This window comes from Passer montanus, unplaced genomic scaffold (assembly GCF_014805655.1).
Source record: "Passer montanus isolate IOZ18808 unplaced genomic scaffold, ASM1480565v1 scaffold8, whole genome shotgun sequence".
Lineage (NCBI taxonomy): Eukaryota > Metazoa > Chordata > Aves > Passeriformes > Passeridae > Passer > Passer montanus.
In genome coordinates, this window is record NW_024373256.1 from 6,475,666 (window position 1) to 6,619,844 (window position 144,179).

Sequence of the window (144,179 nt, forward strand, 5' to 3'; positions counted from 1 at the left end):
GAAGGAAACAGCAAGGAGGTGGAGAAATTAAGGGATCTCACCCTTTTTGCACTCTAGAAACAAGTTCCATCACACACAGCTCTTCCCAGCTCCCTGCTGCTCTGTGTGCTGTCCTCCTCCAAGCTCAGGCAGACACATGGCTTGTCCAGTGATGTTCCCATCTCCACTCACAAGAATTCCCCCAGCACAAAGGGTCATGTTGAGCACTCATCCACATCAGTGAAACTCCACTGATTTCAGGTGACTGCAGGAGTTTGCTCACACAACAATTTCACACCCAAGATCTATAAATAGACTGCCTGGGTATCCTGATTAATGGCAGGCACCATCTGATCTTAATTAAGAGTGAATCTGCTAGGTCTCTGTAAGGTTTACCTCCTTCCCTGGGTTTGACATATGCACCATATGGTTCATTTTCCAACTGGGAAACCTGCTCTATAAACCCATAGCAGCTCTCCCAGGTGAAATCCTGTGCTCACAATTCTATGATATAACACTGCTAAATTACTTACATGATCAAGCACTGAATATGGAGAAAGCTTTGCATTTATTTTCAGGTATGCGTGACCTATTTTATCAATTTCACATTACATTTTTCAGCAGGCATTTGAACCTGTTACCTTGCTCACCAATATCCATAAACAGAAGAAATTTACCCACCCTCCATTCTAAATACTAAAACACAGGTAAACAAATTCAGGACTGAATTTAGTCTTTATAGACTTTTGCATTGCAAAGTTCTCATTGCTGATCAGATGGAAACAGGTTTATTAATCATCCCTGGCATTATTCTTTCTGCATACAGGGACTACTCTCTATCCATTGACTTTACAGTATTGAAATCAAATAGCTAAAGTTGGATTTCTGCATTTCTAATCACTCCTCCTCTCACCCACCAAATAAATCACATCTTTGTGGTGTGAACACACGGTATGTTTCTTTAGTAACTGAATTTACTTAAAAGAACAAATTACTTTCAAAGGGATCCAATTTGCTGAAGAAGCTGTCCAGTGATATAAAATGACACTGCCATCCCAAACTCATGTCCACCTTGACACTTGGTGAGTGCTGCTCAATGTTTGAAATTTGAAATGTTAACACAATTTCTGAACTTGAAAAAGTTTAGAAAATATCAAAACTTTCTTACCCTCCCCTTGTTAAAATTGTACATTCCTCTATAGATATATATATATATGAAAGAATGAACCCTTTAACATATTTCAACATTGTGGATTCCACACATTGGAAGGAGAAATGGGAATATTGCTCCCACCCCTTCACATACAGTGAAATGTTAAACCTTGAGGTGAATTTGTCAAACAGGCTGGAAGGGGTTAGAACTTGACTAGAACCTTCTTGACTATTATATAGGTATTTAGAACACTTAAGGACCTCCTATCTCAGGTGACAGAGACAAATTATCAGTGCACCCCTGTGCAGCATGGAAGCAGAGTGACTGCAGCCAGCATTTGCCAGCTGAACCATGTTATTTTGCATTACTGAGGGGTTTTGTGTTCAAATGATAAACTGTGCTCAGTGACATTTGCTGTCACGGTCCTCTGCACTAAACTGAGCTCTGAAGGAATCAGCTCAGCAGCACCATTTGGAAGAGGAAAGTTGTACAGAGAACGAAGACACAAATTGCAGCTGAAAGGCTTTTATCTCTAAGTGCCTGTCTGTATCTGCAAAGCTGCAGAAAAGTTGACCAAGAGCTGCTGGAACCCTCTCAGCAGCTGCCTCAGAAGAGGAGGAGCCAGGGTGCCTCACCAGTAAACCACAGTGTTTTGGGGTGTGGAAATGAGGGAGAACTGAGAGAGAAGGAAAAATATTTAGTTCTCCCTCCAGCACCAACTCCCTTCACTACCTGTATCTTCACCACATGTGCTTTTCTAACCTTCCAGTGATATTCCTTAATTACACAGTAATGAAATACACTCAAAGTCAGTCAGAAATCTGCAAAGCAAATAGACTGTGTGCAGCACACGGGTGGAGGGAACAGGCTCAGCTCACACTATTCAAACACAAAACCAGTCATTTCCAACAGCCCTGCCACTGCCAGGCTGCAGCACAGCAAGGTTTTTGAGTTAAATCATTGCATAATATGATGGTAATGAGTTTCTCAGCAATCATTATGTCTCTGTCAGATGGTAATAAAATGGAGTATTTGTCTCTGCTCTTGGTGCACTCAGAGAATATGCAGATATGCCAGTCCTCATTATATCTTGATAGAAACAAAATCCATTAGCCCAGGTGCTATACATTTTAATGAGGGAGACATGTAGAAACAAACCCAGGTCAATTATAATAAAATGGTTACACATAGCTGAAACTGATAAAAATCTAAATAGGTCCATATCAATGCACTGCTTCAGAGATGCATGGTGTTGATCTGCTCATGGTAGGAATGTACAGTGAGCTTGCAATTCAGTGACTCTACATAATTGGTAGGTAAGGAATGATGTTTCGTGATAGGTGCTGCTTTTAAGTGAATATATAATGAAAATTATTCCTTTGGGAAAAATACTTTAAACTCTTTTTTTTTTCTCACAGGCAAAAAGGAGACACTTGTGAGAAAATACAAATATTATCCTGTTGATAAGTTATAATGGAAACAGCTTGCAACTTTATACACACCATTCATTGATCCTTAAAGGTAAGAATTGTAACTGAAATCACAGTTAGCATTTTCAGGACTAGAGCAGTGATACCCAGACATTGATATCTTTACTCTTTTCAGCTGTATTATGAATAATTTAGCAAGTGGCCATATTTGGCCCATTGTTTCAAACCACCTCACCACACCAAGCTCACCCAGGGCTTGTCCTTCCCAAGCCAGATTTGGAAACGAGTGGAGGGTGGTTAGTTTAGTTACACACAGGTGTGCTCACCCCAGGCAGGGAGGATACAGGACAAGAAGTTTCTAAACTGGCACCAGCCCATTCGTGGCACTCACCATGCGGTCAAGAAGCCCAAATTTCAACTTTGAAGAAGAGATTGAGCAGCCAGCACTGTCTTTGGCATGAGGCTTGCCTGGCCATGCTCTCGCAGCTCCGGCTCAGCCCTGCAATCCAGGGAGCTGGGAGGGTAAATCCCTCCAGGGTAAGCCATGGTGTGCTGAGGTCTCCCTCCTGAGCAGCAATCAGAATCTGTTTTGTCCTGGAAAGCCCACATGAAAGGGTGAAATGATGCCTGATTTTTCTTTTTGTGCGAGTTACATCCTGAGAGGAAACACAAGCTCTGCTGTGAGGCTGCTCCAAATGAACTCCAGATGAAATCTCCAACTGGCCCAAATTCCCACTGACTTCACTGGGTGCTTTGAACAGGCACAAAGGAGACTCTGATAGCTCCAAGCTGGAAAACATATTCACATATGGCTGCCCCATTTGCTCCTGACTCACTGAGAGCAATGGAATTGCTTCCATGTTATTCGTGTGTGAGCAATTTTCCAGACTGCAGCCATAAAGCACTAGATAAAAATGGTTGTAGAGCCTCATATCTTTGAAAGTTGTCTGTAATACATGATTCACATAATTCTTTCCTCCAGTTATCCATTTATGTACTTCCTTTACCTGCTTTAATCCTTCTTTGCTCCTTTTTGCCTAAAGAAATGTTGCTTTAAATTTGTATTTTCAGCTCTTTTGGCTGTTATGCTTCAGAGTCACAATGTTAAAAGAAATATTTGCTCTTTCCATTTAGACTACAAATCTGTGCCTGATATCAAGTGACACCAGATTTGTTTCTGCCATTTTTAAAGCATCTAAATATACCCCCTTTCCTTGTAGACACAATGCAGTTTACTAAGAGGACCTCCAGGTTTCTCCAGGCACACTGTGTACTATTCCCTTAAAGGATAATGGTGGGAGAAAGAATTGCAGTCAGGTGTAGATATTTCTTTGGAAATGGGTTATTTAAATTCAAATTCATATTAATTAATAATAATTGTTTAAATAATAAAAATTCTCTTTTACATAAGGAAATTTTCTAAACAGGGACTAAAAAGTAATTTTCAAAGTGCCTACAAACAGTAGTTTCAAGGAATTGTGTTTGTTTCCTGACATACAAGGATTCTTATTTTCTACAGAGGGACAACACAGCTATTAAATCTCAGTTGTGTCAGACATTAATATGTTGCCATTTGGGTGCCCATCAACCAACCAACAGAAAATTCTGAAAATCACAACATACATTAAACAAACTCCTGCCTGTCCTCTGAAATATTAACCATTTTCTGAGTTGCAATTACAGCAGTAACAACACTCTTTCTGTGTCTCTGTCTTTAACCTTCCTAAAATTGCCAGGAAAATACAAAAGGAGGCTTTTTGCATCTCTTGAACAGGTACTCAGATTCTTGGCATAATATGAACATGAAAAAGATTATTGTGAAAGACTTCATATTCTCTACAGCAGAGAGCTGTAGCTGAGAAAAAAGTGAAACCACGTTTGCTGCTTATATATTCTGTCAAATTAACAAGAGAAAAACTGTGGATGGGCTGCTGCCTATTAATACTGGTTTGTATTATATTCAATTTAAAATGAAATCTGGGGCTTTCAGCATCACTGACTGAGATTAGATCATGTCATTACATAATACCTGACAGCCTTGGTGGAGCTGGTCTGTAGGGGCAACCTCAGTGCAGAACTGAAAAAATCATTTCTAGACTTCAGCAATCAGTAAATAGCCTTACAGATTTACTCAGTGCTTTATTTTCTCCACTCTACCCATATATAAATTACAAGGGCCTCTTGTCATTTTCACTATTATTATTTATTTTAAAAGAGCTTATTTTGAAGTTATCAAGAATCCATACACACTTATTCACCAGTGTAATTGCCTGGAAACTTTTCAGCCTTTCTGGTGTGACATTTTTCACCTTGAAAGGGACATTTGCATTGAGAGTTGAAAACAATTTTAAAACTCAAGGCTGAGAACACCTAGGATTGCTATTACTCATCTTTACCAAGCACTGACAGTTTTAAACCTCCTGAGCACTGAGATAGCTCTGCAATTTCCTGGGGGAGTCAACTATTGTGCAACACCATTGTTTTCCTGTGATAGCACTTTCAAATCATTAGTCCACAGAATTCCAAACATATCTGTAAACAGGTATGATTTATAGCTCCTAGGATGGAAAATCAGACTTAAAATATTACATTTTAAAAAATTATACTAAAAAGCCCCTCTGGATTTCTGAGGAAAGTGCCTCATCACTTGACTATTTACTTCTGGGACAGCTCAGATGAATGAAAACTCCATTGTAGTGGGCAGCATGTAGATAAAGAAAATGGCAGTTCTTTCACAAAAAGTTTAAGCTCTACACTTAAAAAGATCTATGACATCACAAGGGATTGATAATTCAAAACTCAAAATATAATTAATTATTTTCTTAAAAATAAAATTGGATCCACAACATTTTCTTTTTTCTCTTTAAAGGAAAATAAATGGGAATAATATTCTCCATAACATTTCAAGTAAAAGGATATTAAAAACAAATTATAATTTAAATAAACTTCCAAGAGCCACCAAGCTTGGATCCACATGTGATTTGGGAAGATATTTTCTGAATTTTGGAAAAGGGCAACAGGTTTGGGATGCAAAACTAAGAGAAAAATCAGGCACAGACATTGGACAGTAAAATTTTTTTAAGGGGCCTAGTCCTTTTAATAAAATGGACTAGAGCAAATCAAGAATAAACTTGAGATTTCTGAAGCGTACCACTGTCTTTAGTAAGAGGTAGCTAAAACCCAGAAGTTCTCAAGAGCCACATTGCAAACACAAAACAGAGATGCCAAGAGGTGTCTGTGAAGGACAAACTAAACTCAACTCCCTAAATCCTGCCAATATTTACTGAGGAGATGTTCAAAGGCCTGCCCCATTTAGATCTCAATTAATTTAACTAGATTATTATAATCCATCCCACTCAAACTCTCCTTCACTTTCAGCCCATCAGCTCTGTCCCTGGGGTTTCCCAGCTCCAGCCCTGCAAGGAGGCAGCTCTGGCAGAGAACCTGGACAGGGCTCCCATGCAATTAACAGCCAGGGCTGAGGAGCTCAAAATGAACCAGCTCAACTCCCCTCATTCCTTTCATTTTTATACATACCCCACTCTTGTATTTTCTGGGACCCCGACAAAGGGGTGGAAAAGAAGGAATCTGACTTCAAGTTCTTAGAAGGTTAATTTATTACTTTATCATATTATATTATAGAATGCTATTCTAAAACTATACTAAACTATACTAAAGAATACAGAAAGGATAAGGACAGAAAGCTAGAAAGAAAAAAAAATACTAAACAAAAACTCTCTCTTCCGGAGTCTTGACACAGCTTGACTGTGATTGATCATTGAGTAAAAACAATTCACATGAACCAATGAAACAATCATCTACCACATTTCAAAGCAGCAAAACACAGGAGAAGCAAATGAGATAATTATTGTTGTCCTTTTTCTCTGAGGCTTCTCAGCTTCCAAGGGGAGAAATCCTGGACAAGGGATTTTTCCAGAAAACACGACAGTGACCCCCCACAGGTACCTCCATATAGTCTGGGAACGGTGAATGCTGCTTTATTTACTTAGTGCTGCACTCAGGGTGTGCAAACATTCATCATTTTCTGAATGAACTTTTCAAATGCTTTGTTAAATGCATCTCTGTCCAAAAATCTTTTGTTTTTGTTTTTGTTTTTTTTTTACCTCATGTAAATTCATACTCTCAAAATAACTCACCACCTTTAATTACAGTGATCTGCTCCCCATCACTGTAGAAGGGTCTGTACCCAATTATTTTAATTGGGCAGCCCCAAAGCATAAGGCTCCTTTAAATACCAGCTGTAGGTCAGCTGAAAATATGTTAACTCTAGCACAGTAAGAAAGTCCAACTGTTCTAATTTTTTACAATTTAAAAAATAAGCATAAGGTTTGGTATTAATTTGACATGAAAATGGAGTGCTTATAAAATTGAGAACATCCCAACAGCATCCCATCAAAAAAGTTGCAATTGACTGTGTCTGGTTGAACTGAAAAAAAAAGATATTTATTTTTACTATTTTCAGAGTTTGAAGGTAAAATTTTCCACATAAAATGCATTAAACTTTTTAAAAATCAAAATTGTTTTAATTTGAAGATAGTTAAAAAAAACCCAACAATTATATTACTTTCTGAAAGCAAAATTTCTGAAAACAAAACTCTTCTGGGAGAATACTCATCATACTTGAGAGATGGGTGACAAGAAACTGAGCCTTGGTCTGTTCTGCTAATGACAGGGCCCTTGCCCACAGATTAATTTGTTTAAATACCAGGAAGAGAGTGCATTTATAGGCCCTGCTCTGTCAAACCTCCCCATCAGTCTTTTTCCTATTTAGTCCACATAGCAGAATAAAAAATATGCAGAATAAAAAATGTGCCCCTCTGCTGCTGTAATCAAAGTGATTGTGTTTCAGATCAAAAACATTTATTTACTGCATGGATTAAAGGATTAAATTGCATAGGAATGCTCTGCCCAACATTTTGTGCTTGTGCTGGAATCCAGCTGCCCTTAATCTCCATATCATTGACACGGGATATTGATAAAATGGTTTTCCCATTATGCCTTGTTTGTTTGTGATGTATACAGAATTAAAGTAACAAAAATAAGATCCCAGGGTCGTTTTCTGGGATGCAGTTGAGTCCTGAGCCAGCTCTGCTGGCATCCCCTCCATGGCCCTCGTGCAGCCCCAGCGCTGAGCCCTGGCTGTGCAGGGCACCCTCGGGGCCACATCCACCCCAACAGCCCTGGGCACAAATTCCCCTCTTGCTCCACCACCCAGGGTGAGCTCTGCCCTTCCCCAGGCCCAGCTGGGGTGGCAGGTCATGCAGGGACAATGTGACATTGCCTCTGAGCCTGGAGGTGGCTCGGGGACAAACTGACCTGGTTCACAGGCACCAGGATGGTTCAGCCCAGGGAGAAATGAGCAAACAGCCAAAATCACTGCTGAAGGAGCAAAAAGCCAATGGCAAACACACTGTGTGCCATACCTAAATATCCAAAACATCTAAATCTGAAATATCCTCTTCCCTAGGCCACTGTCTCTAGTCCAAACTGCACTGCTCGTAATCTACTGCAAAAGAAACACCTATGGCCACACTCAAGCACTGAATGTTTGTTCTGCTTCCTGTACCCCCAAGGCAAGCTAAATATCTGAAATGTACCCAGAAAAAGGGAAAAGCTTGGAGATATCCATTCATGGGCAAGAAGAATTAATTTTATTTTGATTATTGACTGACTGCAAAAAAAATTGTGTTGCTTGATGATGAAAATCCACTGCATGACTCTTGCTCTTCTTTCATAAACAGGAACAGAGTTCACAAGGAAAAAAATCCATGACTGACCTTGGTGTCAGCAACCACTTCCAAAAGATGAAGCACTTTTCCCCTCAGGTCTATTGTTGCAGGCTCTCTGCAAATTCAGGCAGACATCACTGCATCAAGTTATATCTATCACACAGGGAGGGCTGTCCTAAGAAAATATAGATAAAATCCCCTATTTTTTCTTCTCCTCTAATAAGAGGAGGTACCATCCTCGTATCCCAATAAGTTTCCAGTTCTCTGCAGCTTTGCTTCAAGAATTGTTGACTTGGTAAGCAAATACAGTAAGTTAATTTAGTGTTATTGCCTAATGATCACAAAAGAGGAAAATAAATTAAGAAGTGTCACTCTTTTACTAATCTTTTTCTATTTTACAGGGCACATGTTGGTATTATTGTTTAAGATTATGACGCCTTTAAGGTTCATTTTGTATCTTCAGGCTTCTGCTGTTTTGTGATTAAATGCATGGAAGCAAGTGGAATAATAATTATGTAATTTATGTTCATACACTTCCTCCCACTGGCAGGTTGCTTCTTGACTGAAATTGTATTATTTGATTCATGAGCAGCTACCTATTAAAGATGGCGGGGACAGATACTGCAAATCCCTAAGAGCAATCATGAAAAAATATTTCAGCTACACCACTCATGTCAGGTCCATTTGCACATTTTTATCACTGATTCATGTTCTGTAATCTACTGCTTCAACTGAGAGCATTTATCCCTGCTCCTTGTGAATAACAGTAAAAGAATATGGAGAGGTGAATCACACAACTCCGAGTGTGCAGTTCCTACCATTGATTCAGGCAAAACAGGAATATAATTGTTGACCAAATTTTCAAATACAGAGAAGAAAAATTTTGCAGCTAAGGCAATTAATGTGTTTTCTTCCACCCTAGGAAAAGTAAAATACCTCAAAAGTGCCAAACACAGATAAATTAAATGGGAACAATTCTGCTAAAGGTAAAAGGGGTAGCATTTCTTTTCTGTGTATCCAGTTCCTGAGTGATGAAATTAATCACAGCTGAAGAGCAACACATTATTTACACAGCAGGGACACTAAAAGACATGGTCCTGCATTGTGCCGAGCTCTGTTCAAGCTTTTCCTTTAAGAAAAATGTAGAAGAGTAGCAGGGAAATCAGAAGGAGGATGGAGTGAAGTAACTCAACCACGCTGACAAAGTGAGTCAATGAGAAACACAAAACAGATCCTGGCATTTGCCAGCCTGTGCCATGGCTGGCAGGTGTCAGAGTTTCTCTCACATCCTCACATTTACAGTAGGAACTGTAAACTGAGTTTTGAACCATTCAGCTGCATTCCTCCATGAATGAACTGCAGTCAGGGGATAATTCCAATTCTGTATCTACATGTAGGTCTGTGTAAATAATAGTGAGGTTTTTAAGATTCTGATCTGACAAAGCTACTCTGCTCTTTAGAAAACTCAAGGCCATTCTTTGACTGAGCAACATTTGAAAGTAAGAGAAACAGTGAGAAACTAAAGGCAGTATTTTTCATTGCAAAGGAAATGCATCACAGTGTTTTGTCTTGTTGGAATCTGGAATGAGGGATTATGCCATTAATTCTGTGTATGTTGCTCTTAACAAAACCCCTGAAATCTATGGTTCTGATATTTTACAAAGACAGGACTAAAAATTGGTGAAAATCCTCTTCTCAAGCATTGCTTGTCATGCTGCAATAAATACCAAGAGCTGCACAAGCACAGCCTAACCAAGCATCCAGTCTTATTCAGAAACAGCCTAAAAAGTTACAAACTGTTTTCTAAAATAAAACCTCTGATTAAGAAGTGGGGGTTTAGACGCTAAATTGAGTTACACTGACATTAATTCAGCCCCTCTAAAGAATAAGTTTTGTGTCAGTCTATGAACTTATTTCACAAAAAAAAACGTGTGTGTTAAAAACACAGTTGCCAAAGCTGAGTTCTCCTTCTAGGTGGATTTACAGAAGAGTGCTACAAAGGAAGCTGAGCACCCTTGGATGTAACTATTACTACAGCAAAATACCTTCATTCAGGTCAGAGAAAAGAACAGATGAATCCCATAGCACACATAATGCCTAAAAAATAGACATGAATGAAAGTTAAACTGAGCTAGGTGTCTTTCCCTGCACGACTGACAGCCTGTTTGAGAGCTGAACACAGAATTCATATCTGTACTGAGCCATCCCACAGCTCCACAGCATCACATCTGTCACAGCAGGCATAAAACAAGCATTTTGGCACTTTCAATGGTTACCTCATTCACAACATACCAGCTCAGTGAAACAGCCAAAGCAGAGGCAAGCACATCATCATTTCACCCCAAATTATTGTTTATTTTTTTGCAAGACTGTGAAGGGCTCAGGAAGTTTGAGTGTTTCTTTTCCCCAAATCACCAGATCAAAAGCAGGTAATAGGTCAGAGGAAGGGTCCCCAATATTCCAGTTCTTCATTATCTCTGTTTCATAAATCTTCCATTTTTGATCCATTTCCAGAATACAAAAGAATCCAAACACTTTCACCAAGAGTTTACAGGCCACAGTGAGAAATTACTCTTTTCTCTCCAGAAATTTCCAAAAGCTAAAGCAAGGGCAGCACATCTCACACAGGGTGCATCCAGCTCCACATCTGGGAACCAGATCCAGCCTGCAGGGCAAATTCATCTGACCTGCCTCAGTTTTACTGTCACTGTGCCATCTCCTGGGGGTCTGTGCACGTCCCTGCATTTTGTCTCTGCCATGCACATAGAGTGGAAGGGGGAAGAGGGCAAAGGGGCTGTGGGAGATCATAGAATTTTGGACACTGTCCCAGAAAACTTTCTCTAAATTAATTTAATCCCAACAAAATTGAGTTTGGACCACACAGACTGCAGTACCTAAACAAGAAAGGCAAGAAAATTGTTTTAACTTGGAGACACTTATTTTGACTCACAAAGCCACTATGTTTTACAACACACACACACATCCTAAGTATCAAAAATATCAACTTTCCCCCACAGATTTTCTTCATACCAGAGGGTTTGCACCACACACAGAGTTGGACAGGGAACCCTGAAGTCCCAATCCTCCACAGAACCTCACAAAGATGGGGAGTAGTTCCTTCACATGCTCAAACTAAAAAATAAATGGTAGCATAGTGTACTGCATGAGAGGTTAAAAACCAGACTTTTTAATAATGGATGCTGTTAATTTACAAAATATTAATATGGCATCTTTCTTTACTTGATAACGGCTATTTTTTTGTATTACAGAAAGAAATAGGGGCAGCTATTACACACAGAAACAACATTTCAGTGACACCACCAGACCTCAATTAAAAGTTCTGTGCCACTTAGCATTGCTTCAAGGGATGGTAGAGCAATACTGACCCACTCCAAAGTGGTTTATGAATTGCTACTGATGAGAACTCTTGCTGAATAAGCAGAATGGGTTCTTTAATGCCACTTTCTTACAAGCAGCAGCAAGGAGTGGAGAGAGACAGTAATTAATGTGTTAGTAACAAGAGAAACAAAGAGCCAGCAAAGGTCTGTCCTTTCCCAGCTCTCAGGCTGAGCAAGCTTCTCTAACATAGCTGGTACTGTAACAGTTCTCAGGGGCTGGACTGAGGGTAAGCAATGCCTGATTGATTAAGGTACAATCCTGACAGTATTTTACAGCCTGGATAAATATCCTTTCCCAAAAAAATAAAATCAGGCTGCAGGCAGCAAGTGAAGCCTGGTATTAGGGTGTGGAGCACATGAATTTAAGAAGCCAAAGCTCATAGCACCTCCAAATATACCAAATGTCAACAGTGTGTTCAGCACAAGAACCAGGTGGATTGGAAATGGGCTTTTACCAGTGCTTTGTTATGACAGCTGATTTCTGTGACAGTTAAGTGTTTTCTTCCAAGAAATCCAACCATTGTGGATTAAATGGCAAGATAAGAGCTCATACAAAGCTCTAATGAGGTTTGTGTTGCTGAGCACAATAAGAAATGAACTGCTTCTGCCCAGACCACACTGCCAAAACAGGGGGCAGGGGAGAGGTGCCCACACTGGTTAGTGCTTCTCCCTTGGAAGCACAGACACAGCCAACTCTGCCACCTCATTTCTTACAAGCAGCATGACAGGATCCTCCAGGGCTAGACAAGGTCAGCAAGGGTTTTATAGCTCACTCAAGATGGATTTTCAAAGACTGTGTTAACCACATGTAGTCCTCCAGTGGAGCCGGAGTGAACAGCATCACCAAAGGACAAAAACACCCCAAACAAAACAAAGGACAAATAAAAAATGCATTTGTAACACCAAAACATCCCTTACCAAGTTTCCCTGATGATGTTCTGAGCCGGACCCAGCCATCAGAGCATGTTACCCCAGCAGAAAACCTTTACCAGGCTGCTCACTGCCCTCAGCCAGTCTGGGCTGGGGGATTCCACTCCATTTGCTGGCAACTAACATGAAACTCCATTCTTGAGAGGAAACAAACAAAGAAACAAATTTTAGGGCAGCCTCTTTCTTCCTGTTTCAACAGGCTCAGCTTCACCTCTGCCACTTCTCCTGCTTCCTTGGCTAAAATTCCCTGGTTTTGCAGAGATTCCACTCAGTCCCTGCCCTTGGAGAAGGGCAGGGGCAGCCACAGAAGGGTGCCCATCAGCCATCCCTTCCCTTTCCCTTCTCCTCCCCAGGGTTTCTGTCCCCAGGGCTGGCAGGATCACCCAGCAGGTGCCCCAGGGACAGGGGGATGCAGTGCCAGGAGCTCCCGAGCAGCTGAGGGGCCCCAGCTGGAACCAGGATGCTCCAATCCTATGTGGTGTTTTCTGGGAGGAATTGGAAGAAATAAAAAGACTTCTCAGAGTAAAGCATTGGATTATAACAGGGGAGGGAGAAGTTTGAAGGCAGAGAGGGAGCACAACCCATGCTTGGAGCTCTCAGGGAAAGGCAATGCTCATTTAAAGATGAAAAAGCCACAGTGCAGAGATGGAAGTCTGTTACCAATTTCACAGACTTCCTCTTGTTTTGTTTTTTTTTCCCTGCATTTCAGCACCTGGAGGTCCCAGGTGAGGTGACACAGCTCATGCACACAGGGATAGTGAGACCCAACACAGTCAAGGGACAATGATGATAAACTACATACAAGTCACCAGTTGTTTCACATGTGCTCTCTTGAACCTCTAAAATGTGAGATGCACCCACACTGAGCTGATTAAAAGCTCCTGTGAGTGTGAAATCTTCTCTCTGAATAGGCTTCTACACCACAAAGGAACATTTCATACATCATATTTGAAACAGATCAGAGCCTTAAAAGCAACTTTATTCCACTGCCATTATGGAACAGAGCTTTCATTGTCTGCCCCTGAAACACTTTGAGTCATCATCTTCCAGTAATAACTAATCCCTTGCTCACTCTGCACCTGACAATGCATGGACAGCCCAATTACAGGAGAGGAAAGTGGCACACCATTTTCAGAGGATGGACTCAAACACTCAACTCCTGTTAAAGGCTTTTGTTTCAGAGCACAATTCACTTAAGCAAACAAGTTCTGATAATCTACTTTGAGAGCAGAGTGTAATAATAAAAAGTTAAATTGCAGCAGCATCATCTAATAAAGACAGAGTAAAACATGATTACAAAAGTCAGGAGATAAAACAGTGTAATTTGAGAAACCTGACAACTATTTATTCCCCATATAATCACCACAGCTTACATTTTTATCCAGGTTTTCATGCCAAACTTGCTTCTTAGTTATTACTATTTCTGTGCCTTGAGTGACCTCCCAGAGTGCCCAGTTCACACCAATACAGGTAAATGTGCCAAAGCCTACCGAGATGTATATCTCTGTATTGTACACAGAATTATGGCTGGCACAACTTTGGTGTCAAGGACTTGTGACTAGTTACCCCATGAAGATCTGGTGAAATCTGTCCATAACTCTACAGAGATTAAAAAGCAAATGCAACAGGAGGAACTTTCAGAATGGCACAATGCTCAATCACACAAATTTCAGAGAGAATTGTAAATTTGACCTCTCTTGAGTGTTTGATTTTGCAGAGTAATGACATTGGCTTTTTTGTGTAGTATCTAATCTGAGGGAAGAAACCTTGAAGGGAATACTTAGAGTGAATTGACATTTAATGTAGTTCACTTTCAAGTATCTGCTCAGCAAGATGCATTCTGAGCATGGATCTCTAACAAGACAGAGGCAACCCTTATCTACAGTCATAAAAAATTAAATGCAGCTAAGATAGATGTCACATGTTCGTGGAGATAATCAGGAACTTCCTACCCTGTACTTTGTCAAACCCCCTTCCTGCTAATGGACAGCTGCTGCTGATACAAGAGATGTCAGATATCCCCCAGGCTCTGAAGAAGGCTCATGTATAACTAAAAGCTTTCAGATTTATCTCCTGGAGCTGGTGGTGAAACTCTGGGTTAAGACTGTGTAAATCTTCTCACAAACTGAGGTGCATCCACAGCATATCTTGCGAAAGAAGGGAACCAGGTATTAACATTTGCACATTAACACCTTCAGGGAGCTCATTAAAATAACTCCCTGCTCCCTCACACCCCAAGCCTTCTTTCAGGAGTATATCTGAGATGATGCCAACAGCAAAAGAGATGTCACAAATCTAAAGACAACAAAGTTTGTCTCTTAACTCACATTCACATTTTCCCATTAAGATTTCTATCATGGACAGAGAAGTGGCTGAATTATCTGATGACTTCCTGTCAGGGAATGCTGTCATCTCTCAGACATATCCAAGAGGTGCAAATAAGAAATGATCCTGCATCTCCTCTGTGCAGTGTGTGCTGTATTTCACAGCTGCAAATATTACAATCTTCAATGAAGGGAAGGCAACAATTCCCTTCAAGTCATGAAAGCACTGAGCTCAGTTGTGAATGACTGCAGACAGAGCGTGTTGTGACACATGCAGGAAGTGCTATGTTTTATAAGAAGATTATTCTTGCCAACATGATTTTGATAAGGAAGTAAGTCTTTGCAAAAAAATAAAAAAAGGATGTTTGTTTTCCAAATCCTTAAACAGTCCTTAGCACTCATTTATTTCAGCTTCCCCTTGTACATAGTGCCATAGAGCAATACTCTCCTTGATACAAAAGGAGCACCAAGTATGGGAATGAAGGGCCCATCCATCATACAATGAAGCAAAATCATAGTCATAGGATAATATTAAAAATATTAAGAATAAAATGAATACCACAGAGTTTTATAAAATATTTATTTGGAAAAAAATCACTCTGTACAAATTTAACATTCTCAACACTGAAGTTTTATAAAAATGCTAACACAACAGAAAGACAAGTGAAACATTAAACTGCTCTTCTTCTTAAATTACAAAGGAACAGGTTCATTCTAAAGAAGCTACTGTAATTCTAAACAGTAAACAGAACTTGGTAAGATTTCAGTTTTTCTCTATTACAAACAAATACAGGTATCAAAGGATGACTTTTTCCATCCTTTTTTAAACTTCCCCCCAAACACTGTCCACAACTAAACCAAATACTCTAAATGGTTTACACTTTTACTGTACATAGCTTGTGCTCCAGGAAAAGTCAGCACAATTTGATCATCATTTTCTCAGTGCCTAACAAAATCTCGCCTCTTTAACATTTGGTACAAAATTGTCTGTACAAAGCAACATTGCTCATGTAAATCTGAAGCAAACTTAAAAGTTAAGAGCATTTATCTGTGCCTTCAATTTGGCATTACGAAGAGAGTGATTAAGTAAAATTTCACAGAAGAAAACTCAGTAATTGGGATTACCACATTTTTCTCTTTTTGTAGTAATTGCTATTGTATAAAAAAATCATATACTGCAGGTTATTAGGAATGGCAGACCCTAAATCTAACAATGCTAGTTTCATAGTCTTCATCATAAAATTAGATTTTTCTGTATATTATTTTTCTCTCTTCATTTTAATCTATTTGCAAAAGCTGCTGTTGCATATCAACTGCATAAACAGGAGGAAATGTCTCCTCATGAAATTAAAACCAGTAAAAACACCATACTACTGTAAACACAGCTAGAATGAAAACTGACAAAACACAGTGTGACAGGTAAGCCATCGTCTGGAAAGCTCTTTTCACATTTTCTTAACACAAAATATGGCTCACACCACAAACAACAGGAGGAAATAAAAACAACAACAACAAAAAAAACCAAACACAAAAACAACAAAACCAACAAAACCCCCCAGAAACTATTGAAAGGTTTGCATCACAGCCAGGGGTGCCAGGCGGGGTCCATCCGGCAGAGGTTGTCCAGGCTGTTGGCAGCTGCCACCAGAGTGTTGACTTTGCTTTCCCCTCCCTCAAACTGGGCGAGGTTGTGCAGGCGAGTCATGATGGCAGTCACAGCTTTCTGAACCAGGGAAACCAGCTGCTGGCTGTCCATGTTCTCGGGCTGCCCAGCTGCTGACAGGGGAGAGGAGGTGTCCTCTTGGGTTTTTTTGTGCCACGCGATGATTTCATCCCTCAGCACAGTTTTTAGGATGCCATCAACCTATGTGAAGAAGAAAAATCAGATTATTGCACTTAATCCAAAGAACAATCAGGTTCTATCAGATTAGAGAATTGTAACTAGATTTTAATGGACAGTATTTTGACACTTTTGGTGCCACACTGCAATTTCAGACTTTTCAAGGTGAGTATGGCTTCCAAATATCTTTATTATTTCCTCTCCAGGTATTTCTTTTCACAAAAACTTTCCGTTACAATAACACAACACAATGACTCCTACAGAAATTAATATCATATATTAAGATATTGATACACAATTTAGCACATCCTATTTTTAAATTACTCCACTAAATTCATGGCTTCTACAACACACACACAGACTTGTCTTGGGCACAGATTTGGAGCACTTTGAAAAGCTGGAGGGTTTTTTTTGCAGTCATTACACTCTTGGGGAATATTATTTTCTGCTTCACAAGGAAAGAACACTGACTACAACATCCATACATATGTATCTAATATATATACACATATATGTTATATAGGCCAGTTCTACCTTTGGATGAAAAAGAAATGCCTGCAACAAATACTTTCCTATTTTTTCTCATCACTGAGTTGAGTTACTGGTATTAATCTGCCAACTCCAACAGTCTCAAGCTTCTAAAGCAAACTTTTATTAAGTCTCCAGTCTGAATCAAATTAAAGCTTACACAAAACCTAAAACATTTCCAAAATTTCAGATGGCCTTTGTGATGACCTCAGGGTAAAATTTTAAAACAAATCCGCACCATCATGCAGTTCCTACCTTTACCAAAACGTGCTGTTTTGTTTATAAATTATCAAATAGAAACCTGCAAAAGAAGGCATACAAACCTTGAAGTTTGGCTGTGCAAAGCAGCGAGCTACTGCAATCATGGATGCAGTGAGGGGCCCCGAGACCCCGATGGTGGTGAGGAATTCCGAGATGTTCGGGGTGAGCCGGAAGGGAACCGGGCGATTGGCGTCCAGATCCCCCGTGGCATCGTTAATGTCAAAGCGAAAGTACGCCACGTTGAGCTTGCCAGTGTCCTGGGATTAACAGAAACACACACAAAGGCAATTAAAGGAACTGATTTTCCACCATGGAACCAAAAGCAGTTGGATTTTGTGTCTGTTAATGCTGAGTTCCATCAGTGCTTCAAAAGAGTTTCACTTGTTTAGACAAATAATTTTGAGGAATGAAGTTATAAATAATGGCATGCACAAAGGTAGGTGTTTCTCTCAAAATGTTGTGTCCAAACCCCTCACTAAATACATGTAATACCAAACTTAAGGAGTAGATTCTTTGGCATGCACAAAGGTAAGTATTTCTCTCAAAATGTGGCAACCAAACCCCTCACTAAAAACGTGTAATGCCAAACTTGAGTAGATTCCTCTGGATCCTGATCTGTATGGATCCTGGATCACTGCCAATAGACCTCTGGGTGTCCAAGGGTCACTGTGGGTAAACACCTGAACACTTAATAGAGGGATCAAAAATCCCTAATTACTCTACAGACTATAGCTCTCTATACATTAAAATGACATTCAATTGAGACTTCAATAAATATCACCTTTGCTCTTTTTAAGGTGGCAAACCCCATTTTAAATATAGTATTAACATGTAATACCAAACTTGAGTAGATTCCTCTGGATCCTGATCTATATGGAGTCACTGCCAATAGACGTCTGGGTGTCCAAGGTTCACCTGAACACTTAATAGAGGGCTCAAAAAACCCTAATTACTCTACAGACTATCACCTTTGCTCTTTTTTAATGTGGCAAACCCCATTTTAAATATAGTATTGAAACAGAAAAATCATGATTAATAGGAGTTGTAGCTTGATGAATATGCCCAAAAGAGAATGGTATTTGAAAAGGGGCCCTTTAAGAAAATGAAGCTCTGTATTTTATTTTCCTTACACCTAAGTGATTTAATACAAAGGTATTTTGAAAGCAATATATTTGAAAGAAGACTATAAAGAGAGACTTATCAGTCATTTACATCAAGAGTTCAAATATCTAAGAACAATTTCAGAAAGTTCTAAACTCTCACCACAGAAGGCAGCACTGATGTCCATGGGGACTGCAGTGCTCCCTCCAGGATGTGCAATCACACAGAAATAAAAAGCCTACTGAAATGCACTGATAATTATCTATGTTGAACTTCGATTCATTTCAAAAGCACAGTGCAAATATCCACCTCATCCAAGATGAGAGAATGAGCAAACTGAAGCACACCTGGGCAATCTGCAGCATCTCAGGGTTGAGCCTGTTCAGGTGAAAGATGAATTCTGCAAAGCCAATGAGGGCCAGCTGGATGGTGAACATCTTCCGGAAGGTCCAGTAATCCGTGGCGTTGGGGAAGGTGTGCAGGGCCCACTCCTTGAGCATGCTGCGAGGCACCATGTTACTCTGCACCTCCTTCAGGATGTCTCTGAGAACCTGCACAGCAAAAGGGTTGGGTGGAAAAAGGCATTTTTAATGCACTCCTTAGCAACAGACAAATCGACCTAAAGCAGCTACCAATCTGCTCGTAATTGCTGTATCTCGTTTTAGGAAAATAAAAAACAAACAAAAAGAAAAATCTACCAAAATATTTAATTACTATAGCATACACTAGGCCTAATTAGTTATAAAAAGTAGGATCTGTTACACCAGAAAGCATGATAGTCATGCTGACTTCAATTAAAGGGTTGTTAAAGTTTCAAATGTAAGAATTCTGAAAATAGAAACAAGTGTTATGTAGCATTTCCATTTTTATTTTCTAACAAAGAAAGTCTGAGAATTGTTTAGACTATGTCTGTAATACATATTTACTGTGTATTTTCTAATAGCTATATTTGGAATGGGACTGGCATTTTATCTATGAATTTCCACTAACCCAAACCAAAAAAAAAAAACATAAAACCACCTTATACATTACAACTGGTTGTTTGGTGGAAGTTACAGAGAGAGACAGCTTTGTTCTTTCTGAGTACTTAATTTATTTGGTGAGATTGCCCAACTACTTCTGTTTGGCTTAGATGAATGGATCCACTGGCAATTTTAAGAGAAATATTAGAAGAACATGGGAAGCCTGCCTCACAAAGCATGCTGTAGCTGCTTATGTAAATTAGAAATGCTGCTTCCCATGCTGTCAATTAATTATTTTTAAAGCACTAAACAAGTGAGCAAAAAAAAAAAAAAATCAATCAGCACCCTGCCTGTTTTCAGTTGCATTTACCCAAAACAACTTCCAGCAATACAAATACAGCTTTTTTTTTTCATAAAATCATTCCAAGATTACCTAAAACTCTCAAGAGATATAAAGTTCTCATTATGCAAAAAGTCCAGCCACAACCCAGGCACTGTGTATCTGTCTGACATCTAATGACATCTACCAAACACACACATTCCTGCTAAGCTGAACTGCCTTTAAAAGACAGGCTCTGCTGAATATTTCTATCTTCTATAGAAATCCTTTTAGCAAAGTCCCACCTTTATATACAATAACTTAAACCTGTCAGAATCTGCTACCTCTTTTCTAAACTCCAAAATATTCTGTTATTTAGTACATAATGAACTTCCTAAATTCTGAAGAAGCACTGGGGGGAATTTGCCAAGGCACAGCAGGGTGCTGGGGACAGCCCTGGATGGAATGGCCCAGGGATGGAATTACCCAGGCAGGGCAGGGTGCTGGGGGAAGCCCTGGATGAAACTGTCCAGGGATGGAATTACCCAGAGATGGAATTGCCCAGAGATGGAATTGCCCAGGGCAAGGCAGGGCTCAGGGCACAGCCCTGGATGGAATTGCCCAGGGATGGAATTGCCCAGGGATGGAATTGTCCAGGGCAAGGTAGGGCTCAAGGCACAGCCTTGGATGGAATTGCCCGGGGCAGGGCAGGGCTCAGGGCACAGCCCTGGATGAAATTGCCCAGGGATGGAATTGCCCAGAGATGGAATTGTGCAGGGCAGGGCAGGGCTCAGGGCACAGCCCTGGATGGAATTGCCCAGGGATGGAGTTGTCCAGGGCAAGGTAGGGCTCAGGGCACAGCCCTGGATGGAATTTCCCGGGGCAGGGCACGGCAGGGCTCAGGGCACAGCCCTGGATGGAACTGCCTGAGGCAGGGCACGGCAGGGCTCAGGGCAGCCCCTGAGCTGACCCCGTGCTGCAGTACCTGGTGACTGGCCTGCGTGCCCCGAGCCTGCACCGTGGCCAGCCGGTCGTAGTAGCGGGAGATGGGGTTGTCGTGCTCGATGCCCTTCTTGGCGCAGCGCTGCTTGTAGATCTCCACCAGGGACAGCGAGGAGGGGTTGTCCTCCACCAGCCGCATCTGCGGGGACACCGCCACCACCCGCGGCACTGCGCAGGGGCGGGGCACAGAGAGCAAAGCAAATCTGAGTTCTTCAGAGCCCAAATGCTGACACACCAGAACACAAACACAACCCTGATAACCAACTGGAGCCTATCAACGGAAAAGTTTAATGCTGTGCTCATAACTAATATTTAAGCTCAGGTAAAAAATAATTACAGTAGGGTTTTTTTTAATCTTAATAGAAATATCAACGGTATTTTCAAAACAAAATTGAGTACTCATAATTTTTCCTATTTTTCTTTATCTTCACGAAAGAGGGTAATACTTTGTTTAGATGAAATTCAGCAGCAAAAATAAAAAGTATTTCTTCTGTGTTAAAAAAGAAATTCAATATTCCTATATCACAACTCAGGGAGAAAAAGTTGTGTTTTGTCCCTCTTCTGTTGTCTCTAAACATTTGCTCCAAAGTATGTGTGCCCACTTCCACACCAACAGGCCCAGTGGGCATCTCTGCCTTTCATATTCACAAGTGCACTTGATATCATAAGCAATGCACATAAGCATTTCTAAAAACACCCCAGATCCCACGCAATCAGCTGCACTCCTCCAGAGGGGTGCTACAGCTCCAGACAAGACTAATCACCCAGACAGATGTGAATTTACCTCCTGAATATTCAAAAACCTTCAGCCATTAGAACCCTTGAGCGCAACTTACGTTTAAAAACAACACAGCTCTCTCTCTTTTCAGTACCTGTGAAGAACAAATGTCTTTTGGTGGTCTCCTTCCTCTTCTCCAGGCAGGGGTTGAGGAGGCGCAGCAGCTGCAGGACGCGCTCCTCGCGGCGCGACTCGGTCAGGCAGGCGTCGTTCATCACCAGGTAGGGGTAGATCTTCCCGTTGTGCCCGCGGATGTACAGCCTGCGGGCAGCTGTGTTGTGCTTCTGCACTATCTCCACCCTGGGCATGAACCTACCAGGAGCATTCAGAGAGCTTTGTGACTCTTTGGAACAACAGAATCTCTAGTGATTATGATCAGCTTGCAGCATCGTACAAGAAAACCAAATCCACTCTGAACAGTGCAGGTGTTTAGTGATCAAACAAAGTTATTGAAGGAGGATAAATTAAAAAGGTCTTACACCCAAGTCTGACTACATATGTATATGTATATATGTAATACACATACATAAAATATTTATCTATTACAAAATATCTATCTACTTTTGCAGAGTGGATGGATGGATGGATGGATGGATGGATGGATGGATGGATGGATGGATGGATGGATGGATGGATGGAGCTTTAATTTTCTTCTCTGTTTCCAGAATTACAGCTACCAAAGGGAATTTTTAGGTTACCTTGCTATCTTGATGTAGTAATGTGTTGGCTTTGGCATAAGGAATTCTCCAGGTATCTCTACTTCTGCAGTTTGAGCTGAGAAGTTACTTAGAAAGCGGCACTTTTCCTCTATGAGGAAGAACTTTGGAAGCTGTTTAGTTTTGGCCTCCAGAATTTTGATCCATTTCTTTAGTTTGGAGATAAGGTTGTGCAGTTTCATTGATCCTGGCACACTGAAGTCAAAATCTGAAAAAAAAAAAAGAGCCAAACAAAAACAAATCACCCAATTCAATAGTGCAAGCCCAACATACACACACCCACTAATATGAACTGCCTTTAAAAGAGAGGCTCTGTTGAATATTTCTATTTTCTATAGAAAACGTTTTTGCAAAGTCCCAGCATTATATAGAACAATAACTTAAACCTGTCAGAATCTGCTACCTCTTTTCTGCATAGAATTCTACATAATGCTGTTATTTAGTACATAACAAACTTCCTAAGATTTTCTTGTTTTAGAGTCACACAAACATTGAAAAGCATATAGTGAAAAATTTAAATACTATTACTGTATTGAATTCTCTATATACTGCAACCAGACATACTGCATAGAAAGAAAGCAGTAACACCCCAAATTATTACATCAGACCACTCAGTGGAAGAGGAAAAGTAGGCTTGCTTTATAACACTATAATTTTCTACCTGTTTCATTACAAGTCACTTATTTATTTAAAATCAGTGGAGACTTTTTACTCCTAAAATGAATGAAAGAGCCCCAGTTGAGGATATAACATAGAATCCATGAGGAACTGCAGGACAAATAAGAAAATTGTTATTATTACTATTCTCAGGTGCCAGAAAATTCTTATTCTTCTCTTAGACAACAACTGAAAGACACTTCAGGAAGAACAGCCACAGCAGCCCAAGAAAAATGACAATATTATGCAAACAGCCTGCTCTTTCCACTGCAATGTCAACAGTACCAGAGAGTGAGAATATCTCCTTTAATCCACATGCAGGTGAAGAAGGAACTTTCTCAAGGTCAATACCTGGACTTCAGTACATTATGCAAGGAATTCTGTAACAGAAATCACTGCAACACTGAGCACTTTCTGGGCCACACCAACACCATCTTCCCAACACTGCTCTCACTACAGTTTCAGACGAAGCAAATAATAAATAAATAAATAAATGTCTTTGAATTTCCCAAAAGAGGGAAAATGAAATGATGGCTCAGCACTTCAGTGCCACAACAATGAAAGATTAAACACACTTGGATAAGAAGACAAACTGCTCTCTGTAAACCTCATTAGTTATGGCATCCCAAACTATGCAAGTTAACCAACAGACTTGAATTTTTAACTCATCTTCACTCCCTAGAAGATGCCATTTTAAGCTCAACATGTCTCAAGTGAAAAAGCAACTGAAAAAAAACAGAATGACAATTAAATATTTCTGAGATTTAAGTGAGCAGAACAGAACCTTCAGTGTTATTCAACACAATAGAAAATTAAGACTTAAAAATTAGTTTACATTTTCTTGCAGAACCTCCATTTCATTATGTCATATACACTCAATATTTTCCTTGATTGACAAAAATACCAAAAACCAAACAAACATGAGCACTGCTCAGAAAATTTGACCACATAAATATGCTACAAGCATCTGCCTGCAAGTGTGCCAAGAGTGAATTAAGTATGTGCACACAGCAATTACTGCATTATAAAAGTTTTTTCAACCACAATTAAACCACTCAAAACTCTGATTGTCCAAAAGACTTACTCCTACAAACAATTTAAAATATTCATTTAGTCAGCAAAGTTCCTGTCATTCTACACACACACACTCTCCTAAGTTCTTTTCTTTAATCCAGAATTCTAATGCCAAACAAAACAATGCACCTTAGGAATGCTTTCATTTTGCTGTTCTTTTACTTAAATAAATATCAGAGAACATATAACTCAACCTATTTCACATGTATCCACAATAAACTGATATGCCAAAACCTTTCAGTGAAAGACCTAAGATTACCAGCCTAAAACAGAGCAAAAAAACAGCTCATACAAAATCCTTTCCACTTCTGTAAGAAAAAAAGTCTATAATGAAAAATACAGTTTCATATTTATGGATGTAATATTCCCTTTTCTTTTTCTGCCTGCTGTGGGCAGTGCATCTACTGCTATATCACTGTAAAACACTCTTATTAAAATCCCAAGCCTACCCTCTAGTGAGCAGTGGGAGTAAATCATTTCATCAAAGTGACAAAATTATTGCGTCATTTATCTCCCGAATCTCTGAAGTGCAGGAAAGTACCCACAAACTGCAACTAGTTTTTGTGCTAATGTGAATCAGCCAAGAGGTAAAAACACACATCAATATATTTTCCTTAGGAAAAAAGTCACCACAAGAGCAGCTCTAGTTTGCTGAATGCCTATTTTAGGATTTTTGTTGTTCTTTTGTTTCCCAGTGGCAGATGGGAAACACAGAGAGTTCAATTAGTCCTTCTGCTCATGTCACAGAGAGCCCATCTGAGAAGAAAAATCACTTCAGCTGGAAGAAAGGGAAATACAAGACCAAACATTATTTGTGTGCAAAGTCCCTCTGCTTTGCAGACATCTTAATCTATACAAACAGTGGTTTTGTCTAAAAAAAAAAATCCATTTCTTCAGTATCTAGTACTGGAAAACAACCTTCTCAAGCTAACACCTCACTACTTGCACCACCTATTTCTAAAAAGGATGGGAAGTTTTCCCCCTCATCCTTAACGGGGATTTTCACAGAAGGCCATGGCACAGACTGCAGTGGATGCAGTTTGCTCTCTCTTCTCAAGGCTGCTGAAGTTTCTTGCCACTCTCAATGGAAGGAGAAATGGGGAACAATCTTCTCCCCAGTGAGACAGACCTAAAAAAATCCCAATGCCTCTTAGCATGCTTGGATTGAAGGCTGTACCATCACTCCTCAGGAAAAAACACCAAAAACATACTTGAGGTAGCAAAATTAAGAGTATCAAACCCACTGTACCCCCCTAGTCCCCTTGACCTACACAACATTAACATGGCATTAAGAAAACAAAGAATACCTCCAAACTAAGACTCCAGAACTATATTAAAAAAACCCTTCTGTGACACTGGAAGAAAATAGTTCTGATCAAAGGCAACAGGCTATTAATGCTGTTAGAGCAAGAAACCGTTCATTTGAAGATTTTTAAGATAATTCTGACCATAGGAAAAGCCTGATTCCATTAAAGGTTCACGTCTCAAGGATCTCCAGCTAAAAAGCCAAGACACTAATCTTGTAAAGTGCCCCTGAGGACTGAGTTGTAAGCTTAGCTTCATGGAGCTGGACAATTCTTTATGCCCATGACACTGAAGAAGATCCAAGCATTCTCCAAAACTGAAGTGCTGTCTTGCTTCTGAAGTTATTATTCAAACATGTATATATTCTACTTCCCAAAACTTCTCCCCAGTCTCACAAGAACTTTTGGAAAAAAACCAATAAACATGAAAGATCTCAGTGAGAGGAAAGCAGAAATATGGAAGAGGACTTCTGGTTTATCACTCAGCTCCAGAAAACCAAGACTGCATGTACCAGACACGAAGGTCAAATATCATCCATCTCTTTATCTGGATTTTCTGCATAACATCCTGTTACCAAAAAATTACAATGGAAGCAAAGAGCTACCAAAGTACACAATGTTCACTCTTGAGCAAAAGGAAACAAAATCCTTAAAAAGGCTGAAAATGAAGAGAGCTCTTCCCCCTGCCCCCTCCTAACAGTTCAGAGCCACACTTGGGTTTCAAGAGCTTCCTCCTGAGTACAGAGCCACCAGCACAGTGAAGGACTCATTGTGCTGGGGCACAAAGTCTCAAGGAAATTACCATGCCCTTCAAGAGGGTATTTTGGAGATCTCCATTCGTATTCAGCTTGAGAGGAGAGATGGTTGCAGAAAGAAGCTGATCCAAACTCTAAACTATCATCTGCCCACAAAAGGACAATTGAGGCAGCTTTTCTGCTGCTTTCACTGCTGAGAGAGCTCTCAAAGGGAGCATTTTTCAGCATTTTCTTTTCTTTGATGTCAAAAGGTTTAGCAGAAAAAGAAAGAACAAAGAACAGATGGTCAAAGAACTGTGTATTTGAAGTTCTAGAAAAAAAATTCAAAGTAAAATTTGTTTTTATAATATAACATTAGGATAGATAAAGATGACCTATCACAGCTCCAACAGTCCAGACTGCTACAGACAAAGAATTCAGAATATAAGAAATGGTGTGAGAGTCTCCAGTGGCTCCAAACAGGAATCAAAACACATTCTCATGTTGATGGAAATGATTATTGCAACCACACCCTGCTCAAAGTGTCTATAAACCATAGCTGTCAACATTAATCTGGGAATAACTGACAAAAAGTTTACTTCAAGACAGCTCCTTAGCTTGGACACTTTTGAAATGAAAGACAACCACTGTAATCATCTGTCCATCATCCAAATGCAACTGATACTGAGAACAGGAAAAACAAACATGAACATTGTGGTGTGACAGAAGGACACATCAGGCACACTCTGCAATTGGTTTCTTGTAATGTTAAAAAAACCCTTGCAACCTTCAGTACAGTAATTACAATCCTATTCAGTTATTTACATACATTTTACTGTTATTGCAAAATCAATAAAAAACTTATTTTCATTTTCTGCATAACAAATTAAATTACAGAAATTATTAAGTATGCTGATTGGTTTAATTTCTTCTGTTTTCCCACATTTAATTTGGAAATTTAAACACTGAATGTAATAGATTAAAATCTAAACCAGCACTAAGCAAAATAATTATGTGTATCCTGCAGACATTCATATTTCATTGCACTTGAAAAATAAAACATGAAATCTTCAAAAAAAAGAAAGTAATTACTGTTACTTAACCGAAGTTTACCAAGAAACACTTTGCATTTGATGACTTCACATGATTTTTATGACCAGGCCTATGTCATACTTTGGTTTATATGTTGTTCCATATAATTTTTTAATTAAGAGAGAACATCTGAAAACCCTAACAGCCATTTATATATCACAAAGATATGCAAAAAATAAAAACAGCATAAAAAAATACTGGAAATCCTCTCCACTTTTTAACTAAAAGTGGTAACTGAATTATAATTAAGCTTTCTTAAATGTTTCTCTAGAAATGTTTTGAAATATTACTTCAGATATTGTAGACTGTAGTCTGGCATTGTATTTACTTTTCCTTTACACCTTGCAAACTCCAGAGCTCTCTGATGCTCACAGGAAAGGAGGTAGGAGCTACTGTGACAGACCAAAAATAACTCAAATCCAACCAAGCATATCAACAACAACACAGCAATAAATAAGTGGCTATACCACTGTTGCAATATAAAGGCTATAAACCATTATTAAAAACCAAAATCAAGTCCAAACTTGAATTTAATGTAGTGCATTTCAGCTGGAAGGGATCTACAACAACCATCCCCAGATCCCTGACCCAGGGCTGCTCTCCTCTCCCCATTTACACCTGTACCTGCCATTATTCCTCTGCTCTAGGTACAGAATCCAGCACTTGGACTAGTGAAATTTCACCCCATTAATCATTATCCAATGATTTTTTTTTTTTTCACCCTGTACGCTCCCATTAAAGACACACAAAGAGTTTCTACTTCCATTTCCCTCCCTAGTACACTTCATCCAGTAAAAATCTAATCATATGGTTCAGGACTTTCATTATCTGCTGTCATGCAACTGCTGTGCCTCAGAAAGGACACCGTGCAATGCACGAGATATGTAGGTCACTTCTACAACTCAGTCACTTCCACAGGGTTCCCATCAGTTCCCTTACTTTCACAATATTATCAGCAAATTCTTGAATAAACACCCCAAGTCGACTTGTCAAACACTCTCAGTTACTTTTAAAGAAAAGCCAAGGAATTTATGCAAAACTCAAAATTCTGGCAACCCAAAACACTGATGCCAATCACTGTCACTTTGTCAGGTATGAGCTGCATGGTCTTAACACATTTCACCAAACAAATCAAGCTTGTAAACAAGCTTTTCTTAGAATTTCAAATCAAGATCAGATACTCAGATATGTAACTACTCTTTAAGAGAAAATGAATGAAGCAAAAAAGCTACTTCCCTTAAGTATCTTTTTTATTAGATCTGATTAAAGTTATTGATTCAATTTACCAATGATGTAAATTTGGGTAATAGAATTTTTATAATCTAGTTACCCAAAACACTAAAGTAATCTTACTCATCAGAAGTAGGCTGTTTTAAAAGACTTCACATAAAATCATCAGTTTGGAGTTCTGGGGTGAAAATTTCATTAAATTCTGGCATCACAGAGAGACAGAGATCATTACTGTCCCTCACACACAGCCAGCAGTTCTGTCCAAATTGCAAAAACATTACACTGAAGTAATCTAATTTATCTTTAAACACATATGTGATCAAACCACTGTTTTCAATAATAAAAATACAACAATATATTTATTCTCTGTTTTCCATTTGAATTACATTTATTGCTGCACAAAAGACAGGAACAAAACTATTTCAGGTCTGCTGAATGACAGAAAGTACTGTTTTCTAAATTTTCTCTCAGGAAAGAAAGCAGAATGCCCTTGCAGGTGAACTGTGGGGGGTAATTTTCTTGAAATTAAAAGCAACATTTTAAAACATTTTAAACATTTACCTGTTGTAAATTGGCCTTTTAACTTCTGGAACACGGGGTCCTGAGCTGTTGCCTGTGCTCTCCTAGCTAGTGACTCTGAGGCTGCACTAGAAAACATGGTGGACACATTAGAGACATTCTCAAGACCTACTCCAAAGGTGCTGACTAACTTCTTGACAAAATTCAGTGTATGAGGAGTGATTTTGGCATCTGAAACGGCTCCACTTTTCTCAAAGGCAACAGAGTAGCACTTGGCCAGGCCCTGCTGCAGTTGTCTGAGCACCTAAGAATGAAAAACAGAAAAAACAAAATAGTCAGGAAGATAAGGCCTTCTGATTTGACACCAAATATTCATTCCCATTGCATTTTATATAGTAAGAATTATGCTCTCAGAAACATCTGCTTAAAACTCTGCTCTTAAACTGCATCAGAGGGTCAATCAGAATGACAGCACTGAATTTCATTAGCATTGCAAACAGAGCAGGGAAACAGAAAAAACAAAATAGTCAGGAAGATAAGGCCTTCTGATTTGACACCAAATATTCATTCCCATTGCATTTTATATAGTAGAATTATGCTCTCAGAAACATCTGCTTAAAACTCTGCTCTTAAACTGCATCAGAGGGTCAATCAGAATGACAGCACTGAATTTCATTAGCATTGCAAACAAACAAACTGAGCAGGAGAAATGCTGCTTCACAGAGGACAACTTGCTCTTTCAACAGCAGGTAACTTTTAGATTTCATACTTTGAGATATATGAAAAAAAAGGTGATAAGAGGAAACCTTCAAATAAACACTGTCTAGGCAGACAGAACAGTAGTCCAACACTTTGGGAGGCAAGGAACAGCAGAGTGGCAGGTCCATCTGCTCTCTGCTGCAATGCAAATTTCAGGTAACAATCACCACCTGTCACAGACCACCAGATCAAGAAGGAAAGTGGTATCTCTAAGACTTAGTGTAAGAATATACATTTTCAGTTAATATGAGCAACAGCTTAAATCCTGAAGGCATTCATCACATTAACAGTTCCGTAAAACCCTTGTACTGCTTCCAGAAATAACCAAGATCCTGAAACTCCAATCAGAACAGTCAGTTCCACAAACAGCAGTTTACTAATCAAAACAAACAGTTATGCTTTCATGTTTAAAATTAATTCTGGGTAAATATTTGCAGTTAACTTTCCCTTAGATGATCCATACACTGAAGGTGCATTGAAGCCAAATACCTCCTCGTGCCAGTTCTCTCTGAACCAGACCATCTGATCCACAATGCCTTCCAGAGAGGACAGCAGGGTTGGGTGCAATTCCCGCTGCATGTGCATGATCCTGCTGCATCTCCACATTGGAGCAGTGGCTCTGATGGGCCCAGGGTCTGAGGCAGAGTGGGACTGATTCCCAACTGAACTTGGCTGCTGTTGCCCTGAATCTGGAAAGTAAACATGAAAAAGGAAATAAGAATGACCTTTCATGAACTTGGTATGTGTCTGTTTGAAATAAAATAAATTGTTCCAAGAATTGGCTTGAGATTCACATTAAATATTAATTATGTATTACTGAGTTTCAGAAAGAATTTTTTTAGAAAGAAAATTGGGGTTTTTTAGAGAAAACTCTGCACCAAATGCTATTTAGCGGTACAGACTTCCCAACATTAAAGCAAAATAAACACTCTTCAAAAACACATAGGAGGTGTAACCTATCTGTTGAAGTAACTTGTTACTCTTGAAGTAACAGACATTATTTCATATAGGATCAAACTATCTGAATTATGGGCCGTTTTTTCCCTCCCCTTTGGGGGAGACCTTTCACACATGACTAAAGAATAAATGTGTCGATACCGACAACAGAAACTGCCATAGTCTGTATCTTTTAGCACAAACCATCTCTAGCAGGACAACTCCATCAGTGATTAAGTAGTTTTGCTTTATCTTTCACACATGACTAAAAATAAATGTGTTGATGCCGACAACAGAAACTGCCATAGTCTGTATCTTTTAGCACAAACCATCTCTAGCAGGACAACTCCATCAGACAGTGATTAAGCAGTTTTGCTTTATCAAATGACCCCCACTAACTCACATAACCCACCCACCTGGCAGTGTTTTTGGGCAGAACCTACAGGGAAACATTTTAATATTGCTGGAAAAAAATAAATTATGAGGGTATGCGGGCATCTCCTTCTGTAAAACAGTACCCAAACAAAAATAAAACATTATTTAATTAGTGCCCTTTCAAATTTTATACAGAAGTTTAGTGAACTAATTCCCAAATGGAAAGGGCAATTAAATAAACAATGTACTTTGTAATAAAGAACACAGAACTGAAATGAGAGTTCTTCAAGTAGCTCTCCCAGGACTCCCAGGAAATTATGTGGGACAAAAGAACAACTAAATTCTGTGGAACCATTTGACAGAACTATTCCAGATGTGATTTGTTCTTGGGAAAATAGTTGTGCAAGTTGCTGAATGTTTTCCCCATCTCCCAAACATTTCTCAAAGTCAACATTGCTTTTATCTGGCATAATCTGAGATGCTCATTTTAGTTGAAAATTCACCATAAGAAGTTATTATGGAGATACAATTTTTTTCAAGAGTGGCTCCTAAATGTTGCACAGTTCATGCTTCTAATAAAAATCAGTCAAGAGAATCTTAGAAAACTGTGACATTCTGTATGTGTAAACCAAGAATTTTCTACTTCTCCACAAATTTATCAAGAAAAACATCCAGTAAAGAACACGTGATCCTCAGTCATTAAGGCGATATGAGAATGAAAGAGATGGAATTCCTCTTGGTGAGTATTTTATACAAGAAAATTCAAGACAGCTCAAGCCATCTGCAGGTTTCACTTCACAGAAACAAATCAATGCAAGCAGAGCTTATCAAGAGTTTTCTTCCTTAGCCTTGCTAAGCTGGTATGTTTTCTTGAGAATCTGTTTTCTCTGTAACATCCAGTGAAACTCAACCTAACAATTAAGTTACAAGAGCCCAAACAATTCCACAAGGACCAAACTCACCGCTCTTGTAGCGCTCTCGTTGTTCTATCTTCAAGGTCAAATAGAGGGTCCTGATAGGGAAATAAACAGCCTGGGGATAGACTCTTCCCACCTATTTGGAGATACATTTCTCAGTTAATGAATACTGACTACAGACCACATCAACACAGACAGATTCTCTTGTAAATGAGTCCAATACAGCAATAATCAGCTCTTTGAGTTAAATAACAACTTATGGAAATTAAAGATTCTTTCAGTAACAGGAACCCAAAGAGGATGAATTGGTAGCTCCCTGCACACACTGTTAAGACATTACCTAATTAGGGTTTCCAGATCATATTGACTAATAAACCTGAAAGCAGCATAATGTCAGAGCTCCAGCTGGGCCAGCTCAAAGATCTTACTCATGTGCATAATGGAAGAAAAACAGACATAATGACAGCAGTTAGTCTTTAAATTAGGCCACAACTCCCAGCAAGCCCCACGATACTTGATAAGAAAGCCCATTAGAGAGTAACTTTACTCCACCTAATTGTGGCACTTAATGTAAGGGGATACCAACTGCACCCAAAAATAAAACCAGGATTTTATGGCTTCCATTAAAAAAAAACAACCCTAAAGAGATGTTGACATTCAGCATCCCATTTAAATCTGTAAATCTCAGTATCTATTAAAGGAAAGAAACCATGTGTATACTACCTGCAATAGAGCACATCTTAAGATGTCATTTGAGGCTTCTTCAGCCACAATTTTACTAAATCATAGATCCTTTCTCCATCCAAATGGATATGGTAAGTGGTGGAAATATAGCAATGGGATTGAAGCATTCAGTAACCTGATATTTATGACAGATCACTAACCTGACACACACATGCCTCATGCTATAACTCAAAAGCTATTTGAAGAGAATTGTGGAGTTTTAAAACAGTAACACAGAAAATATGGTAATTTTTTCTTTAATACTTTTTCTATGTACCTGAAGTTTAAAGGTAAGACAAACAGGAGTATCTGTGATATTTACAAGTCTAAGCTCCAACCAGTGTATGACTTCTGAGCAAACACTCACTTTACAAATTTTATACAGATCTCAATAAATAAAGTGTCTGCAAAGTGACGAAATGAGTATTTTCTGCCAGAAGACAGTAGAGCACACTGGTGTTGCCAGACAATACCAAGTCATACCCATCAAAGCTTGCCTTACCTACTTGGGCATCTTAAGCTGCTTGGCAGCATGGTCTCTTCAAGGTTACATTTTAATTTTATGAAGAGGGAGGGAAGGGAACATGAGTAGCTCTGCACACACAGACATATCCAGAGCTGTGCACACCCATGCCAACACAAAGGGACATTCTCTAGCTACAAAAACTCACATTCTCAGAGGTCTGAAAGAGCAAGGACAGGGGATAGGATAAAAGGAGCTCGGTCTCACAGGATCATAGAATCCCTGAATTAGAAGGGACCTGCATGGTCAAAAACTCCGTATCTCAAAAACCAAGAGGGGAGGGAAAGAAAGGAGTTCCGTGAGGAATTCAGCACAACAGCTGTCCTCCTGTGCCAGTTTCCAGGAAACAATGGAGCAGTGCAGGCCTGGAATTCAGGTATTGTGAGAGCTTCCCATGGCCACCTGTGCATTAATGGGACTTCACAACTGTTTTATATCAACCTGAATGAACAAACACCAAAGCACTTCCAGACAGAGTTTGCCCTTTAGCTACTAAAGCTAACCATTCTTTACTCCTACATTACAAGCATTTTTAATTATGTATTTTATGTGTTCTATATCATTCACAAAAATATATTAAATAGAATTCCACAGGGAGAGCTATAATGCCTCATGCAAATAGGGGCACAATTTCACTGGATTTAATCTCAGTAAGTAAAACTCACTTTGAAATTTAAAATATCCTGCTTAAAAGCAGAAATTACCATTTTTAACACATCAGCAGTTGCAAACAATACCATTTTTAAAGCTTGGCATTTTTGTAATTTGCTTTAAAAAAATATTCATGTGTCACCTCACAAATGAAGATTACAGACCATAAGGAATTAGAGATTATCTTCAGCACCTGACTGATGAGGTTGAGCAGGAGTTTGCCCTCCGAGCCAACCAGGCAGGTCAGCAGCTGTGGGATCCAGGCCAGCCACTGGATGGGTGGGACACCAATACAATACTTGTCCACTGCATCTGCCAAGGTGTTCTTGTCATCATCAAAACTCAGCAGCCAAAGAACCTAGAAGAGAATTTCGAGGCTCTCTCAGTGCTTAAATTTAAGGCACATCAATCATTACAATGCACAAAAGCAGAGATATTTTATTAATAAGACTGTGGAGTCCTTGGAAGTGTTAAAGCTGCCTCAGAGACAAGAGCTTCCATTCATTGTGCCTGGCCAATGCTATTTTTTCCCTCAGAAACAATATTTAAAGGATGTAAAAAATAAATGTAAGTGTACTCCTTACTATGAAATAAGACAGAAGAGAGCAAATGAATATGACTGCATTCCACAAATTCTTTGGGATTTTGGCTGGGGGTGTGGATAAAAATTTAGGCAATTTTGTAGAACCTAAAATATGCAACTCAGATAAACGAACCTTGATACAACAACTTGATTATTTCTCTGGGTGTTCTTAATTATTTTAACTATCCACCCCCAGTTTAATTTAAATTTAAATATATTAAGCATATTATATATTATATAAATATTTATATTAAAACTCATTAACTATTATGCAACCAGACAGGGAGAATAATAAACTTCAGAGTGCTGTTGAGGCCATCTTCAATCTCAAACAATATTTTCTGTATTTGTTTCATGGTCAGAACAAATTGGTTCTTCCCTGGTCTGCTAAATTTTTTTCATTTTGTCCATGAGAGAGATTAAATATCCCCAAATTGAGAAACATACAACACAAATAGCTTTTTTTGGCCAAAATTTTGCTGAATTTCAGAGTAAAACTGTACAAAAAAGGCTCATCTGGAATAAAATGCAATACTTATGTAAACATCAATACTATTTATCCATAGTAATGATAAACAGACCTCAAACTATGTTACTTTTTAAAGCACCAAAGGATGCCTTTTTGCAAGTATTGCACCACATTTCATAGCAGAAATGCTGGATGTGATTTGTCCTTTTTTCCTCCTATAGAAAGGATCGACATCTAAAGGAAAACTCATTTTGGGGTTTTTTTGTGTCCCACTGACACAAAAAAACCCCAAAATGAGTTATGAGCAACCACATACAGCCCCTCCATCTAAATTAAAGCTTTCCCTCAGTAACCCTTTCTCTACCTGCAAAAACTTGAGCACTGAACATCATCCCAGCCCTTCCCAAGGGGGTGGAGCTCTGGTGTTTGTTTTTTTTTAACAACCCAGACCTTACCTTTGCTAAGTATTTCCTGGATTTGCTCTCGTTCTGGTGGCGGCAGGCGTGCAGGTAGCAGGTGATGGCAGACACCCCCAGGTGCAGCTGCCTCTCCTTCACAAAGATGTTCTCCAGGTAATCCCCCCACATGGCCCACGCTTTCACCAGCACGTCGTGCATTTGCACAGCTGCAGAAAAAGCTTTGTTTGCTTCCTCAGACCTGTGTGGTGACAAGTAGAAATATGAGTTTTATATAATTTAGTCACTGTTTGCTAGTGTAAGTCAGATTTCTGATAGGGCAAGCAATTAGTTTCTTAATATCCAGTGATACTTTTGTCAAGTTCTCTAATAAGGTCCCTCACAACAGTTTTGTCATTGCTTTCCTTACAGTTCAGCACCAACAAAAGTAAATGCTTCATCATGAAAACAGTTTCATAAGTGTTAAAAATCTCACATACTACCTTAAAACAAGAAAAAAAACTCCAAGTGCACTGTAGTGGAAATCCAATCAGTGAAACTGGGGGAAAGAAGAGTAAATAATAACAAAAGGGGAGTAAAGCAAAATCATTTAAACATGCTGTTCCACTGGGGAAAAGCAACACTGGGAAGATGTTATTTAAGTTATCTTTTAGAGGAATGTATCTTATTTAATTCCTTTTCCAGAGAAGTCATGAAAAATTTTACAATCAACATTTTCGGGAAATAGTCAGTTCCTCATCCCCACAGCTGTAAAAGTTAATTTTTTTCAACAGGATAAGTGAAAGAATTTGAAGGTTAATCACACAGTTCTGGGTAACCAAAAGATTATTTGTTTGTTACTTCTGAGGTTTTCTCCATGTTTCCTCAAGTGCCACAGATCCAAAATTGGGCATGATTCATCTGAATATATATACAGCCCTTGAATCTGTGTCACTTCTGAGGCATAAAAATAAAGGTTGAGAAAACTCACATGAGCATTACCAAAAAGAAGAAACTTCAAGTTTTTCAAGACTCTTTATAAACAGAAAGAGCTTCACTTCTCCCTTGCAGAATAAGCACTGAAATAACCAATATCAAGGTAACATGATGCTTGTTTGACTCATTTTTTTTAAACTACCTGCAATGTATTTTTAACATAACAATATAAGCTTGGGGGATTATAATACTAAATTAAAATGACCAGCTACTGAGGCACAACTCTAAAAAGGAAAACAGCTTTGTCTGTCATGTGTTACTTTCTGTGCTACATTAATGTCCTTGCTTTCAGAAGCTCCCTGCACCCTGGATGAAGGTTGGAAGTGAACCAGCCCAGCAGCAGCCTGATGGATGGCTTTGTATCACTCCTGCTCCTTTATAAGAAAGGGACTTCTCAGTCCGTTTTCCTTTCTCCCACTCTACAATCCATCACTCTTGACACCTGAGGTGATTTTTTAAAATGGTTTCTATCACCTTGCCCAGCCAATGGGCAGCACAGGAGGATGCAGGAGCAGAGGTGACCTTTAACTTCAGTTTTGTTGACACACAGGTAATCAATCAGCAGTCCCATTTTCAGGTTCAACACTGCCACTGGTCCTAACCGAAAACTTCCTAAATTCCCGGCCTTAACTATAGTGCTAAAAAATGCTTGTGTGGTTTTTGGTAAGATTAAGAAACTGTAAGTACATCAGAACCACATTTCAGAACAGAAACCTTTATCCATTTATCCTGAAGGAACAAAGAGAGACAATTCTCCGCAAGAAATTTTAAAAATTTAACAATATGGGGGAGGCACACTTTCTTCTCTTTACATCTCAACTACAATTAAGCCAATGACCATATAAAAGCCCACTGTACTTTCCATCCAAGTAATTGCATTCTGCCTATTTAAAATTCTCTCTTGCAGCCACAGAAGATATTCATCATTTCCTGACTTGAATTGCTATGTGAGGTTGCAGTGTACAACTTGGGACCTGATGGATTTAATTCTGTAAGTGGCCATAATACAGTGGGGTAAAGGAATTATTCCACCCATATGTGACACATATCAAAATTGTCATTAAATCCCATGCCCACTAAGTGCTCCTGAAATCTGAAGGGGTCTTTTTGGCATCACCAAACAAAATTTGACTGATGAGGTATTTATTTATTGAATTAAAGAGAGATCTTCCCCAGAATAGTAAAGTGCCCGTCAGTGGAAAGCAAAACCATTACTACTTCAGTCCTACAAGGCTTCAATATAGGACCAATCATTACATCTGCAAATTGCAAAGGAACTCTCAGAGATACTTTTACTTTCTTAGCAGTGAGAAATTTTAGACTCTATAAAGATATGGAATAGCTTTTCTGCTCAAATACTGTGTTGAATACTTCAGCTGCATTTTTTTTTTCAGATGTGTGCTAGTGCCTCTTGCAGCCAGCATACTCACTTGTTAATCTGTGCCAAGAACATTCCCTTTAGAGCATAAAACTCTGCAGTCATCTCCTTGGTGAAGTACTTCAGATTGGTTGATTCAATAACTTCAAGACCCTGTTAAATAAGCCTTAGTGAGAAAAGTCTTTTAAAAGGGAAGGTTTTGTTAAATGAAAGTGCCATGAAACAACAGCCAAAATATTCTCTTGAAATTTAAATAGCATGACTTTCAAGAATTTAGTTTTGATTTTAAAAAATACTGACAATTTTAGGTTTCCACTGGCCTATGCAAATCAAATACTACAGACAACATTTAGCAGGTTATCTTCCCACCTTGTTTATGTTATAATTCTACTTATGTTATATTACAAGGTTCATTTGCTGGTCAACCACATGCCAGTGGGTTTTGCCTAAAATCACACTTTTTCCTTTTCAACACATAAAATTTTACTTCAGTTTGACAGCATCCACCACTCATGAGTCAGACACTCAGTGTTGTTTTATCCCATTACAAATAATGACATTTTCAAAGTCCTTCCATTTATCCATCTTGTAAGATTTCAAAAAACCTACTCCCACCTTACTTCTGGGTCAGCTAATTTTTAATATATTCAGATAATTTTTGTAATATTGAATATATTTTTAATATATTCACAATATCCAGTTCACAGAGGACATTAACTGCCCTGGACTGACAGCATGACTCAAAACAACACTTGCTGCAGGGCATAACATGGCCAAGGTGACTCAGCCCCTGTTTTGGATACAGGCAGCTGGTTTGGATCAATGCATCCAATGGCTCCTGTAACCCCACGAGTCCCAACAAAGCCTCAGGAACAAAGCTGCCCTACCTGCATGCACTCATTTTTGCCCATGACTCCAGCCAGCTGCAGGTAGCACTTGACCTGCTGCCGGATCTTCTGGAAGCAGTCCACGATGGGCACGGTGGGGATGGTGTGGATGCGGCTCAGGATGTCCAGGGCCACGTTGACCAGCCCTTGCTTGCGCGCGATCTTCCCGTACTGGATGATGGCCGAGGCCGAGGCGTGGACGCCCAGCATGGCGTTGTTGGAGCTGGGGTCGTGCTGGGAGCTGTTCTCGTACGCAGTCACGATGGCTGCAAAGGCAACGTGAAGTGTTTGCCATTGGGAATGGTGTTACACAGAGAGCAGCACCTTACACAGCAACATACGTGTCTTAAGATAATCAAACATTTCAATGGAAATTGAAAAAAAACTAAAACTCACCAAAATCAAGCCACCAAGAACTTATGTGTTTGTGGCATTCACATTCTCAGAAAAATCCCTTTGCCCAGGATTTTTCTCCTGGGAAGCTGAGAAGCCTCAGAGAAAAAGGAAAACAATTCCTATTTCATTTGATTCTGCTGCGTTGTGCTCATGTGTGGAATGTGGAGATTGTTTCACTGGGTTTTGGTGTGAGTTATTTTGATTCACTGGCCAATCACTGCCAAGCTGTGATGGGACTCTGGAGAGAGTCACAAGCTTTCTTTATTATCTTTTTAACATTCTGTAAGTATCCTTTCTGTATTCTTTAGTATAGTACAGTATTCTTTAATATAATATAGCATCATAAAATTCCAAATTAGCCTTCTGAGAACATGGAGTCAGATTCATCATTTCTCCCTGCCACGGGAATCCCTACAAATACAATATGTGTTGTCTGGAAAATTCTATGATGAATGCCTGCTGGACCAGACAAGACTTACCCTGGTAATGATGCTGTCTCCACATGAAAATGCTGCTCCAGTGGGATAAATCATCTGACACGATAGGTAACCTGTTCCTCCAAGTCTTGACAACAGTCTTCATATCATGTAAGCTGTTGTTCCTCCCCAGATTAGTTGGTTGCAATCCCGCGTTTATTTGAGCTGCTTCCTGAAGTTCAATTATTTGCTGTGCTGCCTAGAAAACATAAATATAAATAATAAGGAACAAACAGAAGATGGCAGCAGTCTCGAACCCACTAAAGGCAGCAGACAGTTTGTTAAAACTTCAACCACCTGAAGAAAAGGCCCACAAACTTTAATGGAATTTAATTACCTGTAGTACAATGAAGCCAGAGTAGTATTCTCTAAGCTACCACTTGGCAGATAACAGTTGTATTCACTGTTAATCAACCAAATGAGATAACTATTTGAGAAAAAAAAAAAAAGGCAGTCCAAATTTATAGAGTGAAATCTCTTGAAACAAAATAAATTAAAGTAATATTTTCCTACAATCATCTCGGTACTAGCTTTCACAATAGCTTAACCTTCATCCTACACCCATTCATCACATAAATTTAATTTTCTCATGGGTATTTAATCACATACTATCTGATATTTTAAAAAAAGTAATTACTGCAGTGCAAATTCTAGGCTGCATTTGTACCTCTGTCAGTCACTGACTAATTTATCATTCCTTCACGAGGGATATATACATATTAGATTGTTTTAAAAGCTTGTTTTAATTGATATCTGAAAGCACTTAAATACTTTATTTAGCAATATTAATCTCTTCCTGCTGCAGATGCTGCCATTCTTGAGTGGGGGACAGGGGGGAAATTTGAAATATGGGTGAAATCTTAGCAGGAAGTAATTACATTAGTTAAGAAGCCATCTAACGGTATTGTGTGAGCTCACAAATTTTATCTATTTACTTGATAACTTCTGAATATGGAGAAAACTTCCATATTCATTCACTTTATCTGACACGTCAGTTAATATTATAAAAATTTTAAGGTATGGGCTGCTGTGTGAGCTCTACCCACAGGAGCAATCATTTCATAGAGGTCCCTTATATCATGTAGATTCTTTATGAACACACACACGGAGTGAAACTACTGATCTTAGAACCACAGAGGCCTCTGTGTCAAAGAGAACTCAAAGCAAAGTCCTCTGCACTGACACAGGCAGGGCTCAGTGTCAGATCTCTGAGCAATGGCCCATCAAGAAATGATCCCCATTACGAAAACTGAGATTTTCCACAATTTCTCCCCTGGAGATGAAAGGTTTCCTCCACAGGAACAAGGGCTTTGTCAGGTATATATTTATAGGGTAGCTAAACAGGGACAAAGCCTAAATGTCAAATGAATGGAATGTTTTGCCTAAATCCCATACTGCCAAGCCCAGCACGATCCTGCCTCAGCCCCACTTCCACACTGGTTCCACACAGAACAGAGCAGAATCAAGAATCTTCTGAAAGTAACTCTAGGCCAAATCAGATTTTTTAAAGATGGATTTAGGTGTCTACTTCTGTTTGATTATACTTGTCAATAAAACATCTACTCTCAAAAACTTCTTCTCTTACAGTTGCAAAATTAATTATTTACATGATTAAATCAAAGAGAAAACAACAGCATGTTGATATTTTATACATTTCAAAAGGAAAGAGAAATCTATTTTTGTTATGGTAAAATTTGTGTGCAAGCTTCAAAGGACACAACCATTCATTTTTCACCATCTAATACACGTTATGTCATTTCATGTAATACTTAAACTACACATTCCATATAATCATAATTGTGTCATGATAAAAAATATTTCTGGAGATCTTAAAAAAGGTGGGTTTAATCACTAACAAGCTCTCCGTGATAAATAACAAGTACTTTGAAGAAACAGAAACACACATTCTGCAACTTCGAACAAAGAAATACCACAACGCAAAAACTATCAGCACTAATACATATGTATTATATACACTAAAACACTTCACACTTGCAGCTACTGAAAGTTCTGCTACTGGAGGACAGCTGGAAAGAAGAGCTCTGCTGTTACCTGGAGCAGGGGGGTGTGCACGTGGGACACGACGTGCGGCAGGCGCCGCCACTCGCGGATGGCCAGGCTGCTCGCCATCTCCACCAGGCGCTCGATGAAGTTCAGCTGCTGCTCCTCGGGGTGGCAGATGGCCAGGTACCCCCTGTACATGTTCACCTTCCAGGCCATCTCCTTTGGACAACTCAGCTCCACCTGGTCGTGGAATAGCAAAAACATCCAGTTAAGATTGTTGCTACTCAAACAGTTAATTTTTTTAAACCTTCTTAAACAAACAGCTTTGATATTTTAAAAATAATCTCATTGTTTTAAAAACATTAGACTGAAGTATTAACATTCATGTCACTAGAGGAGTTTCAGCTCTCCCAAAGTTACTGGCAGGGGCAGGCTAACACATGAATTGCCACTTCAGCACAAGAGTAGAAGTGCCCATGCCCAAGCTGCTGCTGGGGTATTTTTACTCTGACAACTGTAATGCATCTCAGAGCTGAGCCAGCCCAAAGCAGCCCTGCCACAGGAGCAGGAAGCTCATAGCAAACAATTCACCCTGCACAAAGCCAGAAGATGCTTCTCAGCAGATAACACACACACTGTCTGAAATGCTTCAGGGGCTCCAGAATATGTAATGGCAACTTCTCACCTAAAATGATCCTGTGCCTACCTGTCCCCCACCATGCAGCATTGTGCTCCCTGTCTGTTCTAGGGCATTGCTAAGTTTATGAAAATAAACAGCTGATATTTTTTTCAAGTAATCACAACCAACTTCTCATTTATGTTAAAGTAATTCCTGAGCACAGGTGCAAAGACAGGTCACAGTGAGAAAATAATTTATAAAATAATTTAAAACCACTTCCTCAGAACTCTGAAATGGTAGAAATACGGCAAACCCAGCAAAGCACCTGAATTGTGCAGCACCTAAATTCTGTGAGCACTTTGCAACAAACTGAACCAGTGCACACCAGCTGACACTGCAGGCCTTTAATTTACAACTTTCTCACCTCCTTTTCCTCTACTTTACAACAAGCCCTCTATTGTTTGATATACAACACAGAAATCCCCCTGCATTATCCTCCTGCTGATAAACTGTATAGTGACCATTACAATTGTTATTCCTGTTATCCTCAACTGACTTTTACGCCTGAGCCAGCAAAGAGAAAGTGCCAGGTAGCATCCTTACACTTACACTGTGAAAATAATCTCCTTCTTTATTATGTTATCTACTGGATCATTAAACACAATGGCAGTGTGAGCAAATGGAAATGAGTCTTGGGTCCTATCAAAGGCTACTTGCTGTTTTAATAGCTCAACTTTAATGGATAGATTATTAAAAATCCTTCACAAAGATTTACAAAAACTGATAGATATTTGCTATCGTCTCTGGCCTCTCTTGTGAATCAACCATGGAACTTGACAAAAAACAGCCACATTAAAGAATATCAATAAAATTGGAGTAATGAGATACAGCAGCATAGAATCAATTATTCTTTCAGATCCCAATATTTATGCAAACATGTGCTGACACTTTTACAAGAACCTGAGTAGAGTCACAAAGGCTCCATTTATGGCTTCAGCAGCATCTTCTCCTCAGTCATAAAATAAATGTCTCATTACTGAAAATACCTCATTTAATACAACTGCAGCTACAGCACATCAGCACTTACTCAGGGTTGTCACTTCCACTCAACTTGCAATTGTCCAAAACCAGAAGCTGTCAGATATGATCTATTTCACTCACTTCAAGCCCAAGGCTTATAATATACTGCACAATATAGTTCTTATTTTAGGATTTAAAGGTTTCTCAAATATTTCTATACTTAGCCTCTGAAGTTGCATACTTAAATAGGACACAGAATTCTGAGTGATATAAGAACAAAGGAAATTAATTAAAATGTAAATAGCACCCATAAGACAGTTTTTGTTGCAGTTTGCTGCTCAGACATTTGGCTTCACATGGCATTTTAAATACGTACTTCACCCTTTTACTGCAAATTCTGGCATCTTCATCAGAGTAATTCCAGTATGGTCCCTTTATACAACAGTGCAAGAAAGATCTGCAAGCCCCTTTCCACCTGTGATTTAATGCTGCAGTATTCTCACCTTTTAGATTTCAGTTTTACATGTGGTTAATGTTTCTATATTAATTCATCACAGATGAACAACTCTATCTACCATGAAGAGAGACTATATTTCCTTAAAATTAAAACAAAACAAAAAAACAAACCAAAGAGAAACCTAATCAAAACACATAAAAACCCTCATGATTTTCATCATCTTTATATTAGTGACACTATATGCAGCACTTAAATTCCAGACAATCTAGTGGCAGCTCCAACAGAAGTCTGCCACTGGCCCCAGGAAGCTCAAGAGGTCCATGCAGCCTGGCAGTTTACAGCAGCCTCAAGAACAATAACCACCAGCTTATTCTCATGGGAGGCTCTTAAAACAGTTGGGATGAAGACACCCAAGGCAGGATGAGGAGAAACTAAACATGAGCACAAAAAGGCCTCACTCACCTGCACCAGAGCCTCCTTCATAGCAATCCAGTTGGAGACCCTCCACGCACACTTCAGCACCAGGTAAGGATTTATGTGACCTTTGGACTGGCCATATTCTGTCAAAGGCTCCCACTGGTTCAACTCTTTTGAGCAACTAAGAAAACCAAATGCAGTGTCAATTTTGTTACAAAAAAAAAACCCAAAACTTCAATAAAATGACAATAAATGTTTGTGTATCAGAATATTATCTGCCTATTTGTTTGTCTACAAACAGCTTTGCAAGCATTGCAGAAGTTTTATTCAGATGGGAAGACTTTTTTTTATTTATTTATTATCAGTTATAATACAGAAATCTGTGAACAGGGAAGAGCTGCATTTTGTGTCTCCCAGAACAACCATTTTAAATAGGAAAAACAAATTTTAGCTCCAGTCTGTTTCCACCAATAGCAAATTACATTTTTACAGCAATTCAGGCATATCACTTCTGAGGCTCTGTTAAGGGAATACAAAATAGCTTTTTTTACTCCCTTAGGTTTTCCCTGTATCTGAGCTAAGTCCTGAGGTAAGTTTCTTCTCATAACTAATGCTTTAAAGCAAGAGCAGGGTATTTTGCTTCTATTGCAGGGTGAACAGACTTGTTCCACATCAGCTTCCAAGTCTTACCGAATCCAGTGGTCTTCCCAGAGCTGGTACTCAGGGAAGATGGAAGGGGAAGCGTTGCTCCTTTCGTGCTCTTTTTTAGCCTTCTCCATTGCTTTTTCGTAAGTTTCTTGTGCCTAAAGAAAATTCAACCATTCCACGTTTCCATCTGCTATGTGCACAATAACTCAATACTCTTATTTTTAAGAACAAGTGATAAGAAAACCTTCATAGACTTGAAGAAAAAAAAAGTCAAGTGTGTTAAATTCATTTCTGAATATAGCTATTATTTGACAGCTTGACAAATGTCATGAAAATCTGAAGGGTGTGCACAAAAATTTCACCTTACCTCAGTATTAAAAGGCCTCAAACTACTACTGTAGACAGCCGAGAAGCCACGGCACTTTCCATTTTAGAAGACTGAAGTTAATAATTAATATTCAGAGGTTTTTCCTGCTGACCAGAATATTTATCCTGACAGTAGAACTACTCAGATAATTTCTAAAATCAAGACTGTACCTGTTCAAAAAAGCCATGCTGTTCATAGGCAATGGCTGTTGCTGTCTCTGGGAATTTGCAGCGTTTCTGCCACAGCCCAGCCCACATATCCTCTTCTTGCAACAAAGAGTAGAGCTCAGCAAGGGAATCCAGGATTTCCTACAAGGTTAAGAACACATATTTCTCCACAGTTAAGCTGTCTTTATAAAGCACAGTAGGTAGCAAACCCCATGTTCTACACTGAGGCAAGCTGAGAGAGACATGGAATAGAGAAGGGCTTATAAAACTCTTTAAAACTCTCTTTAAAACTCTACAAGGCAAGAAAATAGTAACAACCATGTACTGAGAAAAATACTGCATGACAAGAACGTCCTAAGGCTTGTACACTGACTCTTGCCTGTCTTCCCTAGCATAACAGATTGAATCAAAAAACAAAAATTTTTCAACGTCAGTAATACAACAGGACAAGAGGAAACAGCTTCAAGTTGCACCAGGGGAGGTTTAGATTTGATATTATGAAAAATGTCTTCAGTGAAAAGATTGTAAAGCACTGGAACAGGCTGCCCAGGGTAATGCTAGAGTCACTGCCCTTGGAGGGATTTAAAATACATGTAAAACGTGACACCTGGGGACATGGTTTAGTGGAGGACTTGCTAGTGAGTGTTAGGTTTTTCTCTTCATATTTCATGAGATATTTCAATAAATGTAACACTACCTGTTGAGGAGGAGTTATGCTTTCCTGCTCATAAAATTCTGTTGTCTGTTTAGGCTTAATCTGCAGACTGAGTCCTTTTTCAAAGGCTTGGTGTTCCAGCATGAGTGTAGAACGGAACCAGAGGTTGTGAGTTTTACCCAAGTACTTCAGGACACAAGGTCTGATGGGAATGGGAGGAACACACTGTGACATTGCTTCCACAAAGCAGTTCAGGGCACTTGGCTGGCAATCTCGCTGCACCTGATGGCTTCCACTGCACAAGAAAGGGCTTATTTCACCTGCTAGAGCCTAGAAGAAAAAACATAATACTATCTGTCTATTCAGATCCTTCACTTAGAGAAATCTAATTTAACATCTCTTCAGTACAGGGAATAACCCTTCAATAAGTACATTTCTCCTTGTAAAAGGAAAATCCTTATTTTTTTCAAAAGATGTATTGATACAGGTACACAGCATTCAACAGTCTGAGAATGGCAAATATTTCAGAGCTAGTGAACAAAGTCACCACACAAACACATTTTCCTGTAACAGCAGTCATTTACAAAGAGGAATCTGCAAATGGCAGAGAGAGAGAGATTCTCACATGTTGCTGTCTGTCAGACAAGATCTTCCAAAGTCGTGAAAATAGCTGTATCCAAGTCTTCTCTGCCAAAGGTGTAGAAATATGACATAACTGAACAAAGGCACTCAGCAATGCTCCAGTCTGGAAACAGACAGATGTACAGAAATAGGAAAATACAATTAATCCTGTGGCAAAACAGTTCAATTATACAGTTGTTTCAGTAGTAATACTAATGTCTTTTCAACAAAAAATTAATCCTATTTTCATGTTGATCAAGACTCTGATTCATTACTGTAACCATCTGATTCATTACTGTAACCATCAAAAAAAGAAGGAAAAAGAGAAGATGTTGATCATCTTAGTAATAGGAATAATGAGGTTAATTGGATAGAGCTGTTGCTAGTGTGGAGTTATTTAAACATAGCTTTCAGCTAAATTATTTCCTTAGAAATTATTTAATCGTAAGATTCTGATACACATTTTTGATCCTATACCCTGTGTTTGTCATCACTAGTTTCTGAACTGAATTGTTAAAATATACTTATGCTGAAAAAGGATGATACTTAATTTTGTAGGGAAGGGATACAGTTATAACTAGCAATGAAGTGAAGGCTTAAGAATTTTTTACCGTAGGCAAATAAGAAACTTACATATTGTAAGAGATGTCTACATAAGAAAACTCAGCTAAAAAATTACAAGTGTGAGATAGAAAAAGTAAAAAAAAAACACTTCAGATCAGTTTGAGGTTTTAGGATTAAAGTGGTTTGTCCTGCACCCACCTTCACTTCCCGAAGGGAGTCGAGGAATTTGTCGTGCCGGTTGGTCAGCATGTGCAGCTGGTTGCCAATGTCCTTCTCTGAAAGTTCCTTTGTTTTGGGAGTGCTGGTCTGATCTCCTGGAGCCAATTCAATGTCTATTTCCACATCCTACACAGAAATAAACAACACAGTATGTAAAAATAGGCATCTTCTGTGTACTTTTGCTTATTTTCCACAATAGAAAACACCCTCCTGATCAATTTATTTCAGCCTCACTGTTGTGTTCTTCAGGCTCAGATCTGGAATTGCCTAGAGTGCTGAATGAATGAATGGGAGATCTGAGAGACCATGCACGCTTCAACTACAGGAGACATGACCAATCTGCACACATCTCCATCACTCATTCTCCAAAGCTATCTGGTGAGAAACTAGGAAGAGCTGAATTCCATCCAAAAGACTGCTTTCTCCACAGTAATTTCTGTCAGTTACCTCCTCTTTGGATTCGCTGTTCTCCCTCTCCCGAGGCTCTTGCTTGACGTGTGTGACCATAGCAAAGGCTGCCCTGTCGTGGCTGTCAGCAAGGTTGATGACATTGGTGATGGAGGGCAGCATGGCCCCCTGGCAGCTGGTGCCAATCGTGGTGTTCCTCTCACACACTGCCAACAGCAGCTACCACGTGCAGAAGTAACAAGAGTTTTTGAACATACATTTTACTGCAGAACTTCAAAGACAACATCACTAATTCTTAAAATGTTTTTTAAGTTTAATATTTAAATATATTTAAGTGTAATACTTAAAAACAAGATAAAAGTTGCAATAGTAAGTATAAGGCCTTTTTATCACCTTTATTAATAGAATCTCCTAGGCTTAAAAGCTAGGAGATTCTATTAATTTTATACTTTTTAACACATGTATTAAGTGCCCTCAATCTGCTAATAAATACAGGCTCTGTTATCCTAAAACAGATGTTCACAGTCACTTTAAATTCAGGCTTTAATATGCATATTGTTAAAATAAAAGGTTTTGTCCCATTTTATTTTAAATAGCCCAGGCAAAGATGCAATTTCATTTCAATGCAATCCCACCTAACAGCTGTCATACTGTTAGGAAACATTCCATCTTTAACAGTTTTCTTGGAATCTTCTCCTATAACAATTCTTGGGGGTTTTTCCATAGTCATTATCACTTATAAGAGATTGTTTTCCTTAAGTAGTATTAACCTGGTCATTAAGCTTTTGGCAGAGTAAATAGATTATAAACATTTATATTAAAGCCACTTCTCAAGCAGCAGCATTTCACTGTTTAGCCATTATATATATTTTTAAGCACCACAGGAGCTGAGGCAGCAGACTTGGTATTTTCAGCTCTGATACAGACAATACACTCCACAAAACACACACCACAAGGCAAAATAAGGACTAAAACATATTTCTACCTGCATTTCTGATACAAGTAGTTTCCCTACCTCGATGCACTGCTTTATCCAGAAGTGATTTCCCATGGCTTCCCAGTTTTGGGAACAGGTCACATAGAGCAAGCGCTCATAGACGCGACGTTTCATGGAATTGTCAAAGACCTCAAAGAATTTGGCTCGGATGAGTGGCTGGGCACAGCGCAAACCAGAGAGAAATGCTGGCTCCAGTTTAGCTGTAAGTTCACTCCCAGAAAGGTTCTCATCCCTAAAATGAATCAAGATGAAATAACAGAGCCATTAGAAAGAGATGACTCCTAGGTTTTGTATAACAGACTAAAATCCCCAAGAGAGGATATTCTATAAAAACCCACATGTGACAAACATCCAGGCACACTTTTTGAGAGAAACAGCAAAGAAACTATAGCTGTTTGTTGTAAAACTGCCCAGAACTATCAGAAATACTCTTTCAGGATAAAATCTTATAATAACTGTGAAACACTGAGCTACATCTGTATGCTGTTTGAAATGACAAATGGTATTGATTGATAAAACTTTCTGAGCACTCTGTGCAGACAAAAGGTTTGCACAGTGAACCAGCAGAGTACAGCAGCAAAGTGACTGCAAAATAACGTGAAGCAACAGCACACTATTAAATAACTGGCATTTGTTGATAAAGTGACTATTTTAATTATTTGTGATTCAAATCTTTAAGTCTGCCTAGCAAAAGTAACTCTCCTGAAAGTGTAATTTACAATTAAGTTTCAAGGAAAAATAATCTTTATAGCCTATGAATGTGAAAAGATAGATCTTAGCTGTAACCACAGTGTTGAGAATACAGTCAGCTACAAGGATGCCTTGGTATCTTAGGAAAGAAGTAAGTTGGGGTGGAGGCATTTTATCAGTGCCAAAATTAAAAAATCCTTACTAAGGAACCTCTGTTTTCAAATTGCACTCCATAAATATGCACTGTGGTCTCAGTAAAGTGAATTGATTTTGCATTTTAGGGCAAAAAAAAATCCCTTAATTCAGACCTAAAAGGATTGATGAAATGTTATAAAGTTCATATATGGTACAAATTATGAACCAATAAGCTGCAATACATGATTAATTGCTATAATTACCTATAGACGTAGTTAACAAGGTCTAAGAACTGAGCATTTAATTCAAGGTCTTCTGGAAAACGCTTTTCAATGTAAGTCATCATTTTCACCAGTAAAATGGACTTCTCCCGGAGAGTAGGTGTCTGTGGTAAAAGAACATATGATTAATTTTGTCAATTCTTCTTAAAACATGCAGAGAACTAGCACATTCAAACTACAACTCAGCCACTCTTTACATGACTCTTTTGTTTCTAAAGTACTGAAAAAGAGCTTGGTAAGTTGTAGTTCTTAAGAGGAAAAATAACTCAAGCACTTATCCTCCTAATATGTGCTGGAGAATTTTAAAATTGTGACTAAAAATAAGTTTAACTTGTTCAGGGACTAAAAATCTCTGATGTATATTATAAAAAGTGTAGGTCCTTTTGTACAGCACTGGGCCATAAACTCTCAACAAAAATATGGCAGATTGAGGAGACCACAAAATGTTACAGAGTAACACAATTTATACCAGCATTAGTCATCTTCCTCCTGAAGAGTCTTTCTATCCAGGTTATTGTGAAGTATATTTTAAAACTTCAAAGCACAAAACAGCATTTGAGATCAAACACCAAAGATAAACCTATAAAATGCCAAGTATCTATAGCTGCAGCTATTTTCACAGGGAATGTTAATAGTCTAAACATCATGAAGGGCAACTAAACATATATAACAGATCATTACAAACCTCATTGTCAAAACTGATGATAAGATTATGTTGGCTAACTATAGTTATTTAGTATTTGAGAGCAATAATGACTTCATCTACTCAATTTACCTGATTAGCTGCCATTGGGGAATTGTTCTTCACCCACTCCTCCACTATTTTTACCACAGCACGAAGAATTTTGGCATCAGTGGATTTTTCAATGAGAGATGTTAGAATGGCTTGTATAAAATTTTTCCTCATTTCCATGCTCATCACAGCCAGGCGAGTTTTCACAAGATCCAGACTCAGCATCACCAGTTCACTTGTACCTGCTATGGATGCAAAAAAAGGGTTACAGTTGTGCATATACCTCTGAACCACCTAAGAAAAAAGCCTTTCCAGTTAAGATGCTGTAATTTTAAAAATATCAGCATTATCTATTGCCTGGAAATACATCCCCAGAGATAATGTGCTCAGAATTACTACTTTACATTCCTACACAACTAAGGCACAACCCAAGGCCAGCTTGGATGGGCCTTCAGCAACTGTCTAGTGGAAGGTGCCCCTGCCCACAAACCTCATTGTCAAAACTGATGATAAGATTATGTTGGCTAACTATAGTTATTTAGTATTTGAGAGCAATAATGACTTCATCTACTCAATTTACCTGATTAGCTGCCATTGGGGAATTGTTCTTCACCCACTCCTCCACTATTTTTACCACAGCACGAAGAATTTTGGCATCAGTGGATTTTTCAATGAGAGATGTTAGAATGGCTTGTATAAAATTTTTCCTCATTTCCATGCTCATCACAGCCAGGCGAGTTTTCACAAGATCAAGACTTAGCATTACCAGTTCACTTGTACCTGCTATGGATACAAAAAAAAGGGTTACAGTTGTGTATACATCTATGAACCACCTAGAAAAAAAACTTTCCAGATAAGATGCTGTAATTTTAAAAATATCAGCATTATCTATTGCCTGGAAATACATCCCCAGAGATAGTGTGTTCAGAATTACTACTTTACATTCCTACACAACTAAGGCACAACCCAAGGCCAGCTTGGATGGGCCTTCAGCAACTGTCTAGTGGAAGGTGCCCCTGCCCACGGCAAGGGGTTGGAATGAGATGATCTCTAAGGTTCCTTCTAACCCAAATCATTCTATGATTCTGTGACTTCTTTCAGAACCAAATCCATTCAAAATCCTAAAGGCAAGCCTGTTTTTTCCTTTCTGCAGATCTTTAGTAGAAGGTATTACAGACCCCTAATACTGAAAAACTACAATTAACTTCGTGAAGGAAATTGTCTGTGATGCAGCTAATTCTCTAATTCTGTTCAGCTCATTTCCTGACTTGCTTATCTATGAAGTTTAATAATTTTCCAATTGTTTCTCAGTGTTAACAGAATTTACAAGGTTCTCATTTACCTAATTAAAGTTTGGACTGGGAATCTAACAGCAACAATTCTTTCAAAGTGTTTACTTCAGTAGCTTATTCATTAGTAAATTAAAGGGCCCTTTACCAGCATTAATTTTTCTTCTGCAAGAAGATCTGATTTATTCTAATTCATTGGACAACAGACAGAATTATACTGACTGAAAGAGATGCTATTTTAAGATTAATAGCTAAAGCATCAGCTCCAACAAGTTAATTCAAACACATTTGTTGCAATATTATAGAATAGGAAGGAGTAAAAAAAAAGTGAAAGCACAGAACAATCAAAAAAAATTCAGCCCCTCTCCCCTCAACCCTCTAAAGCTTTGAAGAATTTCAGTACTTCTATTTATGCTGCAACTCAACAAATGCTTCACTAACCCTGCACTGAAAAAGTTGGGCTAATACCGTAATTCATATATTAAGCAGGAAACTGGAACTCCTAAGTGCATTTTTAGATCTCAATACTTCAATAGCACTACTCACTAATGCTGAAGTATTTTTCAACAAGTTATAATGCACACAAACCCTGAAGAGTCATTTGAATCCCTGTAGGATGAAGATATTAAATACTTTCCAACACTTCTAATCATTACCAGACTGTACAAGGTAATACCTGTGTTTGCTTCTGCGGTTCCTGCTGTGGCCTGTGGGTTCAGGTGCTCCCTGACCATCTTCTGCAGGGACCTCATGAAAACTGAGATCAGCCTGTCAATGTAGCTGGGGTTGTTGCTGCATGCAGATTTCAGAATCATCAGAGTCCCTAGAGATAAAAACAAGGCTTCAGGAATTTAAACTTCTCTTGGGCATGACCTGAGTAAGGTAAAGATGCCATGAAAGAAGGATGGGACTACCCAGGTCACAAACATTAGAAATCTGGAGAGATTTGGAGAAAAATTTCAGTCTCAACTTTAGTCCTTAGAGTAAGTCTAAAAGGTTACTTTTGCACTAATCAAAATACTTCAGAGTTTTGTACACAAGTGTGTGATGAACAGCAAGGGGAAAAAGGGAGGACAGGAAGAAAGCGATTGAGAAGAAATACTTCCCCAAGACCTTAAAAAAATGTAACTACTCCTGATATTGCACATTTATTTTAGCAGCAAAAAGTAGAAAAACTTTTAAATTAGTAGGCCCAGGTTTAATAATTAAGAAATCTTAATTTGGGTTTTCTAACCTAGAAACTTTATACAATTTATTAAATCAGTTTCTGTAGATTGAAGAAGTTAACCCAAGTTGACTACTTTATCCTTAAAAAAAAAAAAAAAGCAAACACATCCTGTAAAATTATCGCTACTAAAAAAACCTACTGCAACTTTCTAATTCAGTGTACCTACACAGCATATCTACAGAAGCACACTCTGATCATTGAATGGCTCCTGCCAAAGTTTTGATTTCTTTTTCTGATCAAATGGGCACAAAATCTGTCCCACAAAGCTCAGCCTCTGAGCCACAGAATTACTGCAAAATGCACCTCCTGACAGCTTGATTGTGGTGCTGCTTTTAAGGGAGCTCTGGACAAAATGTAAGAAACATCTTTCATGGTTAGTTTGATGTAAAGCACGTCCTGACATCTGACAAATAGGCAATTCCCAAGGTAAAATTACAGCCATCTACACAGCTCACAGAACAAAACAGTGAAGGACATTTGCCATTTAAATCAGCAGGTTTTCCAACATTGTACAATTTCAGGTCTGTATTACCCACACAACCAGTTCTGGGCCAAACTCTATTATTCCTATATATCTCTGTCATTCTATTATGTAGCTGAATTGTCTAGCAGTTCAGTAAGTACAAAAAAACAAGAAAAGAAAAACATTTCTGCTCTTCAGAATGGTCTATGCTAAAACTTCAGATTTTGTCACACAAAAAAATAGCATTTTTGTAATTTCTTGATTACTGAGAGTTTAAGACCTATAAATACAGAAATCTTAATACACTATCTAAATCAGCTAATTAATGAGGCTTAAAAGAAAAGAAAAACATTTCTGCTCTTCAGAATGGTCTATGCTAAAAATTCAGATTTTGTCACACAAAAAATAGCATTTTTGTAATTTCTTGATTACTGAGAGTTTAAGACCTATAAATACATAAATCTTAATACACTATCTAAATTAGCTAATAAATGAGGCTTAAAAAATTAAAAAGAAAGGCAGGAACACATAAGACTCTACACAGATTCCTCGAACTGTTCTGTTGTCCCTCAGAGGAACTGCAGGATTTGGGGTTTTTTTCCCCAAAGTTTTTTAAGAAGCTGCAAGTAACTTTTACTTTATTTTTTGGCTAATATCAATACTGCACCTTTTTCCTATGCAAAAAATAGCATTTTTGTAATTTCTTGATTACTGAGAGTTTAAGACCTATAAATACAGAAATCTTAATACACTATCTAAATCAGCTAATTAATGAGGCTTAAAAAAATTATAAAGAAAGGCAGGAACACATAAGGCTCTACACAGATTCCTTGAACTGTTCCGTTGTCCCTCAGAGGACCTGCAGGATTTGGGGTTTTTTTCCGTGTAAGAAGCTGCGAGTAACTTTTACTTTATTTTTTGGCTAATATCAATACTGCACCTTTTCCCTATGCACTGTGAATACAAAAGGCTTCCACCTAGCAGATCTACAGCTCCCCACCTCCAAACATTGCTCCCAAGTGACTTCAGGGAGCAGACAGAACACACAATGAACCCCCTCCATTCCCTTTCTCCACAGACATGACATCCCAAGCTCCCAAGCTCATCTCTCAAGTTAGCTTGTAATGCTTCCCACAGCTCCCTCTGCATCAGATCAGCTTGCAATTTCCTCATGGAAAAGGAAACTTGTGACAAAGACACCACTCATTCAGGGGCATTCCCACAGAGCTGCCAGGGGTGTGGGACACCTACCAAAGAGCTGGGAAGGGTTGGCATTGGTGGCTTTTTCATAATTAGTCAGTCCCTCATAAATAACCTTCCCAACTGCAGCATAAAGGCACTCCAGCTCTTCGTACTTGGAAGCTACACTTGAGGTACCTGCAGAGTTCAGAGGTGCGTTTAGTTTTGGTAACATTACCCACAGAAAAGGCAAAGAACAGTTACACTGTCAGTGTACAGCCACTAAAACATCACTGGAGTCTTATACTGTCAACAATCTAAGGTAACACAAGCAGATCATTTATATAAACCTCTTTATTATACCAGTATGTCTTTGATAATAGTGGTACCACTTCTTCTGAGTAACTCAATTTGATGAGCAGTCTTACATTACTGATTTATGTTTTTCCAAGAAAATATTATCTAAATTAGCTTCTATTAAGACACAGCATATTACTTATTACCCTTCTTTTTTACACTTATCTTCCTTCCTTGTTTCAGCAAAACAGCAAAACTTAATAACTAAAAAATTGCACTTCTGAAGCTGAAAAATTCTAATTGCAAAAATACATTAAATTTATGGCATGCATTTCTTGAACTAAAGTTATGACAGCCACAGGTTATTAAGTTTTTATGTCAATGGATAATGATGTATTCCACATGATTACTTCTTTCAGCTTTTCCTTTTTTAATCAGAGGTTGAAAGTGCAAGCTAAAATGGACTATTAAATGCAGGAATCATAAAACAGAATAATAGCACATACCAAAGAGTGCCTTCATCCCACCCCTCAACCACTTAAGCTATGCAGCAATAAAGGATAAAAGGAAGAAGCAAACACCACTCACTTGGTTCTGTGGGGAAAATTCCCATCAAGCGAGACAACAAACTGTGGACAGCTCTCAAAACCTTGGTGTTGCCACAGGTCATACAGGCTGCTACCCCTCTTTGGAGGGGCTTGAAGCTGCTCAGGATAGCAGGGGGCTGTAGCACAGTCAACAGGAAGCTTAACACCTCTAAGCCAGTGCAAATGTTGGCAAAGTTGGCCTGATTGGGCTGCTCCTAAAGAAAAAGCATCCAAAAAGGCAGTGAGTAGGGGTAAACAAGAATTACACAGCTTACTAAACTCAGGTCAAATCTGTTAAAACCTACTAAGAAAAAAACCCCAAAAATAAATAAACCACACCAACCAGTCAGTACTGCAGCTCTACAAATTATAACCACTGCTGCAATTCACACACTTAACTTATTTATTTCACTACAAAGAAAAGATTACATGTAAAAATCTATATCCAGATATGACTGGTATTCAATCATCCCACATGCCAGGGAAAGCTAAAGACCTACAGGACTAGAATGTTACCTACCACAGTCATGAGCAGCTTATCAAACCACTGCAACTTCAGCTCTGACTTGGGCCACATGTCTGGCCTCAGAGCTGTTTTCAGAAGGTTGACACAGCGACGAGACAGCAGCTCCCCAGGGGACCCAGCAGTGTTGGAGTTGTCATTTACCTAGCAATTAATCAGAGTTAACAAAATGACACCCTTTTGGAACCAAGTCATTAATTTATTATTCATTCTATGCAAGCATGTAATTTCTTATTTCTGAAATGGTTGAGCTTAAGTAGTTTTATCAGTACAGTCACACAGCATTTAATGCATAAAAAGCTGTCAACTAATAGTAAACAGCAGAACTGGTGTCTAAATTGCTTGCTAATTAACCCAAATCACCCATCAAAGGTGTATTTAAACAAAAGTTTCATGCCATCCTTTACTGCAACTCTGAACATACTCAAGATGGTTAATCTTTACTGTTTGCAAGGTATCCACAAACATGTGCAGCTCTTTACTCAACTCATCTTTATACATAAGAGTACATCTACTTTGTGCAATGGACTGTGGGATATAAAATCCCATGGTACTTACCTACTGAGTCTGCTGCAGGAGCAGAAGCCATAAAATTTGTCAGCCTGGAGGTACACCCAAATAATTTGTCCCATTCTAGAAAAGTTAATTCCCTCCAAATTTGGTGAAAAACTTTAGCTCTATATGGTGAAAAACTTTAGCTCTACATGCTTCAGGAAAGTAATTCCATGTATAGAATTGTGAAAATAAAACTACAACCATTACCCCTAGATACAGTCATTCCCTATAAAACTCTCTAAATATTTTGGGATAAAGTATTCTTGACATTTAACCTAGGCAACAGAACAAGCATACATTGCAGTGTAAATTAATCATGAAAACAAAGCACAGAAACATTAGAATAATCCAAGCCTAAAGGACCTGTGTGAAAAGAGGGGTTTATGGGTTTGGCTGCTACTCCACTCTGGTATCTGCATATCAGAATAACCACAGTACCTGGCAAGCAATTCTAATCAGGAAATTCACAACAGTGTCTGTGTGCTGCTTGTCAATGGGCTTGGCAAGGAGGGCATCAGCTCCTGGCAAGGACTGGCTCCTTCCAAACACCTGCATGCACACAAAACACCAAAGCCATCAGCCAGACTGAAGGAGGAAAACAAGAAGAACAGATTTAAAATACTTGCTAAAGCTAAAACCTTCCATTTAGGGAGTTTTGAGTCATGTGGAAAAAACAATTACACTACTTAGAGTCTCTGAACAAATCCTGATTTTCTCTTACAGCACTTATTGCTCCTGTAGCTGTCCTGAATCGTTTTACTTCTTGGCCAGAATCCACAGACAATCCTCTTTTAACAGCAGATGAGGCAGAACTTGCTCCTTCTCCACTTGCACTTGAATCCATATCTGAATCTGGCTGAAATACCAGCAATGTGCATGTTAAAAAAAGAACATTAAACTGTGGAATAGTTCAATCTTCACCCATTTATTTTGATTTCCTACCTGCTGATCTTTGATTCTTTGCAATTCCCATTTAATAACAACTTCAGCAAGATCCACAGCTAATTTTCTTTGCTCTATTGTAACGCTGGGAGTGAAGCCCAGTCTCTGCATGGCACTAACCATATGCTGCACCAAGTGATGTCTCACAGGATAATAAACCTGAAAAAATGGTTTCACAGAAATGTTAGTCATAAACCAGTAACATTCTACATAAAACCTACAAAGGTGAAATAAAGCAAAATTGTAAAACAGTAATCAATCCCAAAGTTTGCTAAACTTGTACCACTTCATATTTTGCAATATGGAAAAGTAACTGGTGCATTGAAAATAATATTTTGCTTACAACTTTCAGCAGTGATTACTGATTTCATGCACTCAAATGAACATGTTCTTTTTAAGACTCGTGGTTTTTCTCAAGGACCAACCATACCAATTTTTTCCCAAGCCTTTTAAAGAGCTTCAGCTCACATTTGAACACACTTAGATATTCTTTCAAAAATTGTTGAGGCATCAGTTCCTGAAAAATGTGTTTTATCTGTCCCTTTGGATTGCATTTTAATATGTGTTTTCAAAAATGTTCCTCTGTTGACATTCTGCACCATTCCCCCACTTGTTCAATGTTTCCCAACATACCCTGTCTGCAAATAAAAGTGATCTAGCTAATTCCACAGAATATATAAAGTCAAACAAAAAAGGATTACTGGAAGATGGCAAAGAATATGGTTCTGCACTTTGTTTAAAGAACTCTTAGAGAATCCTCACAGACCTGTTAAAGAACACTGCTAATGCACGTGCAATGAATTCATCTTGCAGACTCTAACCTGACATTTGGAGCTCTACCTTCAATCATGACAGAGCTTAATAAATTACGTGCTGTTAAACAGTTGTATTCAGTTATAGATAAGTATCTTTACAGACAAATGATGCGTTTTGAACCTAAATCAAATAAATCAGATTATGCTGTTCTTCTAATCAAACTGTTTACTTCCTTGATACAGGAGATACATTGAGTACCAGAGTGACAGTACAAGTACCTTGAAATGTTGGACTATCAAGTGCAAAATATGTACTAGTTGGGGCACTGTATGGCCCTCTTCCACAATGATTTTTCGTGTCCAGTGAGTGAGCATCTGGTGTCCATCCTCCATTCGAGCAGGCACAGCTGGAGTCAGGATAGCCATGGCCTGCCTGACAATAGCCCGGGCTTCCATTGCATGAGCTTTCAGAAGGCTGTGAAAAACCTGAACAGCAGAGCTTCTCATCAACATTAATACTGTATGCATTTACAACAACAAAGCATTTAGAAAGAAAGGGAAACTACAACACGTTTTTTTAAGAACACAATTTTTCACCAAAGGCCCATAATTTGTTAGAAATATCATGATACATCAGCAGCAAAAGCATAGAGCATATATTTCTGCTTCCTTTATATTCCTTTTTCTTCTTCATCTCTACTGTCCAATTTGAAGTTTTCCCTTGGTCCCCACATTGTGTCTCAACTGAAGTGTCTGTCTCTCAAATAAAGAAACATTCCCAATTTTGCTAATTCAACCAAAACGTCTACTTGTCTTATTTACCCTTCCTGCTTCTTTCTATACTCTCCTATTCCCAAGAAAATCTGTATTAAACATTTGGCCTGCTGCTTCTGCATTTGTTTGTGGTGTTTCAATTATACTCAGCATTCAAAACCACCGTGCAGCTTCCACTCTGAATCTTACAATAAAAAAAAAACACTCCATGAACTTAACACGAGCCCGTGGTCAATACCTGCAGAACAATCTTCTTGTGAATGGCAAACTTGGCAATGATGTGTGCCAAGAGCAAGTGGCCACTGTACTTGCAGGCTGGGTCCACGCAGGCCTTGGACAGGAGGCAAGGCCAGGCAAAGGTCATCAGGCGCCGCAGTTTGCTGTTCCTGTTCTTGTTGTTGTCGTGGATGTGATGGGGGGCATGCTCCACCAGCAGCGTGGCAAACTGCAGCAGGTAGATCCTCAGAGAATCCAGCATATCAGCCTGTTTTTCTGGATCAAGTACCTAGTTCCAGGCAGGATCAAAGAAGAGAGAATGCAGTAGGCAAACAACCCCAACTGTTATTATTATAGAGTACCAATTTTTTGCTTTTTAAGAAGACTAAGACCTAATTGTAATGGCTTTCTTGACTCAGTTTAGTAGCCACAAAACAACCTCCTGAAGTGTGAACCTTTAAATAATGAGCATATCTGGGAACTCCCAAACTGCTAACATATGAAAAGAAATAAATAAAATACCCCAACCCTCATCTTCAACAACATTTGTTTTATAACTTCTGATTGATTCCATGAAATAGCAGTGAATTAGAAAGATACATGCTGGGTCATGGAAAGCTTTCCTTACAAAAAATACTGGAATTATAGCCAAGTAAGGCCCATTTCTAAAGCCACATTCCAGATATGAAAGCAGCATAAACTGAAAAGTGTAGTCCCATCCTACTGATGACTAATGGATCTCACATTCAACATTATGAAGCAATTCAACATAACCATAACATTCAGAACAGAACAACTAAATCAAATCAGGATGAGAAGTCAAATGAGAGGAACAACTTTTTGTTTTTATTTTCAAATACTTCAATGTAAACAGATTGTTACCTTTGTTATAAAAACACTAGTAATGCTTTCTGGATTATCTCCTTCTGGGTTTGGGGGGCCTAACAGCTGTTCACCTTCTCCTTTTTCAAAACTGTACAAGAAAGCAGGATTCAGGATATGTTGCAGCACCTACAGAATATAAACAAAGCAAGTTTTACTGTACTATTATACTCTTCTAATGGCAGCAACACTCATTCAAGTAGTCCCACACGCAAACCTGCCTGTTGGACACACTCACTGAGTTCAAAAGGAAACTATACACAAAACCCCAAGAAAAAAGACACACACCAATTTTTTCCCCCCTTTCTTCCTTTCAAGGACATAGATTCTTAGAAAGTGTAAACTACAGCAGCCAGCATTGAACACAAGATGAATTGCTGTCTCTGTTTATTATCGCTTTTCTTCAGGTATGATATTTTCACCCAAATGACTCTGCCAATTATCAAACTCATTGACATTTAAGTAAGGGAGTTTTGTTGCCCTAGTTCCCAAGAAGAAAATTAAACCTAAATACCAGGCTTCTTTGATTTAATTGCTTTAGTTACCTTGGCTTTGAGCTCATCTCCAAAGTTTGGGTCATTCAAGTCTACAAACCGGAAGAACAAAGCCCGTTTTTGGGGGATACTGTAGTTTTTGGGGATCTCTTCTTCCATGTATTCCTTTAAGAAAGTCATATTGCAGAGAAATCGGCCCGTAAAAGCTCGAAGCAACTGGAAAAGTAACTCTATATCACCATAATTCCTTCTGTGAAAACACATAAAAATGCAAAGCTTCTGTGAAAAAAAATACACAAACTACTATGCTGATGAAATTAATCTTTTAAAGCAGCAGAGAAGCAAGAGCAGCCAGTACCACAGGCATGGTTTTAAATCCAATAGCAGTATTATGAAATATATTGCACTTTCTCTTCAATAACTGCAAACCATTTTTAGTAGGCCTATATACCTTTACAGTATTTTCAAAATTAAAATTCAAAAAATACATGCAGGGTCTAGAAACGAAAGATTTTTACGTACTTGCAGTAATTCAGTAAGCAATAGGCCAACAGCTTGGGCTCTTTCCAGTTTGTTGCAGCCATGTTCTCCTTCCTATGTCTCTCCTGAAAAGCTTCACTCACCCATACACGTTTCAGCTGATTCACCAAGGAGTGTTGATTTGCTAACCAACATTCATCATTCTTAACAATAATACTTATGATCTGTCCAAAGCAAAACAAGACAAATGCACAGTCAACACACAAGAGATCTGTCAGGAGAAACAATGATATATGAGCACTTGCTTAAGGTCAATTAAGGGTGCTAAAATATTCAACAGCAAAACAAAAGAGTGAAATACAAAATAGTTTAGATTTAAAAAAATAAATTTCTGTTTCTGTTGTCATGCTGTCCTCTTGTATCCTACTTGACAAAAAAAAGCAGAGATAATTTGAGTCTCTTTTCCCTTCTCAAAGCAGCTCTGGCTACAAACACTCCACATTTTTACAAGTGGTTTTCTATGAGCTGTAATACACACACACACACACACACACACTCACTGAAAGCCTGGATGTAAGAGGCTTGCAACTGAAGAGGTTTCAGCTACCCAGTGCAGAGACAAACAAGATAAATGAGTACCTTGATAGCCTGGAACTGCAGGTCGAGGCGCATGGTGGTGGTGCTGGGGGAGCCAGGTCTCACAGCTGCCTGGGCACCCACGGGCAGCAGCAGGGTGATAAATCGGTTGGGATTAGCTGCCAGGACATCCCGCAGAGGTTTGGCATCTTTATGTTTCAAGAAACTCTGCAAAACGGGAAGAAATAATTTTAATAACCTTTAAAAGCCAAAATACCAGGCGACTATATCATCCTGTAGCTTTTATGTTCCACACTAAAGCTGCAGAGGTTGTATTTCACATACATAAAAATAACATCTACACTTCAGTAATAGCCTTACATGATCTGGAAAGGTATAAAATCAACACTTCAGGACAAACAAATACAAAACCAGGAACAGGAACCCTACAGTCAAGAGTAAGACCATGATTAAGGACTACAAGGTCATACAAGCAAAAAATATGCAAAATATGTTGATCAGATTTGTCAAGTTGAGGGTTTTCTCCAGCTCCTCTCCCCACACAGCTTACCATAAACATTCTGCTCCACTGTGGATCATTTAAAGTGGCTTCCATCATGAACAGCTCCACAGTCTGGGATGGATGACGTGTCAAAAACTTTATCAGGGGTTCTCTGAATGGACTGCCAGCCTGAAAAATTCATAACCTTAAATTAAAAATGCAGAGTATAGAGTATTTCCCACTAATTTACTACCACTCAGAAAAATACATTTGACTTGGCATTTATATAGATACAAAATGTTCAGAACTTGCATGATGAGAATTTATTGATACTTTCAAAACTTCATTTCTAAGGGTGTAAGGCAAATATTAATACCTCCTAAAGGCTTGAAGAGCATATTTTAGCATCAAATGTTCTCACACCATATTTAAAATATTATCATTATCATACACTAATGTTCAAGAGTATAAAGCAAAATTTCAGCAATGTTAACTTCCACTTTTACCTCAATTAACATTGCTCGTTCTGTTTTCATAACAACTTCCAGAAGAGGTTTAACCAGAGTCTGTGGGGCAGCTGGGATCAGATGGAATAAATTTATAATTGCTGAACAAATCTTCATTTCCTACAGATACAAAGAAACACAAATAAATATTACTGGCTATAATAAAAAACAGTATCACACATCTTAATTCTTTTTTTCCCTCTGTATTTGCACAGCCAGCAGCCAAATGCAAAAGGTCAACATATACACAGCATCTACTTACCATAATGCATGAAGAAATTGCACCTGTGGAAGTCTGCCCTACCCTCTATAGTAATATCATGGTTTAGATTTTATTTTCCTTGCCAGTAGAGTGCTGTTTTACAGGTAAGAGCTAAACACTAACGGCACTGCTGATGGGGGAGTTACAGAGCGCTCACTGCTCTACACCAAGTGGGTCAAGCCTCAAACAGCCAGACCTTCCCCCTAAACCATTTCTGCTATACACCCCACACGCCCAAGTTACACAGGAAGAGAGATTCAGCTATCTCACAAACAGCAGGTTACTGTAAAGTCAGCCCTCTTCTCCCACTAGATACGAAATTCTTCAGGAGTCCAAAATCAGTTTGCATTTTTTTCCATTGTGCAATTTAAATAGAGACTGTATTTCAGCTAGCTAGAGTGTAGATTTCCTTCAGTAAGAAAAGGGAAAGGAAAAAAACAAAACAATGAAATCTCCCTCACCATCTCTCTAAAACCAAGTTCCAGTAGCCAAGATGATTTTATCGAGTGCATTACATTTTCTCAACTGAATTTAAACACAAAGCATTAGGCTCCACTCCTTTAACCTGATCTGCCCAGACAGACCCTACAAGACCCCTCTCATGGACTGAAGTGCAGGGCTGAGAATACATAAAAACCTTTTGAAACCACTTATGCCTCCACAGAAACTAAAAATCCTGCTCTTCCTGGTACAAACATGCTCAACATCCTTAACTGCAACGTGATCAGAACAGCTCTGCACAGACAAGCAGGACAATTCACAGCACTGCACTCAAAGGCACAGTGATAAACACAGTGATAAAACTAACATACCACAAGTTAAAAGCAAAAATAAAACCAAACAAAACAACAACAAAAGAAACCATGACAACAAAAAATGTTCCTGGTGCCTGCAGAGTTTCTCACCTCTACCCCTTCCATGGCAGGCTGAACCAAAACAGAAGTCACAGCATGAAAGGAAAAAGCCCACAAAAATATCAAAGAAATGTACAAATCAGCACATGCCATTCTTCAGGCTGCAGTCTAACTTCAGCTCAGTTACTTCCTCATCTCAAAAGGAAGGAACTGAGACAATGAGCATCTGACATGATCCAAATTGTCCTCCTAAGAACTAGGATGAAATTAATCCATTTTTCTACTTTTACATTCATCAGACATAGATTCTCAAATATTTAAACTGAATAAAAAGATAATAAAGATGTTTAAGTCAGGGGAAACAACCTTTTAGCATCTTTGAAGACAAATATGGCCACCATTGATTACAAAACCATTTTCAGTATTTGAACTACCAAGTTACAAAGTCCTCTAAACTCCTCCTAGGCTGTAATGCAGAATTTCCACCACGGAAATTTCCACCCTCTCACAAAAGGCAGCTGGATGCAACCATCTACTCAAAACTTATTCCTTAAATTACCAGACATGACCTGAAATCCCATGCCTTTCCTTGGAGAGGCAAGGAAGAGAGGAAGAAAGATTTCAATCAAATATTTTATTCCCTGGACCAATGAATTAGATTTTAATCACTACTTAATATATTACATTTTAATTTGTTCATTTCTCTAAACCGCCAGATCACAGCTCAGGATCACAGCAGGACTGTCATAAATTATTTAGGTGAACAAGGCTTAGTTATTCTGATATCAGTGTGGATCTTTACAACAGTCATCACCATGCAGCATTTCTAACTAACTTTTCACTTTGTCTGTAGTTACCATTTTCATATGAAAAATCACTCCACAGACCTTTTAACTATTCTTTAAGAGGCTTTGCTGACCAGGCTTTATCTGCACAATGCTGGACAACTGCCTGACACTATCATCAAAGGGCACCTTCATCCCATGCTGCTGGGAAAGGATGGAATGCTTGGAACAGCAGCAGCACAGGGAGGAACATCAGGCTTTCCTGGTCAGTTCTGCTCTCCACTAAGTGTTTAGCAGCTCCTCTACTCAACCACAGAGTCTGAATGATCCAGTCTACTCCCCAACACTGCTTTTAATGAGTGCCTCAGAGGCTGGAATCTCACTGGGATCATGAAGACAGGAGAAGAAGTGAAATGCCAGCTGCAATAACTGATCACCAGTTTCACCACCCCTGGTTTTCAACAGCACAATATACATACAGACACACGAACACAGCCTGCCACAGCAACTGTACAAAGACCAAGCTGTGTGCTCCTGCAGTTTCTTAAGAGTTTTTATTTTTAAGGAAACTTTGGAGCAACAACTAGGAAGCAGAAGAGTAACATACAATCAGCTTTGCATTGACACAATTCTACTTGAAATGTTTCCAGACATATCTTGCCCCTTAAGATGTGCACTCCCCACTCAACATATCTCTCTAAACACATAACTACACATAAAACATCAAAAACAGGGTAATTCCCAACTACACATGACTTAGGGACAAATAAAAACAGTTCTGGGGGTGCCACATTGTGGTTTAAAAGATTATTGCTACAAAAAGATCTGCAAGATATCTGTAATCATCACATTTGAGGACAAGTGAATCCCAAAAGTATATGAAGGCCTTAGAACTACTCTGGCATGAATAAAATGAGGCTAACTGAAGAATGCACAGTGTTGTAGTTAAAACGTAAGAAAGCAATCTTATTCTACTTCATTAGAGAACATCTAGGTCTAATATAAAGCAATGACCAAATTCAGATTAAAAGCTCTCCTTGCAAAGACAGGAAAGAGAAATGAAAAGCCATTAAGCCATTTCCATGTTTTGAGGGAAATAAAAAGCCAACGTAATTTCATTCTAATTTGAGAAACAAAGACATTAATAGAATTCCCTCCATTTTTTCTTAGGTGCAACCATAAATCTCAACACTTAACAAAAGCATTTAGTAAAACATTAATAGAATTGTGGGACCTCTGGTAATGTAAAGGAAACTGCATTGAAGCAGGAATCCCCATCAGTATTGCTAAGAGCACACAGTATTGACATTACACTGCTCAGTTTTCCATTTATAAGAGAACTGATCAGCTTCCCCTGTTTCTACACTGAGGCCATTAGTTTCACTGGGAGAGTGATTTTAGTGTGATCCCAACTAGTACATATTGGTTTAAATAAATTAAATTTTAAATTAACTGGGATTATGTTATCATTAAGTGTAATTTTCAAAAGGCTATATTATGAACATCAAACATATTAATGAAAAATGGGGAATTATGCTGCTGAGCTCATCAGACACTCCAGTGAAGAACAGATTTCTAAGCAGAAAATCCTGAGGGGGTAAAGAAATACAAATGCTTGAGCTGCTGCCACACTAACCTAGAACAGTCTCTAAAGTAACCATTGTCAGCAGATAAAAAGCTCCTCTTACTGAGACTTCTAACAGATACTCAATATTCTATATTCAATTCAACAAGTCTGTTAGCTTGCAACAAAGCATCACTGTGTAATCAGTTATGGCAGCACTTACAACTGAATGAGTTCTTTAATTCCAAAACATTAATACTATTTATTTCTTCTCTTCTCACACAAAAGCATTCATTAACTTACATTTCCATCACTCCGTTGTCCACCTTTGTGTGTAATAACTACAACTTCCATCCATTTACGCAGGTGTTGCTACAAAGAAAGGATAATTAGCATTATTCTTCTAATTAGACTGTTCCATTTTAGCATATGCTACAAGAGACAATATAGAGGCAGAAATAATTCTTTGAAGGAAACAAAGGGAAGAATTATCAGTTATTTCAATTCCCTCAAGTTGAAAAGTCCACTGTTGCTAGAAGTCCTCTTCATATTCAAGAAAGCAGGGATTATAAGTACATATATATACAAAAAACTTAAATCTGATAGTCTTACACTCTTTGATGATTTGCTTGATGTGTATGCATTCAAATACTTAAATATTCATGCAAAGGAGATAAAGAATTCACATATTCAGTTTAATCACTGCAAATACACAGAGCAATACCTTCCAAAATTTTATAAATCACGAAATCACCAAAACAGATTCCGTGTATTGAGAAGTCAAATTGTTAAAGGTGAAAGTGGCACCTTGCTTAAAGATAAATTTGCCCAAACAAACCTTAGCATAACTAGTTATGCCTTCACTAAAAAATAAAATCTCTTAACTTTTTGGTTTAGAAGCCCTTTAGAAATTTACTCCAACTGTTTAAAGAAATTGGGGTTTTTTATTAATAGTGAAACAAAAATCTTTTACTTCCAACATATACATTGAGTCACTACTGAGCTTCTTTGATCTTTCACAAAAAAAAAAATATTAGCTAGAAGAAAATTTCTTCTGGAAGAGCTAAAATAAAAATTTGGATGGGCTTACCATCATCTGATCACAGAATTTATCATTGAAAGAGTTTGGGAAAAGCCTAGTGACTGACGTCAGACGATTCACAACGTTGAGGGTCAGACTCCGGTAGTCTCCCAGCATCATCAGCAATGGTCTCATGTGGGTATGGATCTGATCAACTTCTATGGTAGCTCCTTCCAAGAACTGCAAGAGTGCACAAATAAGGTAAGGTGGAGAGGGACGTGACTTTTGTGCAAGCATTTTTCTTAAAATAGATTCAGCTGACTTGACTTTTCTTCTTTTATTTTGTGCCTTCAATACAATAGTTCAAACAACTTCTAGTGCTGGAAACTGACACAGCAACAAGATGGATTTGTGACACACTGTAGGACATTCCATAAAATAATCAAGCGGAGATCATAACTACAGACAGACTGAGAAACTGCTACAGCTATAAATTAAATACACAGCTATGAACAAAAACTTAGACACTTTATTAAGAACTGCCTGTGAATCTGGCTGAAGGCAATAGAGCAAATTCCTGTGTTACAATCTGCATGCATCCTGAGCAACAGAAAAGGTCAAAAGAGCCTGGCTGCAAGCAGCCAGAGAGAATATTTCCTGTCATAACCAAATATCCTGTGGGCACAAGTTTATCCCAGGGAAAAAAAAAAACAATCAGACAAATCTGATGTATAGATCAGAACAACCCCTATTTGCTACCTCTCAACCCAACTGTGTGTTAACAAGGCATAAATGAGACGTACATTCCCTCCCATGAAAAGTCACACAACCTCTGTCCAGTCAATGGCACAAACAAATGCAAACCACCAGTAGTACTGCAGTTACATTCTCTGTACCATGTCAGCCCATCTACACAGCATTGCAAAGAGGTTGTACGTAATTTCATTAGGTTTTTTTTTCATTTAAAATAATGGAATTAAAATCATGCTGAATCAGAATTAGGCACAGCTATTGAAAAACAAATCACAATGAAAGAATATCCTTTCCCTGTCCTTCCAGCTTTTAGAGATGATAATGTAGCATCCACAGGTCAGAGAGGGCAGTGTAAGGCAAGGACACTAATTCTGACCTCAAACAGGGCAGCCAGGGTCCTGTTCCTTAAGGTAACCATCACACTGAGATGCAGGTCTAACTCTGCTGTCCTGCTTTACTTTTCCAAAACCAACTATGGGATCTCCACCATTTCTTTTAGGAACACAGACAAAACATGGGAATTTAACAATAAAGCCAAGCCTGCACATTTGCAAAACAGCTGAGAAGGACTGAAGCCATTTAGAAAAGAAGACTCATTTACAAAGACTAGTCCCACAGAAAGAGGGAAAGACTGCACAGTAAGACTGAAAGATTTACCATGGTCCTTATCCAAAAGCTTATAATTCTTAATTGCAACCTGAATAATTCTTTATGGAAAAGTTCAAATCCCAAACAAACACATCTGACACAAACTTTTATCAGCATCACTAACAAAAACTGAAAGAGCAACAATATTTCCTGTAGACAACTTTCCCAAGAAGTCTTGTACCAAGGAAGTAAAGCAGAGAGAACAATGGCCCCAAAAGGAATGTTGTTTTAATATAGTCACCTTTCTCATGCACGCTTCTCCTGCCTCCTGCAGCTCGTTATTTGTTGAATTCAGCGCCTTGAAAAGTGCAGCAATGATTTTCTCTCTTGACTGAGGCAAGTAATTGCAGGCAGCTAGAGCATCTGCAAATATCAAAGTAAATTTGTTCTCTTTGTTAACTCAATTTCAAAGGAGAGAAGAAAATAAACCCTAATTCTACACTGCTTCTCTTATAGTTTCTTTTTAAGTCATTTCAAATTGCAGACAGCTAAAGTACTGTATACATTGCCAAAATGAACAGGCATCATAAAATAGTAAAAGAATGAGAATTCTATTAACATTCTATAGTTTTCCTAATACTTTATAACATAATTAATCTTAAAATATTTTGGGTTCCTTTCAGAAAACTGAATTCTAGTCATTAAGAAGGCAGCAATACTTTCCCATTATTCTCTCCATTAAACTGTAACCTCAGGAGAGCAGTCATCAGTCTTCCAGTGCTCAGGTTTTCTGCTGATCTCAGGAAGCAGACTGGCCATTGCTCACAAGGACATTTAACTGCATCAAGTCTTGTTTAGGAAGTTTAACTTACTTAAGGCTGCAATTCGAAGAGGTACAAGTGATGGAAGACTTTTGTAGCAAGGTAGTTTCATTAGGGCAGCATCTTCAGCCTCACACAAATTCAGTAACTAGGAAAAAAACAAACAGTTATTTTAATACTGCTACTCACATTTGAAACACCACTATCTCACCCCCACCTTTACAGACAGCTTTTCATCTACAGCATTTTGTTTTTGTCTTAACTCAAAACCAGAGGATCTTCTGCATTGACTGCTGCAGGCAAGCAGACTTCACTTGATGTTTCAAAAGAGAAATTCTTGCGTATCAGTCAAAGTTTAAAATGCAAAAAGAAAAATATGTATTTTTAACAAAGAAAGTACTAATACCATCATACAGAAGCATCTACATTCAAAGATGAGAACATAAAAACAAAGTACCTCTGTGTAGAAAACCTTGTGTTCCACAACATTCAGATCCATTGTAAACAATCTGGGCTGCAGGGTTGTGCAAAATGTATTTCCCTCCATCAGGCCAATCTGGGCATTTGCAGGTTGGTGCCGAAGCAAATGTTTTTTAGGAGGAACCATGTCCTGGAGTACCTACATGATGTAATTCAGATTACTGAATTAGCAGCTATTGAAATGACCCCACAGACCCAGCCACCAAGAAGACACCATAAGTCATGGCTCTAGGTTTCTATCAATTTTCTAATGTCGCTCCAGATTTTTTCTCAAGAATTTTTTCTTGAGAAAAAATTAAGCTAGAGGAAAATTCTCTGAATTACTTTGATTTACAGTCAGTTTGCAAAACAGTATAGTAGCTGTAATTAATACATATTCTCTGTGAACAGATCTATGATATTTAATAACTTCACATTAACATCATGAACAACAAAGAAATTCATAGATTGAAGCATTTCAAACAGTCAAGTAACAAGAATATTTTAAGCTTCTAAAACATCAGAAAACCAAAAAAGTTAGTGTAACTTTTTTCCATTACATCAACTTCTCACTTTCCTCATTAAACAGCTTTAGCAAAGTAAGATATCAATTAGGGAGCTTCTCAGCATAATCTGGAATGTTGTCATGGCCCTTAACACTTATGTGTATTCAATTCTCTTCCAAAAGACTAAACAATATCAGCCTTAAGGAGTATCCAGCCAAAAGTTATTTCAACCAGCTTTGAATTTTATAGTCTCTTTCTGGATAGGGAAAGTCATAGCAATAATGCCACATATCTAGAGAATAACAAAACTGAGTGTCAAAATGTACTGTAATATGACCTAGTCTATGTCTGATTGGTGGCAGGACAAGCAGCACATAACTTAAGGAAGTAAATCAACCTGAAGACAGCATAAATACTGGCTAAGAGTCAGGCAGAGCCTGTATGAATCTCTGTAGTGCTCCAGCCATTGTGTATGTTTGAACAACAAAACTTAGCAGATGACAAACATATACCACCAAAGCACTATGAACTTAATTCACTAGTGTGCAAAAACATACCAAGAAAGCATTTCTGCAAATCCAAACTGGGAAACAACTTTAAGGTGGGGTTCAGTAAATATTTCTGCTTACCTCTTTATGTGGCTCCATGATGACTGTGACACTTTTGCCAGTGACCTGTGCAAGCACCTGCAAGGAATGCATGGCTTGTTTTCTCACAGTGGAGTTCGGAGAGGTCACTTCTCGAACAAGGTCATGTGTAACATGATGGAAAGACTTTTCCTGTGCTGCAAGGATTTCTTCTGTTTTTTCTTCATCTTTTAAAGGAGTTGCACATCTAATCAAGAGCTGTTCTAATGTGGTCTTTGCCATAGCAACTGCTCCATTGGAAACCTGAGGCATTAGAGATAATTTTTATCAGCTAAGTACAAAACAAAGATCACAAATCTACACATTACTCATCAACTCAGAATTTTATTTTGATGAATCCTGTGATTTTGATTTCCAACTAAGCTTAGGGATTCTGTGGTAAGTGACAGTGAATCTGTGTTCTTTTGTGATCTACATGCACATTTCTACTCTGAAAGCAGCAAGTGTAATCTCAAAAACTTCAGCAAAATTAAGTGGAAAAATCTGACCTCATTCCTAACTTCACATCTTGGATTGAGTTAAAATGACTAGAATTCACTAACTCTTGCAGGTAAAACGCATTCTGAAGTTCAGCAAATTCAAGATTACTAAGAGTTCAATCAGTGTGAATTTAAGGCCAGAAATTTTCCCCACACTATTTGATAAAATTCAATTTGATAAAATTCATACCTCTCCAGTTAGATCCATCATAACGAAGAGAAGTGCCTTCAGGAAAGTCTGCTGGTTCTGGAGGACCCAGATCAGTGGCAGCCGTTCCATAAGAAATTTAATGGACACAACACCTCCTAGTTTAGCATACCAAGCTTGCTCATAACAGCAAGCACATAAACGTTCCACGATGTATGAAAACAAGGGAAGCTGACAAGCCTGGAAATGAAGAAATTTATCAGTTTCCTTTTCTCAGCTTACTGGTAGACTCCAAAATTTTAGAAGCAAAATTACATTGGCTGAAATTCAATCATTTCAATACACTTTTAAAAATCTTACCCTTTCCTTTGAACCCAAGATGATGCTTGCAACATCAAATATCACTGCTAGGGCCACCTCTCCAATTTTGCAGAGCTCCTTCTCCTCATATGCCATGCAGATGGCTATGGCATCAATAAGCACCAAGGGATCCATGCCTTTTGACCCATTTTCTTCACTGTGAAACATGGCTGTGCTAGGCTGGCTCCCAACCTGATAGCACTGCAGCAAGAAAGGACCTGGAATTTGTAACAGGGAATGGGGGGGAGGGAAAATAAAGATAAAACAATGGATATTTCAATATGAATAGTCTTTTAATTAGATTTCACTACTCCTTGGACTAGCTGATGGCAAAACCAGTAAGCCCTGTGCCTATTTGCATATAAATGGATTGTAAGGCATCCTTCACTCCTAGAAGGAAAAAAGATTACATCTACTTGAGCATTTTTTCTATGCACTAGACTATGTACTGCAGGAAGATTAATTAAAAATGAAGAGTCAGTTACATTAATGTGACAATGAAGAGTGATATAATATGCCTTTTAACAAATTACTTGTCATACAGCCCAAACAAAAAGTTTTCTTTTTGGATATAAGACACTGTAATGCTCCAATTACTTAGTTCCTCTAAAGGTCCTTCAAAACCACAACTGGAAACAACCTAATTAAAGACCATCTGCAAATAGTACTGTGAGCATTACGTTACACAAATGCTTTGGAACTGTATAAGCTGTTCCATGCTGCAGTTATTTCATTGCTGTAGCATTTACAGAGCATTATTAGGTGACTGATTGCCTTTTAAAATTAGTTTAATAATTCCCACTGCCGTAAAGAATTAAAACGTAACTCTACCATCAAACAAAAATCCAGTGGAGTTACCCAGACACAACTGCAATACTGTGATTTTTAAAACAAGCAGCTGTGTGTAACAGCGCCCAGCTGTGCCCAGGAGGCCCCAGGAGCTGCGTGCCCTCACTCACCGCACTGCTGGGCCACGGCCACCATGGTGTAGTGGCGGATGAGGCTGGCCACGAAGGGCAGCGCGCTGGGCCGCAGGTCCTTGATGACGGCCGACATGAAGGCCCCGGTCAGGGCCTGCTCGAACGTCTTGCGGGCCGGGGTGTCCTGGGCCTTGTAGCGGTGCGAGATGATCACGCTGGGGATGGACTTCTCTGTGAAGCTGAAACACAAGGTTGTGCTCAACAGAACCCCGAACTGCAGCACCCCCTGCTCAAACTGCAGTCAAAGTTTGCTGTCCATATCTAACTCCTTCTCCACCTCCTGTTTCCCCCTCATTTTGGTAGGGCTAGACCAGTTCGCTCAGTCCAAATTAATTTTGTCAGCCACTGGTCTCCAGCATGATGGATGGCTCAATTTCATCAGGAACATTTAAAGCCAGTGGTACAGAAGAAGCCACATATATACAATAATAGGTATACAGGCTTCACACTGCAACTCAATTACAGAATGTCATTTTCAATATTTTGACATTTTTCCCTTTTTTAAAATGACATTTGATTTTAATCTTGAATGACTGAAACATTACTTATCAAATCACTGCCCAACAAAACTTGTTCATTGCAAAGCTATATTTATGTCAAGTCTAACAAGCCCAAACTGTGAAAGCTACTATGCTCTTTAGCTACACTTACTGCATTGCAAGAGTCAAAGTCAGCCCACACTTCTTGGGCAAAGATGTTAAGGTTGTCTAAAAGCAATAAACTCGTGAAATATCAATGACTAAAATTGCAAAACATGTAAGAAAAGCTCCAATAAAAGGCTCCCACACCAAGATAAACAGAGGTTGCATTGCTATAGCTTAGTCATTATATGAAACTGAATTTTGTCTTTCACTTTAGTAAAAGCTCAGATGTACATACAAAATGTCACAATCTAAATTAATCTCTAAAATGTAATTAAACACCAGAATATTCCAATTATTTAAATATATGAAACTAAAATTAATCATATTGATCATATGTAATAGATTATACACTGGGCTGTAATTAGGGAAAGAAAATTAAACTATGAAACATTAACATGTCACTGGCATTTAAAAACATGCTAACAAAACTCCTTTTCACCAGCAGGCAAAAACCCCACAAATTGCACAGACTAATCACTGTCTCTAAACTAGATTGCTCCAAAGACACCATAAATTTTACATACACATTTACGTTTAAAGAATTGTCATACTTGGGGTGTGCAAGGAGCTGGTACAAGGCGTGTTTGTTATCATCCAGGCTCATCATGGCCACCAGGAAGCACTTGATGACCTCCCAGGCCTGCCTGCGGTAGTAGGGCTCCGTGTTGGCGCTCTTCAGACAGTCCAGGGCCGTCTCGATTGCCTGGAATGCAACAAGAGAATCCACACTCTTCTTACTCTTGGCATTTACCATAAGGTCGTTAATCAAGGGAATGGTATCATTAATATATATTAAAAGTAGCTTTTGAAGTAGGCACAATTTGGAGTGCTCGAGTTAGGAAATGCAGAGAGGGCCTGATAGTGTGGCTTGAAAATGCCATGGTATTTTCTGTGGTTTTGTACTTGCTAAGTTTCATGGCAGATACATTTACCTCCATAGTCAGAAAGCATTTCAAGTTATGAGTGAGGTAAACCTTCACTGCGTCCCCCTCCTTTCCCAAAAAGTAATTTTCCTTGTCTTCCCTTCAGCAATAATTGCTGTGTTTAATCCCTTTATACTGTATGTATACAATGCACTTGTACCCATATATAAATTGTACCTTTTCATGCATGATGAAACGTCCCTGTAAGCAACTTCTAAACACCAGTTATTTAATGGAAATAGTACTCTTCCTTTGCAAGAAGATTTAGTACATTTCAGAATAATTTGAATCAATCTTTTAAGACATGAAGATAATTAAAAAAGGGGAGTACATCTCTTAGGGAAATTTCTATTTTGTGCTTATATATATAAAGATAATACATAAAAGCACAACTGCCTAATTTCTATCCTTCTCCCACAAAAGACAGGAAGATAAATGAGATGGGCATTTAGTAAAAAAAAAGCATGTAAAACTTGTTCTGGAATGCATGGAAAAAAGGAATTATCAATTGCAAGTAAAATCTAACCATCCAAGCTTAATAAGTTTATGCAGAAAAAGCCCCTGCTACAAAGTGGGCATTTTCCTTCTTTACTATTTCCACTTAAGTTATTGTCATCCTAAGTTTTTACCATAGCATCTCAATGAAAAGAAAAATTAGTTTTGGACCGACCACAAAAGTCTACCAGGGCATTAAAAGAAAACAAGGATTTCTTGTTTTCAATTTATTCCACTTTTTTTTCATTTTTACTTTGGCACTTCCTTTTCTTAGATACAAAGCAGATAACACTTTCTTGGTCAACACCGAGCAGCTGAAGATTGCTCCATATCAATGCCAGATGCTAAAATCCTTTGGAAAACTTAGTTTTAATAAAACCTAGCAGGAGAGGTAAACGTCAGCAACTACAGTATTTATATGCATTCAATTCATCAGCTTCAGTACAGTGGAGAAATTAGTATATCTGCATTTTAAGAATCACTTTTCCAAGCTATTTTTAAGCCTGTTTTTAAAGCCTGTTGGCTGGATGGAGCCAGAGAGCCACTGTCTGTGAAGAAAATTGCTTACTACATTCAGATAGTATCTACTTATGAAAGTCTAATTGAAAAGGTAAGTATTAAAACTCTACAGACCAAATTATCTCCAAATCCAGCTTCACTCTCAGATATTAGATTGCTGTAATTAGTGAGAACTAAGCATTTGTGATACTCTGTGACTGCCAGATGAAAGCCAGTATAGTACAAAGTGCTTCTAGAGACAACAAACAAAACCAAATCACTGGAGTCATGAGAATAATCACCACTGAAGAATTTCTACAGTAAATTTTTGATACATTTCAAAAAGCAAATACAGACTTTTAGATGAGATTCCTGCTCCTAACCTAAGAAATACACCAGGAGGTCCAACCTTACCCATTCTGTGAAAACATTTATTTGGGCCAGTTTAGCTCCCTATCCAATCACTTTGTAAGAGCAGAACAGTATGCCTAAATCTGTAATTTTGGGGGTGAAATCTTACAGTTTATAGAAGAAATCAAGAAAAACTTCCAGACATATTTTTAAAGTTAGTTTCTCAGCACTGAAAGTAACTTAAGCCCTTACCTTTTCCATTGGGAGCTGAATGGATGCTTTACAGTCTGAAAATTCAATTGTAATACTGGGTCCTTGGATTTCTGTGACCACATATTGCAGTTTCTGTGATTCCTTCAACATCTTCCTGTTACTTCCACCAAATTTCCCAAGCACACGATAAGCCACGTGGGAGATGCTGTCAGCAGGATTGCGCAGGGTTCGCCACAAAGCCTGGGGGTTTAAGGTACACAGGCAGGCCAGGCTTACTTCAACATTGTTCAAGTTGTAATGCAAAAAAAAAAAAAATCTTACTCCAGTATTTTTCAAGTTGTAATGTAAAAAAAAAAAGTCAAGGAAAAAGCTTGATTCTTGTATTTGGGTAACTGACCCTGCATTAAGTTCCTTATCAAGCTTGAATATCATCATCTCAGTTCACAACAGCCCAAGTGCTTTGTAACAGGGTAGTCCTACATGCAGTTTTGTATTAGACTACTGTTACAGGTAGAAAATCTTTGCTATCTTGGAGTGTAGTTTCATGTTTATGATAAATATTAAACAACACTGCTAATTAAAAAAGCAGGCCAGTTAAGGCTGAAGTGAATTAAGCTCAGAGCTAGTTTTGAAATATAGAAGCAAATAAAGTAAATAGAATGTAACCATTTAACAAACTATATAGGAGAAAATTCATTCACTTCTAAAGTTTCAGAGTTTTCAGCTTAACAGCACAACACCAACTATCCTTCTACACTCACATGACACTGGTACAGCTTTCATGACAGATTTTTCATGTTTTTGTAACCAAAGCTTCACACAAATTTCTGATATTTTTCAGCATATCAATGACCTCTTGTGGTCTAAGAGGAAACAACACATTTACCTGCATGAGCTCAGCTCGAACTGGCTGAATGTGGTCGTACAGAAAGTCTGGCTGCAAGTTATCCACACACAATTCCAGAGTTCTTAAGCCCTGGCTAACCAGGGTCTGGGATCCATTGAGGGCTGACACCAAGGGGTCCATGAGCATTGGCAGATAAGGCAGCAGCGAGCTCAGACGAACGGGCACAGTGAGGCAGAGCTCCACAAACAAGTCTTTCATGTGCTGCTTGTGAAGGCCACTTTGCAACATATTAAGTCCTGAAAGTTATGGATAAGTTATACACTCACAGAAAAAAACAGTCCACAGTTTACTGTTCAAAATTGCTATTTCCTCAATTCAGAAAGAGCCCAACATCTTTAAACACTGTAGAGCTTACAGCTCTGTAAAGAATGGATTTACAAAACATTTAATACCATTCATTATTCTAACTGACATCTAAGGATGTCAGGCAGTGAATGCTTTTTCTATGTACACACATATAGAAGAAAAAGCATCTCTACATGTTTTAAAGTTTAATATTAGACTCGATAAGGCAGTATTTGAACACAGCAGATAGAAAAGAAAAAAAGATAATTTGACTCAAACCTCAGCCTTGTAACAATAAAAAATAAACCCACAGAGAACTTTTTTTAAAGTATTTTGAATCCTGAAAAGAAACATTCAGTGAGTTCAAGTGCATTAATTGCCCCATACAGACTAAGCACACTCCTCAAGTGATTTTTCTCCCCATAAAGATTTCACATAGTCCATGAATCTATTGACATGAGTTTTACATAATGATTTATTGATAACATATATATTTGCTAACTACAATAAAAACTGTCCCTACAGCTGTAGTCCTGGAATAGTTCTGATTAGTTTGTCCTTAGGTTTAAGTAGCTCTCCACATTTCCTTGCTCACTCTCAGTATTTCTGGATCACAGTTCTTGCAAGCATAAATACTCAATTAATCAAAGTGATTGTTATTTCCATTTCTCTTTGCAGTCTGGCACTACTTGAATTTCTATTTACCATGCCCTTGCAGGTGCACACACTTGCCCTCAACTGCAGAACAGCCAGAGCTTCACTGCTGTGTTCTCCCCACAAAACCAGTGGTGGCCTGGCACTGTTGCTTCATGTACTCACTCATCCTTCATCCCCCAAATGCTTTATGCCAAGAAAGTTACCCATTGCAAAAAAACCCCCAAACAAGTAAAAGAAACAAACAAGAAAACCCCAGCAGCCCCACAATGAAAAGAAGAACAAAAATTGTGAGGCAGCCAAAACTATGGAGCCTGAAGCGGCTGATAGTAAACAAAAATAATCACACTCAAGGTATTTTAATCAATCACTAAACTCAAAATCAGAAGCTACTTAGCAGAGAAAGGGTTTTAGTTTTGAGGGGTTTTCAACTACATAACATAACTTTATTACTACTATTCACATAAAAAAATCAGAAGCTGGAGCAGGGAAAGAAGATGCTGCTCTACCTTGCAGTAAGTTTGGTAACAGCGGCAAGAATTCTTGGTATAACAGATCGTGACTGCCTCCTCCAATAGATCTGAACAGGGCTCTGAGCAGCAGGAAATAGTTATAGGGCTCTTTGGCAGTCTGTGCAAGTTCCATAGAGCTGTTCACAATCTTGTGCAAATGTGGCTATAAAGGAAATAAAGCTTGAAGATTAATAAAACAACAATTTTGTCACCATTGTGATGTACAAGAGTTTAGCATGAGATTCTGCAAATCCGACACAATGAGGAAATATTTCCTCTCAAGTACCTGGAAGGGGGAGCAGAAATCTGAAGTGTCAGAATGAAAGAGAGGACACCTAACAATATTAATTTACCCCTGATCTAATTTCATTGCTAGTTCTTAATTTCATTTTGAAAGTTAACTCTCTCAAGTAAAAAAGGCTATGGAGCTGGTGGCCTTGAGCAGAGGACATGAACATCTTGCAAGATTCATTAAAAATAGTTGATAAATACCAGTATTCTCATGGATCAGAGACAAAATGCAACAAGTCTGGATATTATTAACATCTAAAAAGCTTTCTACATTGCTATGCAAATGCTGCAAACAACCTCCATCATTCAATTAAATTGTCTGCCCAAGGCCCCTACCATTCCCCTAACGGAAACAAAAAGTAACAGAAGCATGAAACTGTGAAGGTAGTAAATTACACTCTTTAAACTTCATCACCATCTTATAAAATCCAAATGACCTTGATTCTGATCACAAACTCGAAGAATTAAAGCAAGATTATATGAATATTGCTTCATATTACTGTTAGTTTTCAAAGATTCTGGGAAATTGGTAATCCCTACTCTGCTCTACAGTTACCTGTATCAGAAATTTTGTTTGGTACAGAGTACAAGGGATTAAAACAAGAGGAAGTATGGGAGAACAATCAGTGTTCCATTAAATTCTTAATGTCTTTTCTAGATACAGGCAGCTGCTGCTTTTATGAGGAAAGTGCACTCTTGCTACAAGCTCAGCATTTCTAAATTCACTGAATAATGAGATGATCTCATCAACATAAATAGATCCTTGGAATATATAATATGTTGTCAGTAGAAAGAATAGCATTTCTTAAGCCCAGACTTCCCAAGAGCATAGAAAAATCTAACTCAAGAGGTTCATGTCACTGATATGACATGAGTGAACAAGATTCACCAACACACAAAAAATTATTTCAATCCAAGCAAAATTCTTAAGTTAATACAGAAACAAAGAGAGAAAATATGCAAGAATTTATGCATGTCCTGACCATGAAGTTACACAGGCTTATAGCAATCACAGACCACAGTCATGTACCAGCCATTTATATTCAGAATTAGTACATCACTCCATAGTTTCAAATATGAAGAAAATATTCACAGAAACCATCTCTTATAAAGAAGACGACGTACTTGGAATTTGGAAAAAAATGGAGATGTGTCACAAATAGTGCTTCAAACATTAAATGACTCTCAAATGTTAGACTGTGCAAAACTCTTAGGAGTGTTGTTTTTAAAGCAGACTTATTTTTAAAACAAATGACCTTTACCTTCAGCATTTGTTCATTTTCAGCTGCAAATAGTGAAACTGAGCCAAAAACTAACTTGAACAGCTTGAGATACAGATTGGAGAGTTCCACATTAGAGCCCATTTCTGGCAGACGATCCAGAAGATACTCCACCAAAATGGTTGCAAAGAGAGCAGAGGTAGTAGGGTTTGCCAAGAAAGAATTGGCAACAATCTATAAAAGGAAACCACAAAGAACTTATTACTGTTGTAATAAAAATAACAAAAGGATAAATGCACTGTCCATTAAAAAAAAACCTAAGAGAAATTTCTTTCCCCATCTCCACTGCTACCCAAATGATTCTGTTTGTCCTCAGTGGCAAACAACCATGTATGTAGCTTAATGTTGAAGTTTCAGGTTAAATTTCAAATTGATATTATAGGATTTGAATTCTGTAAAACAGGAGAACATCAGCACAACAAGCTGAACAAAACAGCAAGTCCAGCTCAGTACTTTTCAAGAATGAAGCCCATTCATATCTTCTAAACTGAAGTGTTCATGTTCATATTGCATTACTTAGGTAAGGTTTTTTGAAAATCTATTTTTACATTATTTTCATAGACTACTCTTTATATAGACTGCTTCAAATCTCACATGCTAATTTCAATATTAATATTTATAATTCTACATCAGTCATATGTACCTCAAGGCATAAGCTCTTTCCTACATGCTGCTCATTATCAATTTAAAAAGTAAACAGCAACATACCTGAAGAGCATAGTTTTTAGAGATCCTCTCTACCATATAAGGAACAGTTGTTTGAAAGATTTCTTTAAAAGTTAAAGGGTTCATCATCGTGAACACACCAGCAAAATGCTCCAGAACTTCCTTTTCCTCCTTCATCCTGACTGTCTGACAGTTTGCTACTCGAACATATGTCTGTCCATTCCCTGCTATTTGCACCTAGAGTAATTGAGAAAACACATACACTGGTTACAGAATTTGAGTAGCTTAGTCCCCATCATTCTTAAAATAGCTTTTGAAAGTAACTGAGATGTTATGGGTTTCACATGCAAGCCCCCACAAACAGAAGTTGGGCACAAGAGCCAACCATGACAAAAATACTAAAAATACTAAAATTGAGTGTTTTCAGAACAGATTTTAAAACTAGGAAGTTAGAAATGGAAAAAAACAACAATAGGAGATATCAGTGTATTTGTAAATTACTTAATATCCAATCAAACACATTTACATTTCATTAGTGCTTTGTGTAACTACAGAAGACAAACACAGACACCTGAATGCCTCAACTGTTAGCTAAACTATCTCTTTCAAGGAAAGACTTAATTCACCACATGAAAGACTATTATTTCCAGTCTGACCTGCCTGCAAGCACAGACAAAAATGGCTGTTGAGAAAATAACCTGCTGCTTGCAAATAGTTAAGTACATTGAACTTCACTTTTGAAATTAATTCTTCATATTGAGCATTTCTCAATAGTTGTGGTACCAATTAAAGACACAGTGAAAATATACTACATGTATAATCTGTGTTTTAGCTGACAAATAAATCCTTATTAAAAGATCTAACATACAGTAACTGTACAAATAGAAATGCTGTATGGGCAGGTTACATACCTGATAAATATCTAAAGCTTGCATTGCATATTTCACCAGTTTTATATAGATTTGAGTCTCCTTAGGTTGCAACTGCTTATTAGGAATGAATTGTGCTTCTGGAAGAAGAAGAAGATAGTTAAGCATTAAAAACACTATTTGCTTTCATTCTAGAGAGGCTTTTTTCTGTAGAATTATGAGAGATAAATGCAATTAAATATGCAGTTTTACCACCAGGAGCTTTGCACGAGGTGATGCCCCACGTGATCGTCTTGACCCCACAGACCAAAGTTTTCACTAAGCTCCGGCAATCCGTGACCTGAAATGTCTGCTTGTCTTCTTTTTCCTTCTCCCCTTGCTTTTCAAACACAGGTACAGGTGCAGGGGCCACGGGAGTGGCTGGGGCAGGAGATGGGACAGGAACAGGGGCTGCATTTGCTGCTGTGGGCACTCCAGGTAAGGCAGCTTCAGCCGCCCCCAGCTCGGACTGGGGCTTGCACTTCTTAAAGATGACAGACAGCTGGTAGCGTGCTATGGTGTGGAATTTCAGAACAAACACCTAAGGCAAAGGAGGAGAAGCAGATCAAACAGCAGGCAGAGGGAAAAAGAAAAAGAAATTAAGTTGCTTCTTCAAAAATCATCCTAAATTTAATAGCACTGGTATTTCAAATCAGCACACTGAGATCAATAAAACTTTCAGCTATTTTTGAAGTCATTCAAATGACAGCAAATGTTTTTAAGTGTATCAAAAAACTAGTCTGCTTTCTTCCATCAACCAGTGAACCCTTGATTTTCAAAAATACAAAAAAAAACTCCTAATAAAGATTCTTAAAAAGGATCATTAGGTCTTAAAAGAGCAGATATTTCTAATTGTACTGATTGTATTGTGCCATGCCAAGGACCTGTGCAAAAATCCTCTTTCAGGGTTTAAAACAAAAATCACACCAAAAAGCACACCCATAACCATAAGGCATTAAAAAACACAATTCTTGCATACTCCTACACAACGAAAAAATATTGTAACTAACATTTAAAATAAAATTATTTTTAAAAACCCAAGCTACTCAAAACAGGCATTAAATTTCCTGCTTTGAAACTAGCCACTGAATAAAGTTGAGATGACAAAGCATCTCCACTATGCTTGAGATATTATCCCAGCTGCAGAGCATTTTAAAGAGCCCTTCAGTGAAGCATTGAAGTGAAATACAGTACACAGGCTGTTCCTACATATTCTCATTTCTGAAGAAAGAAGAAAGTAAAATGTGATTGACAACACACTACAAAACAGGATATCTAAGCAATTATCAAATGCTTTAAACAAATCAATACCTCCAGCATTCTCATAAGGATGTCTCTACCATTTCCATTTTCCTGTTCACTTTTAGACCGGATACAATCTACCAAATTTAGCAGGAGCTTGCAAGACATGGTCTGGATACTGCTTGGCAAGGATTCATCATCAATGTTCTTGGCAAACAGCTGGACAGCCAGGGAGAGGTCATTGAGAGGCAAATGCTGCCGGACGTGATGCACCAGGTCTGCCAGGGTGCTGTATGCAAGGGGTCTACAGGCAAAACAAGGAATGAGGAAAACACACTGAGCACAACTAAAAATGTTCTTAATTTGACTAAACAAGTAGTTACTGCCTGGAGGTTCTTCCAAATTTCTCAATGTAAGTTTTCTATTTTCATATGCAAACCCAGAGTTCACAAGGCTATTTCAGTTACATGAGGGAATTCAACCTGTGTAATTTAACCAGTGATGCATCAATCTATCCCACAACTCTGGTACTGCCTCTCTGATCTTTCTTCCTTCACTGCAGAACACCCCACCACATATTTTCATTTGCATGCAGTTAACATGCATGTTAGCCACATTCTGAACAGTGCTGGTAATCTGCTTCATAATTAAACATAAACTAATATAGCAGAGATAATACTTCTAAATCTAATACATGCTGTCAATAAGGTACACTTAATACTTAGAGAAAAAGAAGGTCAGACTTAGACTATTGAAGACATAGAAAGTTAGGTATTCTCTCCATTTACTTTTTCAGTTGCAAACAAGTAAGTTTTAAAGTATTCATTGACAAAACAGTTTAAATCTCATTCAGATTTTACACCAGATATAAGATTTTGAATGTTTCATGAAATATTGGGCAGATCCTGAGTTGGTTTCTCTGTTTTGGTCATCCTCCACAATTCAAAAAACTGAAATCATTTTAATTCACTCATTTCTCTTATTTTGCCCTACACTCACATTACCGTGCTGTGCCATCAAAGTGTTAAACAAAAGCCACCATTACAGCAGCAGAAGCTCTGCCAATAAAACAATCTAGTAAAAGTAGTTACTTGAAGCAAAGATTTAGGACCCTATACAGAAGCTGCTGTAAATATTAATAATTTCCAAAGTAAGCAGCCCTGGCAGGCACTCAGATCATTACTCTGAACTTTCTCATACCTCAGCGTCTCCCGGGCAGTGTATCCAGAGCCAATCAGTATAGATTCATCAAACAGCTTGTCCATGCACGGAATAAATTCTAGAATTTAAAAAAACAGAAAAATGAAAAAGCCATACACAACAACTGGCAAAGGAAATAATCAAAATAAGACAGTTAAGCTTTAGACCACTTAACTTCAGTATTTAAACCTGAAGATAGAAAGTGATTTTATCCCCAGATTAATTCCTGAAGCTTATAAAAGGCAGAGCCATTTACAAGGAAATTTCCAAACAATCTCTTATGACTGTCTACTCCACTGACACTTGCCCCTTGAGTAACACTGCAGTACCCAGTCAAAGCCAATTACATTTGCAAAGAGAAAAAAAGTGCTCAGGTTATTTACAACATTGAAAAACTTTTTGTATATAACTAATGAGTTACTGGAAATGACAAACTGGGCAACCCTGCACACACCAATTCTATTTGGCCTGGCATCTTGTGATAGTCCAATATAAATAAGCAATATGCCTCTAAAATTGACAGCAATGGCAGAAATGTTTCCAGTTTACAGGTACACTTATAAAGAGTGCTACATACGGCTCCTCAGGTCTGTTGTGAGGATGTGCTTAGCAGCAATCAGGAGCTCCTTCCTGAGGTGTGCTGTTTCAGCTGGACAATTGGAGAGCAGCTGCAGCATTCCTTTTACCATTTGCTGAGAATATTTAGCCACTAATTCCTGCAACAAAAAAAAAGAGTAACATGAGTACAACTACTAAAACATTCTATTCTTAAGGTTTGTGTTACATTTGCAAAACAGTACTCCATTAAAATTCACTAGTTTCTCTTCCAAGATCTAATCCTAAAACTAAAATACAGTAGTCATTCCATAAATGCCCAGGGAGGGGGAATGGCACATTTTTACTCTGTATTCACATGAGGATAGTTTTGAAAGGATAACCAAGTACAGCTTCACCTCCAGATATTCTACACAAATGCTCCCATCTCCAACCCTAATGCACTGCAGACACACAAGTCACTTGCCTGACATGAAGCAACTAGAAACCTGATGCATTAAATACCAAAGTATTAAAAATTCATCCTACCTGGTAAATTCTGATGATGTAAGCCAAGAAAGACAATGTTTTAATCTGAGCAGCAATGAAATCAGCATACAACTCCTTGTTATAGAGTTTATGTTGTCTGAAATGAAAGGAACAGTGGTTACGATTTTGTTCCTACCCTTCAGTACCTTCACTCAGAAAATTCTGTGAAGTTTCAAATTACATCATCTTGTAGTGAACTTCTTGCTTCTGAAAAAAATACAATCTCTCTGGAAGAGCCAATTTTCAACAAGCCCTCTGCCATTCAAATTCCCAGCAGCACCTTTCTACAGAAAGCCAAGCCAACACAAAGCAGCACACATTTGGCTCAGCTCCCCTAACTGGGGCAAATTTTTCTCCAAGCAATATTCCCTCCTACAGACTTGTCTGTCTCTCTCAAGCTCCAACCACTTAACCAGGTCAGCCAGGCAGGCAGGGAAAGGCAGAGATCTTGCTCCCACTGCCCTGACCAGAACCACTTGCTGCTCTTCAGAAACATCCTCCTCTGAGGCAGGAAAAGCAGCACCTATCCCTGCAACATCACAAGGCTTCATGTAAGCTACACCTTGAAGAGCACAGATCTATTACTGATGGTATGGAAAAAGATTAGACAATGACAAGTGTCTCAGGGTCTTCATCACTGCGATGATGTGAATTTTTGTCACAAACTCTATTTAAAAAAATTATCAAATCATAATTTATTATATTTACTCATTATCAAATAATAAACTGGGCCCTACTGCACAACTACAGACTTCACCAATGACATATAATGCAAATAACTTCACCTACAGAAACTTGGTAATTTTTAGTCAAATAATCATTGCTACTTTTGAGATTAAAAGCATAAGACCAGAATGAAAAATCACAAGACAGAAGACAAAAATAGTTTGAGCAATATTGAATGATAGGTTTAAGCAGTTTATCTCAAATATCATCAAAATACCATTACATGCTCTTACCTTGCTTGAGCAGAAACTTGTATTATAATAGTGTTCATAATCAAGGGCACAAATTCAGCTACTACATTATGAATGTTCAGTTTGTAGAGCTTAAAAAAAGAAAGAATTATTAGAAAAATTCACAAGTTTCACTTGCAGTCAAATTACTGGAGAGATAATCAGAAAAAAATTAATATATCTCACCAGCTTTATTTTTAGATGATATTTTAATTTCAAAAGTATATAATATAAATTTTTACTAATATGACAGCCAACAAGAAGTTACATGAGCCAGTAATGAAGTATTTACATGCAAAATACTGAAGTGCACTAACCTGATACATGAGAACAACAATAATAGGTAGCTCAGCCAAGACCTTTAGTGATAAAGATCCTCTGGGAATTATTGAATGCTGAAAGAAAGAGTAGAAGCTTTACAGTCTAATTATTAATTTAAAAAGTATGTAAAACACATTTTTACAGAAACTGCTCATTTTAGTAGCACTATATTTAACAACAACATCTTCAAAACACAAAAGCATTGGGTATTGCATTAAATAAAAATCCTGTAATTACAGCTGCACAGAAGACACCTGGAAAGTTTCAACCAGCTTCTACAGAAAAGTTTTGACAATAAAAACAAGTCCCCCAGTCTAAGAGCAGTCAGAACACTCACTGTCCTCGTCTCACTGTCCTCTCGCTCAGGGTTCACCTTCACCACAATGGTTGTAATCATGCCAACCATCTCAGGAGTGGGAACAGTGTTCTCTGGAATCACCTGAGGGTTCTCAAAGTACCGATTCTACAAGCAAAGAGCAGAAGAAAAATATCACAATGCCAGCAGCAGTGGAAAGGGAATCCATCTCCTGAGAACTGCCCCATGCAATTCTCCCCTGGAGCAGTTTTCTCCTCCCTGCAGGGATGTTTGCACTGCCCGGGGCAGACACACACCCTGCGAGCTCTCCCCCTGGACAGAGCAGCAGAAAAGCCCCCCCAGCCACGGTGGTTCTTCTGCTAAAGGAAACATCCCAAGAGTTACTCTGTATCAGGGAGGGAGGCTCAGACTGGAGCCTCCCTTCGTGACCTCACCCTTCCCTCAAAAACTGACACATCTGGGAACCTGGAGACAACTGCAGCCAACCTCACCCTGCTTCAGAACCCCAGCTCACCTCCACCTTCTCCTACCACTAACGGTGTGCCAGACACAAGGTTTTCCAAATCAAAAGCTAAATGTCTCCATTTTCAGACGTAGTTTTGATAAATAGATTCACTAAAACTATATTTACTTTGTATCACCAGATGCAAAATAACTATGTCGGTATCTTTTAGAGATAAAATTTGTAGTTATGATATTTGATGAAAAATGTTTTGTTAGGCTTTTTCCCTCCTGAGGAGCTGAAAGCCTCAGGAGAGAAATGTAAATAATAACTATCTGCTGCTGTGGAATGCAACAGGTGCATCTGTGATTGGTGCTGGTTAGTTATTTCTAATTAACAGCCAATCCCAGATGCAGCTGCATCAGACTCTTAGAAAGTTACAACATTTTGTTATGCATTCTATTCTTGGTTGTTTTTTTTTTAGTTGATTAATCTTTTTTTTTTATTCTTTTAGTATAGTTTTAATGTAGTATTTTAATATAACATATATCATAATATAATAAACCAGCCTTCTAAGAACATGGAGTCCAGACTCACATCTCCACACATGGGGTGTTCACAACAAAAATTAAGAAATAAAAAATAGTTTTCTGACTATAGCAAGGGCAATTTAAGAAACAAAAAGCTTACCACTACTTTTGGAAGTTCCTTGTAAATCTGTTTCACAAAGTCCAAAAAATGATGAATCTAGGAAGGAAGAAGTCAGTCACAGAAATTTTTAAAAAATAATTTTAAAACCATAATTTTAGAATTCTGTATTAACAGTACAAATACATCAAATCTCCACTCACCTGTACAGTGTATTTTTCATGATAACTGAAAATAATCTGAAAGTGTTCTCCTACTTTCTGCTTTGTGAGCATTAATTCAAATTTCACTTGGAAAGAATCAGATCTACCTACCATCTCTACATAGTTCCAATACAGTGTTGTTAGGTATAATTACTATGAAACAACTAAGTCTTCCCAAAAGAAAATCAAGGCATAAAGCAAGAGAATAACAATGCAAACTTCCAAATTCCCCTTGATGAGTCACAAGGGAGAAGAGGGGAGGCAGGGGGAAGTCAATCGGAGTAAATTCCTTTTTCAGAATTTTCCTTTATAAACTAAAAAGGCATAAATTCTCTTCCTTTGTGTGGGAATTTTATTCCTCAGACTGCTCATATTGTCCATAAACATTTATACCAAGTACAGCAAAGCTTTAACAGTTTGGTTTTTTCCCAAGAGTGCTAGCATTATGCAATCCTCTTTGAAAAATCACTTTAATATTAAAAAAGGGAAAAAAAAATTAAACATATGGTTATGACAACAGGTCAGGCAACATAAAAGGATAACAGCAAAACAAACCAATCAACCCAGCTGAACAAAATAGCAATTCTGAAGAGCATGGCTTACACCATGTAACAAGAGTTATGACTTACTTCTTGAGTGATTGCTGGTCGGAACTGTTTGTGCAATTCAATAATTATTCTTAAGCAAATCAGTACATTTTCTTCATTCTCTGTCTGGAAAAAAAAAAAGAAACTTTTTAGTGAGCTCACTGCTGAATTCTCCAACTATTCAGTGCGTACTTCAAAACCCTGTAAAATTATATTCTTCTCAACAATCTGAAGTGCCCCATCAATATGGGTTTGTGTGAGCAAGATGCCTTTCCTTGGATACCCTGCAGTCCTAGAGTATGCTGAAATTAAATCCACCCCTGGGGGAATAAAACCCCGACACTTCCACCACTCTGTACCATCAGATCTGTTCCCATTGCCCCTCAAAAAGAGACCCCCATATGAGCTTCCAATGACAGTGTTGTGAATTCCCAGCCAGAAAACAAGCTCTCAAAAATAAGCTATCTGCCAGAAAATCCTGCCCAGCATGAGAACAGCTCCCTGTGCTTGTAAAATCAAAGTTTCTAAAGGGCAGAAGAGAACATGCAGAAAACCTGTAGATGGTAAGAGAGGGCATGGGTGAAGCTTAAAATAGAATGTCTTTCCATTCGTGCTCCAGCAGCACAGCTATGGAAAATCCTACCCCCAGCAAACTTTGGAGATGAAGAAAGTAGAGGAAAATATTTCTGAAAGTTTCTGACAGTTTTAAGAGGAAGTAAAAAATACCTCCAGAAATCTGAACATCACAGACAGGATATTTTTAGTATGAAGACGAAGATGTTCATTTGTTGGTATTCTGTGAATTATTTCAAGCACAAGCTTCCGGAGTTGCTGTTTAAAAAAAAAAAAAAAAAAAGGAAAAATAAAAATAATTATATGACAGAACTTTTTGAAAAGCCCACAAAACCCAATTAGTTGTAGCATCTTTCTCAGCTTAATAATTCTGCATGTTGAAATAGAAAATAAGCCATTTTTTTCATGTAAACATAGGCTTGTATACAAAGCTACTTCCCACCTATGTGAATGAGGCAAATTTAACTAATTTACAGCTGAAAAATCAGACTTTTTTTAAGGAATGCAATTTCAAGTATTTAATGACAAAGATTCAACTTTTGCCTTCCATTCCCAACATTCAATACAGTCAGTAATTTGTAACAATGTGAAATATTTCAGCAAGAAAGCCAGTTCTGTTGCACCTACTTTTCCTCCTTTTTCACAGATAGCAGAAGTTTATAAGTAACTTATTTAGAAACAGGACTTTTTCAGCTCCACTCCAAATGACAGATCTATTTTTAACGAGTCTTAAATCATTCACTAGGTTAATCAAGGACAGCAAAAAGGCAGGAGATGCTCCACACAGTTTACCTGTGCTGGCTTCTCCTGCAGAAACTGAACTTCCCCATCCTGCAGAAAGGTGAGAAACCGAGGGATGATGTGTTCCAGGAACGTAGAATATTGAGGGGATGATGTCACATTCTAATTAAGAAAACAAAATGGGGGGTTATAAAATAGGCATCACACAGATTATATTCAGTTACATTCAAAGCCACTATTACACATTTTCAGTGAATTTTGAATAGATTCAGTGACTAAGTATCTGCTGACACTACAGAACCACGTGAGTTCCAAGTGAACATTAGCAAAACAAATCCAAGTCCTTCCCTACTGAATGGAAGAGCAAAGAGAATCAACTAAGTCTTCAGATTCTATCATATCACCAGACTAAGCAGTTAAAACTATTATTTTAGTCAGATAAATTGTTTCAGAAATAGTTTAAGTAGATAAAAAAACTCCACAAGAATCATTTTTTTGTTTTCTATAACTTCCAACAGGCACATAACAACTAAGTATTTAACTAAAGTATAATTTCTGCTGACACAAGGCTGGGTTAAGTTGTGTTTCACATTTTCTCTGCTGCTCATCTAAAAAGATGGTCCATCACCATGCAAAAGATGTCCCTGGAGACACCTCCACTCCTGATGTCAGATTCTGCATCTGACAATTCCTCTCCCACTTCCACACAATGGAATATAAAGAGGAATCTGAAGGGCCTCTGTTTCACAAGAGCACAATACACATTTGAACTAAATAAAAGAAAGCTTCAAATACAGACATTTCACATCATTCAAAAAATAGAAGAAAAATTTCTTACTTCACTTTTATTTAAATGCTTAACGAATAAAGATTTGGCAATGAAAGCTCACTAAGCCCAAATGTAATTCTTCAACAACCTGCTTAATTCCTAAATACAAACCTAGAATCAATGACTTGTAACCACATAATAATTAGTCACAGGATACTACTATTAATATTTTAACTGCATAACATCAGAAATTCAATTAATATACATTAAGCACAAGAAAGTCTGCCACTGCAAAAAGTTAGGGGGGTTTTGTTGGGGTTCTGTTGCTTGGGGTTATTATCTTTTTATTTACCTCAAAATTCTCACTGACTTCCTGCATCATTTTCAATTTGGTTTCATCAGCTGAAAATGAAAATTCAAGCAGAAAAATGTCAGTGTAAAGCTAGGTCATGAAGAAATCAACAAACTCACTGATCAAAGAAGCAATCAGATCTTATCAGTTTGGCCATCACTGCCCAATTATAAGACACACAGTTCTCTCAAACAACCACCACACAACTGCACACACACACACAGCTCACTCACTTCGGCTCACGCAAGTGTTTCTCATCATTTTGCTTCTGCGAAAATCAAAACTCAAACTAATTCAAAGTGAATTTGACAGACTTCACTGCCTCTTTCATCAGCTGTTCGAACAAGTCTGAACACTTGTGAAGCAAACTACTGAAGAGCTACAATTTACAAGAAGAAAAAAGTCTCTTACGTGTATTGACATCTGTAAGAGCAGCCACAAACTGAAGGTATTTTTTCATCAAAGTGGTTTGGTCCACCACCGTAGGCCCTTGTGCTGAAACAAATGCCATCTTGGAGGAGTAAAGATCAGCTTTCAGTACATAAAATCAAGACCAACACACCTACAAAAGAATACAGAAGTATTTGTTAGTTTACACAGCTTGTAAAGAGCAGCTATCCCATCACCTCCATTCATTCTTCTACCCTATTGAAGAGGACCACCTTTTCCAAAAACATTTATTTAGGGCTTACAAATACAACACCAAGCACGTACAGCACTCATTGTGACAGGACTGCACTAACAGATGAAAGGGGTTATTGAGCACAAACATTCACGTGCTCTGCGCGGTTTCCTCTCCCAGCAGCAGGCTCCGGGCTGGGGGATGCTCCCGACAGCGCACGCCTGTCATCCCCTGCCTTCTGCCCCAGACTTACAGCGACCCTCGGACACAGCCCCGCGGGACTCGCTCCCAGGGCCGCCTGCAGCTGTCCCGCCGCCACAAGCTGCGTGTCTCTCTCGTAAAGAAGCCTAAAATCACATCTAGCTTGAGACACCGGCGATCTCCCTCCTCCGCCGGGGGGTCCCCGTCAGTCCGGCCGGGCCAGCCGGGACCCCGCGCCCCTCACCTTCCCCGCCGCAGCGCTGCTCGCCCGGGTCGCTCCCCGCCGCCAGGGCGCCGTCACGCCGAGCCCATCTCCGCCCTGCGAACACGGGCACCGTGAGCGGCCGCAGCGGCGCTTCCCCCGCCCCTCAGCCCTCCCGGAGCCGCGCTCGGCCCCAGGCCTCCGGCTCCCTCCTTTGTTGCTCCCGGAGGCCGCCGGCAGCGCATGGGCGCAACGGAAGCGCCCGAGCTCAGTTCCGGCCGCCTCCTCCCGGTGCCGCCTCCCGCGCCTCTCCCCGGGCGGAGACGGCCGCGGCACCGCCTTCCGCGCCTCTCCCCGGGCGGAGACGGGCGCTGCACCCCCGGGCCGGTCCCGCGACCCGCCTTGACCCGCCCCGCCGGGGCGCTGCCGGCGGCCGCTGCCTGAGGCGAGCCCCGCCCGTCCCCGGAGGCTCCGCTGCCGCCGCGGCCGCCGGTAACAGCCGGAGAGGAGTTACCGGTGCCTCCGGCCAGCGCAGGGCCCGCTCCGCCCCGCCGGTGCCCCAGGGGAGCGGCGGCACCACCGGAAGCGAAGCGCGCAGAGACTGATCTGCCGCAAGAGAGAGCGAGAAAGAGCCTCGAATGCTGAGCTTAAGAAAACTAAAAAAAGGAAAGTAAACGAGTGAAAACCCAAATATACAAAACAAAATAGGAAAAAATAAAATAAAGCAAAAAATAGAGAACGATAGAAAGCCACATTCCGGCGGTTTTGCTGCCAGCAGCGCACCCGTTACGGGCCGTTCGCAGCGCTGCGGGACCGGTAACAGCAGCCGAGCTGCCCCCGGCAGAGCCATCCCCGCGCCACCGCAGGAATACTTTATAAGTGCTTGCCGCAACCAAAGAGCAGCACAAACCCCCTCCCAAACGCTCCGGGATGTCCCCACGCTCTCGGCAGACGGGAGGCATTTGTGGTTTTTATTGACTGTTTGTTTAAACCGCCGGCGGCTCCGCATCCCGGTGGCGCTGGCAGCGCGATCCCGCAGGAACTGCCCCCGGGAGAGGCGGGCTGGGCGCTGCGCGGGGGAGCGTCCCGGGGGCGCGGACACGGAGCCGCAGTGCCGCGGGGCAGCGCGGCCGCTCCCGCCCCGAGAGCCGGCCCCAGAGCCCGGCCCGCGGCCCCCAGCATGCGGCGGCTGCTCTGCGCGCTGCTGCTGCTGCTGCTGCTGCTGCTGCTGCTGCAGCTCGGCCACGCTCGCTCCCCGGCCGCAGGTAAGGGGTCGCCGGTCTGCGCTGGCATCGCCGCCGGGGAGAGGGCGAGGGGTGCGGGCTGCTGCGGGCGAGGGCTCAGACCGCAGGAGTGAGATGTATCACGGATGGGAGTGGTTCCCTGCCCGAGCCCGATAGATGTGACAAGGGATGGAAGCAGCTCTGGGCACGCACCCACCACCCCAGACTTTATTCTCCAGCGATCTTGGTGCCTGCAGTGAAGGTGGCGCATCCCGGGAAGCCGGGGTTCTGATTGGCACTTCTGACCCAAAAGCTGCGCTTCTGCTTCCCCCGCTGACCCCGCGCCGCAGGTCACAGGGCACCTGGGCAGCTGCTGTCCCTCGCTGCGGCACCCTCAGAGCTCCGTTCTGCAGAGAGAGGTCGGAAAGGCAGGAGAAATCCCTGAACTGGATGGAGTGTTTTGCTGTGCCGGTCACTCCCTGGGTGACCTTGGGTTAGCCACTGAACCCAGCTGCTGCAGCTGTTGGAATGATATGGCCCTGATTTGTAAAGCACCGCGATATCCTCCAAGGAGAAGTGCTAGATAAGCATGAGGTAGTCAGCTATTTTTTTTTCCTGAATCCTGCTGAAACTAAGTGGAACATAGCCTGAATCTTCTAGAGACATGAAACCTCCCTCTGCCAGATTTCATCAAATCACAAGCATTTCTCTTTTAACTCAGCAAACTGAACTCAGGGCCATTTCTTGTGCTGTGAAATGGGAACAGTGGAGTTCTTTCTCAGGCAGTAGTGTTACAGTTCATTTCTCACCGTTCTTCTGCCTTCAGAATTGTTCAGCATCTGTGATCTGTAAAATAAAATGCAGGCACAAATGCCATCTCTTTCATGTCATCCCAAGATGATGGGTGCAGAAAAGCCAGCACAGGAGTTAGCTAGCCCCAGTGCTCCCTTCATATTAGAGGCCATGGATGAGTGAGAAATGCACTTTCTAAAGGTCAGGGATTTAGGTACCTGGTAGCAGTCTGGTGGCAGCTGAAAGAGGGGATAAGGAAAGGCACCTGCCTTATAGCCCCCAGCTCTGCTGCTCTGCCCAGCACTGCTGATGAGAGGAGAGCCAGGCAGAGCTCTGATACAGGGAACATGCTCCATGCTGGAGGCAAGCACCCAGATCCTGCTCCCAGCTCTGCCCCAATCCACAGCTATTTTGCATTTCCCTTTGTTTTGGGTTTGGGGGTTGATTTTGTTGTTTAACACATGCACATTCTTTAATGCTTCTGCACTGCTATTTTTTTTTTTAATTTAATGTATTCTTTCCACAAAACTCAACACTGTCTATTGCAGTAGTTGGAAGATCTGAAGTAATTGGAGTAAACATGGCAGAGAAGATAATGTTGAGTCATTCAGAGCAGCAGAGCTGGCTCAGTATCACAGGTCCTGCACCTCTCATGCCTTGATGTCTCATAGAATCATAGCATGGTTTGGGTTAGAAAGGACCTTTAAAGGTCATCAAATTTAACCCCCTGCTAAAAGCAGAGACATCTTCAACTAGATCAGGTAGCTCAGAGCCCAGTCCAACCTGACCATGAATGCTTATACTGGGCAACCTGTGCCAGAGTTTCACCACCCTCATTGTGAAACATCACCTCTCTCAACCTGCTGGCTGTTTTTTTTTGTTGGCTCAAATCCACATTTTCATCCACCAGTACCTCCAAGGCCTTCTCTATGCCTTCATCCCCCAGCCTGTACTGAACACCAGGGGTTACCCCAATGCAGTTGCAGCACCTTGCACTCAGCCTTGTTCAGCCCCATGAGGTTCCCATGGGCCCACTTTTTCAGCTTGTCCAGGTCCCTCTGGACAGCAACTGAGCTGCCACCACAGCATGGTACATCTTTTATTTGCCTTAGGACTTCTGGTCCTTCCCTGGAAAAGGAAATTTAAGATGGACCATAGCAAAAAAAATGTTTTTACTGAGTTTTTTTATGTTTACTTATGAGGAAAGTTAGATAAACTTTTCAACAAAGCTGGCAAAGGAATCTAGTGAATTAAATCTCACCTGAGTTTGAAAGTTTATATTTTTTAGGACAGAGATTAGTCTGAGATGTTGTTTATTGCTATTTATTTGAACTCATATACATATGCAACAGTTTCTGTTCCAAATATTTAAACAATAAAAAATTATGGTGGTAAATTCTTTGCTGGGATAGGTGTCATTGTAAGTTATATAACTAGAGCTGACTAGTTCAAGTGTGTAAATAACTAAATGAAATTTAAAATGCCATACAGCAAGGTTTGGTCAACTCATTTTCTTCTGCTTTCTACAGAGTTGTACAGTCTGGAAATAACCAACAATGGTCCCATCACAACGGGAGCTCAAGCTACTGTTCAAGCCAGGCTAAGAATGAAGAACGAAAATGTCACATCAAACTGGTATCACTTTAACTGGGTCTATGCTCCTCTGATTCTGATAGAGAAATCCGAGCAGCAGTTTAATTCCATAATTAATGTGACTGGTGAATTCCCTGGCACTTTCCCTGTGTCTGTCTGGGTGACTCACAAAAACTGTTGGTTGTGTCGGCCGATTGCAAGAAACATCACCGTGCTCCAGATTACAGGTAAAATGGGTAAAATGGCTTTACAACCTGTGCCTCTCCAGGAACTCAGAATATATGCCCCTGCAGCATCAGGGAGAAAGCCAGTGCAAATATGGCTGCTGACAACAGAGTTTGATTTGCAGCCCTGTGGCTGAAGGTGGGCTTGGGGGCATGGTGCAATCACTACTTTACAGCCAGGCTCTAGTCTCTCTACACCCAGGAGGGAAGTGTGGTGCTGCCCATGTTTTCCTACCTCTGTCACTTAGAGAAACTGTACTGGAAACCAGATGCTTCAGCAGCTGCAGTTCATACATCAGCATGGGTCAGTGGTGTCCAAACTCCTAGAACAATGCTTCTTCTACTGCCTCTCAGCATTTCTAGACCTAAAGTTAGGATGACCATCAGCATGGTCATCTGCTGCTTTTCCCTGTTGCATGACACAGCAAATCTTAGGCCACCAGCACAGCAGAGCATTACATTTTCTTTTAAAGGTCTGTCTGAGTGTACTGAAATTGGATCTGGATCATGGCTGCACTTCTAAATGTTGCTAAGTGCAACTTCAGTTTTTTGGGAATATTCATAACCATAAATATGCTTTTTTATTTACAAATCAACAACTGGTGTGCACTGGTTAACCAAATTTCTGATACAGGGATTGACAGCCCTATTCCAGCAGTAACTGCAATTATTATTTGTGCATCACTAAAAAAAAAGTTAACCAGATTTAATGAATTGTTAACAGGATAAGAGTCTGTTACTGGTAATCAACAGCCCATTAATTTTATAATGAGCTGGTGTCTCATCATATCTCTTTGTTCATAGGTTAGAGAGGATTTTTTTAGATCAGTCCTTGCCACTCATTGTCCAACAAGAAACATCTCACTGACAAAAACATCCCCCCTTTCTGTATTCACAATATATAGCACATCTGTTATTCACGGTAGTCAAATCTTAATTTCTGTAGAAATAACTGAAACTAAGGGGGGGGAAAAAGCTACATTAAAATCCCCACAAAACAAACAAAACCCACCATCCCAGACATGATGAGCATGTGTACCTGCCTGACTCTAACTAGATGCTTGATATTGATACCAGTTATTTTAAAATAAATAGTAAAAGTTTATATTGAGCTCAATCAGTCCAGGATTATTTCTCTTAGTTCTATTACATTTTATCATGACCCATTGTATAACCCTCAATAAATATTTTCATTTCACTGCCTCATTCACACGCATGACAACACTGAGTAATAGATGTAAAATACACTTAACCACTTGGACTGGGACACAGCAAGACTTACCCAGTACATCTGAAAGAATGTTTTGATACACAGAGCATACTGTAGAAGCATGCTGTCATTCTTCTGTCACATATGCTGTCATACATGCTGTCATTCTTCTGTCACATATGTTGTCATTCTTCCTTCCCCTCTTTTATTCTTCAGAATTTATCACGGGGAACCTCACCATAGCCCAGATAGAAGACAGCAGAGTTACCACACATGGTTCTAGCTCCTCCACTGACACAGTGACCCGGATTTCTTTCTCTCTTCATGATCCAAGTCATTACTTCAAGTCAGCATCATTTGTCTACAACTGGGATTTTGGAGATGGGTAGGTGTGGTTACTTTGTTTGCTTTAATGAGTATTCAGGATGGTTCTGATGCAGATGTTCATCTAGAAAAAAATCCCAATAAAATCAGCTAATAGTCTGCAGGCTGTAAATGTTGTTTTCATCAATTTTGTGAATTCTTTTAGCATTCTCTTTAGTTTCTTTAATTAAAAATGTGGAGATTAACTCTGGATCTTGCACTAATTGTAGTTCTATTGGTAATGCCACAGACAAATCCTCGTTTATATGGACATAAAGTACAATTAGAATCACAGCCACTGGAACGTTGTCTGTAAAGAAAATACATTAGAACTTGTTCCTTTTTAAACCAGAAATATGCAAGCACTTGGTAAAAGGCGGTTTTGATGCTAAATGTTCATGTGTTGCACACAGAGCTTACCAGATTACCAAGGAACCCTTTGTCTACTGCAACTGCTCCTCCATGGGGAACCGCACGGTGCACCTGAAGGTCGTAGCTGAATGGGAGCAGACTGGAAGCATCATACACGAGAGAGAAATGATGCAGAAAACTGGTGATTTTACCACAGCTCTGGAGCTCTTGGGTAATTATGAAGCATTTTGCACCTCCCATGCAGAACTAGCCCGACATGTACAGATACAATCCAGTGTGTACAGATACAATCTAGCTTTGACATGGTAACATAACTTCAACATTGTTTCACGTGCAAGGACTGGTCAACATCATTCAGAGAAGTATTTCCACTACATCCTCTTCTAGGGCAGAAAAATCGGTGGAAACAGATAAAATCTTCAGTTTCTTTTTAATCTGCAGACAATTTTACTGTCTTTTATAAAAGTCTTACATACAATTCAAACAACAAAGTGTTTATGGTAACTTATGCTGGATTTGTTTGTTCAATTTACACCAGCTATCCCTAAAAAACAAATCAGTTAAATCAAGCATTAGGAAAGTCTCATTGATTTGATCAGTTTCAAGAGTAAATAAGCACAGAATTAAAAATGTAAATAATTAATAAAGTTGATTATACATATAAAAAGGGATCAGACAAAAAGTCAGGAAACTTGCAACATCTCTAGTGGTAGGTTTCCTTTTGGGGTGTGAGAAAAATAGTATTATTTGTGTGACTGATGAAGCTCAAACCTGCAAGTCTGTTCTGTGGAAACAAACCTTCACTGGGAAACCAGTGAGACTCAAGTTTACACGTGTAGTGTGACATCCTTGGCTTTTCATTTCTTCTCAGATGCTGTTAAAAGTATTAACATAGTGGGCTCCAGAGAGACTCAAGTAATGGAAAACTTGAATTTATCTCTTCATATCAATGGCACGTAAGTAGCAAACACAACTTCTTTCCCCCCCAAAATTGTCTCTTTAAGTGTTTTTCCCCAGTGTTTCCGAAAAATGGTCTGTTGAACCCCACAGAACAATTATTGTTAAAAGACCAAAACCACCTCCTTCCTCCTAAAAAATACTGTTGAATATTGCACTTTCCTGACGTGAAATGCCATGAGATCTAAAAGCCTGAAAGACCCTGCATCTTTACAGAAAAGTAGAATCCTCCTATGTAAAGCAAATGCCTTTTAAAAAAAAATCTTTGTAAAGGGAAAGTTAAAAGGCAAGTAGCCAGAGAAATAGTGGGGGAAAATACATCTGAAAGCTTCTTTCTGAACTTTTCTCCTTCACCAATTTCTCTGTTATTAAATTGAAATATATTCCAAGTCCTGTTGCACAGCAGCAAAGCCTGACTGGCATTGGGGATTAATAGGTTTGGGGAGTGATTTTGGCAAAGTTAAGATTTGCACAAGATGAATAAGACACAGAAGCCCCATGCAGCAAGGATCACAGAAAAATAGGAGGGCTGTGAGCACCTCAATCCTAGCACAAGCTCCCTCAAGTTGCAGCATTAGAGCACATTGGAGTTTTGGAGTGAGCAGCACCCAAACAGAGTCATTTAGCAAAGGCATAAACAGTCCCAACAGACAAAGCAGCACAGTTTGCATTCAGAAAGTAAAAGGCATATTGGCAGGAATGGGAACTGGAGATGGCATCCCAGTAAAAGGGAACAGCCAAAAACTATGACAGGCAAACCTGAGATCACAAAGAGCAGGCTGGGTGACCTCCTAGTCACAGGACTGGGGCTGATGCAAGAGGAGTTTAAGATAGAGATGCAGTGACAAAGAGATGGGTTATCAAAAACAAAGCTGGAAAATGAGCTAAACACATAAACATGATGCTTTCTTTAGCAAGAATGTTGTAATAAGATAAGAAACAAAAAACTAATCAAATAGGGTAAAGAAAAGCTCTGTCTGTTGTCAGAATCAAAGTCTGTAGTGCATGAGGTGAGTTCAAGCAGAATCAGTTGAAACAGGGATCTGGAAGGGTAAATAAAAGGCTTCAATTAGAGGTGGTGAGAAGCCACATGGCCATGAAGTGCACTAAATTGCTAGACAGCAAATAAAAACCCTTTGGTTATTGTAAGGGAATGCTGTGATCCTTGAAATTTACTTACATTTTCCAGCTACTAGTCCTTTGCACAGAGCTCATCTTGTATTCTTTCCAGGTTCATGTGTAGGGTGTTTTAATTAAAACAGTCTTGGGTGTGCTTCAGTGGTACAGACAGTGATCTCTGTGTGAGAAGGACAAAGAAAAAACTATCTTCCATTGGAAGTGCAGGAAAAAAGATTCCTTTTATCTTTATTGGATAGGACTTTATTGGAAGGACTATGGAGTTTTCTACACACAGGGGCCCACTGATGACCCTTGCAGGTATTCAGCTCTCAGCTGAAAGACCTGCCTTTATAGAAGCATCACAAAGAACTTTTTCATTTGGCATGTGCTATAAACCAAAAACAGTGCAGTTGGTTATTTCTTTATTTGTATTTAAATTAACTTCATTAGTTTCAAAATTATTCTGCTATTTTAACCAAGCTCTTTGCTGAAATTTTGTGCAGAGTTTTCACCTTTTTTTTTTGTCTTTTTGCTCTTGTCGTTTCAGCCCACCACTGGCATTATGCTGGCTTATAAAATCCGAGTGCATTCCACTTGAAGGTGACAAATGCCATCTGGTGGAGATCAGTGGCTCCTGCTACAACCTCAGCCACACCTTCAGGGACGCGGGGCACTATTGCCTCAGTGTCAGGGTGGAGAACGGCGTGACAATGCTGCAGACCTACCACGGGATCAAAGTGCGGCCAGCAGGTGAGGGGCAGGGAGTCTGAGCAGCACGTAGAGTCCCAAACAGGTCAGGAACAAGCGTGGATTAACCAGCCTGCAGATGAGGTTTCAGGAATGTGGTGTAGATCCCTAAAATGAGAGGAGTAAAAAGGGAAATGAGAATTTATAATGTGCCTGCTGCAATTGCTCTGAGCTTCTTGTGTTCTGCTGAACCCTCAGTCCCAAGAGTGTCTTGAAGCTACTAAGTACACTGGGAAGGCTGTATTACTTAGATGAAATATTTTTCAGTTTAAATAGTCCAGCTTTGTAGTTAGAGAGGATAACTAGGAAAATATATGCATCTGAAACACTACCTTAATTAAACAGTCTCAATTCTTTTTGCTTAGTTTAATTATGGAATTTTGAGGGTAGATTTTTCTAGGCCTCCATTTCATGACAAGCCTCTGTCCCTCCTGCCAGTGACCCCAGCTGGCTCCCCCATGTGTGGTCCCTAAACCACCTGGGAGAGTGGTTAGGTGGCCAGGTGAAGAGGATGGGGCACAGCCAGGCTGTGACACAGAGTGGTCACACCATGTCACTGTGAGCCAGCTGTGTACACACAGGGCAGCTCACTCCAGAAGGCACCGGTGTGCATGCAGGGCTGAATCCTCTGTGCTGGAGGCTCTTGGCTGCTGGGGAGGTGAGAGTCCTTCCCACCATCTTGGGGTACCACAAACACCCTGGGGAGTCAGGGCTGCCATATGTAACTGGGTAGAGGTTTCTAGGCTCTTCAATGCAAAAGAGGGCATAAAGGGAAAAACCCTTACAAACCCTTCTCCCACTCCTGAGATTTCAGAAACACCTGGAGTGATCAGAGCTGAAAAGTTTATTCCTTAAACACATTCTTTCTTTTTTCTAAAAATATTCCTAAAATTTCTTTATTGTTTCCTTCTCACTGTTGCCTTTTTCTGGGGTATTGTGTCACTCCAGAAATGTGTCCTTGTGCTTTTTCCTAGGAATCCACCCAGCTTTCTTTGTCCTGCTCTGCACTGCTCTGGTTTCAGTGATGCTAATACTGGTGCTGTACGCAACTTTTCGAAGTCACACACAACAAAAAGATCTCGTGGAGGTATTCAGTTACTCTTACACTGAGCTGGGATAGTAATTAGGTAGCTTTCAGCCATGAAAGGTATCTGATATGAAAGGTTCTTTAATCCCCAGACAAACAGAGTGGGAGGGAGAATTTCCCTGGTAATTGTGATTTGTTCCACAAAAAAAATAAAATCCAAGCAGTGTAGGCAAATGAAGAAACAGCCATGCTTCTGGCTTAATGCAGAGAGCTCTGAATTGCCAGAATAATAATGGGCAGTTTTTTAATATTCCCAAGGAGATGCTTGCATTGAAGTATCCATTCCAGAGGATCTGCCTCAGAGTAGTTACATGAAAGAAAGTAAGGAGACGGTGCAAGAGGATACAGGATAATAAAAAATAAACCCAAAGCAGCCCTAAATTGTTGCCTACTCCTTGTATGTGGCCTTCATCTCCCCAGCTCACTGCCATCCCTAATATACTTTCACTTGCTACAAAAGGTGTTTGTGATAAGCATGAGTTCTTAAATCAAAAGTAGCTTTCATGGTACTTTGGAAAGTACCTAATACCCTTTACACTGTGCCACAATATAAATTATATACCTCTGGAGACACTGTCTGTAAGCCATGTGCACAGCAGGTATAAATCAGAAGCCTATTTGAAGTTAGTGACTGAGTGAAAATGGTTGAGGACCAAGTGCCATTTGCAGCCCAATGTGCTCTTACTGGATTTGAGCCAGTGGGAGCTGAACTAAAAATTATCTTTTTGATGTTTCTTTCCCAGGTAGCTGACTTTGACTTTTCTCCACTGTCTGATGAACACCGGTCTAACCATTCCAAGCCAGGCTGTGGCTCAGTATGTTGCAGATCATGTTTTCTTCAACCATCAAAAGAAGCTGCCTGGGAGAGTCATGAACTTCTACATTCACTTTACAAGCCAGTCAAAATGTACACACTGTGAAGAACACAATTGCACTTTGGTTGCACTAACTGTCTAACTTTCTCACTTAGGCTAAGTCAAAAGCCTGGTGCTGCATGAATGGTTTGGTTTTGCCAATGCAATGAGGTTCACCACTTTAACTCCAGCACTTGAGTACTTCATTTTCTGAACTTAAAAAGAACAAGAAACACAGTAAAAGTGGCTTTGTATTTTTAACTTATACGGGTGTGTACATTTACAGCTGTAAATGCAGCATTTTATTCTTATGAAAGATTGTTTTATGTGCAGGTTTGCTAAATTCACTACCTCTTGTAATTTCTCTGTTCCTTCTGTTCTCTGTTCCAAAGAAGAAAATGTCTAAGACAAACATACCTCCTTTCCTATGTACAACAGCATTACTGGAAATGGAAGTCACCCAAAATACTGTTTAATGTGTATTTCTTCTATCAAGGAACTGATGTGTCCATGTTGAAAACAGAGGTGTTTCCAATGAATCAGACGACCTAATTATGTTGTCCTTTTTCCTGTCTTAAAAGACCCCTTTTGAAGCTAATGGACTTCTGTCAGACTGCAGTGGTAGTGACATGCTCACCTGCTAGCAGTATTTTGGTGCTGCATCAACCTCCACATGCCCACCACTTTCTAAAATAGAATACCACTCTAATTTGTATAACTAGCTTTTTTTTTTTTGAGGCTATTCATGTTTCTTTTATACTTCATATTACTCCCCAATTAGCCATCAAAGGTCCTCTTCCAAAAAATGCAACAACTAGTAGCTCAAAGCTGCTCAGCAAAACATATTTAATTGAAATTCCTAATCAATGTTCCAGGCTGTATAAACTCCATGCAGACTATCATCTACTATCAGCTTCCTGCTCAGCCAGGATTTGCCCACTGGCATTTCAGAGTACCCCAGAGGCTTTTAAACAGAAGTGCCTTTGTGTCCACTTTTTTAAAAATGTGACACACCCTCCCCACCTCTGTTTAAAGCATATGTTACAGGTATTGTGGGCTTAAGGTTTTTCACAGTATCTCAAATGATTAGAAGATAATTGTCTTAATGTGGGGATTTATCATGAGGTTTCTGGGGTACTCATCTCACATGTTCAACTTTTATGCTTCCTCAGAGGAGCCCAGAGCTTTAGTTGCTCTGTGAAAGAAATTACATGACCCTTAATTAACTTGATACATTTAAAATAGAATAGGATCATGTAAGATAACAAATCCAAAACCTATAAACCCAAAACTTATAAACCCCCTTTTGTCAAAAGGTTCCTTCCAAAGCAGAACTTCTTTCAGCTTTTCTTCCTGAGAAATGGTATTTCTAAGCAAGCCCTTTGATTGAGAGTAGTGTTCTTTGTATTCTTTCTCAGTGCACTGGTATCAAACTCTTATCTTCAGCCATATTCAGTTACTGCAAAGAATGTGCCTCTCTTTAGCAAAGAAGCTACTGTGCCTGAGAGCTTTAGATCAATTGTTTATTCCTGAGATCCCAGCCCTCTGAGCCACTGCCAAAGGCAGTGACTTGTTCTGGGATGTCAGCATAGTTTGGAAATGGCTACATGGTGCTTGGGCAGTGGAAAGAAGAGATTTCTGATATGCAAAATGCAGCTCAGAATGACAGAGTCCTGAGACTGCACAGGGGTTTCTGCAGCCAGAATTGAGTTTGGGCTTCTTTTATTACATCTGTGAAAGACGTGTGGCCCTTGCTGTTGTAATACACTTAAAGACAACCCATTGACATGTTAATGGATGTGTAAAAAGCCCTTTCTTCTCCATATTGTACTGCTAGCAAAGGCAATATCTGTGAGAGCAGACTCAGTTATAGATACATGAAACTGGCATCCTTTGGGTTTGAAACAGGTCATTTGAAAGGAATAAGACTTATGCTTGGCCCCCTTTTGAATTAATACCCAGGTGATCCAGAGTGTCATGGGGACTTAGGCCATGAACTTTGCTGCTTTGGGTTTTTGCATTTGTGTTCTCCATATGTATAAGCCAAGATACCACTGATCATGCCAAATCTGGCAAAGTAGGCATCAATCCCTATCAAAAAAAGTGGGACATGGAGTTAGAGATACAAAAGACAGGACTAAGAAAATCCCCAGTTTCCTATTGAGAAAAGCAGAGCAAATGTCCTTCAGAAGAACATTGGCTCTTACTCTCTGCCTAGAGTGAAGAAAGGATGGCAAATGAATCAAATTATTCAGGAGGGTAGAAAAGATAAAGTGCTGCAAAGTAGAAAGTCAACACTATCAAATACTGGAAGACACTTCTTCAAGAGCAGACAAGAATAGAGGTTAGAAAGAAAGACAACTCTGGCAAAAAATAAGCAGTGGAGAAAGTACACTTAAAAGGGTATGTCAAGAAGCCAATTAACCAAGAAAATTTAAACAGCCTTAGCAAATTGAAATATAAGTATGAGAAATATTCACACGAATATGTTCTTGAATCCAATATGAAACTGCTTCCTGCACAAAAGACTGATCTGTGGGTTTGATAAATGCATCTGAAATTGAAGACAAAAGGTAATTGAGCAGTTCAGGATATAGCAATGAGATTAGTGGGACGTAGCAAGGACCAGGAGGAGGATTCATTTTGTTAACCTTAGAAATCAATGACCTGAAAAAGGAATGTTCAGCACAAGGAGCAAACTCACTGACTCAAAACAAGAGTCCAGTGAGTGCAAAGCCAAAGAGCCATTAAATTCAGGTAATAAGCAAGAGTGTGGGCAGATTAAAAATGTATGCAATGAGAACTTTTTACAAGGAAATGCATTTGAGCACAGAAAGGTTTTGGAAATGCACAGTAGAAAAACACACAGCAAAGCAAAAGAACTTCTTTTACTCTGTAATTTGTCATATAAACAATGATGTTGGTTTGTGCAGTAATTGTGAGGACAAATCAGCCTTTTATCTTAAAAGCAGAGCATAAGGCTCTGTGGCTGAATGGGTCAAGGCTGAATTTTGTCTGTCCTCTCTGGAAAGGAGATTACACAGCCCAAGCTGTGACCACACGAGGCCTCTGTAGCATTTGCTGGGTGCTGTAGGAACAGAAGTTTTCTCAGCAAAAGGAAGGTGAAGAACTTCATATTTAAATGCTCAGCTTTATTATTAGATAATCAGCCAACACTTCACCTTGATTTTTGAGCTAGTTTCTGTGGAAACTGAAATGCCATCCTGCAGCTGTCACAAAATTGCTCAGATCCTGACAGCACACTGTGCACTACAAATGTGGATTTTTAAACTGCAGCCACGAAAGTGGGGAACACAGAAGTTTCAGAAACTTCTTTCAGAGCTGGTATACTCATCACCAGAATGTGTAACTCCTACAGTAGTGTGGACAAAGAAAGCAGTCACGGCAGATCATGGAATCATGAGGTCATAGAATGGCCTGGGTTGGAAGGGACCTTAAAGGTCATTTTGTTCCACACCCCTGCCATGGTTGCACTAGACCAGGTTGGTACAAGTCCCATCCAACCTGGCCTTGAGCATTTCCAGGGATGGGGCACCCACAACTCTGGGCCTATATCAGGGTCTCAACACCCTCACAGTGAACAATTATTTTCTGGTGTCTAAATTAAACCTCCTCTCTGTCAGTTTGAAGCCATTCTGCCTTGACTGTCACTATATGTTCTTGTAAAAAGTACTCTTTCCACCTCTCTTGTCATCTCCCTTCAGGTAGGGGAATCAGGTCAGCCCAAAGCCTTCCCTTTTGCAGGCTGAACTATCCCAGTTCTCTCAGCCTTTTCTCAGAGCAGGGTTGCTCCATTCCTCTGATCCCCATGGTGATCTCCTCTGGACTCATCCAACAGCTCCAGGACCTTCCTGTGCTGGGCCCCCAGAGCTGGGGGCAGCTCTGCAGGTGGGGTCTCACCTGAGGGGAGCAGAATCCCCTGCCTCTAAATGGTGTTTTATAAAACACTGGAGTCGTGCAACTGTCCCAACTACAGGAGCAAATCATACTAGAGCACTAAAGAAAAGACTAGCCCAACCAAATTATTTTCTAATGCATTTACTCACAGCAGTCTTGGGAGGCAGAGAAGTGATATTATCACTTTCACAGGAGGCAGAAGGGAGCCGTGCAGAGATATGGAGCTTGCTCGAGCACAGGCAGCTGCAAATACCTGCATAAAATTCGAGATTAAAAAGATTACAACCATCTACCAAATCCTTGTTCTTCTGTTGGAAATTATATAACTTTTCCAATTTCTAATTAATGGCTTTAATTAATTTAAATTAATTGGTTTTACTTAATCATAACCAGTGTATTAATTATAAGAAATGTGTTAAATCACTTTTAGCCAAAACTTAGCATGAGCAGGTATTGGGGAAAACAGCTTGGGAAAATTACAAAAACTTAAAGCTTTTTTTATCTAACTTTGATTGCTTCAATGAGCAAGGCCTGGGAGAGTGTGATGTATTGTTGAAATCGGATACGAGAAGTGAAGAATTTATGGACCACAAAGATGTTTTTCAGAAACCAGAAGGTAAAGAAGAAGATAACAAAGACTCAGTATATTTGTGTTGGAAAATCCCCGCTGGAGGAAGAAAGATACTAAAAAGACTAAAAATATGAATTAGCAGGAACAGTGAGAAATCCATAACCAAGAGAGGACAGAATACTAATTCATGAACGAATTGTGTGATTTGGAAACCGTGAACATTAATCTCTTTGCTTGCTAAAAATACACAAACAGGTCAAGAAGTTTTGTATCAGCACCTTGTGGGGAGGCCGGAAAATTTTGTCGGCCACACAGACACACACACACACACCTCTTTAAGCAAAAATAATGCAACACCTTCCTCACTGGCACTAAAAGGTGTCAGAGGGTTTATCTACCCCGGAGGGTTTAAAAAGGCTCTGTTAGAGTTTATTTCCCCGGCGGGCTCGGGGGCCTGCTGCGGCCTGAGGAGCGAGGCCGGCTCCGGGCCCGGGCCGGGCCCCGCCGCGCACCGGCTGGCCGCCAGGGGGCGCCCGCCGCGCGGGGATCTCCCTCAGCCGCCTCAGAGCCGTGGCCGCCACACGGGACAGGGGACACGGGGCGCGGGACACGGGACAGCGGACAAGCGACAAGGGACACGGGGCAAGGGACACGGGACACGGGACACGGGACACGGGACACGGGGCAGGAGACACGGGGCACGGGACACGGGACACGCTGAGGGGCGGCCGCCGTCCCGAAAAACAGCGGCGAGGGTGCGGTGGCGCCCCGTGCAGCCCTGAGACCACGCTCGGGGTCATCACTGAGGCAAAATCCTGTGCTGTCCTATGCAAGGCTTGTGTCCCTCACTGGGAGGCGACGGACGGACGGACGGATGGATGGATGGACTGAGCATGCTGTGTGCTCCTCAGAGAGAATTTTCTCTACTTTGTTCAGTGCACTGGAATGCCCCATCCCGCCATCCTTAGTGGGACACGCTGCGTGATTAGGAACTGAGGGACGAGGTCCAGCCTGTGAGCAGCAGCAGCTTCACTCTCCATGGAGGAGAGCAGCTGTGAATTCTAGAACCACTGATGTTGGAATCAAGATCATCAAGTCTGACCTTTCCCCCCCGCACCTCCAAGGCCACGGATGACCCACATCCCCATGTGCCACATTCACACATCCTTTAAAGCCCTCCAGGGATGGGGACTCCACTGCGCACATCCCCATGTGCCACATTCACACATCCTTTAAAGCCCTCCAGGGATGCGCACTCCACTGCTTTCCTGGGCAGCCTATTCCAGGGCTTGACAAAATTTGGTGAAGAAATTTTTCCTAATATCCAATTAAAACCCTTTTTGGTGCAACTTGAGGCTATTTCCTCTTGTCCCATCATTTTTTTTTACTTGGAGAAGTAGTGATGTTAGTGGAGTTTCAATCTACAATTACTTGAATTAAGGAAAACAGTGAAAGGAGCCCACAGAATAAAACACAGCTGAGTGTAAACATTTATGGAAATCACCTGAAGGTGCCCATGACTTCAGTGGAAGGTCTCAGAAACAGGGAAGCAGAAGGAGCAACAAACGTTCTGGTTTAATAACTCTGTAAAATTTCAAGGCTTGTGTCCCTCACTGGGAGGCGACGGACGGACGGACGGATGGATGGATGGACTGAGCATGCTGTGTGCTCCTCAGAGAGAATTTTCTCTACTTTGTTCAGTGCACTGGAATGCCCCATCCCGCCATCCTTAGTGGGACACGCTGCGTGATTAGGAACTGAGGGACGAGGTCCAGCCTGTGAGCAGCAGCAGCTTCACTCTCCATGGAGGAGAGCAGCTGTGAATTCTAGAACCACTGATGTTGGAATCAAGATCATCAAGTCTGACCTTTCCCCCCCGCACCTCCAAGGCCACGGATGACCCACATCCCCATGTGCCACATTCACACATCCTTTAAAGCCCTCCAGGGATGGGGACTCCACTGCGTTCCTGGGCAGCCTATTCCAGGGCTTGACAAAATTTGGTGAAGAAATTTTTCCTAATATCCAATTAAAACCTTTTTTGGTGCAACTTGAGGCCATTTCCTCTTGTCCCACCATTTTTTTACTTGGAGAAGTAGCGATGTTAGTGGAGTTTCAATCTACAATGACTTGAATTAAGGAAAACAGTGAAAGGAGCCCACAGAATAAAACACAGCTGAGTGTAAACATTTATGGAAATCACCTGAAGGTGCCCATGACTTCAGTGGAAGGTCTCAGAAACAGGGAAGCAGAAGGAGCAACAAACGTTCTGGTTTAATAACTCTGTAAGATTGGTTCTTTGTGGTAATATAAATTAGGACTTTGTCATTTAAGGAATCTTTTCAGGCATAATTAAGACACAAAATGAGAATAGACCACAGCAATAAAAGTTCTCTTATCTGATCAAGAGCACGCACTTAATAGCAAAAAAATTAATATTATGCCATAGGTTTTTAATGTCTTTTCAGTCGCCTGTCCTTAATCTATTCTTCTTTCATTATATGCAAAGCACTTACAATATTTTGAATAAAATCAAAAAGGAAAAATAATCTAAAAATCCAAATGCACTTGCTAATTAAATAGCAATGCCCTCACTTCCATTCAGGCAATCTCGATAAATTACAGTCTTCCCATACTAATTAACTTCAAGTTTAATGGATTTCTCTCACCACTGCAAGCTATGTAACGAAACACAACATGCTCAACTTTACAAAAACAAGTCAATATTGAAACTGGTCGCTTGATTCTGCTCCAGCAGAGCACTCAAACACATGTGTCAGTGCAAACACAGGAGGAGCAGCTCCCTGTGGTGCTGGAAAGTGCCCGATGCAAAGCTGAGCAGCAGAAGAGCCAGTGCTCAGGACCACACTGTACATGTGCAGCGTGCTCCTGCACCTGCAGAGCTCATGGCTAACACAAAAAAACACTTTTTAGCCACCATCAGGTTTTCCCACTCTCAATGAATTAACTTGCAATGAATCCAGAGTATTTTCGTGGGTCACAGGGGACTGGTTTATGACAGACAGCATGGCCTGTTCTCTGCCATCCCAGGCAAGAACAACTCCTGTCCCACGCAGGACCACTGCAGTCACTAACATGGATTGAGCTGCACTTCTGAACTGAACCCCATCAACACAGAACAGCTCCTGGGAGGCTCTTTATTTGCATGTTGGACTGGGTTTTTGTATTTAGTCAGATTGTTAAAATAAGATATTTCTGTAACTAAATTATCTGCTTATTGGGGAGTTCATAAAGATTACCAGAAAGTAAGTTTGAGTTAAAACACTGTGAAAATGTGACAGAAGTCACCCAAGACAGTATCAGAAAATGAATGCCAGCCCCTGATCCTGGGGAAGAGAGATGGGTCAGTATAGACTCCCAGAACCACCAGGGAAACACTTGGAGGGAAATAGCTTGAGTTTGGAACCTGAAATTACTCCAGGTAGCTCTACTTGTGGAATTTTGAGTTCTTTGAGTGATTTTTTCCCCCTTTAACTGCAGTAGGATATCAATGCTCTACCCTGTCAAACAACTGCAAGATTCCACTTATGGATAAAATTATTCATACTCACTAAATGGATGTTCACAGGTCCACCTCCACAGCAGAAGAAAGGCATCCATTTCCCACAGACCCCTTAGATGGGCCCTGCATTCTGAACAATTCCCAAGATCAATCAAGACCACACAGCTTGGATGGGGAGCGGGGAAACTTTCACAGCAAGCTGATTTGCAAATAACCACCAGTACCACTCAGGTACTGTTATGTTTTCAGTTCTGTTCTTTCCTTCTCTTTGGCTTGTTAATAAGTAGTGGGGAAAACCTGCTTGCAGGCAGGAAGACACCGTATAATTAAAGGTAAAGTATTCTATTTAATTCTAAGAAAAACATCAATTTTCCTAATACAGTGTGTGAAATGTGAAAAATCAGGTAAGCAGTGCATACATTTTTTATTAACATGAGGACCCTGAACTATTACTAATGAAGTACAGAAGGAAAAGACAGGACTCAGTAGGAAAATACCATCCATTAAATGTCTCCCTGGGGATCAAATGACACTTACAATTGAAAGACATTAACTACCTCCTACATTTCAATTGGTTACCAGCAGGATGCCTATTTGTAGATATTTGTGCTGCCTGTACTCTGTTAGTGTTAGATGCCACATTAATATTTTCTGACCTTTAAAGGAGATATTGCCCCTTTTTTTTCCCAGACCAGCAGCCTGATTTTACCTTTTAAAACCGTTGATCCTGTTAAAGAATGAGCATAAGAGCAATTCTGTGAGTGTGCAGGGGTCTGCTGAAGCCAACAGACCTGCTGAACATGTTCTGAATGTTTTCTGATACACGTTACCCTTTACAACAAGAATTCCTGGGCTCTTTTTGTAAAAGCATACCTGCCTTTTACTAAATGCCTATCACCAAAGATCAAAAGGCTTTTGAAATATTTCCCCTAAGAAAAGTGAAAAATAAGAACTTAGAAATTCATTCATTTCAAAACTGATTAATCAAAGGCAGCTCTTTGATCAGTAAAGGAAGTCCTGGGTTCCAAAACAATGAGCACTTTAACAGGGAGCGATTGCACCTCTCTGGGAGTGTTGTCCTTGAGGCATGTGTTGGCCTCTCATGGCTGTCACCACCAGGACACCAAGGCACATCAACTTTTCATTATTGTACCACCTGAAAACTCAACGCCTCTTTCCCATGCCTCTATATCTATTGCCTCCATTTAGCCTCACAGTATGTGGTAATGTTTGCATTAGAGCTTCCTGTGGTTTTATTGAAATAAATATATATGTGTGTGTGTGTGTGTGTGTGTATAGATACACAGATCCAAGCATATACATGTATTCCTGCAGCATCTACTGCCATTCAAATGAGAAATGTGCAGTGATTTCTTCCTGCAGTGGATTTTATGTGACTCCTATAAAAAAATAAAATAAAAACAAAAGTGTAGTTGCAAATAGAAGAGATTAAGCAGCAATGTCAAGGTCTGAGAGGAGAGATTACAGATGCCACATCCGCAGATGTTTGCAGCTGCTGACAGTCCTGTGATTTAAGGAACTGTTCCTCCATGTCACTGCAGGACAGGTAAATGTCTGCCATAAATAATCATCAAGAGATCCTACCCTTAGAGCCTATTTTGATCAAATGGAGCCTGTTCAATACTTGCCATGCCCATTGCAGAGGTGGTCACAGCTGGGTGACAGGTGGACTGAAACTGTCCTTAGAGTACAGAACTCTTCAGGACAGAAGGGCCTTTGAGGACACTCAACAGCCACACTAAGCCATCAGGAATTCACCCCATGCGTGCTGCTCATTAGGAGTTACTGCAAGATGATGAATTGCCATTGACTTTGGGGAGGGTCATGGGGCAATAGGAAAGCAGTGGACATATGTTTTTAACATATATGATATTGTTATTAACAGCCAGCATTCTGCTGGTTTTCACACCTCAGACAGAACACAGATGTGCACATTATGTAAAAGTGAAATAATTCCTGGGGACTCACTGTCATATAAGGTGAAACAACTCCCAAAGCAAGCCTTTAAATTAAAAAAAAAAAAAAAAAAAAAGAAGAAGAAGAAGAAGAAGAAACAGAATGCTGCACTATAAGGACATTAAAAAGGGACTTTTCTGTCCAGAAAGAGATGTAAGAAGGCATTGCATCCTTCAGGGAAATATCAAAGTGAAGCTAAAGCATTGTGAGGCAATTCTACAGCTTTGGAATTTTCTGGGTAACATCTGTACTTCTGTAAAACATTCATACTCTTGAAAGTCAATGAGGAAGACAATGATAATCAAGGCCTGTGTACAACATTTCAGAAAATGTGGGTGGGTGCCATTGCTCACTGGCAGTGACACAGCAACCTAGTCACCCTCTGGAAGTGACAAAGCCAATGCACAGCGAGAGGGGTGTGAGCTCACAGCTCATCTGTTCCTCTCCTTTTTCAGGTAGATGCTCCTCCATGCAAGGTGCTGCTGGCACCTGTCCCTGCACCCTGAGCAGCCCACGGGAGCATTCCCTAAGCCACGTCAGCTGTCCCCTGGGAGCAGCCCACACCCACCACACGGCCACTTTGTGCCACCTCTGCTGATGTTGCCTGGCCAAAGGTGTCTGTGCTCGAGCAAACTCCTTCTGCCAGCAAAGAGGAAGGGGCAGCAGCCTCTGGCACAGCAGCACTGAGGAACACCTGCAGCTCCAGCACCTTCTGTCTGCTCAGCTGAACCTGCAGAGGGCCGTCTGTCCAGGGCCTCGCTGCACCTTCTGGGTGAAGTCAGCTGCTTCACACAGAGGAATTCAGGGCGTTAGCTGATGTGCTCTCAGTTCACACCTGGTCTACTTGCTACTAATTGTTTACAGGAGCTTGGAGTCAACTTTTCTGTTTTCTTCCTTCTCTTGCTAGAACAGTAAATCTACTATCAGTAATTCAGGCAATAGTGTCTCCTGGATAAAATGAACATACAGATGCCCCCCTGCAAACCCCAGATGAGTGGCCACCTGTTTATTGTAGTAACACATTCCAGTGTTTGAGCCAGCAGAGATACTTGAAAGAAAACAGAGCTGAGCAGGCCTGTTAGACTCGGTCAATAAATGTACAGCAGGTTTGTAATTTTACAGAGCTGCATCTCCTGTTACGTCCCAGACTCTTTGGGAGACTTGAAATACCAAATCCCAGGTTAATATATGAAGGTCTGACTCCCCTGTGGTCAGCTCTCGTTTACATCACCTAAAAAGCCTTAAAAATAATCAATCCCAAATGTTCAGCTCTTAGAGGATCAGAGAGGGTAATTCAGGTTGGAGGGCAGCCCAGGAAATATCCATGTGCAACCTGCTGCTCAAAGCACTGCCAGCCTGAGGTCAGACCAGGTGGCTCAGAGCTTTGTCCAGCCGGGTCCTGAGGGCTTCCAAGAATGGAAACTTCACAGCCCTTCTAGCAGCCTGCTCTACTGCTCGAGCGTCATCCTGGGGAAAACAGTTTTCCTTACACTCAGTGTGAATCTCTCTTGTACAGTTTATGCCTGCTGTCTCTGAACCTTCCACCAATTACACTGAAGAGTCTGGCTCTGCCTTTTGGAGCCTTTACTGTTACGATGCTTTTTCTTCCCACATGAAGAGTTTGTATTGATCTTTATTGACTTTTGTATGGCTCCAGCTGGCCTTTCAGCCTGTCAAGGTCCCTCTGAATGGCTGGTCTGCCCTCAAGCTACAGACAGATAGCACCCAGAAATTGGTGACACCTGAAAACTTGACAAAAGCATGCTCCATCCCCTCCCCCAGGTCAGTGGTAAGGTCACAAACAGGACAGGTCCCAGGACAGATACCAGAGTGCCACATTTGGTATATGCCTATGGGTGTGCCTGGGATCAATAGCTGAGTTATCTGGTTCTTTGAGTTCTCTGTCCATCTGTTGAGCTCTCTGTCCATCCAGAATGTAATGTCCCACACTACCCAGAGTGTCCAGGAGACTGATGAAAGCCTTGCTGAAGTCAAGGTAAATGACAGGCAGGCTCCTCACCCATCCACAAATGCTGTTGGTTCATCACTGAAGGCAATCAGGGCAGCCAGGCCTGCTTCTTCAATCTGTGCTGACTGCTTCTGACCACCTTCTCCTCCTTGTGTCCCAGGAAGAACAGTTATGTGATGCACAGACAGTGGAAAATACATGTATCACTGGAAATTCCCACTCAACACCAACCATGGCTTGGCTGGTGCCATTCCCTCTCCTAGCTGAGCAGGACCCACCAGCTAATAACAGCTCAGCCATAAGGTGTGAGGGAACACTTCCATCAGAGTATCAGACTTGGAAATAGTTCACAATTAACATGAAAAACTTAGTATACTGTTTAAGGCAATGAGTGCATTTAATCAACTACTTCTAGAAGAGACATACAAAATCATTTTTTGGAAAACTTCTTTTTACCCTAGAAATTGCTGTTTCTTATACAACAGCAATTTTGTAGTATACTGTGGCTGTTTCATAGTGCTGTATAATTTTTAAAACAGATGGGGCTTGTTTAGTTCCAAAGCTCATGAGTATGCTGGTTTTATATACAAATCTGGAAAATTTCCACCTAATTTGTGTGCTGCAAATTTTGCCTGATTTCACAGCAGCTGGATATGTTTCTCTAACTCATGTACTCTCTGAACACGGCCTGTACCTGCATATGCACATTGATCTTCAAGACAGATACAGAGCCATGGAATGCAAATGTTTTGTCAGAGTACATGTGGGACAACATTACTACTTTCATGAGATTTTACTTGAGTTTCTAAGGCAGGCATGGCATTAAGGATTCACATTCACTCCTTTATCTATGCAGCACATAGCACACTTGTGAAAGTGTTGTAGAATTTTCTGAGAATTTACTTTCTTATTTTAAACAAGACAATTTTTTACATTCCTTTAACATTATAACTGAGTGTCTTTGTACCATCTGCCGAATTACTCACATGGAGCCATAAAAGAATTCTAAGATAATCTAATATACTTTTTATATGTTGGTGAGTGCCACAATTTAAAATATTCCTAATTCAAATATGACAAGGCTACAAATCAGTGCTCAGCATCAGAGGACAAATAATTATATTATCTTTCCAGTGATATACAACACTGCAACATTTCAAAAAATACAACATATAAGTTACCAACCCAGCACTGAATCTTACAGCTCATGAAGTTTTGGATCATGACACTGTATTGTTCAGATGTGGGAAAGCCTGCAGAGCCAAAGCCACAACAGTTTAAATGTGATATATTTTTTTAGCCTAGAAATGCTGGGGATATATGTGGCTATATATTTTTTGAAATTGCTTCCTTTCTCTTGAAAGGGAAAAAAAGATTGTTAAATTTTATTGTGGCACAGAGAGAATCACATCAGCTCTGAGAGGAAATAACACTGCAATCAAAGACCCTTCAAGAGTGCATCAAGGATCCAGGAAGGTGCACTGAAACAACTCCTCATCTTCTCTCCGTGGATTCAAGGAGGATGAGCTCTGGTGTTCTGTAAGAGTCAGAGACACCATGAGGGGAGGGAGGAAAACAAGGGTCCTCACATTCCAACACCTTGAATTCAGTTTGCCTGAGAACCCTCAAAATATTCTGAAAGCTGAAGTACTGATAGCTGCTGTTGACATTATCCTCCTCTCTCTAATACCTGAATACAGCATTTAATGTCACAGCCTGGAAGATGAATGTCACATAGACCATCTGACAAGAAAACAAAACAAAAAAAGGGGCTTTGTTTTAGTGGATTGAGAGGAAAGTGCACACAATAAAGCATTTTTATCTTTTATCACAAAATTGTGTCAATAGTGCATGGACATTTTCAGAAGCCCAGAGAAGGTAAGGCCATGGGCATTTCTGAAAGCCAACAAAGCAGGAGGGGTCCTGCCAGGAAGAGCCCTACCTCTGCTTTGAAAAGTTATCCTTCTATTTTCCTGCTTATCAAGATGGTTTTCATGAAATAAACAACCCAGAACTGTGGAATTTCACTTATTTTGAATGCACCTTTGCAGTTCTTTGCCCTTTTCAGACTTTAGTAACAAGTTATTAAAAATGTTTGTCAGAGTACCATGCTAGCTGTAAAATCTCAGGTATCTGGAGGCACTGCAGGTCTGCCAGTTACTCATGGCAAGCAGCAAAGGTGCTCTTAGAATACAAAGCTCTAGAGACATGCAGTAAATATGTGTGGATCCTATGATAAGGGGCATGTTCCACCTGCCTCTGGCTGCCCATAAGCACTTCAGATGATCTCTCTCTGTCTCTGTTCCAATATTCTGAAGAACACAGGTTTTTCAGCAATGCTCAGGGATATGAATTTCCAGTTTTGTGTACACTCTGTGCAAGGTCTCCATTAACAGCACCTCAGGTGCCACTCTCTTGTCCCCGGAAAACTCAGCTATGCTCCTGCCGCAGAAACCTGTGGGAGAGATAGATCCAGACACTGCAGATGGAAGTGGCAGCTAAGTAAAGCATTTCACTTCTAAACCTACCTCACTGCACAGGAAACTCCTGCCTAGACAATCCTTAGTCATCATTGTTTAAACCCAAGGCAAGAATTTTCATACACTTCCTCCTCACTCCTTCATGTGTACTTTTTTTCAAAGCCCCAGACAACATTCACAGATCTGACACATAGGCACACAATTGTAGCCACACAATTTCTAACTAGTCTAAATGATGCTTCAGACAAAGATTTTTCAGAACTCACACTGTTGTCAAAGGACTCCAAGGACAGGAGACTGGAGGCAAACCAGGGATAAAGATGGAATTTTGAACAGTGTGCTGCAGGGCTGGTGCAGGAACCATGGCAGCTTGAGAGGCATGTGAGTCAACAAGTAATGGTCCCAACCACTCAATTCCTTTATGTGTCCTCTCATGCAAGCCAGGTACTTCAATGTGTTTACTCCCCAAGGGCAAGACACAGTGATGAGCTGGATCAGCAGCATGTTGACTTTTGATTGGAAACATCTCCCATTTGTACCAAGTTTCTGCTAAGACATTTAGTGTCCAATTTGCAAAAATATATGTGCATACTTAAAGACTATCCTTGACAGCCTGCCAGCTCTTGTGCTGAGGAATGCAATCCAGAAATCCAGAGCTGCTAGGCCCTGTGTGGCTTGCTTGCTCACTCACTCTCATACAAAAAAGAATAGAATCTTTTCAGAATAGAAGGTTCCTACTGAAAGTAGATCTGTTATGGAAACCTGCCATGCCTCCTAAGGGTGCTGCCTTGTGGAAAGCCACAGCCCAGATCTGTATGTGACCAGGTCACGTCCTGCAGGCATGTGTGCACCACATCCAAGGGGTGTGGATGTTGCTGTCCTGGAGGAGGGCTCTGCCTGTTCCTCAGTCCATGTAAAAGCACTGAGCCCTGGGGCTCTGTGTGCTGAAGGACGTGCCTGTGCTATTTGAGCTCCTAGAGAAACCAATCCCAGCAGTTCAAACAAGGGAGTGTGTTTTATCTTTGTGTTAGGGTCCTGACACTGGGCTGGGGTATGACAGCCAGCCCTACACTAGACAGGATAGGCAATAAGGCAGATAACATTGAGTAAATAGGGACAGGCTGCAAAGCCCTCCCTCATTTGTTATTAAGAAGCCTTGCACACTCCATACTTTAAACAAAGGTGAGATCTTCCATTGTTTGAAACCAGTCATTAAGATGCTCCTCCCCCCTAAATCTCTGCCTATTACCAACACACCACAAACTTCTGTTTTCAGGCTTGAAATGGCATGAGTTCTGTGTGCCTTTGCTCCAGGGGGTACCTGAGAAGTGTTTTCTCACCGGGTTTTCAGCTCAGGTTTGAAGACCCTATGGCATTCAAATGGTTGAGAGACTTCAGAGAAGTGTCTGAATTTTGGGCTACTCCTCTGAACTGCACTCAGATGTCAGCCCCTGAGGATTTCAGCCATCATTTTTTGAACCTTATTAACTAGAGCTTAAGGGAAACAGCTATAGATTTTATTCAGCAGGGACATTCTACCATGTGGAGCAATGCTCTCTGCATTCATTTCCTTTTTTTGCAATATTTCAGTATTGCACATTATTTAGGCATCCGACCTGAACACAAATAATTGTACAATAAAAAGTGGTGGCTTAACAGGTTATTGCCACAATAACTCCTCCATCCCCACTGTGTGCAGAGTTAGCTTGGTTGCTTACCCCAGAGATTAAGGTAGTCCCATTCCTAATCACTGAAAGCCATTTATCATCCCCAAGGCAGGGAGTGTACATCTCTCATTCAGTGTTATTGAGGCCATAAGGCATGCTCCAAACTGATGGACGAGAAAGGGAAACCTCTGCTTTCAACTATAAGCAAATCATTCATACACATCTCTGTAATGCTGCTTCTCCCACTCTTAGTTTACCACCAGATGCAGAGCTTACACAGGGGAGGCAGAGCAGGTGGAAGCACTGCCATCCCCTCATACTCTCCACTGTTCTGTTTCCTCCTTTGGTGCCCTCTTCCATTTGACATTATAGCCCACAGACAGAGGGATAGGGCAATTTCCTAGTCTTTCTTACTAATTTCTAACAGATTCATGAAACTAAACAGGAGAAAAGGAAAAATGATTATTGATATAAACACACACTACACCTACAAATTTGCCACAATACAGGTAGGAGAACCCCAGGCAGAGATTGTGCTTCTAAAAGCTCGTAGAATTACAGAGTCTCACAACCCTCCCAGATTCACACAACATGATGGAAAATTCCCTATCTCTGCATTACAGCTTCAGCCACAGTTACAGCAGACTGGAAAAGACAGCTGTAAGAGTAGGAAATAACCTCACAGCTTTTCAGTGGAGTACAGGAGCCTCACTTCCCTCTTCTGTTAGAATATCAAAGTCTCTGCAGTTTGCATTTAAAGACAAAGAAAAAAAAACTAACAAACACAGTGAGGGAAGGTGCCAAAATGCAGAGCAAGCCTCTGTGGTACAGCAATTCTCCCTCTCTCTCTCTCCTCAGAGGCCCCCCCAACCCCCCAGGCCCATGGAATTCCAGAGCCACACAAAGGGGCAGGGACTCAAGGCACCACGTGCCCAGGCAGCCCTGGCACGGCTGGAATCACCCTGCCCACAGTCCTACCTGCTCATTTGAATTTTAGTGCTTGTGACTGCCCTTACAGGAGCTCATTACAGCTCGGTGCAGCAGCAGCCACTCTCCCTGTCACATCTCAGTGCACGCCAGAGGAGGCTGCCCTTTCATCTCTCTGGTTTTTTAAGCTAAGCTTTAGCACATCAGGGGGAACATCTTTGAAATCCTTGCTGATTCCCACTGGAAACAGTGCCAAGTGAAAGCATCATTTCCCACAGACGTTTTTTTTCCCCAGGGCCACAGGCAGGCTCAGCTCAGCCCTGTCCACAGTGTCTCCTAGGAAAAAAACAAGTCCAAACCCAGCTTGCCCTCTCTCCCAACATCTTCTGGGTCTGTCTGGAGCCAGACAACTCTCCCACCCCAGCCCAGCTGAAAGCACAGTGGTGGCAGAGGGCTCTGACAGCTTTTTGAAGCTCATTTAGCCTCAGCCTGGGCACTTCAGCCCAAATTCTGTGGCGCATCTGGGCAGGAGAGATTTATGGTTTGGTGCTTTGTGCTGGAGCATCCCTGGGGTGGGGGGACAACTGGTGGCCCCAGACACAAACCCAGCTCTGGGCACTGCTCCTGCCTGGGGTACAGCAGACCCTGGGGCTGGAGCAAGGCTTCCCCACGCCCACCACCCTGGCACTTTTTGTTTTGAAGCAGCATTGGGAAGAAATATTTAGCTACAGTGAGGAACCTTGTCTCATTATCTGTGTGGCCTTTTTGATGAATTATAAAGAGCTCCTGCTGCTTGCTAAGCATGATCCAGATGCCATGCCACAGGCAGAGTTTTTGGGGTTTTTTAAGTTAAAGAAATGTTTTTCCAGAGGTTTGCTGTAAATTACAGAATTAACTTTGTGCACTGTGGGCCGGGTGCTCTTGCCAGCATGGAAACACTTGTACAACACTCATGCCAAGTGTGTATTCCAGGATTTGTTTTACATGATCATTCTCTCTATCGCATCTACATAACCTCATAGTATATTTTTTGGCTTTTTCACAATCTTTAATTTCTTCTCAAAACACCCCTGTGAGACAAGATATTTTATTATTCCCTTTTTTTCCCAAAGAGAAACTTGAAGATTTTTATGGATCACAAAAAAATTTAGGTACTTACGTAGAAAGTAACCCTAAATCCCTCTGAAGATTTTTATGGATCACAAAAAAATTTAGGTACTTACGTAGAAAGTGGAACCCTAAATTCCTCAGAGATGAACCAGAGATAAGTCCTCAATAGGACTGAAATGCTTTAATACTTCACTACATTTCTGCCTAAGTGCTTTGCCCAAGGTCATAAAAGACTTCTGGAAAAACACCTCCCAACTCCACAACTCACCCAGTAATTACTCTCCCTCTGAAAAGTGGAAATTTAGCAATTTTGCACAGTCATTTGGGAAAACAAGACACACCCGTTGTGTTAGCTAAGCCCCAGTGGGCAGCAGGTATCTTTCCAGAACACAGCATATCAATGCAGCTATTCTGCTTCCCAGCTTGTTTGGAAGCAGCCTGGAAATCTCAGCACAGGAGTGCATTGTGTCTGGCCAACATCACCTAGAGCAGAGCAGAGGCTTCAGCCAAAATCCCAGGAGTTCCACCCAGCTCCTTAACCACAAGGCCAGTTCTCCTCACGTCATCCCTCTCCCATCTGGGGGTTCAGCATGAATGAACAGTGCTTTTTCAAGCACCACAGAGAGTGTTTGATGTGGTGGGGCCTGAATTGACTCTTTCAAAGTCCCTGAACTTCTTCCATCCTCATAGAAAAACAAAAGTCTTCAGATTTTTTGTTTTAAATTCAGATCTAGTTACTGCTGAGCTCTGGAAGCAGCATGCACACACAGAAAGCTTTATGCCTCCCTGACTGGTGTCAGGCAGAAAGTAAATTATTTATGAAAGCACTCCATGCAATATTTTATTTTGGATTTAAAGGGGCAGGAGTGATGGGAAGGGTAGTTAAAATGCATTCAAACCTGCATTTTTTCATTTTGTTCAGGAGCCACTCCCTGCTAAGACTAGTGGCACAGAAGCATAAATATGATCTCATCTCTATTTACATGAATAATCCCATTCAATTCACTGGAGTTGCTCCTAAGTGCCACAGATTTATAGAGGATAAGGTTCAGGATTTGCCAAAAAACTTCTCTGGTGCCAGTGCTTTGGGGTGTTTGCATACACAAACCCACTTTTCCTCCCACTGTCTGATCCACTTGTAGTTTTTCATTTTCCAGGCACAAAGTTCCTCAATCCATTGCTTAAATTAGCAGTAGCCAGACAGCCCCAAGCAGCCTTTGCTACATAAAGCAAAATTTCTTGAAGTGCTGTGCTGCTGCAGAAGGACTAAGATCCCAAATAATGGAGTAAAGCTGCCTGTAATTTCCCAAAGTTTGCTAGGGTCATCTACAACAAATATTTCTAAGTGATTGTGGCTTAGGACAAAGCCCCTCACCTTAACCATCACAAAAGATTTAACTTCATAAAGCACACTAAAGATGGGATTTTGGAAAGGACAGAGCAGAAGTCATTTCTTGAGATGAAGGCTGCTACAATACTTGCATATACAGTAAGTCGGGCTGGAATTTCAGAGAGAAGTTTTATGACAAAACACCTCAATAACTTTTTACCATATCAGGGTCAGGCCACTGAACCAAGGCTGAGCCTCACAAGATGTGAAGTTGTGCATCACCTTGCCCAAACATTCCCAGAAACACTCCAGGGAGCAGACTCCAGTTTGCCTCTCTCCCCACTGCCATGATAAAGTTTCTATCTCAAACCTGGGTTTAGATCCTTAAACCTTGTCCTTTTGCAGGGTTTTTCCAACCTGTGGTTAAGCAGCAGGACTGTGCTCACACTGCCTACACTCAGAGCTGCCCTCAGTTCTCATGAGATTGTTGTGTTTTCAATAACATCATCCTGACATTGTCCTAATCCAAAAATACTAGTAAAAAATAAGGAAAGTGAACTGTCTGCCATTACACTACACATGGGAGGTTTTACACTCCCACAGCAGTTCTGCAAGTGCTAACACAGCCTGGAGATGAAAGGGCATCATGTGGCCCAAACTCTGGGGGTCCAAGGCTGGTGACACCTGGACAAAGGCTCCTGGGTTGGTATCACCTGCAACATTGGGACTGGCCCCACCTTTGAGTTTTGAAACCCAGAGACTGTGATGCTCCTTGTTCAGATGCATGGGTTTGTTTCCTGCAATAAATCAAGAGTCCTGGAGAAAACCTAAGAGTCTGACATCTTCTTTTGGTCATGAGAACCAGCATTAGCAATCTCTGTGCTAAAAAGAGCTTCTGCCCTTGACTTGGATGCCACTTCTCTTCCAGAATGAGCAGTGAAAACCACTGTGCAGAGCTTGCAATGTACCCAGCACAGTGGGTACCTTTCTTCATTACAAAGCTTCTCCAATCTCATAAGGAAAAACAGCTCCATATTTCTCAAGGAACTTTCATAACTGAGTCAGTGCTGAAACTTCCTGAGTGCAGAGGATGCTCACAAGTGCAGACTCTACTTCACAGCAGATAAATAACCTGGCTTGGCAAGGTTCCTTTCACCCTTACAGGAGGATGAGTTGCCAGGGCTGGGGTCTGTCCATGATGGACATCTGGATATTGAAGACAGCCCATTTACTTCTTTGTGTCCACCTCCACTGTCAACCACTTCTATGTCCTCATCATTTACATGCCAGAACTCAACAAGAAAACCCCTTCTTCTCACTTAAGAAAGGCTGCAATAAACTTTTATTAATTTTTGTTTTGAACTTCCACACTTCATGTTCTTTAGTGTCCACTGTGATACTAAACTGAGACCTCTACACTCAGAGGCCCAGAGCTTACTTTCTTGTCTCTTGTGTGGTCATGCAGACATTTACACTTCTGATAATTTAGGGCCATTTATTCCAGCAAGGAGGATGTGACATTTTGTGCCAAATCAGCCCCAGGATGTGCAGGCAGAGCATTCAGCTCTTCTTTCTCTGCTGCTTACCCACAGACCAAACAGCAGATTTGGCCCTGCTGGGAAAAAGAAGAAAATTGTACTGTAAAGGCAGTTTATTTTTTAGCTCAAACACAGTTATAACTGTAGAACTGGATATCAATCCAGTATGAAATAATACTTTAATTTAAAAAATCACTAGCATTTAAAATAAGATTCCTCCAGTAAATGTGCATAGATCCTTCTTCCCCAGTTCTTAGTTTATTTAGGTAGAAGGGTGTTTATTTCTGCTGCTGCTCAGATCCTGAATATGGAGATTTTGACAAGCTTCCTCCTTTCTCTTTTTTTTTCAGCTGCATAACAAATAGGCCACCATCTTGGCAATAAGGCTACAAGATTTCATGTCAGCATACAAACAAAAAAAAAGGAAAAGTAGAGCTAAACTTTCCTGTAACATTTCAGCAGCTGTTACCATAGTAATAATTCGTTTCACAACGCCAGCAAACATAATTTCAAGGATTTCTCCAAGTGCCCGTGGAAGAAGTAGCAGCCATCAATAACCTCCCTCTATAAAGCTTCCTAAAATTGTCACAGACCTTTCTCTTCTGTTATTTGCTGAAAGCAGAAACAAAACAATGAAGGCCAGAAATAACATCACTGTTGAGATGGATAGATGTGAGGAGAAGTAGACATGAAAAACAAAAGTGCTGCATCTCTGTGTACCCAAGGCCTAAGTTTCTCAAATAGTGACGCCAGCTATCAGCTTGAGATGAGTCGGTGCCCAGGCACCCAGGATCCTGAACAGGAAGAGCTTTATATGCCAAAGCCAACCCTTTTATTGTCTGGAGGGTGTCACCCATGGAGCAGTGTCTTGTGAAACCAAGCAATGCTATAATAGCACTTTCCATTGCTGGAAGTTTCTGGGTAGGTTTGGGGCATGTTGCAAAGATCTCAGAGCAGAGGAGATCTGCTGCTGACCTTGTTTTCCAGCGCTGTGGAGGTGCAGATGTAATTGCAAATAGAATCATAGTCCTGGTGGCAGAAGGACTGACATCAAGTTATGTCAATTCACCTGCAGACACAGAAAACTGAATTATCTACCCACTGGGGTTTTTTTTCTAAATTCACTGGGATTGCAGGGTTAGAGAATCAGTGGGGGCAACCTTAGGATCTGCAGCACCTAACAGCATTTGGGGAATACACAGGAAAAATTCCTTCCCAATTCAAAAGTGGTGATTTCTATAACTTTGTATGTCTGCAAGAATGGCCACAGTTTCCCCATCTGTCTCTCCAGCACGCCAGGAAGCATCACTGAAGTCCCAGCACCTCAGTCTGGGTTTCTCAAACCCCTGTAACTCGGTTTCTGTAAGTGTCTCCTGGGACAAAGAATTACAAAGGGGGAATTCTACCTCTTCAGTATAAAAAACACCATAAATACACACTCAAATATTGGCTTTGTAATGCTCAGAAAAGTTAATTACCCATAAAAGTTTACTTCATGCAAGTTCCAGAGCAGAGATAATGTAGGGTTAAGTACACTCCTAATACATTCCTCAAATATATTTTATTTTTCTCTCATGTTGAAACACCAGCAGCACAACAGAACATAGCAGTACATAGCAACTAGCAAGACACAAATAATAAATAGAAATATTCAGCAAAGCTCTGACCTTGCAAGAACCTAAACATGCTTAAGGAAAAACACTGCTGAATCCAAGCCGTCCTCAGAACCAATATCCTCCTGACCTCTTTGGCAGAACGGCATTTTTTTTAGCACTCCTGATACCTCTGGAGTTTGTATTCTGGAACTCGCAGCATTAGTCATTTCTCTACATCATTAGAGGCAGAGCTTGCAGCGAGCTGTCTCAGTGCTCATCATCTCCATGCCCAGGGCTCCTTTTGCATCACCTGGGGCTCGCTCTGGCGGCGGCGCTCGGAGCCACCAGGATGCTGCCAATGCCAATGCCACCATCTGTGCCTGGAGTCCCCTGCTGGGAGTGAGCAATCCCGGAAAACCAAGGAGCAATTTGCCCTCCTGTTGCATGTCAGCCTCTGCTGAACGTCTATAATTAAACTGATACAATGATAACGAAGAGATTTCCAGAGCAGATTCAGGGGCTGCAGAGACATAAAGATGTGCTTCATTATGTGAGTTTTCCCACTGGGTGTTAAAAGTGGCTCTGTGGAAATCAGCACAGCTGAGGAGGCTTCCAAATCTGCACATTGCAGGCTCTTGGCCAAAATCCAGTGTCACAGTGAGGCACCAGGCTCTGCTGCCTTCCTGCCCTCTGCTGTGCTTGGCCCAGAAAGGGAAAACAAGTTCCTGTGAGCCAGTGCAGACTAAATAAACCCCAAGTTTCACCATCATTTTTCTGTAGAATCAGGTATTTACTGTTTTCTCTATCTTCATGTGGTCAAAAACTGAGCATGAAACAGGGTCTTGAAAATAGTGAAACAAATAAACAAGATTCTATTTTAGTTAGAATAAGTTCTGTTCAATTGATATTAAAATGCATGTTTTTTGCATCTAGGCAGGGTTTTTATTTTCACAAGAGTACATTGACCTAACTTCTAAGAGGAAGCCTGGTTTCAAAGGCTTTCAAAGTAGGAAACAAAAATATTTAACATTTAAAAAAATTACTCAGTTCTCAGGCAGCAGAAGCAGATAGAAGACTGAATTTACTTCAAACAAGTCTACATTCAACCCAAAACTTCATTTTTCTGTAAAACAATTTTGAAACAAAAATAATTATTGCCCAAATTATTAAACTCTTCCAAAAGTCTCTAAAACTACAAACATAGAATAAAACAGCCAGGCTGTGCCCCTGCAAGCTGGAAGAGAACCATGATCTCTGCAGAAAGATGCAGAGAGGAAACAAAAAATCCACTTCATCCAGTGGGTCACACACACACATCCAGCACTAAGTACAGATCAATGATTCCCAAGTATTTCAGTGTCCATATAACATTAATATTGTGAGATATCACTGATTTTGTGTTACTTTAAAGATATGACATTAGACAGCAAGGAAAAATATTTGTAAACTTCAAGGCAGCTTGTATGCAATGGTATTTTGTCAAAAGATCTTTTCCCATGTCAATCACAGAGCTTCAGGATAAGGAGTAAGAAAGTGGTTTAGATATTCATTAATTAGTGCTTAGCTTTACTTGAAAAATGCATCCCTCACAATGTGCCATGTTAATATCCCATAGCATTTTGAACATTATTAGTTTTATGCTTATTAGGCATATCCTGCTAGAAGAAAGCATTTTAAATTAGATTAAATCTTATACATGTTTAATGCGGTGTTCTCACAATTTAAAATGCTACTCTATTAAAATAGCAGAGAGAGAAATTGACTCACAGAATAAGGATGTGAAAAGAATAGATCATGAGTGAAATGAATAATAGATTAACTGAATAATCATATTACTACCTATATGAAGAGTATAAATCACAACAATCTAATGCTGTCACAGCAGAAAAAGGGAGAACAGGCTTTCCACTACTTAACTATGATCATTATCTAATAAGAAAGTAAGAGGCAAGTGCAATTAGTGTTAATGAGAGGCCATTTCATTGCAGCTGATGGTGGGTATCAATTCCAAAGCATATTGGATAAGAACATTGTTCTGGAGATGTTCTTTCCAGTCTGTGGAAAGCCATTCCACCCTCACTCATCCTTAAACAGCCCAGACTGTTCCTCACCAGGACTGAAAGACCAATCTCACCCACCCTCCTGCACCACCAACAGATGTTCACTGCAGGACCATCGTCCCAGCAGAGCATCCTCCAATCTGACAGCCCTGAACTGCTCATGGGAAAACAGCCTCTGGATAACTTCCAGGAACAAACACAAATCATCAGGAAGGCAAAGCAAAGGTTACCAACAGTTGGAGTGGATGATCCTAGAGATTATAGAATCATTTCAGTTTTTTCCAACTGAAATGATTCTATAATTTTATGACAGCAGTGGAAATATTCCCAAATACCTAAAATGGGTTTGATAAAATTGTAATCTCCATCTTCACAATACAATTTTAAATCACCCTGTTCTATATCTTTTATATATACATTTGATGTATCCACCTATATAATTGCTATGGGTTCATATTGAAAGCCAAGCCTGCTGCACTAGGTTAGACATCACTGTGATCATTAGGTGAGAAGAGACATTGATCAGGTCACAATAAAGCAGGGCTCTTACTTCAGCCTGTTATCCAACACCAGTACAGCAGGGAGCTCATTTTCTTCCCTGTGCAGGAAGCACAACTTGAAGGTACTCAGCTGAGTTGTGAAGGGCCCTCAGCCAGTGGTGGATTGCAGGGGATGCTGAAGGTGCAGTATAGGAAAACGGGAATTATAGAATTACAGAATCTGAAACCAGGACTCCTTCACAGAGTGGAAGTTTCACTGAAACAAAATGGCCCTGTGGAACAGTTGCAACCTGTCCAGGATGCTCTCCAGCCAGCCAGCCTTCCCTTCCTCCTTTCTCCAATGTCACCTCATCCCTTCTTTCTCAAAGAGCAGAGAACAGTCAGGGTCCCTTGGAAAATGCGATTCAAATACAAATTCCTATGAAAACCATGAAGAGCTGAACACGTGCAGAGGGACCTGCTGGTGGCATGGCCAGCTCTTCAAACACAAAGCTTGCAGAACAGAGCTGATTAAAATGGCAGCTGGCACACACAAAACAGAAGTTGCCACCCGACAATCTGTCTGCTAATGAGAAAGTAACATTTGTTAGAAGTTTCTAAACTTGACCTTGTCAGCATCAGATTGAAGGAAGAGGATACAAAACAGGAATAGCTGCTGGCATTAGGAGCTGATTGTCAGCTGAATTCAGCGTCAGAAGGGCTTGCAGTCAGTCTGCTCCGTGCTCAGGAGTGATCTTGGTAGGACATGTTTATAAATCTAGAGACTCATGTTTTGAGGGAGGGAAAAAAGCAGGGAGAGATATTGCACAAATTCCAAATAGAGCACAGCATCACCACGGACAGCTGGGGCCAGATTCTGCCTTTCCAGCTACAGCTGTGGGGTAGGAAAGGGAGAGAGAAGCTCAGTGGCAGCAGACCTTAATCAGGGACACTCTTCAAGTCTGGGGCTCCAAGAAATTTTCTGTGAAAGTGAAATCTCTCCCAGGCATTGAAAACCACATTGTGAATGCTCTGTAAGCCTGAGCTGGCTGTCATCAGCCTATCAGATACAGCCTGGTTGTGCTTCAGGATCTCCTCTGGGTAGGTGTAGAGCTCGTGCTACACAGTGACCTCACTCACACCTTGGGAGATGCCAGATGTCCTCCAACACATGAAAAGTCATGATGCCCTCTCACATCTCAGAGAAGTTCTTCAAGGAAGATACTTCTGGGGAGACTGCTGCAGGAAATTGTGATTGTGCCATTCAATGTGACCACATCCAGCCATTAAAGCATCCTTTAGGGTGCACGGCTGGATGCAGTAAAGTTGTCTCTGTGTAGATTTGTTTGACTTGAAGAACCTTCCCAACCAGTCCTGGAGCCCAGGATCACTCAGCAGACCTCTGTGCAAGGCCTGACATCTGCTGTGTGAGACAAGCTTCCCATCAATTAAGTGTCAGTGATTCAGCTCTGACGAGGCAAGGTGACTCAGTAAGGGCTTGCTCAGGAATGCCAACTCAAAGTGCCATGTTCTTGCAAATCAGTGAGTGCCTGGCTTTACAGCCTGCTGCACAGCTCACTGGACAGCCATGCAGCAAGAGCAAGATCATTCTGGCAGCTTGGGCTGACAGACATTACCCAAAATCACTGCCACAACAGGAGCACATTATTTCATAGCAGTTGGTGCAGCAGTGGCTTTGGATGCAGGTCTATGAGCAAATACTGGTTTTATGACAACCCTCAGCATTTCACAGTAACAGATCTCATAACTCAGGCCCTCAAACAAGAGGTTTTATCCCTGGGATAGTCTCTTCCACTTATAAAATTACCATTGCAGAAGTACATTCCTACTGTCAGGAAACCTTATGTAGTGCAGTCTGCCAAAAAGCATTGTAACGAAATCTTATTTTCCAACAGTGTAGCTGTAGGAAAGTAAGGATGCAAGAAAGGTTTGTATAAGGAGGAATATCTTTTGTTATTCTAAGTGATGTATGTAGAAAAGAAACACAGTTATGACCTGAAGAACCTGAGTAGGAACTTCTTCAGGGCTGAAATGAAAACAACAAACTGGCAACAAAATTCCTTGGAGTCCAACTTCCCTGTCCTAATTGAGAAAAGGATAGAACAGAAAACAGTCTCTCCAAAGATTCTGGACTACAAAAACATAGGACATGATTTTCCAAGTGCTATTCAAAATGTAGGTAAGACTGTTGCTGCCCAGCATCTTGCAATTTAATGTTATACTATGCAAAAAGTGACCAAAAATAAAAAATGAGGGCAAAATGGTAAATGTGGCATACACAATTTTATAACTGAAGCCTCAAAAGAGCTGTTGCCCAAAATGAAAGAACATAAGATGCCCAAAAGCTGACTGAAAAAGTAGAAAGGATGAGACTAGGGAGTTCTTGGGGAAAAATCATGAGATGATAAGAGGCACAATACCACAATTTAAAAAAAAACAAGTTTGGCTAAAAGCAAAGTCTCATTTGATGAAAAGTAAAGGAGGCAATTAGAAACAAAAAGCCAATATAAAATGACTGAGAAGGAGGAAATCAATAGGAATTGCTGTAAACAATATTAGAAAAGATGAAATATTTATTAGGAAAACTAAGAATGACAGAGGAAAAAGTCATCTCAGGCCTGGCTGAGGACAGAATTAAAGAGAGCAAAGGAACTTCAGCAACACAGCAGCTACACAGTCAGAAAAGTTTGCAATAAAATGCAGAAGAGGTAAAATGTTCAATACATATTTCTTTTACATCTATGAAAATGGCAGTAGGAAAATTAATTGTTTTCCAATCCTTGAGTAACTAAAGAGGATGTTAAAGTTCTAGGAATAAACATTTTAAGCCAGCTAAGGAGAGTTTACACAGAGGAGCTGGAGAAGAGTTAGATGAGATCTTTTTAATTTTTAATAAACCTTGATACTCAGTGAAATCCATTCATATTCACCAGGTTCATTTAAAGCCAGATTTGTGGTTGTGTATCTAGGAACAAGAAGTGTACTTAGGCACAGCTACAGAATAGGGGAATGCAACCTAGAAAATTACCCTTATATGCATGACCAAGTAAGTGACAAGTAGGGAGGTAAATATATTTCCATTTGCAGCACTTGTGAGACTAGTTATGAATATTCTATAGTCCCCCAGTACCTCAATTTTGAAAGATGACATTGAAAACCAGCAAAGGTGCAAAGCAGAGGATAAAAGAACATGCCTGGTTTTGTAAGACTTAGAGCCCAAAACAGAGACCAAGAGCTGCCTGGTTTGCAGTGTATGGAGAGCTCAGAGAAGGAGAGACAGGAGGGGAAGAGTTATTAATAAAAATTCCCTTCATCTGATGAGATGAGAAAAATTCAAAACAGTGCCATGCAAGACATGTAACATAGAGAATAATTAAATGTTTGAGCAAACACCAGGGAAACAGCAGATTGCTCCAGGTGATAGGATCTCCTTCCCTCCCTTCCCTCCTCCCTCCTGTGATGGAGAGGCTGGAGGCACCAATGTCAGCCGGAGAGCAGCAGCAATCCTGCAGCTCGGCACAACTGCTCCTGCAGGGGGTGAGGAGGTGGCAGGACCTGCATGGCTGAAGTGGAATGGGCTCCTGGCTGGCTGATAAAACACTGCCCGAGTATGGCACAGCCTCTGGGCAGCCCCTTTCTGATTCAACCCAGCCTCATTTCAGCTGTTGAGAAAATTTTGTCAAGGGCAGCACTGAGGTACAATGAGGCCCACCAATACCTTTGTATTTGCAATCAGCAATGTGTGTCTAAACAAAGTAGAGCCTGAAGACTCCCTGAGCCCTTTGCCTTTGGTTTTGTGTTTACAGAGCAGGGAATCCTGGCCCCTCACAGTGACATTGCAACCACAAATGCCCCAAACAAAAACTAAAGGGAGGAAATTACAGGTCTTCTTTAGGAGATGATGAACCATGAAACAATTTGTGCATCTCTGCACAAGATTGTCTAACTCAGCCCAAGAAAGCAGCTGGAGGCAGATGATTTGAATACAGGAAAGCAAATCAAAATGGATCCAAGCCACAGAGATACCAATTTTCTATCTCCTGAACAATAACTTAGCAGAGCAGGACACAAACAAACCTTCCCCGAGTGCTAGCACAGCCGTGTGCTGCTCATTTATTAATTTCCTGGCAACAGGGCCCCAGTCCTTGTGTAGGTCTCTGCCTCCAGAGGCAGCTCTCTGCTTCTCACCACCACTAGGCCATAATATTGCTCTTTCTTACAGCTGTGTCACGTGGAAACACCTGCATTAAGTCCAGTGTTATTTTCTGCAAGGCACAGGCAATAAACAAACACCTGAGTTACACAAACTTAACAATGTGTGGAATTGGTAACAGGAAGGCAAAGGATCCAGATCATTTGCCCCCATAACTGGGACAACACGTAGCTTCACTGACTTTCCTGGGTCAGTCTGTGAGCACTCGGCTCAGTGAGGCAGAGGCACATTCCAAGACACAACAATTGAGCCCAGGAAGCACCACTGAGCACTGGGCTGCCTGTGATGAAACAATAAAAAGCAAGGAGAAAGCATGTCCTTTGTGCATCAAAAATGATATTTCACATTTCATTATGTACAGCAAAACTTCCTCACGTCCTGACAAGTCTGCAGGGCATTTCTTTGTGTGGCTGGCAGGGTTGTGCTGTATTAACACTGATGCAATTACCCTTACATGGGCATCTCCCCAACTCACTTGGTCCAAGGATGAAAGACATGTCAGCTTTCAAATGTTCTACTCTGTAAAATTAAAGTTATTAGAAAATGTAATCACCCTCCATCTAGTCTGTGTATAGTGGGTATATTTACACTCCCAAGAGGGGTTAAAACAACATTTTTAGCAGCTGCCTCGAAACACAAATCAAATCTTTGTGAGATGCTACATTGATTTGCATATTATTAAACATGATCCTTCCCCTCCACCACAGTTGTGCCTCGCTGTTTTGCTCCTGTGTGAAGGTTGCCACTCTCTGCACGTGTGACACTGTCCCCCGTGGCTGCCTGTGCCAGCAGCGACAGCGGTGCCATGCTAATGAGTCCCAGGGAGACCCGGGGAGCTGGGCTGCAGGCTCAGCTTCAGCAGAGGGGGAAAGCACGAAAACGCTCCTGGCAACTTCTGGATCTGCTAGAATTTAGTCAGTTGGAGAGTGTTTACACAATGTTAACATTGAACCGGGCAATTTCTGGCCCCAGCACGCCGGGGTTTTGTTTAATCAGTTCTGCAGCATGCAGAGCCTGACCAGGCGATGCAGTGGGCCAGGCTTTAGGCGTTTGCTAAGTAGGGCACTGGGCACTTTGTCTGCCTCCTCCTCCTCCCTCCCACCCTTTTGCCATGAAATTCTGCAGGGTTTACACGTAAGAATCAGATGGGTCTGAACAACACTCAGCACAAGCCTTGGACGTCAGACAGCAGCTCCGGGGTGGGCTGTGGGACACAGGGAGGCTGTGGCAAGGACATGTGACAGCAAAGGGCTCCAGCTACAAGCCAGGGGCATCTTTCCTCCTGCCAGGAAACTGAGCACTGAGGGGAGGACATGAAGGGCTGAAAGGATGCACACACACTGCTAACAATTGAGCAGTGTGGGTGAAATAAAGGCTCACACCTGGGCAGAGGGCACGTGGCTGCTCTTGGAGAGCTGTGCAGAGCCAGAACACACAACACAGGGCCACATCCCAGGGACAGGGGCACACTTCTGGGACAAGGAAGGGTTCATGGGAGCAAGAGGAGATGTGGTGCATATCAAAAGCTGAATTATAGTCTCATCTGGGGGGAAATCCAAAACAATTCCCTGCCAGACAGACCACTGTGCTACTCCAGTCTATGGAACATTTCTATTACTGTATTGAGTTGTGCTTCTGTCACCATAGCAGAGGTCCCAGCTGTGATGTAGGACCCAATTTTCAAGTACAAAAGGTCATTCAGCAATTGAAGACTAATTCTCATGAGCACAAATCTGGCCCCACACACTGGGCTACCCACCCAACATGCCCCCTTTCTCACCCTGACACCCTTCCACAGGAGAGGGAGCTCTGTGCCTCAGCTGAAATGTCTGTTGATGGCATTTACCTACCTTACAATGCTGTTGTAAAGCTTAATTAACATTTGTGCTGCAAATGCTTCAGGACTGTCAGATGCCAGGCACTACAGACATGTTCCTGTCACAGACAGGATGGCTTTGCTTTGGCAAGTGCTGCTGCTGCAGCTGAACATTGACTAGTACAGTTTTGTTGCAAGTAGCAACAATGATAAACTCAGTTTAAATGCACATATGACAGCACTATAAACTCAATTTTTCTTTTCTGCTTGCAGGTTAGTGCCCCATCCTTTTTTACATCTGCAAGTACTTTTATGATATGGGCTCCTAAATAATGGCTTTCAGCCCCTGCACTCCCTGGCATGAAGCCTCTTGCCTGGTGAATGGTGTATAGCTGAGCCTTCTGCTGCCTGTAACTCCCAAGACTGTAATGGCAACAAAAGTTAAAAGCTGCTTAGCAGAAACTGGAAAGTCACAAAATTGATTGAGTTGGAAAATTGTCTAGTTCACCCCCTCCAGTGCTGCAAAGGATGGTATCTGATACTGAAAAGCACCTCTAGATGCCATTTAAGTGCCCAGTATAAACCTCCATGGAAATAATCCCTCAGAGCACAGAAATGGAGACTCCACATAGATTTCTCTTTATTTCTCCATCAAACTAGCAAAGGGGAGCACTTTTCAGCAGGAGTCCCTTCTCAGCCACCACATAACATTTTACCTGATAAAAGCAGGTACTAGCAGAGGCTCAAACCTGGAATCTCTATAAAGTCTGACATGCTAACACTTCAAACAAAAAACCAGCTTAAAAACACAGAGATGGATTCTGGTGAATCATCCATCAGTACACAGCACTGACGTGTAAAGTTGAACTTTTTTCATGTTGGAGATTTTTAATCATCCTTTTTCCTATCAGTCTTTTGAGGGAAAAAGATGAGGAGCTGAGGGAGAGAGGTGTGATTCATTTTTACTAGAGTGAACCAATAAAGCCCTTGTAAAGTGTGGTCACCCTGGTGCTCTGTTCAATAACAGCAATAACACCTAACCTGCTGCTACTGCTGCCGTGCTCTACCCTTCACATGCTAAGCTGTTTGTTTCTAATCACAGGCTCCTACTGCATTTATAAGGACATGGAAATTGCATTATTTCTTTTCTCTCTCTCTCTCTTTACTTTTTTTTTAATCATTTGCTACGATGAAGTGAAAAGCATTCAGTGAGTCACTGATGGATCATCGTCTCCTCCATATGCACGAGGAAGCTGCCACTGGGAGATGTGCCCCTGCAGGAGCAGCAGCCTGTCAGCTCTGCCCTGGAAAGCCCACTGCACCATTCTCCTTTTCCTTTATCAGCTTCTCATTTGCAGTGCAGCAAAAGGAAGTGTTCTAGCCACACAGCCCCTAGATAAGTCAGTGATAATGTTGCTTCAGTGCTGCAGGTTCTATACAGGGGTGAAAAATAACTGCAGCAGGGCACTGCACCAGGCTCCATCCTGCCTTGGCTGCACCCTCAACTTGCCCCAGCTGCCAAAATAAAGTCAAATAAATTAAGGGATCTGACCATGGGCTTGCTGCAGGGCAGCCCTTTTCAACAGGGATCCCTGGGAGAAGGGAAAGCCTCCCCCCGCCACAGCCAGGCTCCTTCAGACCACTTCCACCACAGGGTTTAGCCATGTCTCACCCCAAAAAGCCAACAGGGCCAAGATGTAGGCTCAGAGTCTTTTAAATAGTGCATTTTCTCCACCTACACACATCACAGCTGGGAACTGGCCCCAGCAAACCCAAATCACTCCAGATCACCACCAGCATTTGGCACACACATCACAGCTGGGAACTGGCCCCAGCAAACCCAAATCACTCCAGCAAGTGGCTATTCAGCTTTGTTATTCTTGCTGGAAACCACAGACACACCAAGCCCAAACTCAGCAGCGTTGCTGAAAGTGGGAGGAGCTCAGAGAACTGAGAGCCCACTGCTGGAAAATGGTTTTGCCCTTTCTCCTTCTCCTCCTCTCCAGTACTTCAGGCAGACATCACTTCTGTTTCCAGAGCTGTTTGTCAAAGGGTTTGAAGTATTTCTGTGGCTCACACAGGTGTTCCAAGGTACAATATTGCTCCTCTGCAAAATCCCTTTCTCAGCAACGCTCGAGCTCATAGAGTCTGATATCACACACTTTGTCAAAAGCCTTATGCAGGAGATTAATCCTTGGGCTGATTCACTTTGAGCAAGTGCCTGGAGGAAAGGCAGTGATCATGGGAAGGAAAGGAGTCTCACCTTTAGAAAGCAGGTGTTTCCCAAGGCATGGAGTATCAAACAACCATTCTCTATTTCTAGGCCGCTGCACTTTTGTTTTGGTTCCACATTTGGTTCTACATAGCTCTCTATTTGTTTTTTAAGTTTAAGTTTCTTTCTCTAGAAAGAAATATAGCATGAAAAAAACTCAGTATTTTTGAAAATTTTCAATTGCACCTTGTTTTATGAGAGTTAAACATGAAAAATGACATGATCTGATTTCTGGCAATAAATATTAACTTTTGAAAGTTAATTACCATGGCTTTGCATCAGTGTCTACTTAGTTTCTGTTGAACCCATTGTTTTACAAGCCTGACAGCTCAGCAGATCACATCATTACCATGGCTTTGCATCAGTGTCTACTTAGTTTCTGTTGAACCCATTTAGAAGCCTGACAGCTCAGCAGATCACATTCTCCTTTGGCAAAGCCAGTGGATCCCCAAAGTAAAACCACCCCTGGGTCCCTCAGCTGCTCCTCACAGGATTTTGCCTGCAGACCCTTCACCAGCTCTGCTGCCCTTCCCTGCTCCCACACCTCCGTGAAGGTGAGGTTCTCCTTTCTTGGCCCAGAACTGACACTGCACTCAAGGTGTGACCTCACCAGTGCAGGGGCACAAGAGTTAACCTCTAGGGATTCTTCATGAAGACAACACAAAAGTATCTTTTTATTGCTGTTAGTTTACGTTTACACGGCAGATTTTTCTTTTTTTTCTTTTTTTTTTAATCTCAACTAATCAATTTCTTGTATAAGTGATATTTATGCATTTTTCACCAGCTCTAGTCCTGCATATCCTGTTACCAATTCTACACAATGCTGGAGAGATTTCCTCCCCACTGCCACCACCACCTGTCCCCTCCAATTAATGTCAGTCAAATGCACTGAAAATCTTTGTGTTACTGAAACTATATTAAGACAAATATACATCTGCTTAAAAAGACAAATTTTCTTCCTGTAGGAAAAACTGCCATTTCAAAATCTGGTTTTATTTTGAATTGGAATATAAAATCAAAATTTTGATTTATCTGCAGAAAGAGAATTCTGATAAAACTATTTGCTACCAACTATGAATATGTCAAATGTGACAAAACTTTATAAAATAACAATACTGCTATCAAAGGTTCAAATTATATATTACATTATTTAAACTATAAATTGTGATCAAAATGCATGAAATCAAGAAAATAAAAAATTTATTTATATTTATTTGGGCTTTTCCTTATCAGATTTCTTGGTCAAATGTCAACATGTTCTAATTAATATTAAATCCTGATTGCCAGCCTTCAAGCTGTATTTTGTAGTAAAAAAAAAGTTTCATTGAACATTTCCAGATGGGTTTAGTTTGGGTATCCTGTTACCCAGTAGTCCCCACTGTCCCTATGACAGCTTCTAAAAAAGACAAACTGTATTTCCTATCTTTCAGCAAGAATTATGATAACCAAAGGTTTAAATTTTAAAAATGAAAAAAATAATTAGATTCTAGTTATGGCCAATGTGAGTGAGATCCTTGCTCTTTGGAAAACCATGAACTAATAATCATCTGAATATCTCTAGGGGTTTTCTCCTTTTTTGAAGAATAGCTGAGCCTTACTCAATTGTTTCTGAATCTGCTTGATGAGATTTTTCTCATCAGTGGGCAGTTTCTTCACCACTAAAAGGCCCACTAACCACTGGGATAAAAATTCCTGCTTTTAATTTCATCTCCTCTGAAATGCTCATGGGTTTCAAAAGAGTAATTAAGCTGCTACGTGTATCAAAAAGCAGAAACAACCAAAATAATTCATTTGTCAAAGCTAGTAGAGAAGCAGTAAAAATTCTACTTAAACAGTGTATAAAACATGTAAATGTTTCATAGATTTGTGAGAAAGTCACTACAGAGTCAAAGCACTTTCCTTTGCCTATAATTTACAGATAAACTTTTAAAAATGCAGTTTATATATAAAATAAGTGTTTTCATTCACTTATAATCCACCACAACATCTGTAATGGTCCAAGCACTTGAATTAATTTGTGACATGTCATGATGCCTGCAGCATCTCTTAGTGACTTATAAACTCCCATGTAACTTCTGTGAAATGTTAATAAAAAACTGATGAAAGGATCTTTAGGTAGACATTTTGACTTCTTCCATATTTGATTCCACTAATCAGGAAATAATTTGGTTTTTCAAGGTTTGAACTGACGACTGGTGGTGGTCAAAGGAATAGACATGGTAGTATTTTCAACTATAAAAATGTCTCATGTTTTAGTCTTCTAAAGAACAAGAAATCCCACACATCACACATCATTCATTTTCCTAATCACAAATAACTTGCATGGGAAACAGAGTAGTCATTAATATTTCATCCACTGCATATTGCTTTCTGGATTTTCTACCAGATTTATAGCATCCAAAAATCCAGGTGAATGAATTCCTGTCTGTTGAGATTTATTCCTTCACTAAGAAATTAAAGTAATGTAATTAGAGAAAGTGAGAATGCTTTTTAAAAATGGTTAATTGAAAATCTCCTCACCACCACAAGGAATTGCCTAATTAAAATATTATCATGCACAGGACTGAGGAAATCAGTTCATGCTGGCCTACAAAGACACTTTCATCTTTGAAAGCTATTCCTGCTGAGAGGAAGGAAGAGGCTGCCACTGTTATCAATGTTACATGAGACACACAAATCTCCTTTTGAGAGCAGCAAGCATGGGGAAGTCCTTTTCTCTCCCACAAATTTCTACCCATGTATGCCCAGGTGATATTTACATTGTGTCCATATTCTCTCAATAGTTCCCTTCATCTGCTAAGCAAATAATTTAAGGTACTTTTCTCAATAATACATTTCCTAAGCACCCTGCAAAGATCCCATTACTCAGGAATGGGAAGTCTCATCAAGAGGCTACTTCAGAAATATTTGCAAACCGTGCAAATTAATGTAATGTGAAATCTCTGGGTTTGCTTAGAGGCACCAGGGGACACACACATCCTACTGATGTTTTTAAACAGTGGGTTGGCTTTTTTCCTTCTAAGAATCAGACCAAACACAGGAGTAATTTGGAGCTCAGAATCAGAACTGAAACTATTCTTTTCCTGTCTTTAAAATGTTCATGCACTGCTTAGATTTTTAAAACTCATGTTTCAGAAAGAAGCCTTTTGAGTACCTGCCATTCAGTTTAAACTACCTACTGAAGCTCCTATTCTGGAAAATGGGAGGAGATAAATATTACTTTTTGGGTAATTTGTTCCTTTTTTTTCCCCCTCTCATTTAAGCCAGATGTTACCTCTCTGCAGAGCAAGAAGTGGTCCACAGCTGGTTAACCAGAAGATATATCTATTCATAAGTGTGTATCAGAGCAGGAAATCACTGGAATTTTCTGCCAGATACTGTGTATGTCACATAATTATCAATCTTCAAGCCCACCTGTTCTTCCCTCCCAAACCTGAGCAAGACTTTCAGGTATTACCATGGCTGATGTACTCAGCAAACTTCTCTTCCACAACCAAAACTACCTGGAATTCTTGATGAGCATTTCAAAGTATAGCAGAAAAAGAAAAGTAGTATCTGTATAGCCCTCAATGAAAGTTTAGATGTTAAAAAAAAAACAAACCAAACAAACTATTAAAACTACTAAAAATGTGTGAGGTGTTCAGAGGCAGCCAGTTAAGTCTCAGCATCAGAGGAATCTCAAGCAAAGAAGCTGTCAGTAAGTCAGCTTGTAATGAAACATGATAAATGCTACAGCAGTCAAGCTTCAATTTGTTCTAGCACAGGTTAATTTTTTTATATGCATCTGCCCTATTCCACAATTCTCTGCAGCCTCCTGTGATTTCCTGTGTTGTCTGTTAATGCCTTTCTTACAGACACTCTGACTGGGGAAGAAAAGCTTTACCACAGCTTTCTGTCCTTTCTAGATGTTTACAGTCAGAACCAGCAGGTTAGCTCCACTGCCTGAATCCCAGCACTGAAATCACTGCTTGCAGCAGCTGTGCCTCACAGCCACAGAGCTCTGGAGGGGGCCAGGGGAGCCCTGAGTGCCTCCAGCAACAGCCAGGCTCTCCCTGCTCCTCCTGACAGCTACTCCAGAAACACTTGGCTTTGGGTATTAACTCAGTTTTTCTAAGCTTGGTCCATCAATAAACTAAACTGCTGTAATTTACTGAGCATCTCAGTTCTGAACTCTCCCACTGATTTGTTGAAGATAGTTAAAAAGCCAGGAGGAGAAGAACCCAGCAAAAGCAGTGCAGAAAAAGATCACGCAGACCACACTGCTACACTTAAACTACAGAACATTTCTTTTGCACAGGATAAATAGAAAATGAAACAAAATACCTTGCTTAAAGGAGAAAAGGAGAATACTTCTGCAGCTGAATAATGCAGGAAAAATCTCCAGGACTTCATCTCACTATGGATCTTGGAAGACAAGATCAGACTGGAGAGAAGAAAGAAGTTTTTGTGTTGCAACGTGAGACTTTCATCCATGGAGGGGCTCATAAAGGAATAACTGGATCCCTCAGCTGGTCTTGGCCTTCCAGTGCAAACAAAACCACGTGAAAGGCTTCACTGCTGTGAACCTCAGGCACAGGTGACATCTTTCACACCAAGGATCTCCAGCCCTTCATCACCCACAGGTTCCAGTTGTCACCCGGCGTGCTGGTGCCCGGCAGTGGGACAGAAGGAAGGGACTGAGCCCCTGCTCTGAGCTGAGAAAATGGTTTTTCTTGGTGCTGCTGGCTGCAGCCCTGCTGTGCACACTGCTCTAGTGTCCATGTTATCCCTGCAGTAGCCAAAAGTCAACGTCTCAGCTGTTCCATGAATCTCTGCCAAGTTCCTCACCCAACCTCCTATAGCAATTCATGAATATACAGCAGCCAAACCCTTTTCACTTTGACATCCTGAGGCAACAGCAAAGGAAAACAAGGCTCTTATCATAAGATTTTTCATAGAAAAAATAGAAGAAAACTAAAGATTTCTATAGACAGGGTTGAAAACTCATGAAATTCCGTTTCTATTGCAATTCATTCACTATTAAATGAAAAAGAAGTGAAAAAGAAGTTCCATTTCTGTTAAAATGGAAATTAAAAACATTCTAGGATGATGCAAAGACATGTAGAAAAATAATGATCTCAAAGTGAAGGCATTAGACTGAGTCTGCAGAAAACAGAATTAATTCTCTGCCCTACAAAATACTGCATTTATCACATTTGGTCTGATTCAGAAACCTTTGAAAATAGAAGGAGCCTACATATCTAGCAGGAAAGGAGGTAATTTAGGATTTATCATCCCTCTTCTCTGTGCCCTCCCTTTATTAGGAGGAAATGAAAGCATTAAAATCTTGAAAAAATACAGTACAAATAAAATTATGCTCCTTTTTATACTGAGTAACTCTAAATAAACAATGAGACCTTTCTCACTTGCTAATTGGTTTTAAAAAAATCTAATTACAATGGACTCTCACTAATTCACATTGTTCAGGATGTTCAGGATAAGCATTACAAATTACTTGCTAATTTGCAGAATTCAGCAAGGAAACTCATAGAAAAAATAATCAGAAAATGTGCTTCTTTCATTTAGATCATCAACTCTAATTTATGGTTTCTTCAATTATTTACAGTGTGATAATACCTCCTGTGATGAAAACTAATGTATTACATTACACTTTGCAATAATAATTAAATCTTAATTTTAAAAGAAATTTCTGATAGAAAGGCACTGCTAATAGGTGGAAGAAAAGGAATTTTGTGTCATCAGTTTTTGAGTGAGCATCTCATAGCCCATCTTCAAAAGGGACCTGGAAGAGTAAATCCAGACCCCAGCACAGCAGCCAAGTACTCAGGTGTCCTTTTGGTCCTTTTGCTGAAGAGAGGTCATGGGTTGTATTCCCTACTTGAACAAAGAAACAGAATGCCAGCAAAAATGGTAACAGTCAACAAAGAGGAATTTTAGGTCATAATATGAATTTCAAATACATCTTTTATTTACATTGAGGATTTGTAGGAAGTTTTGGTGAGTGGAATGTATTTGTAGATCCTCATCATTCAAGACTGCCTGAAATCTGACTTGAACCTGGAAAATTTAATTATTGGGAAGTAAGGAAAGCCCAAGACTCCAGAGAGGGCTGTTAACTTATGAGTCTGCTCTGGCTGAGAGGCTGATGGAAATATTTTTCTCTCTCTCTTTTTTTTTTTTTTTTAAACTCTACTGTCCTTACACACACAAAAAAAACCCCCAAACACTTCTTGGAAAGACCCAGTGGACACTGAAGTTGTTCATACTCAAGTTGCTTAAAAACTTCATTAATTCTAAGAGCTAATTATAAATGTATAGTTGAGACCACTGAGGCAAATTAAATCTCTGGAGGGCCATGGGCAAATTCCCTTTATAATACCCCCATAAAACCTGCCAGAGCAAAGCCAAGATAAAGAAATAGTTGTTCCATCTTCACAGAAATTTATAATTATTTCAGCTCTTCCACCATTCTCAAACTAATTTCATTGGAGACATTTTTACTATAGCTTAATCCTTGCAACTCCAGTCACTTGTTTACCTAGACAGAAATAAACCCAGCATTTTGAAATACCAAAAGAAAACGTTTAGACTTTTCCCCTCTTTTTGTCCGGCAAAATCTATTTCCAAGTAACCCAGATCCTGTATTCTTCAAGGAAAATAATACTGGTAGATAAAATTTTCCCCAAAATGCTTCTCAAGTTATTTTTTATTCACCCCTCTGCTACCATTTTGAGGCTGATGAAGATGGGAATGCACTTCTTGGCCATCAGAGCAGCACAGAGATGGTGCAACAACATCACAGACAGAAAATATAACCAAGTCTGCTCTTTTGCAAGGGTCAGAACATAAAAATGAAAATTGTGCAAAAGAGCAGAACTTTGCCTTGTTTTTTTCAAGCCTTGTTTTGCATTAAGTGATGACAACTTGAAAAATGCCCACAGCAAATGTCTCACTAAGCACAGTTAACCAGTGAGCAACAGTGTGATGGCTCAGTAGGAAAAGCCTTAACTAAAAGTTATGGCATAGCAGAATTGTTATTTGCTTCCCTAGAGTAAGAACAGAGAACTTCAGATCTATAATATTGGAATAAAAATAATAGACCAGACAGAAACACAGTTACTGCTGATTTACTGACAAAAATGGTGCCCTAACAAGAGGACTAGTTTTGTTTTCCTACTACTGTGATGCAGTCCAAGATACAGACAGTTATTTACAGGAAAATGAGTGATTAGCCTTTAATTTCTATCAGTAAAAAATTGCATTAGTTCAATCTGAGTATCAAGGCTTTCCTCTGAAATGAAATACATACATCTTTCACCAAAACAACAGAAATCCCTCTGCAAGTGCTTTGGTGCAAATGTGTCTGGGCACAGGTGCTGGGGGTCTGTGCTGGACCACAAAGACCCAGCAGCCCCCAGGGAAACGTGGAAATACAGAAGTAGGGGAGCATCAAAAAATGAATTATTCTCCTCACTGTCAAGAACAGATCTGCCAAGTTAATGCAGCATCTGCACTGTCCAGAGCAATTCCTAGCGGTTGTCACTGCTGTCTCCTCTGGGAGCTTCCTCCCTCCTCAGGACCTGGTACTCACAGAGGATGGCACGAGGAACAAACCCATCCCTGTGGCAACAAATACTGGTGGGAGGTTTTGGAGAGGGAAAATAAATCAGAGTCAATAGAATCAGAAAGAACTGAGCCAGTCAGGATTCAGCTGTGGTGCCTGGACCGTGGGACCAAATGCAGGGTGAGTTTTGAGGCAAGCAGAGCCTGTTCTCTCACTCACAGCCAGAGCAGCTGATCCCGTCACTTTGGCAACGCGGCCCCGGGGCAGCCTGAGCGCTGACGAGGGGTGGTGGCACTGCTCGTGGGAGAGGAGACACACGGGGAAAAACGTTTTTCTCCCTGCAGATGGATTTTCCTTCTCCTGCTCCTTCCTGATTAGGTTTATTCATTTCCACCAACTGGAAGCAGCTGAGACAAGAGCCGGTGCTGCAGAATTGCAGCACTGGCACACAGGGATGACAGGATGGGTCACTCTAGAGGTGCTACAGTCACACACACACAA

General features: G+C 40.2%; 2 protein-coding genes across 6 annotated transcripts; one reads left to right on the plus strand and one right to left on the minus strand.

Moving 5' to 3' along the window:
- Window positions 1–15,527: 15,527 nt before the first annotated feature.
- Window positions 15,528–92,291, minus strand: LOC120513103 (transformation/transcription domain associated protein). 5 transcript variants are annotated; one of them, XM_039732170.1, is made up of 71 exons: window positions 92,150–92,291; window positions 91,494–91,644; window positions 91,083–91,132; window positions 90,013–90,123; window positions 89,374–89,478; window positions 88,690–88,773; window positions 87,900–87,956; window positions 86,789–86,914; window positions 86,448–86,525; window positions 86,134–86,222; window positions 85,175–85,271; window positions 84,669–84,807; window positions 84,092–84,170; window positions 82,961–83,195; window positions 81,863–82,190; window positions 81,653–81,750; window positions 80,784–80,978; window positions 80,058–80,249; window positions 78,502–78,667; window positions 77,033–77,289; window positions 76,186–76,386; window positions 74,218–74,369; window positions 73,002–73,201; window positions 72,043–72,260; window positions 71,725–71,922; window positions 71,038–71,298; window positions 69,901–70,062; window positions 69,495–69,591; window positions 68,924–69,045; window positions 67,351–67,521; window positions 66,564–66,632; window positions 62,796–62,915; window positions 62,359–62,478; window positions 61,851–62,015; window positions 61,254–61,435; window positions 60,783–60,981; window positions 60,238–60,366; window positions 59,378–59,644; window positions 58,645–58,851; window positions 57,611–57,769; window positions 57,390–57,524; window positions 57,107–57,217; window positions 56,111–56,257; window positions 55,592–55,805; window positions 54,779–54,904; window positions 52,513–52,659; window positions 51,128–51,327; window positions 49,797–49,918; window positions 48,727–48,940; window positions 47,751–47,930; window positions 47,283–47,429; window positions 46,525–46,644; window positions 45,942–46,229; window positions 45,248–45,385; window positions 44,753–44,865; window positions 44,108–44,243; window positions 41,598–41,789; window positions 39,549–39,744; window positions 38,674–38,939; window positions 37,839–37,939; window positions 35,473–35,674; window positions 34,159–34,323; window positions 32,114–32,204; window positions 30,330–30,529; window positions 29,124–29,385; window positions 22,454–22,679; window positions 21,850–22,067; window positions 20,961–21,145; window positions 19,042–19,245; window positions 17,656–17,850; window positions 15,528–16,828 (listed from the first exon to the last, which is right to left on the minus strand). In XM_039732170.1, exons 2-71 carry the CDS (start codon window positions 91,591–91,593, stop codon window positions 16,544–16,546), a joined length of 11,511 nt encoding a protein of 3,836 aa, XP_039588104.1. In that variant the 5' UTR covers window positions 91,594–91,644; window positions 92,150–92,291; the 3' UTR covers window positions 15,528–16,543. The 5 variants fall into 5 exon arrangements, with proteins under 5 accessions (XP_039588104.1, XP_039588103.1, XP_039588101.1 ...); XM_039732169.1 differs by having other exon boundaries at window positions 51,128–51,330; XM_039732167.1 differs by lacking the exon at window positions 51,128–51,327 and adding an exon at window positions 50,590–50,792 and having other exon boundaries at window positions 74,191–74,369.
- A 936-nt stretch (window positions 92,292–93,227) lies between these two features.
- TMEM130 (transmembrane protein 130) lies at window positions 93,228–103,114 on the plus strand. Its single transcript, XM_039732276.1, has 8 exons — window positions 93,228–93,372; window positions 95,652–95,942; window positions 97,366–97,534; window positions 97,926–98,095; window positions 98,756–98,840; window positions 100,508–100,710; window positions 101,682–101,794; window positions 102,538–103,114. Exons 1-8 carry the CDS (start codon window positions 93,288–93,290, stop codon window positions 102,712–102,714), a joined length of 1,293 nt encoding a protein of 430 aa, XP_039588210.1. The 5' UTR covers window positions 93,228–93,287; the 3' UTR covers window positions 102,715–103,114.
- The last annotated feature ends 41,065 nt before the right edge of the window (window positions 103,115–144,179 follow it).

Coding starts and splice junctions, on each gene's coding strand:
- LOC120513103 (XM_039732167.1), bottom strand. CDS start 91,593: ATGGCATTTGTTTCAGCACAAGGGCCTACGGTGGTGGACCAAACCACT. Junction 47,931..48,726: donor GGATAAAGCAGTGCATCGAG/GTAGGGAAACTA, acceptor TGCACGTGGTAG/CTGCTGTTGGCAGTGTGTGA. Junction 46,230..46,524: donor TGTCTGACAGACAGCAACAT/GTGAGAATCTCT, acceptor TTTTTCTTCTAG/GCTCTAGCAGGTGAAATAAG.
- TMEM130 (XM_039732276.1), top strand. CDS start 93,288: ATGCGGCGGCTGCTCTGCGCGCTGCTGCTGCTGCTGCTGCTGCTGCTG. Junction 93,373..95,651: donor CGCTCGCTCCCCGGCCGCAG/GTAAGGGGTCGC, acceptor TGCTTTCTACAG/AGTTGTACAGTCTGGAAATA. Junction 95,943..97,365: donor CACCGTGCTCCAGATTACAG/GTAAAATGGGTA, acceptor TTTATTCTTCAG/AATTTATCACGGGGAACCTC.